Source organism: Genypterus blacodes, unplaced genomic scaffold, assembly GCF_046128005.1.
Source record: "Genypterus blacodes isolate CSIRO-AG114 ecotype Tasmania unplaced genomic scaffold, CSIRO-AGI_Gbla_v1 ptg000044l_1, whole genome shotgun sequence".
In the NCBI taxonomy this organism is placed as follows: Eukaryota; Metazoa; Chordata; class Actinopteri; order Ophidiiformes; family Ophidiidae; genus Genypterus; species Genypterus blacodes.
The window spans coordinates 1,744,129-1,876,636 of record NW_027466857.1 but is presented as its reverse complement, the minus strand read 5'-3'; the positions used below and the strand labels follow the sequence as shown (position 1 = coordinate 1,876,636).

The 132,508-nt window shown below is 40.6% G+C and overlaps 4 protein-coding genes across 7 annotated transcripts; 3 read left to right on the top strand and 1 right to left on the bottom strand.

Moving 5' to 3' along the window:
• Positions 1-61,226: 61,226 nt before the first annotated feature.
• smu1a (SMU1 DNA replication regulator and spliceosomal factor a) lies at positions 61,227-66,344 on the top strand. Its single transcript, XM_076149165.1, has 12 exons — positions 61,227-61,326; positions 62,172-62,382; positions 62,507-62,659; positions 62,824-62,934; positions 63,076-63,204; positions 63,294-63,413; positions 63,607-63,723; positions 63,826-63,953; positions 64,086-64,212; positions 64,891-65,058; positions 65,406-65,558; positions 65,732-66,344. The coding sequence occupies exons 1-12, from the start codon at positions 61,301-61,303 to the stop codon at positions 65,828-65,830; spliced, it is 1,542 nt and encodes a 513-aa protein (XP_076005280.1). The 5' UTR covers positions 61,227-61,300; the 3' UTR covers positions 65,831-66,344.
• A 1,621-nt stretch (positions 66,345-67,965) lies between these two features.
• LOC142999510 (putative carboxypeptidase X1) lies at positions 67,966-81,395 on the top strand. Of its 2 annotated transcripts, XM_076149107.1 has the most exons (15): positions 67,966-68,305; positions 69,487-69,626; positions 72,508-72,636; positions 72,812-72,951; positions 73,429-73,513; positions 74,994-75,153; positions 75,268-75,356; positions 75,566-75,689; positions 76,958-77,154; positions 77,630-77,809; positions 78,358-78,555; positions 78,684-78,780; positions 79,804-79,943; positions 80,240-80,342; positions 80,936-81,395. In XM_076149107.1, the coding sequence occupies exons 1-15, from the start codon at positions 67,966-67,968 to the stop codon at positions 81,256-81,258; spliced, it is 2,445 nt and encodes an 814-aa protein (XP_076005222.1). In that variant the 3' UTR covers positions 81,259-81,395. The 2 variants fall into 2 exon arrangements, with proteins under 2 accessions (XP_076005222.1, XP_076005223.1); XM_076149108.1 differs by lacking the exon at positions 69,487-69,626 and having other exon boundaries at positions 72,527-72,636.
• A 1,391-nt stretch (positions 81,396-82,786) lies between these two features.
• elp1 (elongator acetyltransferase complex subunit 1) lies at positions 82,787-101,316 on the bottom strand. The gene is made up of 36 exons (XM_076149121.1): positions 101,223-101,316; positions 100,168-100,378; positions 99,668-99,820; positions 99,274-99,355; positions 98,703-98,783; positions 98,502-98,587; positions 97,925-98,115; positions 97,348-97,471; positions 96,709-96,802; positions 96,323-96,553; positions 96,050-96,220; positions 94,479-94,557; positions 94,155-94,316; positions 93,412-93,518; positions 92,916-93,019; positions 92,622-92,675; positions 91,904-92,009; positions 91,455-91,570; positions 91,108-91,181; positions 90,861-90,939; positions 90,636-90,715; positions 90,407-90,544; positions 88,874-88,959; positions 88,609-88,757; positions 88,393-88,516; positions 87,613-87,710; positions 86,983-87,184; positions 86,509-86,570; positions 85,532-85,594; positions 85,383-85,443; positions 84,988-85,101; positions 84,660-84,759; positions 84,071-84,198; positions 83,658-83,809; positions 83,338-83,413; positions 82,787-82,933 (listed from the first exon to the last, which is right to left on the bottom strand). The coding sequence occupies exons 2-36, from the start codon at positions 100,315-100,317 to the stop codon at positions 82,866-82,868; spliced, it is 3,945 nt and encodes a 1,314-aa protein (XP_076005236.1). The 5' UTR covers positions 100,318-100,378; positions 101,223-101,316; the 3' UTR covers positions 82,787-82,865.
• Positions 101,317-101,782: 466 nt separating this feature from the next.
• Positions 101,783-128,123, top strand: arhgef37 (Rho guanine nucleotide exchange factor (GEF) 37). 3 transcript variants are annotated; one of them, XM_076148966.1, is made up of 20 exons: positions 101,783-101,900; positions 107,334-107,428; positions 107,528-107,560; positions 107,869-107,991; positions 110,672-111,183; positions 115,629-115,758; positions 116,460-116,607; positions 116,895-117,094; positions 117,404-117,534; positions 117,867-117,971; positions 118,772-118,885; positions 119,528-119,697; positions 119,983-120,130; positions 120,234-120,362; positions 121,388-121,583; positions 122,245-122,414; positions 122,772-122,885; positions 123,877-124,072; positions 124,833-125,002; positions 125,939-128,123. In XM_076148966.1, exons 5-20 carry the CDS (start codon positions 110,686-110,688, stop codon positions 126,155-126,157), a joined length of 2,838 nt encoding a protein of 945 aa, XP_076005081.1. In that variant the 5' UTR covers positions 101,783-101,900; positions 107,334-107,428; positions 107,528-107,560; positions 107,869-107,991; positions 110,672-110,685; the 3' UTR covers positions 126,158-128,123. The 3 variants fall into 3 exon arrangements, with proteins under 3 accessions (XP_076005081.1, XP_076005080.1, XP_076005082.1); XM_076148965.1 differs by having other exon boundaries at positions 107,334-107,560; XM_076148967.1 differs by lacking the exons at positions 122,772-122,885; positions 123,877-124,072; positions 124,833-125,002 and having other exon boundaries at positions 107,334-107,560.
• Positions 128,124-132,508: the final 4,385 nt, after the last annotated feature.

The following is a 132,508-nucleotide window of genomic DNA, read 5'->3' as shown; positions in this document are numbered from 1 at the left end:
CTGTTGCATCTGTATTTGTGTGTGAAGCACGTTTCTTCAATGCACCAAATGAAGGACACAAAGGTCAATGGTTCATACACAACCAAAACACAAAGGAGGACACTGAAAAACATGTTTATTCCTCAAATACACAGACCAAATCAGCAACTCTGAATTAAGATTGCATAGCAACGGAGGTCTGGAAAACTAACAGTTTAGTCGCGGGCAGTGACGGGTGTGGAGTCACGACAATCAGTCAGCGAGTTTTGAAAAAGTAACGCGGCGCAAGACTTCTGTTCGGCGGATCTGTTTGTCTGCCATGAATCACTACGCCGGACTAAACCATAACCACCATACTATATAACTGATCATGTGGTAAAACTTTACATCATCCATTGGAGGGACCGTGGGCACCGCCATCCCACTCCGGCATCCTACACCGAACCTGTATGTACATTAATGAAGTCGCCGAGGTGCCGAATGCATAACAATGGCAAACAGGCGTATAATCGCAACCGATATGCAGTGATCGCGTGGCGAACAAGTACAGATTCGACGTGATTGTGTATTTGCGAGCGAGGAAGATACAGGAGGTTGGAGCCGAGCAGCGTAAAAGCAAACAAGCCACTTCCTCATACGATGAAAGCCTGGTTTCAGCACCACATCCAGCGGAAAGCGCACCAAACCCGACATCATCCTTTTACAAATTGAAGCATCTTTCAATCGATCAATTTACCTTCGCGGGTCCGGATCCTGGATGAAATCACACACGCGCACGCGAGCGCAGAGCAGGGATCAGTGACCGGTGTGCAGTTTCAACCCCGTCCGGAATTAAGTTATCCTGCAGCAGCAACAAAAACAGCAGTACAGGCTAATCTAACTGCTCGTCCTTTTGCATCTCTCTGGCTCTCTGGGCTGGTGAAAGAAGGACGTCCTTGGCGCTTCCTCCTGTCTACCGCTTCTTCTTCCTCCTCATGCACACACACACACCGACACACACTAGCAGAATAAGAGGGGGAGGAGGAGGTGGTGGAGGAGGAGTTGCAAAGGGTAAAGCAGCTGCTGTTCACACCGTGATGAGAGACACATACACACACGAGGGAGGAGGAGGAGTAGGGTGGGGGGGCGGGGGGGCGGTGCATGACATAGAGAGACAGAAACGTCCCACTCTACTAACGTCCCTCTGACCCACACAGAGCAGTGATTCTGCCCTGACGCTGACTGGTTACTCTGTCGTGCCGCCCCCTATCTCTGCAACGGGAGAGTGTCGGTAACCGCTAAAACGACAGTGCAGAGAACAGAGGAGATATGAGTACTATATATGGAGAAATATAGCCGAGTATATTTGAATATGACTCAATCCTGTGTATCGATGCTACTGTGTGTTCCTTTTCATTGTTTAATGATGGTTATAAAATTGTAGCAATGGTCCCAAGTTGTTAGTTGTTGGGTATTGTGATAAGCCTGGCTTTTAAGAGAATGACAGCTCAAGAGTGGTCTGAGGGATCGGCACCTCCAGCGTCCCATACATCACACAACCCAGGAAGTGCCAATTTAATCAAGCAGTGTGTGACACAGCATGCAGAGTGGAGTGGACTGGTGGCAAAGTCCCGAACAAAGCAATTGTAGTAGGAGTCCAGGCGCAGGAAACTCTGCAGCTTGTTGATGTTGCCCGGGCGTTGGCCAGTCTTGGACAGCAGCCACCTTGGCTGGGTCAGTGGCCACCCCACTGAGCACTGACCATGTGGCCCAGAAACGCTGTCTCGCTCTGCAGCAGGTGACATTTCGGAGGATTCAGCTGCATCCAGGGTCAATGGACAGTGGTAAGGACCTCTCGCAGGTTGACTAGGGCCCCACTTAAACTGTCCACTTACACCACACAGCCTCTCTGCTGGACGCCCACCATCCATTAGCCACTCAAATGTGGCGACTGCAACCGCAGCCTGTTTATTTTTTTTTATGAAATAAAGTTTTGTTTGAGATTTCATTTAATTCCTGGACAATAAAGTGGGAAAATCCAGAGCCTTCCAGAATCAATAACTTATTTACTGACACTAAGAATATTGAGTGAAAGTCCATTGCCATTTCTCTTATATACATATACAGTATACATGGCATTCAGATAATGACGGTTGTGCAACCACATAGTGCCTCAATCAAGTTAGCATGTCAGGTTTGTCCCAGTTTCTTTGAATACTGTAGGTTAAATAGTCATGGGACTTATACTATTCAAATAAATTCAATTAACAAAACACTTTGGAGGTTCCCACTGACAAAAATGCAGTTATTTTTATTTTATTTTATTTTTCATACATTATACTTGGTAAAATTGTTCTTCAAACACTTCTAAGAGCATGTGACAGGCAGGAGAGGTAAACAGGAACAGAAAGGAGATGCACCCTCCCACACACAGACAAACAATGAGGAGCAGAAAGAGGAAACGGGGGAAACACAGGATTGTGACAAGTTCAGCACAAATTGGTGTGAAAACTCCTGGCTAAGGTCAAGGTGGAGCATGGAGAGAAAAACAAAGATGTAGGTCGCTTAAGAGAAAAATTGAGAACAACTGACAAAGAAACTATGAATAATACATTGAGATAGTTTTGTGTGAATAATCTTGCCTAAAACCTTTTGGTTCTAGGCCATGATCCTTTCCTATCTTGATCTCATTTTCAGGAAAGGAACCTTTTTTGTGACACCAAATGTAATGCGCTACTTAACTTCATCATGACAGTTCATGTGTTCTGCAAATTAGTCTAACAGGACAATTTGATCCCTTACATCATTTGAGCTGTGTGTTATCTAATTAAGCATCTGTTTTGGCATTCATGGATGTTCTTTAATTTCAAGAATTTGTATGAAAATCGTTCCAAATTCAAGCCCTTCACTACTCAGTTGTATAACAGGGACTTGACATGTTTCCTGGAATTAGGGTGCATGTAGAGAATTTTAATCCCTGCTTTCATTTTATCTCTCCAGCTCAGTTTGTTTGAGGAATCGCACTGACAAATTCTGCCAGAGCAGGTAATTAGGCTTCCACAGGATCCCCATTTAGGTATTTCCTACAAATAGTGTCGCTTGATTCAGATAAAGTTAAGTCTATTCAAACCATTTTAATGCTCAGCATTAATGTGAATAAGTGCACTTGCATGACGTTTGATTTTAAGACACTAACCTGAGGTCTAAGAAGCCCATGCCGATCTAAAATGGTGTAATAAAAGGCAAGAGTAGTTCTTGGGAGGGATTGTACAGTATATGATGGTTTCCTTCTATAAATGTCAGCCCCCTAAAAGCCAAAGCAGAGGTCACTACAGTTCAGCCCCCAGCAACCATGCGTCACCTCCATCCACCTCTGAGATGACTATTGATCAAAGACTAAGATCAATAGTTATTCACATGAAGTCTTTAACATATTGCATTGCCATCTGCACTTCTGATTTACTTGACTGGAAATGTGTCTCCTGAAAAATTTCAATTCATCAACTGTTTCCTGTTATAGTCTTATAAACATGTATATAGAACGTATAGACATATAGAAAGTATGTAAGCCTGTGTGCAGCGTGATGGTAACAGTGATTCGGCTGCTCAGGTTCATGCAGAAGAACTGATCTAGTGATGGTGGTCACATAGAGGTGGGTTTTAAATTGCAGTGATGCAAGTGCAAATCTAATGTGTGAAATATTTAAAAGACAAAGTAAATAATTAATGCTCCCCACCAACCAGATAAACACCATGATAGGGCTTATGGCTCATTTTTGCATATAAAAAATACAATTATTTGTTGCGTTTTATGCTGCCAAATGATACTATTCAATATCGTTAACTTAAATGGTCTTCATGTGGAGCTTGCAGAGCTTTTTGTCAGCGTTTGACCAGATTTTGAATTTCGAAATAAACAGGAATAATGTGATTTATTTTCAGAAAATGTGTAATAGCTCATTGCATAAAAGGGTGTATTCAAAATTGCCTCCACGTTTTCAGTGATAACGCTGAATTCAAAAATACGTGCCAGCACATTATCTCTATGCTTCCGGTTCTGTGGCTCTCAGTTGGTAGGCCTCAGCACAATTTAGCACTAAGATGGTAGGACGGGTTGCATCCATTTTCTAAACAACAAATAACCTTTTGAAGCTGGCTGCTAATGTCTGTGTTTCAGTTGTGCATTTCCCAAATCCTATTTAAAAATACCTTACATATTGCATTTACCCATTGCTGCTTGGGATAGACAGCATATCACATACTGTACATATTCAGGCAAATACAGCTTTATAAATGTGAAATATTTTCCATTTGAAATCAGAATAATGTGCGTAAGCAAGAATCTAATGTATTCATAGGGCTAACCGGTCATTTATCTTAGCTGCATACAGGAACCATTTTCTCTCCAATTCATCCCCAAACTGTTATTAAACAAAAAGTAGGGTGATGTAGTTTAGGTGATCATTTATCATTTCTGGAAACTCCTTACTGTTACTATAGTTGAGAACGAACACCAACACTCCCTTATACACTCCCTCTCTCACACACATACCCATGATTTCGCATTTCACACACATGCACAAAATACTTGAAGTGATGTGCTCTCTGACTCACTGAGGCCAGAGACTCCCCGCTGACCTGCCAAAGCTGATGTGTGCATTTAAGTGGCAAGGTGGTGTGTAAATCTACATGGGAAGCCAGCTGGACTGATGTATTGCATGTCTTCCGATATATCATTGCTGGTCCGTGCTACATGCTCAGATTTCCCCTGATGATAAGTTTCTTAATGAATGTCCTGAATGGTGGAGGCTGGGAGCATTCACTGGGTTACTCTGAGCAAGATGTTGGTGTTCATGTGTGTGTCTGTGAGTGTGTCCTCCAAAATCACAATTTTGACTTTGTGTGTTTAGCTTCTCTTTATTGATATAACCATATGGCTAACGTAGCCTATTTCATCTTTTTTCAGGGTGCAAAATATATTCATCTTACTTATTTATGACATCAAACAAACTTTTACCAATGTAATAACCTAAAAATATCTCTGCCCTCTCTGAGCTTGGGCTAAGCCAAGCCTCAGTATAGTCATTATATTACAGCAATAAAAAGTTACACATTTTAGCTGTAGTATACTATTATAACAGTATTACTAGTGACTGTCAGGGATCAAGGCTGGACTCACGGATGCCAGAGGCAGGAGGGTTGATAGTCTTTAATTTAAACATTAATCTCATGATTATCCTTTAAATTGTAATCCCGGCAGCTTGAAATGTATGACAAAGCAAGTAAGAAGCGTACCAAAAAAAAAAAAACACACATACATTTATGGCTAAACACATCATCTCACTTTGGCACGTCACCCTGGCATGTTTGGAATTCTAAACAATAAATTCAATTTATACATTTCGTTTTCAAAAGCTAGACTTTATGGCACAGTAGAATTAGGACTACTGAATTAATTCAAAACACAAATAACCAAACATACTCATTCAATGGGATGACCTGATCTTGACGGCTTATACTGCATTCTACTCTATCATAACTGTTATGGCTGCTTTTGGTTTGATGGCTATGGTGTATGATTTAATTCCATCCATACAAGTCCCTCACTGAGGAGGATTGTCGTCATAAAAGAAGAACAGATCCCAACCAGTGCTAATCAATTCTCTTTTCATAGAATTGTGTAGTTCATCATTATTGGACATGAAACTGATTTAAATACACACCTGTCAGAAACAGAGAAGAATGATAGAGTTAGAAACAGAATATACTTAAGTGCTAGTTGCAGTGATGCGAGACCTGAATGCATGCGTAAATGTTTGAGTTGGAACGTGTGTAAAGCAATCAATTGGAAACATGAAGTACAGGAATCGCCAATAAACACACCATTACTTCAGCACTGATAATTAGTGGAAAGTAATCCTTGACATGTCAGTCCCTTTGGTACTACTGCTTTTACTATAGAAAGACCTGGAGGAATTTAAGCTTCATTAATATGCATGCATAACGTGTGATGTTGCATTATTAAATTACACACCTTGAAGCACTGCTTTGGAATTGTGGGCTTTTCTCATAATAAAGACGCAATGGACAATATGCCTCCCAATTTAACTATTCAAATAGAATAATGGTACACCTAGTGCAAAATGTGCAAGATCCTTCAGTCAAGATTATTCAGTCAGTGGGTGTGTTTATGAGGGGAAGAAACTATTTTTGTGGCATGAGATTTTGGTCCTGATGGACCTCAGCCTACTGCCAGAGAGGAGGGTAACAAACAACGCTGCATCATCACTGCACCCAGCAAGGATGAGTCCTTTCTTGACAGCACTGAGGGTGAAACTAGATGAAAAGTTTTCAGTGGAATTTCACCACTAATCTGGGGTTTACCAGAGTTGACTCAGAGAGCTTGGTTGCTTAACAACTGTGACACAGCTCCTGTGAGCAGCAGTCAACAATTACTTTGACTGAGGGATCCAAAAAAACAACAGGATCTTTGTTACCCTACATTTACTAACTGGACTATTATCAGTGTTGGAACACAAACACAAACTAATGTATCTACATAGGAATATACAGAGAGTTAATAAGTGAAATTCTTTGAAAAAAATGTACAATCTTGATTATCGGAAAAATGTCTGCAAAGGTCTTGTCTTTGCATTAGAGAGGCGAAAGGACTTTCAGATTGATTCTGTCCAGAGATGAGTTGACATTTTCATTACGGTAAGGTGATAACATTAAACATTTTCGTGAAACCCAGTTCCAGTCCCCATTTGCTTTCTTTTAGAATGTTGTTTGACAGATCCTGTAATGAAGTCAGTCTCTGTTTAGATGAATGAAACCATGATTCTTTCTTTTTTTAAATAGTATGCTCGATAGTGGGCCATAGGACAGAGAGTTCCTCTCCCTTAACCAGTGGTTCCCAAACTTTATCTGTAGATAAGAATATTTTTGTGCACCCCCCAACACAAACACACACACACACACATACACTCATTATGTACACATCTTTAGCTTCCAAACTCCACTGAAATTTATTTTAAACATTGAAATTTATAACTGCAACTTATTATTTAACAAAAATAATTAAGTGGCCAAATCACCTTTGCAGTGGAATTATCAAAAGTCCAACTGTGTAATATTGTGCAACTTAATTTCTTAATTAAGTTATTTTTGTGAAAATTACACTTTTTATCAGTACATCTTTTCAGTGACTGGTGTGGGCTCGCTTTGTGCTGCAGATCTTTTCAAATCCGGGTTGCAGCTGTCAGACTGACACTTTTCAATGTCCAGCTTCGACCTACATTTTGTGTTTATTGAGGCTCACATAGGTAGGATGTGGCAAATGAAGGAGTGTGGCCATGGCTCTCCTACCTAGCGGCAGGTAATAACTCATTCTCCTGCTGCGTAGTTAATAATAAAAACTCATTCATTTGCCTGGGGTGATACTTATTTGTATCACCCCCCCTCCAATCGTGCACTGCCCACGCCCACCCTGCAAAAGCACACACCCTGCGCCCCCTCTAGGGTCACGACCCCCACTTTGGGAACCACTGCCCTAAACTAACCTACATGGAATAATGAAATTAGTACAAGAAGCTGCGGAAACTTTGTCTACCAGACCTCTATCCTCAAAAGAAAAGGAATCATATGCCACAAGATGCAACTGGAGCTGCTTGAGTGGATTGCTTGCACGACAGGTGAGTGAAACAGACCCCTCCTCCAGTTAAATAGGCCACGGTGCCTGACCAATCACGTCACCTACAACTACATCAGAACAACTGAGGCGATAAAAGAGAAAACAGTGGGAAAAGGGGAAGCATGTAACAGACACTCACATTTCAACTGCCTTTTTAAGAAGAGAAAGAAGAAAAAGCCTCGGAGTCCAACGCTTGGTTTAGAGTAAACTTGCCAGGTGTCTACAGGATCAGTTGCATCAAAATGACCAATAGAGATACATTTGCTGGGAGGTGGTACTAAGATCCTCATCGGCAACTCAGCAGACAACGCAGGTGGTGTACAGCAGGCAAGACCAACCCAAGGTGATCCTGCAAGGGATGATTGTGATTCCACTTCTGTCCGTCTTGTTGATTCATCTTAATAATCGAGTAGAGTGATGTGATCGAGCTGGTAGATGGATCATCTCTGCAACCCTGCTGTTCACTAACTTTCACTCGCTTGCGTAAAGGTGTGCCATCTCCTCCATCCCACCTGGAGAGACCCACATCTTTCAGTGTGGAGGGATGGAAGGTTGTACCTGTGTACCTTCTTGAAGAGGAGAAAATGTTGACGTTGTGTGAGGTTGAAGTGTACACTGGCAAGTTACATCCAGAAGCAGTCTGATTTTAAACTACTAAGTGAGAATATGTAAACAACAAACACTGAGGAGTCTGGCTGGTGTCAACATTTCTAGAAGTGGTCCCACCTCCATCCACCATCAATGCTGTGGCGGGACAGAGGGTGACGGTGGTGCATAAGAAGATGTGCTGGATGCCCTGTTGTACTGCACAGTTCTACTGGGACCTGCTCACCCTCCGCAGCCAGCAGGAGCAGAGGAAGGGGAAGGAGGCAGTGCCTCCTTCCAACTCACCAGACTACTTTGGCTAGGACTGCGCAGGTACAGATATATAATAACAAGGATTAAGGTTTGGTTTCTAAAGATCATCTAAACATGCAAAAATATTAATTCTTAGATAGGTCAAGTTGGATTCAGACCATTTGAAAGGGCAGCTTTCCACCAAATCAGAGTTTACCTATAGTCATTGTCTGTGAAGTTGATTTACCAAGATCTTAGCAGTTTGCTATTTTGTGAATTTAATTTTCAATTTAGTTCAAGCTCTCCCAACTCTATTTTGAGAAGAAACACACAAATTTTCTACAAACAATTCACCTGAGTAGAAAACAAAGACACACACTCAAACTCTCAATCCTATTTCGTGTCATTTTGCCATTGAAAATGACTGATTGAATGTCCAACCTCTCATTCAGGTTCGCTTTTCCATCAAGATATTGTCTTTCCAGAGATGTAAATTAGGAACCTTAACTCTCAGTCAATATTAAAAAAGCAGTGATTTTCTGGAGCGTATTTGGTGTTGGTGCTGAAGTGTTTTTTGTCTTAATGCCGACTCATATTCACACAGTGTCACATTCACACTGGCACTTTGACCTGAATCCTCTGTAGAGTTAAGCTGTTTAATAACAAAAAGCACAATGAGCACTATTTTTTATCCATGATACCGCAGTCAGGAAAAAGTGTTTTGAAACTGGAACCTAAGAGGGCAAAACAATTATCACTTACTCAATCCAACTAGGGCTTTTTTTTGGGGACATCTTATGATTCCCAATACTGGACCTTTTACTGGCTTTTTCTAGAGCAGAGCTAGCATACACCGTCTGGCATTACTTGTTCTCGCAATGCATTTGAAAATGTAGCTTTAATAGAAGACACAGGGTGAGTTCGGTTTGAGACTGCAAATAAGTGTAGGGACAGTAAACTCCCTCTGTGCAGGCCTTCCTCCATTCTCAAAGATAATTCACTCTCATTAGTTTGCTCTCAGTGACAAACAGTCAGGTTAATAGGAATGACCTGTGTCCTCAAGGGGATCTGTTGCAGTTTATACCCACAGCCTCATTTGTTTTCATTATAGCTGTCGATGTGTTCACGCCTACATTAAATACTTGTTACTACAAACCCATATATGATCCAAGATAAACCTTTATAATAGTATTCACTAGTAAGGAAAATAGATGCTGCTTTTCAGATGAACACCAAAAGCATTCTACACAGCACTCATGGTTTTCACATGTCTTTGAGGTCAATTTGTTAGTGATTGAATGCAACTATAAAACTGTATGACCATACATCTACGAACTAATATTTTAGGGTATGAGTTCATGCTCACTGGGAATTGAGAGATAAAATGTGAACTGCACTTACTAGATAAAACTAATTTTACACCTACGTAATACTAAATCTAACACACGAGACAAATGTGTATTACACTGAAAGGTTTTAGTTGGCCAAAGGTTCTTAAAACACACACACATTAAAGTGAGCGATATCAGTGTCGCTAATTCTATTATATTGGCTGCCTGCAAGATAGAGTAGACCATGTATATTGAATCTATAAAATAGATATTTAACACAATTACTTGAATTTCTGATTGCTACATTTAGAAGTTTGAAATTTTAGTGCATTGAAATCTAAAAATTAGAGAGACTGTAACTCTCCTCAGACTGAGCTCTTCTCAGAAATAACTTTTCAACCATGAAACTATTTAAAATAATATATACTACTAAATAGTATTGAAGTACACATTGAAAAGTGCATAATTAAAACATTTTAGTGAACAACACTTCATACTGCTCTTTGTTTGTTTTTAAAGTGGTGAATGCAGTTTGCCCCCTTGATTGACTTAGTTTTCACATAACCTAGGTTTGAAAATGGTCCTCCAGCATGGAACCACAAGCATTAGCACGCAGACATTGTAAACAATCTGCCATAGAAACATAATCTTTATAAATATGCAAGATAAACAAAGACTAGGCCAGCCAAAATTAAAATTATTCTGAATAGACTTTTCATTTTGGAGAACATGACTGTTCTCCAATGTTTTCCAGAACTCTCTTGTGTCCAATCCAATCCAATTATTTAAGATTGTCTTACTAATAAGGGTCACCTGTGAGGACATGAAACAAAATTGTCTTATTCACCTGAAATACCAGTCCCCTATGTAAAACCTTCCAGAAAACCCGGAAGTCCCGCCCTCTGGTCCAACGACTGCAGCCAACAATAGCAGGGAAGGCTGGTGGAATCTCAAACTCGGCAATGTGAAATTATTATTGTTGTTTAGTGTTCTTGTTTATCTGATTCCATAAGATAAATATATTTGTGGCTAGTGATGATTTAGTCTCTTTTGGTTGATTCTGTAACTAAATCACCAATTCTCTGTTTCTCTGGTTTCTGATCGTTATATTAGTTTGGGAATTTGGGATCTAATATTAATAATCCATTCGTAGTTACGCTGAAGCTGGATTGTTCGTTCAAACTGGGTGTACTCATATCGCTTAAAGACTGCTACCGGCCAGGTTATAAGCACTCTTACCCTCCCCCCCAGAACCCGCTTTATTTGTTCTGTGTTCTTTGTCGCATCCACAAAAACGTCTACGGTAGCTGTACAATGGTGCTTCAGACAAGGAAACGAGCTGTACCCAATCCAAACAGATGTCAAACGCTTTCAGTGGTGGAATGTTTCACCGTGGCTATAGAAATGTGATTGTATAGAGCAAACTTCTTGGGAGTGGTTCGGACTAATGTACACTTAGTGACGTAACATTCTTTGTTTACTCAGAGACATGAGTGTCACTTTTGTACATGCATGTTTATTAGGCCATACACTTGGACCAACGAAATATCATTCATTCTAATTCTTTCCCATATGTTAGTCCCGCTCAGCTAGTGATTATCTCGACGATCAGGCTCGCATCAGTTCAGAACTTGCGGTGCGTTATGCAAACCGCAAGTCAAACGTGACCGAAACAGCTGGTCCCGTCCCGTGAAGACGCGGATATATGAGTCCCGTAGAGAATACTAAAACAAATCATTAAAAAAGGTCATCAGAGGTATTTCAAAGTTTAACAATCATCAATTTTTTTAACATTTAGTATTTGAAAGTCTCCTAATCAAACAACTCCACTACCCATCACACAGTATACCAGAATCCAAATATACTTTTCGTCTATGTCAAGAAGCAATGAGCAGTTAATGCAGCATTACCACATTGGAGCCCCGGCTTACAAACTCCATTTGACGGGAAAAGAACCTTAAATGTCTATCACGTAGCTGCATGAGAAATCACACAACATACGTGGGGACCTCCTTTAACGAAAATAAACCCAGAACTGTTCCTTGGTTTGACTTAAATAGAGCGGGCATGATGTCTTGTGATGATTTGTTCCTTTTGAAGTTACTGTTTGTCTTGCCCTGGTTCTGGTCCCCTGCTGTGTGAGGACCAGACCCCCTTCCTCCTGTGTTGATCTGAGATGTTTTCATCTAGCATCTGTGTTTAAACAACAACAATACAATCTTATTAGCACCTCTGTGATCTTCAATGATCTAAGGAAGAAACCGCAGACCGTCCGGCAGCGAGGACTATTTTCCTCCATTTGGCTCTGTCCAGAGATGTTTGGGGGTTGATAATGTGGTGTATTGAACTTAGGTCGCCCTTCCCCACCTGTTGATACCTATCTGTTATCTGGGCCCCCAAGGGTGAGGAGTTCTCAGATATTATAATCTATTGTGTTATTCCTAGACTTGTCGCAGCCAGTATCCTGTTATAGGCTGTAAACTATGTTGACCTCTAACCTCTTCATTTCATTCATCTGTATTTTTTACCTTACACCTACAATTCCCCATGCTCACACAACATGGTTTGCAGATTTGCATCCAAGTACATGGAACCATGGCTTTCAAGTGTAAAATGTCTCTGAAATTGCATTTATTCTGTGTTTTCCACCTGAATTTATTCTGATCATGATAATCGAATCAAAACAATGCATAAAGTGTTCAACAATTCAACAGCAATAAATTATGTTGTTCAAATAAGTGCTTCAAAAGAGCTTCACAATAAATGAAAACATGGATGTGTGAGGTGTTGCTTGACTAGAAATGAACATAGCTTAATATTTGTAAGTGACACTGCAGACACATCTGCCTAAAAAACAGTCCACAGAAAAATATAGTATAGTAATACATAACACTCGCCTTGTTTCAAAGGAGATTTTTGATTTTATGTTGTCATTACAGTGTGTGAATACAGATATTTTGTTGTGCTGCATTTCTGAGTTTTCTTCACCATAATTCTTCTCTCATATGGCCTTTTTTCTACACGCTTGTTTTTCTTCTGAAATCCTTTTTTCTCCAATATGGATAGAAGCTCCAAGAATTTAGCACAGCCCCTTCATGCACACACGGATCCACACACTCTTTCTCTCCCTCTCCCCCGCCATGCAAATGCCATGTAATTCTGTTTTACGTACTTCATCCTGTACCGCATGGTTTAAAATATCTCTTTCATTTTGGCAGAACAAGACGTTGGGCTCAAACTCGCATGAGACCGTAGTGCAACAGGAGAACAAGTGCGTGATTATACTGAGGCCACAGGGAGAACCCCACCTACTTGTCTTTCTACTCCAAGATTATTTTCCATTCGATAACAAGTTCTTGGCTATGAAGTGTGAAGCGTTAAGAGTGGTGAGGGGGTGATGTTTATTGGAAGTGTAAGTGGAGTTTGTAATTGGCTCTTACTCTTGGAGAGAAAGAGGAGGGTTTGTTAAAATCTAATGCTCTTGTGGGAGTCTGTGAATACGGTGGGTCGTTTTGTTGGAGCGATGATGACCTGGCGCTTATTCTGGATTGCATAAGAATCATAGATCATATGAACACTGTGGTATCACAGTGTGTATAAGGTAGAAACTGTAAGGCAGTGAATCAGTCCATGATGTAGATATTGCTGTCTGGCTGGCTGTGGCCCTATCATTTTAAAATACACTGTAGCTCTTAACACAAATGGGCATTATAACACAGCACTCTGTAAAGATAACTTGTGTGCTTTAATAATTTAAATACATTCTGTGATCAAAATTTATTGCAAATACATCACAGAATGTGTTATGCATTATTTAGTTCACAGATTCTAATAACAACAATATTGATCCAGCCAATTTGCCTTTACATTAGACATGCAATGAAATGCAGGTTGCTCAAGTTTCCAATTTGGGCTTACTATGCGAGTGTGGGAGTAATTACAATTGATTTAACTTTTTACTGTTCCACAACCGCTTGAAAAAGCAATGAAATAGTGTACTGTAGTGGAAGCCGCATGTGGGTGGACATTTCTCAGCTCGGATCTGCTCTTCCCATTTTAGCCCTGCTACATGCGAGCCGTTTGCTAAACCATGACTGCTAAAAGATTTGACAGGTGACAGGTTTGTTATAAATATAGACAAACACTGGATTTACAATTCTTCCACACAAAAACCTTTCATTGTTGAGTGAAAACGGCTTCAACAAACAACAGAAGCAACACACTGGAAGCTCTCGTCACCCGTCAGTCCTACTGTTCCAGATTCTAGAGGTGAAAAGTCAAGTTTAACAAACAGAGGAGCGTGACACCCCATGAGCAGCTTGTGGTTAACCACAATATAGTTCCTCTCAGCTTGTGTTACTTTTCTACAACGGAAAACACATGGGTACAGGTGGTTGGTGGGAACCATTTTCACTGTAGTTCAGCAGCAACAGTGATGAATGCTACAACTCAAATGGAGGTAGACATACTTGATGCATTGGGACACTGGGTCGGGAATATGTTTTAGGCAATAAAAACATTAAAGGAACAAGCTGTAGTTAAGGAAGGTGATTGGAAGAGAACGATGAGTCTACCCCAACCCCCGTCTGTGTCAGATGATGGGCCTGAGATGTCATTCTGCCTATAAAAACAGTGGGAACTTTGAATCCAACCTCTCTGTGCTGATGTCCAACCAGCTGATAGGAGACAGGACACTCTCTTCCCCTGGGTGAAAGACAAAGACGTCGGCCCAGCAAATGCAGACCTCCAAGACCCGTTCATCCGTTGCCCTTTTGTCCGACCGTGACTCAAATTGTGGCTCAAGCTCAAATTGTGGCTTCATCTCCACACCATGTCGACAAATCTCCAACTCCCTCAGGCTTTCCCACCAGGACCAGAGACTTGGAGCGAAGCGTGTCTCCCCTTTGACTGCTTACTGCGATGGATCAACACATCGGCACACGGACCCATTCAGTACCGCCTGGGATGCCTACACAGGACACTCAGCGCATTCAGCGGTCAATCACACCACGGAGGGGATTCCCCCATGTAAGGCTTGGCATCTGGGCAAATATAGATAGAAACATTATTTGTGACACTGTGTATTTCTCTGATCAGAGTTTTTTGCAAGTGTGCTGTCTGAGCATATCAATGTGCTTATCAGTACGGACTCTACATGCGCGCCACCTCTCTCGATCCTCTTTCCTTCTACGTGGGAAATTCTGTGTGTAGTGAGGGACACCTCAGTTTCTGTCTGACTCCAGCCGGTGTGCATTTAAACTTACAGGTCCTTTGTCCTATCCTAACCCAATGGCTGACCCAACCCAACTGTTTATTATACTGTTATTAGTAAATATACTGTTAGTATAATAAACCTTGTTATATTGTGTCCAGTCTTATTTTGCTTGACTGATGTTTGATCCATCCTCTGCCACGTCAAGACCTCACCTTTATTAGACTGATATTTGAGCGTCATAAACCCAATCTTTGATTAATGTCCCTTTCATTTTGAAATTCTAATTGTTAATTGAAATAGTCAAAAGTTATGGTGAATCCTTGAGGCCTTGATCAATCACCCACTCTCCTTTCCCCTTGTTAAAAGGGGTGGTTTCCAGAATACTTTAATTTTATTGAAGTAATTATTTTTATTTTTTGGATAGCGATATTTGATCATAACCTGCTGCACCTACAGAACCTACTAACATACATAAAGTTGGGGATACTGTACATGTGTGGGGACACTTTCCTGAAGCGGTGCTGTCAGTTTCTCAAAATTGCACATGTCTTTAACCAGAATATGAATAGTAATTATGAATATGAATAGTAATATGAATAGTAATATGAATAGTAATTATGTTAGTAATTATGTTAGAAATTATGTTGTTTTATCCTATCCTATACGGGGAGGCAGTAGCTCAGTGGGTAGAGCTTCCGCTTGGGAACCGGAGGGTTGCCGGTTCGAGCCCCTGCCGAGGTGCCCCTGAGCAAGGCACCGAACCCTCAATTGCTCCCCCCTCTGCAAAGGGTGGTAATGTTATGTAAGTCGCTTTGGATAAAAGCGTCTGCCAAATGCTCGTAATGTATTTATGTAAGTACATTGCAATATTATAGTAATGGTCTTTAATGAAACCCTGTACAAATAAATGGCTGGAAGTACGTATGTAAGATGTTAAGTATCTACTGTACAGTTAATACTGTGTAGTATATGGACCTAATACCTCTCCCTAACAGTAGTATGATGTTATGGAATCTTTATGGAAAACAAAATGGGTTTTGAGAGCTGAGGAATTTGGAGGTTCTGTGTTTTCTTCACCTCTTGATTGTATAAAACCTACTATAATTACCTGGAAACCTGGTGTGTGAAAGTCTAAATGTAAAAGGATTCCAACCCACACTACAAGAAGCCGTGTCCAGGATGATAAATAATCAGTGGTAAAAACCAGTTACCTCGTTAGTCATTCATTCATCATCCTTTTTCTCGAAGCTAAATTCATTAAGAAGGGGAGCTTTGCCTTTGCTTGCTGTGCTCTCACATTTCATTAATCAATATTTAGAGTGAGCTTGGGTGGCCTGTCAGAGAAGATATGAAATTGGAACCATTGTTACAACATAGGGAGAGTTCTACTAGTAAATGTTTTGTAACAAAAGCAAAGCTGTAGTGTACTTTAGTGTATACATGTTTCAACAGACTGTTAAGTCTCCTCTTCTGTGATATCACTTGATACAGATGTATCATGATTGAATATTTCTTCATCAATGTAAAATGGTGGACATGATCACAGTAAGATACTACTGACGATGATTAAGCAACCCAAGGGACAGTTAACTATACAGCACAGGTCAATTACAAAGGCAAATGCTTTACACAAGATAAAATGCATCAATTAGAATTGCAATATGATCAAAAAGGTAACATTTAAAAAGGATGAGTAACATAGAATAAAAATATGAAATGTGTGACCAAATTCATAGAGTGACCTCCTACGTACATATATGAGGCAAATATGTGTTGGCTTTCATGTGTGCACATGTTTGCCTCACATACGTACTGTATGTATATGAGGCAAATATGTGCCCTATGGTGTCATTTGTTTTCACATTTATAAAGGTAATTATACCTTAATGGTTCTGTGACTCTGAAACTGCAGGCCACCAGCTGCAACACTGTGTGTCAATGTCAACTACCTACATCCAAAGGTAAGCTTAACATACACATTCAGCCTTCTTCATATTCTCCAGTTCTTGGTAGCCAGGGATGGACAGTCTTCCTTTCTGAGGGTGATGGTAAGAACCTGAGGGCAACAACCCATTAAACAGGATTGCACAAACATTAAGACAGGGGTGTCCAAACATTTTTCACTGAGGGCCACATACAGAAAAATATATGAAGGATTAGCCCACTCATTAGCGGCAGAGTATATTGCCTAACCTCCCCTGTATTAAAGTTAGCAAAATCATTCAAAAAAGAAAAAACAGCCTTCATCACAGCTTTCCATTAATGCATTTTCATCTATTTTGTTACAAAATTGGTTGGCAGCACATTCTTATAACAGCAGCCTCAGATTGCTTCTTAGTTAGGATGGTGATCCCCTTTCACAGCCCTCTATAGAGGGGGGAAAATAAGGGGGAAAGGGGATCGGAATATTTCAAGCATCCCACTCACTGGGAGCAGTGGTGCTGCGCTTCGGACTGAAGGATGGCTGGCAGGTCAGGAGTAAGTTTGGTGGTTGTGATGCAAAGGACGTCACAGAGATTGCCTCAACAGAGGAAATTTGCCATTTTGCAAGCTCGATAGAAGTCGGGTAGGGGCAGAATAATCACAATGCATTCTTAGTTGTACTTGCAGACTCGCTTCCGCTTCTTCTTGACCCATTGGGAAGGGAGTCGGGAACAGCATGATTTCTTCTTGAAAATTTTGGAATCGCTGGCTGAATTCTGTCATGAGAAATGTGATCACAGACACATTTCCCTGTTTGAGCAGAAAGTTTGGCCTTTGGAAAAGCAAATTTCCAAAGGGATATTTTATATCCTGGGATATGAAATAAAAAATAAAAAATAAATAAACCATGAGAACTCTGAGTGCACTGTGAGTGAGTGAGGAGCTATCGCTGATCCACTGCGGCATTGATTACTTTTGATGAGATGACAACATGTTTCAGTGTCAAAAGTTATTATATCGCTCCTTCACAGGGTATTTGAGTACACTGAGCATCGGGCTAGTTCCTTTGTTACAGCACCAGCAGTGCAATGTCAGCACAGATTAAAAGTTTTTCTTAGTCCAGCTGCCAGAACCTGCTTGGGCATAATGTTAAAAAAACATGTGTTTTATGACAAGCATAATGTTGAAACCATAAAAAATGCCTTCTCACTCAGATGCTGGAAGCTTAACAGTTGACAGCTACTGCTCAACCGCCAGATTGAATGTGAAATGTGCCATGACTCCAAAGGAACATTATTTCCCCAGGACAAGGACCCATTACTTAGGTGGTGAGAGCATGAGCATGCATTCCCATCCCTTTACAGACTTATAGTGAAATACTTTGTATAAATACTAACTGTTGCTTCATCCATACACTCAAAAAATGATATATATATAATATAAGTATAATCTAAAATGCAACCGTAAATAAATCTTATTTTACACTGATTTATTATATAGTGTGTCCAGGATTCTTACACACAAGACACCCATGCATTCTAATGCAAACAAGGTGCTAAATCTACCTCTATAATAATATCAATAATAATAAACCTATACATATATAACACAGATATATATAACCACAGATAAACCTTTATAAAGGTATTCAGCAGTGAGGAACATTGATGCTGCTTTCCAGATAAAGCATGATTTGGGAAACACCAAAGCATTCTACACAAAACTTGCCTCACACGTATGTGTCGAGGTTAGTTGCTGCAGATGATAACACGGAACAACAGAATGACCATACATCTACAGGCTAACATTTAAGGAGGGAAGTAAATGCTTGCTTACTGGGAACTTAGAGATACAATTTCAACTAAACCAATTATATACATTATGGAGCACATTTAGACACACTTTAAACACTGAATCTTACACACAAGACACTGAAATGTAGTAGGTGGCCAAAGGTTTTTTTTAACACTCAACCATCACATTACATTACCCTATACTATAGGGTACCTGTAATACAAGTCATTCATTCATTCTCATTCGCCGCTTATCCTCTCAGGGTTACAGGGCTGCTAAAGTCTAACATTTTGCGAGAAGCACGGTACACCCTAGACAGGTCACCAGCCAATCAAAGGGCAAGCACGCACAGACAGACAACTCAGTCACACTTACATTCATACCTAAGGGTAATTTTGAGTTGCCCTCATTTCATGAAATCATGTAATCTGCATGTCTTTGGTGGTTTGAGGAAACCAGAACAACAGAAGGAAATCCGCGCAAACACAGAGAAGAACAACTACAATACATGTTTTGATATTTTCCAACAAGACATTCCAAATAATTATTTGAAACCAAATTCATGTCAAAAATGAGTGTGGCCTATGCCAATAGATAGAATAGATAGAAACAAACCTCAAAAGCAAAATGTTGCTGAATGTAAGTGCTTTTTGATACAAAATGTGAGTGTTGAATTTGTAAATGTTCACACAAAATATGCTTATTCAGCTGGTTTGGGTGGAGAATCAGCCATGTGGATCAATGTTACTAATAATGTAAAACATGAGTAGCTCTCTGACACTTTTATTTTGTCAAATTAGCTCTCAGAAGAAAAAAGGTTAGCGACCCCAAAGCAATGGCTTACCATTTGTGATCTTATGACTGCAGACTGGCTGCAGAACAGTAACATTCAAACTAACAGTGCTTAAGTATAATTAATCAGTTTTAAGTTGTGATTAGATATGCTGATTTCATCAAATGCATTTGTTCCTGTCTGCAGAACAGTTGCTACGAGTGACAATTGTGAGTGCTTATGCCAGCTGTGATTTATTTTCCTGGGTCTATGTGGCTTGGCTTTCTTCTTGATTGACATGCTTGTTCAATGAGATGAAAAAAAAATCTATTCCATTCTTTTATTGCATTCTATGCTATTCTGAACACAAAAACACAACTTGGATATTTCTGTGCAAGATGTAATGTGCAAATCACAAGTATTATTTATACATATATATTTATAATATAAATCCACTGTGCTCCATTTAAGGCACAAGTAACACTTGAACCTTAGATTTGCACTGTCAAGCTTAAGTATTATAGAGACATCTGCAGGCACTGTGGTTATATCTGTGCTCCCCAAAAGCTTAGAATGGACTCAATTATGCCTTCATCAAAAAAAGTGAATCAGAATGTACTCCCCCTTATCTCCTCTGCCCTAATAGTTTTTCTCTCACAGAACAGATATCAAAGTCTCCAAATGCTGCTCACAAAAAGATCAGAGCCTTACAGGCAAACCCCTACAATACAGCCAGAGATGGGAAATTAATACCAGCTTTAGGCCAAATAATAGAATAAGAAAAGTTATTAGTGGTAGGCTCTAGCATTAGATTAATGATTATATATTTAGTCACATATTAAATGTTGCATATCAGCCACCCAATGTATCCTACTGCTGATATCCAGAGGGTGACCACATATTCAGAAAAGAGCATTTCATTATGTTTGTCATTCATATCATTCTGTTGCTAAATAACAAATTCCATTTGCATTCTAATACAATTGTATTCCTTACAAGCTCTGCAACCAATTGGAGATGTAATGACATGCTGGCAGTACATCCTCTGATGAAAAAGTGGCTCCACTCGCATCCTGCTTAAAATGTTAAAACTGGTTTTGAAAACACATATTTATAGAATTGCAAGTGATGTTTTTGAACTTTTGGTTTTGAATCATTTTGATATTTCATCACATGAGTCTAATTTTTACAACAAGCAAATAACAAGATGCCTGTTGAACAGCTCAGTGGAGATCTTCTGCAGTTGCTCAGTGGGACAGAATACCAAAACAATTTAAAAACAAACACAAGAAAAAAAGGAAATGAACGAGTCCACTAGAATCACGAAACCTAAAATTTTTCCAAGCAACTTAAAAGGTCTTGGCAGCCAGCTGCCTGCACATTTTTCTGGCATTATTCAACAATGGCAATTATGTCTTTTCATTCATGAATTGGAAAGCTGTTGGCTGAATACCAATAAAGTAAGAGCACCATTTGACACGTGATCAGAGACAGCTATACAATCTCTAATGGTGCATTTCCCATTATTACAACATGTCTTCACATTTATAGACACAAAAATCCCCCCAATTGGTCACAATTGTCATTTATTCACAGTGACAAGTTGATGCATTGACTAATCGCTAATCTAGGATGTGAAGTTAATAACTTCCTTTTTTAGAGTTTAATCAACCTGACTCATCCCAAAGATGACAATAGATGGACAGGGTTGTAAATGTCTTCCCATTGTTGAACACACTATATTGAAATAACCAGACCCTGATGATGTGACCGTGGGCAGAAGAAAAACACATGACTCAGATTACAATGTCGATTCAAACATCTATCACATTTATCCTCTCCCTCTGCATTCATTTCAGATAGTCTTGATTTAGAAAATGGACCCTAATATTCACCTTGGGCCACATCAGCATTATGGTTACCCTCAAAGGGCAGGTTGTAACTGTAATGTATGAATGTAACTACTCAATGTATTTAAATGTCTTTCTTAGATTATTACTCAAGTTACAAAATTGTCAGATTCAGATTCAGATATCAGAAATATCAAATAGGTTATAAATCATAATAATTACTAAGAACTTTGTTCAAAACTTTTTTTTAACTGCAAATAACACTTTATTGGTCAGGTTTTGGGTGAAGTTGATGAGGTGATGTCCTTGAGGTAGATCCCTCCTCAGCCTGAGACACAATATCCCACCATCCTCATCCATTGATCATGTTCTGAAAATAACAAACAAAAGAAAACAAAATGCCAGCACAACCATCAATTGCACACATATTAAACTGTTCTCATATATACATTTTATTATTTTTTGATTCAGGTTTTTAAAAATCCTTACCTCTTTGTTTTCTGGCCGGATGTCTGACATCGCTTTCCAGTGGTCAGTGTGTCAATGTCTGGCTTCAGGTCCCGTGCTGTAGCGATCCGTAAGACAGCGTGGAGGTTGTCATTGTTGATGCGTTATCTGTGCTTGGTCTTGTTGAGATCCATAATTGAAAACATCTGCTCGCACAGATAGGTGCTCCCAAACATGGACAGAACATGGGCAGCATGAAGTCGGTGCTGTGGCATCAAAGCAGGGGGCAGTTGACGGTAAAAGTCTTTTATTGCCACTGTCGCGCTGAAGGTCTATCAACTCCATCTGAAGGTGATGGGGCACACTGTCAACATCGGTGGTGAATAGTTTGTGAAAGATGGCAAAGCCTGGGTACTGCATTTCAAAGTCAGAGAAGCGCAGATCAAACTTTTTTTAATTAACAGGCTCACTTTGATAGCCAACCGAGCGCATGAAAACGCACCAGGCACTGAGGCCGAGATGCTATGACACACAGAAAAGTGGGCAAGGTTGTCCTGTTCTAGTTGGGACTTGGGACTTGGGACTGGCTGGATCACCTGGAGTCTATATGCTATCCCTGATGAGCACTCAATGGGCATCAGGTGTCAGAAAGTGGGAACAGGGATCAGGTAGCCACACCCAACCATGAACAAAACACAAGCATGAAAACAAGGAAGAGCAATCAGATCCTGACACATACAGCATGTATCCCCACACTGACACAAATATGCTCACCGAATATTGTTACCTCCTCCCATAGTGAATGCTTGGGGGCCAGAGAGTAATGTTTTCGGTGGTGTGTGTGATTCTGTGAGTGATTGTTAGTAAGCAGGATTTCCAGATCAATTTTCATGCTGAACTGTAGTAAAAGGACACCATCCTCACATAGGTATTGTTTTCTGAGAGGGTGAGGATAGTGAGGAGTGTCGTCGAAATGGCATTGTCTGTGGATCAGTTTTGATCGGTCCGTGTGCAAATTGTTCAAGATCCAGGGTGTGTGGTAACACACTACAGATTTGGTCTTTAACCAGCCTGTCGAAGAATTTGCTCACTGATTCACAAATGATTCACTGCCACAGTCAGAAACAATCAGTCCTCCTGGCGGGTTCATGCGGTACTGCCCACTTTTTGTGTTCCTTGTGAATTTTAGGTTTAAGAGATACAACTGTCCTGGTGTGTCTGGGTGTAGAATAAACTGTTTATTCTTTGGTTATGCATTAAGCGGGTCCGGCGATCCGGACGCAATTCGGCCCGGCCGGCAGATCGCTCCGCGGAAAGTTTTGTCGGCAGACCGCTCCGCACCAGATTGCAAGTTATAAACCATCACCTGTTCTGTGTCTATTATAGCGCCCCCTCATGGTTGTCAAGGGGGATTTTTCTCACATGTCTAGATCTTACAGACAGCTACTACGTCAGGCTGACGTACGCTGGTTTCAATGACTATGGGAAATAGAATGTATGACTGTTTGATTTTGATAAAATATATAATATTTCCGATTTTTATTTGCAAAGACACAATGCCTTTCAAACCCACTGACAAAGTTGTGAATTACAGATAAAACATCACTTTTTGAGGAACATAGCAACTTCAATTTCACAGTAACAATAATAAACCTGAGCAAAAACAGCACTTTGTGCTTGGACCCCTAACTACACTGGTATTGCAGAAAATATGAGCAAATATGTGCATATTTGACTGTGTGTGTGTGTTTGTATGGGTTCATATGGTGTATCGGGGCAAACTGGCAGTCAATAATTAAGATGCCTATTTTGCTGCAGTGTTTTCCATGTCCGCCTTAAAGGTGTCAGATAAGGAGTGTTCTGCTTTATTTGTGATGGATGGTGTGATTACATCGGATAGGAGTGCTGGCTGCTACAACTGACTGAAAATACTTGCTGTTCTGCTATGCTATCTCACTCTTTTTTATCACGAAACATACGTACATCTGTCATCTGTCATCGTAGGAATCTCAAACACTGGTAGATACAATTTTTGACGTCTTCACTTTTCACACTCAAATCCCAACAAACTTGAGCAACTTTGCAGCACAGCCATTGTGTTTCTTGCCATAAATAACTTCTCGGAGCAACATTGCAGATGCCACAGATGTACAGCTTATCTCAGAATGTGTCATAATTTCGTAACATTAAAGGATCAATCTAGGGCCTCTGAATACATTTCTGCATTAAGGAAAGCAGAAAACAGTTCCTGGCAGTTGCATTTTGGGGAAACTGCAGGGGTAGACGAAGAGAATAACTGAAATTATACAGATGCCAATAGACAGAGACTTCGAGACTGACAGAGAGGTGTGAGGTGAAAACTCCTCAGTCTAATTGCCCTGTGTTTGGAAATTCTCAGTTCCTCAATAACTGAAGTGTTTCCCAAATGATTTATTAAAAATGGTTTTATTTCTGCCTACATGGCTGAAATTGTATTATCTATAGTTACAGATAATGTTACTGCAGCTATAAGTGAATGGTTGTTAAGTTTCTCAGCTAATGCTGACAAACTCCATTGCAGAGGATTTGTTTAGTTATTAAGTGAGAAATGCCAGACAGCCACCAAAACACAGATATGGCTGAAACTGTGTGCGGTCTGCAAAGCTATAATGCGTGTTCCAGGAAATGTCCATCAAATGTAGGTAGGGACAGATGCTGAAATCATTGCAGGATTAAAGTAAAGAAGTGTATGGGGACTCTTGAGCTGAGAAAAGCACCAAAGTTGTGGTGTCCATTGTAAAAGTTTTTTTGAGCTGTTTCATTAAAATTTTATGAACAATTCAATTCAAGTTTATATAAAGCTCTAACTCACAACAAAGTCTGTTTGCATCATAAGAGAGGTTTTTATAGATTTTAATAGTTGTGTTGTTTTTGAGTAAATAACTTTTTTTAAATATATTTTTTGTGTCCATTTTGAAAACAACAGAAATTGTATAATCAGCATATTGAAATTGATGGATATGTGTTATTAATGTTTTTTATATGAGTTATTACAAAATTAGGTTGATCAATATTATTCTGTATTTCTTTCTTGCAAGCCAAACAATCCATTCTCATAAGGAAGGCACAGGAGTAGGGCGAACAGAAGCGATGACATTATTCTTCAGCTGTAAACTGACACCAGTTTCAAACCTTTGTATTAATAATGGTATATAATGCTTAATAATTCTAATCAGCACTCCCTCTATCTTATTTGTCATTAAATATTTATAATGAATCTTCAAATTGTATTCCAATTGAGATTTCATATTAAATTATTACAATATGAAACTACAGTCCATTTGGTAGAGAGACTACCTGGATTTTTGTTGGGAGTAAAGAAAGAAAGATTGAGAAAGATAGAAAGAAAAGTTGATGAGGTTAATGATGTTCAACCTATTTTTGTCGGACTGGCTAAGATTAAAGGGTTAAAACCGATAAATGGGCGTTACGGCTTACTGCAGAAAGATATAACTTTCCTGAGTTTGTGCATGGGTTCAAATCTGAGTATGAGCTCTGTTAGGATGGCCATATAGCAGCTGGTCTTCAAACAGGAGGTTTGGGGCAAAGGTCAGGTGCAGACCAACCCCCCCAATTCCCCCACAATTAAAACATAACACATAACACTTTTCCCCATAAAAATACGGTGGACCTCGGGCAGCATGTGGTCCAGACAGCAGCAGCAGCACTTGATAGGAACCGTCAGCCTTATATAGCCTGCAACTGACACTGACCTGCACCTCTAGCACAGTACAGTTAAATCTGGCCCTTACCTTTCGTGTCAAAGCTTCGAAGCGTGTGTCTAGTAATCCAGGAAGATTTTTGCGAAGCGCGTATCGAGGCTTGTGTTGGTGACGTATGTGGTGATGTTCGAAGCCCGGCGAACCTGCCGTACCACGTGACTGATTCAGGAACTTGTTGGCAGGTTTGGTACGCGATTCGAAATATGAGGGGCAGCGAAACGCAATCAATCCCCGGCTCTCACATTTTGAGACTTGGGACTTTATTGCGCATTTGTTAGCAAGGGCACAAAATGTCACTGCGGACGCATCAGTGGAGGTCTAAACGTACCTGGGTGAACCAAACATTGTAAGATTGGAGAATCCCCTAGAGCAGGGGTGGCGAAACCTGCGGCTCTTTGCCGGCTGACGTGCGGCTCGGCACGAGTGCTCACTGATTTTCTCTTGGTGTACAGAATTATTATATTGCAAAGTAAACATCTAAAATGAATATGCCTATAGTTGGCAATTCAGACAAAAAGCTGTCCTATTTTAAGTCATATTTATTCATATGTATTTTGTCATCACGCAATCTTGATAGATGTCTTCAAGTAACGTTAGTGTTCCAAACATGAAACATTCTAATGTGCGCGCGAAATCTCAGAGTGTTACAAGCCAGTCCAGCAGTAGCTCCTGACAGAATCACCATGGATGCAGGAAAGTGTAAAACTAAACACAAATATGAAGATGAACACCAGAGGTTGTGCGCAGCTGTGCTGTTGTCTCTCTGTCTCCCAAGGCCGTCTGATTATAGGATGGGCCGGTCTCTTTGTTTACAGTTTGAACATTCTTTATTGGTTAATCTTTAAGCACTTCACCCGTGTAGGTTGTCATCATCTAGTTCTTTTCCCATCAAGTCATGGGTTGTCTTTCTGTACTTTTTTTCTTTGTGTGAGTGAGTGAGTGAGTGAGTGAGTGAGTGAGTGAGTGAATGAGTGAGTGAGTTGTTAGTTATTTTACTGCCATCCTGTTTTTTGATTTATTATTTGTTGTGGCTCTATCAGCTGGACTGGTTAACCACTCCTGATTTATTCAATTGAAAGCTTCACATACCAAAGCCATCGCGTCATTATAATCACGCTGACTGTTTTACATTTATTGTCCACTTGATAGCACAGTAGAGCAAATAAAACACCATGAAGCTTAGGCCCATGAGTGTACCAATTGGATGGAAAGCTTCAATGTTTATGAAGCTTCATCTCGCCATCAGTGTGTGTTTGTTTTACAAGGCATGCTTCAATCAACTCCAGCTGAGAGGGAGCTGCAACACAGCAATCACTACCTTACTGCAACAATTCCAAGAAAACACGTGCGTGTGTGTGATACTAGTAATGAAGCTGATCTTAATTACAAGCCGTCTGTTTTTTTAATGGATAAACAGAATTAATGACATTCTCTTCTACATTAAAGCACTTCGACACAAGCAAGTCTCAAAGGACTTTCCACCACAAAGTCTACTTTTGGCTGGATGATTTCAGGGTCTGGTTTTGGAGCCTCGTCATTTCAACCATTGGGAGCATTGAGAAATGGTGTGCTCTCTGAAAGCCATGGATGTTAGTTTCTCAAAATGATGATGAATATCTACATTACTGTCCATTAATGGTTGAAGAAAAATTCACCTCTTACAGGTGTGTTAAGGTACTGGCCTCCAAACATCTCAAATAAAGACAAAGAAAGTAATGTTAAATAAACTGCTTCTTCTATATGGCAGACCTCTGGCCTTGTAGCGGATTTCCTCAGGCTTACTGAACATCTCAACTGGAGCTTTGTAACTAATGAACGGCTTAATCTAGGCAAGCATTTCAAAGGTCATCTAATGAGTAGGAATGAAGATCATATGTTAGCCTTTATCCTTCACAGTGGGATTTTGTGGTGGGCGGGGAACTCCTGTTGCTTTCTGTCAAAACATTAAAGCATGCTAATTGGCTAATGTGGTTTCTGTTGTACACTGCACTGGTAGAACCAGCAGTGTGGAGTCACACCCTGAAATGAAGCACATGACCAGCAACTTCAGCACTAATCTGCACAACAAAACAAAATAAAGATTGTTGTGGCTGAAAAGAGAGATGTGAAAAAAGGCCTTTCACAAAACAAGTGTATATGGATCAATAACAGTTACAACAAAACAACTTTCTGACTTCACCCTAGCCAGCAAAACCATGTTACACACTGATTGGACATGTGTGGTGAGGAGTGAACGAGAGCAGGGCTTTAATTTCTTGCTTAAGTGCTCTTTTTTACTTTCTGTCAATGTGTCTGCACTTCAAGGAGAGAAATGAAAGTGTGAGTGATTATCCCATTTATATCTCCATTTACAATAACCACACACCACCACCCCTCCCTCCCAAACCGATTCCTAATTTTCCTTTTTTTCTCCAAAATTCTTTAGTGTCTAGTAATGGATCAGCTTATGGACTACCTTAAGTGATGTACTTTATTTGAGCTGTACCAATCTGGCTTCAGGCCTCTACACAGTACTGAGACCGCCCTGACTAAAGTATCAAACAATATTCTTTGTATCTTGGTTCTAATCCTCCTCGTTTTAAGTGCAGCCTTTGGGACTGTGGATCACAGTATTTTACTTGCTCGTCCAGAAAATCACATTTGCAATCTTGGTCTCGCACTTTCCTAGTTTAGACCTTACCTAACAAATAGGTTCCACTTTGTTTCTTTAAATAATTATAATTTGCCTCGATACCCTGTTAAGTTTCGTGTTCCACAGGGTTCTGTATTGAGCCCATTACTCTTTTCAATTAATATGCTCCCACTTGGAAAGATGATTCTTCGGTTTGGCATAGATTTTCATTCGTATGCAGACAATTCTCAATTGTATGTTTCCATAAATCCCAACCATAACTCTGGGATCTCCAACCTGGAGTCCTGCCTCCTAGCTGTTAAAGGATGACAAAAAAATATTTACTACTTACTACTACTTCCTACTTCTGACCGACAGTCAGACTGAAATGTTGAAGCAGAGATTGAAACTTCAGAACCTTTTAGTTAACTTTGACTGGGCATAACATTTGATGAGGACCTAATCTTCAGCAGCCACATGAACAATAGCACAAGGGTTGCATATGTCTATATCTGACAGCATCCTTTTCGCAGGCGAGTGATTGGACCAGACAGTTTTACTTCAGGATTTAGACCTACTTTGTCCACTCTTGGTCAGTGATAAAGAGAGAAAATCAGTTGATGTATTCTATCCTCTCCATACTGCTATCATTCTTTAACCCGTCAGTATTATATCCTGTAACTCGACTGACCACTTATCTGGTAGACAAGCCATGTGGAATGAAGATCCTGCATACTCTGTACAAATAACATACAGATAGGTCCTCCATGTTTTAAGCCTTATACTTAGTAAAATAGAGAAATGAAATCTTTGGTTTACTACATAGCTACTGTAAGTAACTGTTGTATAGCTCTGCAGCAGATAGGTTTATGGAGCCATGTGAAAACAGCCTGATTGATTGGTGCGCATTCCTCGTTTTCGTTCGAATGTTACGTAGTTAAGTAGTTCTAGTTAAACTTCCTCGCTATAAACTCACTATGCCTCAGAGAATCGGCATCAGGAGGAGCTGCAAGAGTGACTCCTGCTATTCATCCTAGTTTATGTATTAATCTTTAATGTGTATCCAACAACAATTCTCTACAGGCTTATTCCTCCCAAGGCCTCCTATATGTTCTCTCCTGTCCTTGTTTCCTCCTTTCCTCCTGTCTCTCCTCTCATATTCTCCTCTCTCCTGACTCCTGGGGACACCTTAAGGTCACTCACTGTGGGACCATTAAATGCACAAATACACATACACACAAACTCAGATACTACACACACACAAAAATATTGCTGCAGAGTTTTTCAAGTACTTGTACTTTTTAAGTGTCTTTTTAATATTCCACAAAGATGTAACATTGGGTTTCCTACACAAATATAGAAATAACAAAGTGATATTGTGGTGAAACCTATGGATAGTGTTATATACTCAATGTGGTGGGTGTGATTTATCCATGTAAAATATGTTCATACATTTGGAGCTCATATGCTGGTAAAATCATCTCTGTTTTCATGAGGAACCAGCCTGTTTTCTGTGTATATGAGAAATGTGAGTTTGCTGGGAAAAGTATTTTACAGAGAGCTCCGCTGTCATAGCAGCACAGCAGCCTCCAGGCGTCATACCCCAGTGGACAGTGTGATTTCAAACAGACTGCGACCTCACAGCATCATTGTCTTTTGTTTTCCAGCAACATGCTGTATGAGGGCCTGTCGGAGAAACTGTCTTTGAAGGAAGCCTTGTTGTCACACAACCGCAGCAGCCTGCCAGCCTCCTTACCCCAGAGGTCACATTTTGATGTATTCTGTTGCTCCCCGTATTTGATGTACGCTCTTCCATTGTCAGTAGCAAACAAGAATGATAAGAAACACCCAAGCTTTTGACAGCTGCTGATGGGATTGACTCTCATGGGATTGTTTAATTCCAAGTTCCTCAACAGAAAGTTGGCTTAAAGCCAGTAGAGTCTAACAAGCTCTAAAGCTCTCAGCTCTCAGAGCACACAGCTCTCTTGTCAGCCCCATCATGACAGACGTGTAGAGTTGTCGGCCTCTAATGAAGCATTAGCCTTCACTCCATCCTTAGCCATTTTCTTGATGCATTAGACCGCATGATGCAGTGTTTGGCATTTGGGTAGAGTGCTTTAAAATTCACATTTGCTGTTGTCATGGCTGATATAACACGCAAACAACACACTCACTGGGGCTGCATTTTGAGTCTCTCGATCTGTGTGCCACGTGTACGTTGTATCTAATGGGTACAGAATAAAAGAGAAAAAGGAAGGAAGAGCAAGGAGCGATGGTGTGGGCTTGTGCTTGAGTGCATGAGTGGGTGTTTAAGTGCTTGTGTGTGAAAGAGACAGATATACTTTATGATCATTGTTTGTTAAGCATAACATTCTTGATATTTTGAATTATGTTGTTCTTTAGCTGTATTTTCCTCACCACTCATATTTTTACCTTCACAAACATTGCCATGGGTGATTGCTTTGTTATTTAGTGTATTAAGCTGGATTACTAAAAATATAGCCAATTTTTGCTGAAACTTGAGGAGAGCGGTGCATGGCCCAGGAGAGTTTCAAGCTATTATCTTCTCGTAACAATTTATGACAATCTGAGTGTAGAGGCACACTGCCATTTTTTTTTGAGTAATCAGTTACCAAACACAGCTCAAAGTGAGTGAACCTGATCCTGGGAAATCCTCTTCAAATATAATATATGTATTTCATATGATTAAATTCTTAGGGGACCGCAGCTCAAAATCCAGGTAATGTGGTCAAAAAAGTCAAAGTCAAGAGAAGCAGCCTAAAAATTATTAAATTAAGGCAAAAGATGGAGCAGAGAGCAAGAGAAAAGTTTCTACATTAGAGGATACGAAAGATAGAGGAAGGTGAGGTCTTGACATGGCAGAGGAGGGATTTAGCATTAAAGAAACCACACCTGGGTTTGAGAAGCTGAGGATCTTGGGAAACTACAATCCTTTGCTCTTTCAGAACAAAGGACCAAATGGTCTTTTAGAGGCCCTACAGATAGCTGAGATATATGCTTTTCAAAGCTCACATTTCAACTTGCACTTTGGAACAAAACAATCCATCCAATTGCTCACATTTCAGTGATGGAGTGCTGTGATTTCTGTGAACAATTGGTATCAAGGGATTGACTGCAACACAAATGACACAGCGGTATGATTGAGTCAGCATTCACAGTGGTCATATTGCCTCTTCTTACATTGTTCTATTTCATGCACTGGCTTGAGGTATTTTGGGCTAGATTCCCCCTTTCTGATGATTGGTAGAAAATTCTTGATTATCCTGCTAGATTCTCCTATAGTGTGATGCTTGCTAGGAATGTATTTTACTTACCCCAATCTGCTTGGAAGCCTGTAAAAACCATTAAATGTGTTGAATATTCACAATCCAGTGTCAAGTATATTTATATAGCATATTTCATACTACAGCCTTAATGTGCTTCTGAATTGAAGGGCATGGCTAGGTAGCGGGATTACCTTTCTCACCATGCTGCCTTAATGACCTGGACACTGTTGGGTAGAAAATGGATGGTTTAATGGAACTATAAACCAAACCAAAAGATTTTACATTTTTGCATTGAAATAAAAAAGGATTTTTCCCACTCTGCCTGACACTGAGCTTCAAACATTATATACTCAAAGAAGTGAACCAGAAAGCACACGTTCATTTCTATTTTTGAGATAATAAAGGGAATCATAATATCAATGATTCTCTGGCAGCTTATCCCCTAAGGGTAGCTGGGGTGCCCAAGCCTATTCCAGCGGTCAGTAGGAAAGAGGCAGGGTACACTCTCTCATGCCTATTGCAGGGCAAACACACACAGGCAGAAAACTCCCATTTACCAGGAGTTTCTGATTCACCTAAGCTGCATGTCTTCAGAGGTGAAACACACAAACAAACTCTTCACAGAAAGGACATAGGTGGGAATTAAACCTAGTCACAGGAGCCAGGAGGAAGATTTTGGAACAAAGTTGCACAGTTTTCTCATGACAACAATGGCATTATGTATGACACATTTGCAGGAATAAATTCAGATTGATTTTGTTTCTTCATTAAATGGGGAATTATTTCTTTGAACTCCCAAGAGCAGAAGAAAAGCTTAAAGTATGTCCTTCCCACTGCATCCATCAAGCTTATCTGCTGGAAAATATGCTGCAATAGCACTAACTTTAAACTCCTCTACATTTAAAAGGTGCACATGAAAAGGATAAAAAGCTGAAGTAAATTACTGACCAAAGAAGGATATTGGGTTCCAACTCTGAGGTTTTATATTATCGACCAATAGCCACCGAGTGCTGGATGAGATATATATGTAATTCATTAATAAAAAGGTTTCCACGCGTGTTTCACAAAACCAATTTATCAAGCTTTAAATTCTGTAATATTGCTCAGATTACATCGCACAGCCCCTATGCACTCACACTTTGTGCTCTGTCTAAAATATTAATTGACACTGGCACAAAACAGTTGTTAAACCTGTGCAGTCAGGGGCACTCTAACGCCTTGTAGAAGGTAAGGGCTCATACTCAGAGTGGAGGACGTGGGATGGATTTGCCAGTAGTCCTGCTCCACTGAGTTCATAACTCTTCACAGCTAGACCGTAGAGGCTGGTGCTTATTACTTTATGTTCTTTCATGGCACTTTGTACAATTTGGGCCAGCATACATTTTTATCAGAACTGAAATCCTATATCGAATGAGTCTGTCTAGAATTGCCTGGTCTTTATATTCTGAGCCTTCTAAGAAAGTACAGCCTCCTTTGTAGCTTCAAGCACAGAGTTATCATGTGTATGCCAAGGGAGAGTGCTATCAGTGGGAATACCAGTATGAGCAAACCTGGGTAATAGAGGTACATTTTTAAAACCTGCTGGTTTCCCTCAAACTCATGCACAAAGCCTTCCACTTCAGAGTGGTAGGAGGATGTATATCTATTTTTATTGCATATATATAAATATTGAAAATAGGTGGCATCACACTGTTTTAGAAGTACATATCTAGTGTCCATTTGAGAACTGCATCATGATAGAAATGTCATCACTGGCCCATCATGATGCCATATTACACACTGGATGCGTAAGCACCGCAAAGCGTAGCGCCACCAAGATTGTGCATGAGTGGTGCCACATTGGAAGCGGCTCTGATGTTGGCTACCTTTCTCACCATGATGCCTCAACGACCTGGACCCTGAAATCCAACAAATGTAAATATATAAATGTATTCATCAGTGACAAACCAATTTTTTTTTACAACCCCTGCAGTCTGGAGGGGCTGGTGCGATTGTTGTTATACATGCCAGAAAAGTCAACAACAAGGCAAAATTATTATTTGCAGTGGTGGCCAGCCAATAGAGGGTGCCTTTTTATTTTGATGACTCCTGTTGCTTTGATTTTGATTTTATGAATGCAGGAGACCCAATATTACATCATAGATTTGTTTTTAGAATTAAGGTTTCATTTTCTACATGGCTGTTTTAACTGGCTTGTTTTAACATAATCCTGACTCACTCCTCACTAAGGAAAGCAACTGGGGACTCAGACTGAGCTGTATTGGAGTGTGACCCTTATATCCTTGCCATAATAAAAGCAGCAACTCATCTCTGGACAGAGTCTATCCCCCTATCATGCCAAGACCTTGGTTCATGACACCTTTGCAGACTTAGTCCAAGTTTGTAACTATTGGTTAATAAAGATGTGATCATCTGGTAAAGCAAATGTAATTTAGGAAATAATGCATATAAAATTAATCCAACACTGGAGTTTCTCATGGCAACAGCCAGTCACATTTGTTCCTTTGATAGAAGGTATCTGACTCTGCTGTCACTGCTTTGTGACCATTTGATAGCTGTATTTGGTACACCATATGATACTGACTGGTCATCAGGATCTTTTACAATCTTTAAGGGTGTCAGCATAGCATTTTGTCACTATCATATCTATCTCCAGCATGAACTATTAATTTAGTCTCAGCACTACCAAATTAAACCTACCAAACCACACGTTTGTGCTTTTCCCGAGGGCATTTTCTAACAGACTGCCACCACAAGTTTCAACCACAAAAGATTGCCAAACTATGATTTTAACCCAATTTATGTGAAACCTACTATGATCCAAACTGCTAGCTTTAGGGGTTTTCCACGTCATACCATGTGTTCTCCATTGTAATTTTCAACTAATTCTTTGTTTGTTCCTATGTAGAATAAAATAAATGTGATTTAAGAAATGTCTCTGGCTCTGGGGGCGGCAGTAGCTCAGTCCATAGGGATTCAGCTTGGGAACCGGAGGGTCGCCGGTTCAAATCCCGTATGGACCAAGTAAGTGTACTGGTAGCTGGCGAGTTGCCAGTTTGCCTCCAGGGCACTGCCAAGGTGCACGTGAGCAAGGCACCAAATCCCCAACAGATAATGGCTGCCCTGCACCCCCTCTGTAATGCATGTGATTGTGTGTGTGATATGTAAGGGGGGGTGCAAGACAAATTTCAATTGCGTGTGATTTGATCGTGAAGTGCATGTAATATGACAATAAAAGTATATTAATCTTAAGTCTGAGAAACCGACAGTAGCGCAATACTGAGTAAATATGGGTTAACATAGATCCTATCATTAATAAGACATATAGTCATTATTGTTTATCAATTTAATTGTTTACAGTAATGCTGCTGAATGATTTGAATTGTCTTAATTGAGTAAATTGGGTTTGATAAATTTCCTACCAAATTAATCAACTAATTTACGCATTAGGAGGTGATGCCTCCTAATGGTACAGTATTACAGTATAGTTTTCCTTTCTCCTACAGGAGTAATAGACACCCATATACAGTTTGTCTCAGCTGAAGTTGTGAAATGTTTTGATAGTTTGTTACTGCATTGATTAGTGAATTTAGATTGTGTTTGCTTGCTTACTACACGGTGGACAGACTCCACCATTCAACTGGACCTTTTAAACTCTCATTCACATATTAAATTTAGCATTTTAGCAATCTCCAAACAGTTTTTAGTTCAGGGCTTCTGTAAAATGGTTAAAAGACAAGATAAACACAGGCATAAGAGGTATTATGGACCTTTCTGTAATCATTCTAACAACAAAAACTGAAAATCATATTTGATCACATTACAATCACTTGGCAGACGCTTTTATCCAAAGCCACTTACATTACATTACATTACCACCCTTCGCAGAGGGGGGAGCAATTGAGGGTTCGGTGCCTTGCTCAGGGGCACCTCGGCAGGGACTCGAACCAGCAACCCTCCGGTTCTTAAGCGGAAGCTCTACCCACTCGACTACTGCCTCCACAACTTCATTATTGCAGTCATATTTGATATGTGATCAGCTGCACATCCTACAGCAGTGCGCACTGGGACGCAGCATCAATTAGACTTACAGGCTAAGGGAAAGACGCTTTATTTTTGCCCTCTGTAAATATTCTGGAGAATCATATCCAATCATATCCAATCATATCCAATCATATCCTCTAACCAAGTAGGTTTGATTGGATGATTTAGGACATGCACCATGTTGTCACAAACACTCCTGCTTCAAATCCACAAAGGGGACTTCCCATTACTTTTTCCAAACTCACCCACATACTGTATTTTCATCTGCTCTTGTGCATATTCTTCTCTTCAGAAAATGTGACATCAGTTGTCTGTTATATCCTTATATAACAGATGTCCTTACATCAGTAATGGTAAGAAATTGCATAAAATGAATTACACAGGATGTCACAAATGTTACAACAGACTGTGATTTCATTAACAGCTTGTAATTTCTCCATCATTGGAAGTTGGGATCGTGAGATCAGGCAGGACCCGCTATTGGCCCATTTCTAGTGTGTGTGTGTGTGTGTGTGTGTGTGTGTGTGTGTGTGTGTGTGTGTGTGTGTGTCTGTGTGTCTGTGTGTCTGTGTGTGTCTGTGTGTGTGTGTGTGTGTGTGTGTGTGTGTGTGCGTGTGTGCGTGTGTGCGCGTGTGTGCGTGTGTGTGTGTGTGTAATAAGTCAGTCATCCATCATCCCGAGTCACTTCAGCCCGGGCCAGATTTCTTACTGTCGCCGTAAGTGGAAATGTCAACACTGAGGTAAAATCCCTGAATAATTTACTATTCCTACTACTACTATGGCCATATAAAGACCCAATATCTTCCTAGTCATGCCACTTTCCCTCACTAAACATCATGCACAGTAGCAGTGACAACAGACCTAATGCTATGTTCTCTTTTCATGGTATTGTTGGCTCTCTCTGCTAATTTGGCTCTTTCATGCTCAAGCAGAAACATGTCAGTCATCTCCGAGAGCGGTCGAGCATCTCATTTCTAATTAGACGTCATGGAGAGACAAGACTGATGCATTCAGCTGTTTCTGCAGTGACTATGGCGTTCATCCTCAAAGGCTTGCAGCAAATGCGAGATTGCGTATTCTGTCCACTTACATGCATTGGAAAATGATGCAGGATTTGATGTTTGGTTCTGAATGACATATTTGTCTGAATATTTGCTTTCTTGCCACTTTTCAGGTGTGTCCATCAAATCAGAAATATCCACCAATCGGCCAGGTTGAAACAAGATGGCTGCAAAGAAGGAAATTATGGGTTACTGCTCTACTTTGAAGCACTGGGTCAACGCATTAAATTTACAATTAAAATTTGAAACAATTAAATTCTTCTAGCACATAAAACATTATTTACTGCCACTAGAAGGAGAATAAAAACGAAGAGCAAGACAACAAAAATAATTTGAATTTGCTAATCAGGGGTTTGAGCACTGGAGCCCTATTATTTGTGTTCAGATTATTATTATTATTATCATGCAACAAAAGTTACTTCTGTTCACCTGAAACACCATTCTCTTACTACTTTGGAGGTCCACTTGATTATCATGTTTAATATGTCATGTTGATGTCGACTGCTCTTGAGCACTGAGCTTTATTTCCAATCAAGGTTGTGCTTGAATTGAAATGCGCTGGTAATACTGGTAGCTGTATAGATATAATAAAGAATTACAGCCTCTTGATTAAATAGAGACAATAGAAGTCCACATTCAACAGTAGTTGGCACGCAGTGACACTGAGAAATGCCATGGCGACAGAGCGTGAGGGTTCTCACACAAAATGTGAGCTCACGCTGGTTTTGTGCTTGCCAGTTTTTTGTTGTAGCCCAACTTGTGATGTGCTGGAACATGACAGTCCACTGCTCTCAATCATCTACATGCAAAACAAAAGAGAGAGACAGAAAAAATTGGGTTTGGGTGAAATGACAAAAACTTGCAGACAGAAAGAGGTGAAGTCAGTGTCTCTCTGACATGGAGGAGCATCTCTGAATACTGAGTGAATACAGGCTGGCAGGGGGAGAGACTAGACAGCTGTGGTGACTGTTTGTGAGTATCTGTCATGGCTCTTAATTTTAATTGAAATACACACTGCATATAGTACATAATTGTATATATGATGGGGTAATGAGATCTGAGCCGAGCATAGGCATAGGATTTACTCAAAGGCTCTTCAGTTATTCATTTTCAATATATCTCCTAATTCGACACACTATATTGAATGAGGCCAAACTGGTTCCATGTCTGGGAAGAAGTGAAAGTTTGAAGGGGATAAATCAGGTGAGTACATTGGGCAGCTTTGCCTCATGTACTGTTCTAATCACACAGCCTTGTGGTCCTCTGGAACCTGTAAATTATTACTACAATTGAATGCAGCTGTTGCGCAAAGAAGTATTTCATTGAAATATTACAACTATTTTACTTTTCTAGATTACAGAGTATTTAGCTGTTTGTTATAGGGGATTTGGCTGTGTAAGCATTTTTACAGTGAAGCAGTTACAATGGCGATTTTGAAAAATATATCAAAATATATGGTTAACAGTTGACATGTTAACATAAAAATGATAGCGCTCTCAATTCAAATTGTGAAGAGCAAATCCCAATCTGTTCAATTGGCCTCAGGGCAAAATAATTGGCCACCGGCCTCATGGTCTGAGTGGAAAATTACATACTAATGGTAGCTGACTGGCTCCCCAGATCCCTGATGGAGGTAAATTGAACTGACAACACTGATAATGCTGAGCGCTCCATCTTTCCCTCACTTCCATTTGTCATTCTGTAGCACCTTGACATAAAGGTTACGCATCTTTCTATCTCAGTGGCTGACCTTCCACACAATAAAGAAACTAACCATCTCATCAGTTCTTCTCCATCAGCCTCAGTGACTGATGGATTCTAGAATTCATCAGCTGTTTTCACAATAGCTATGTTTATATGCAGAGCAATCCAATCCAATATTATTCCGACTAACACTATTGGTCAGACCAATATATGATCAGGTCAACACATGCAATAATGACATCATAATTGGGCTAAGCTTAGTCCAGCTACGAGAGCTGTATGGATACCATACCACGTATAATGTAACACATCTTTAATGTAATATGATGAGAGGGAAGAGGGAAACTCAATGGAATGCGAATCAATAGATAATGTGAAATATGTGATGTCCTTAAACACCAAATGCAAAGAATACATATATACTGTATATGAGCATTTCAGTGCAAAAGGACTCAGCTTGGGAACCGGAGGGTCACCTGTTCGAGTCCTGTATGGACCAAGAAAGTGGACTGGCAGTTGCCAGTTTGCCTCCAGGGCAATGCCTGCGACCAAGACATTGAACCTCCCCAAAATTGTAATGCGCGTGTGTGCGTGTGTGCGTGTGAAAGTGTGTGCGGGCCTGCCTGTGTTGCATGTGATTTGACCCAATAAAGTTTCTTCTTCTAAACAGGATTATAAATGGACTTGGTACAGTTTTGTGTCTTAGGTTGACTACTAACACCAGACTATGTGTGTGTAACTGTAGCTATTGTCATCAGTTAAAAGGGATTTTGACCTGACTGGAATGGGAAATGACTGTTGATGCTTGAAGAGGAGGCAGAGTGCCTCCTGAACGTGTGTGAGATCTATCTCATTTATTGATCACAAGCACTTGCGAACCAACAGTTCAAACGTCACCATGATTTCACACTGATGCAAGTTGGCATCAGACAGTATTTATGATTAACTTACACTACATACCTCTCAGGAAATACTGTAGTAATGCCTCTGTCCAACACTGCAAGTGACGGTAAGAGGTATTTATAGATGAAGGAACGTAGTTGTTTGATGTTATTTGCTCTTGTAAACACGTCACATTTGATGCTGTATTTTATAACCCCCTGTGTTACAATCACAAAAGTACATCAATATTATACAGCTGTCCATCCCTCTTTGGACCGCTAACTAAAGAGAGATGTTAATGTTTAATTCAGCTCTAACCTAGTTAATCTGGAAAAAGTGTGTTGAAAGTGGACTTGATTTCTCAGCAGTGTACACACTTCCCTCAGCTGGGAACCTGACAGTTGCTTAGAGACGCAAACCTTCCCAGCATAATTTTTGCAGCCTAGTCATTTGAAAAATGAAATCGGTGGTGCTCTTATCTGGGGAGTGGACCAAGGAATCTTGACTCCTGGTCCCTCAATGGCTGTATGGTATCATTGACTGGTACGGTGTGTGTGTATACAGAGCAGAGGCTTACAATTGAAGAAGGGGCACAGCTCCACTCCTGAGCAAGACAGATCAGATCCAAACTCACAATTTAAATAAATTGATTAAAAAGTGTGTGGGCTTGGGTGAATTTTTTCTTGATCACTGACACATGCCAGACAAAAAATATTTTAAACATCATCCAGATTTTATACAAAAAGCAAAAAGGTCTTCTTTTTTGCGTGATAGTGTGTTTTATGAATGCATTTGCCAACATGCAAATGAATAAATAAATACTCCCATTGAAAAGGCCAGTAAGAGGATTTTGTGAATGGTAGAACATGCAATGGCATCTTAAATCTAGTGCTGTGCTTTATGAATTACAATTTGCTGAGTATAAACAAAACAATATCTTTTCAAGAAAATTCCATAGGGTAGCATCCAAGTGGCAAGAAAAGCTTTATGTCGTCTGGCATCCCCTGGTGGTTAGACAATTGACAATTGACATTTTCATACAAGAAAAATGATGAATAATGATAAATTATTTAGCAGTTTGTGAAAAAACTAGTATCTGGTATTCGATCTGAGACTGAGACTGACTAATCCTACATTTCCTTGCAAATGTGTTGTGATATCATTGTAAGGTAATGCATGAAAATACTGCAAAGCAAAGCTCATGTGACCTTGAAGATTGAGAATTCTGAATTAGTCTTAGGCGTGATGTCATTTCGCTCCTGATCCTAAGATGACAGATCGGTTTGATTGTGTTCATGTATTGATTCATCCACACAAATTAAAACGTAGGAAAATTTCACATGTAATCCTAAATAAATTGCCATGGAAAGAGGAGTAAAATAGTCTATATCTACGAAAAGATAGAGAAACCATCTCTGAACAGAGAGGGGAGTTCTACGACGCCACTTATCATCCACATACAATGCTGTTCTCTCGTCCCTCCCCACAGGGCCTAAGGTTGTTGTGGCCCCAAAACACTCTCAGCACAACCACCAAAGTACACACACTGCTCATAACTTAATGAACACGAATGCATACACACACAAACAAATTAATTAATTTAACATTTTATTTTAAAGGGTCTCATAATCAATCCTCACAACCAGGAGGACTAATTAGGAGTATCCACAATCAAACTAATCAATCTTCAAGCCTTTACCAGCAAGCTTTATTTGAAAACCACGACCTGGATGACTAGGAGCCTTCACAAACATTGCCATGAAAACAAAATTGATATAACCAGACTAAACTAACATGTCCTGTATCTTTGGCACACTTTGTAAAGTGGCTGTGAAGAGTAAGCACGATGTGGATGTGGCTATTCTAAGAGTCACACATTCACTTATTTGCTGTTCTAACTTACCCACTGGAGACCACATGAGTGTGGAACATCCTGAGGCAACATGTGTTTATGCTATCAACTAGCATTCAACAGCCATTATTAATGTCATACAGAATTCGACGACACGATTTGGAAGCCAAAAGAAGCCAAGTGACTGGAGATCTTCTGAGAAAGTTATTGCTGCATGTAGAGATCTGAAGGCTGAGACGGTATCACACAACATTTCTGTCACTGCCAAGGCCTTTTTTTTAACCGATTTACCATTGCGCTTTCATTTATTTTTATAAAATATTATTGTTTGGGTTGAGCCATGGATGAAGAAGAGAACTAGAGTAAACAGAACCAAGGCAGTCTATCTATCTATCTATCTATCTATCTATCTATCTATCTATCTATCTATCTATCTATCTATCATCTAGTAGCACCATAGCAGTCAGTTCTTTTGTTTGCTCTCTAGAACTGCATTACAATGTTTATCATAGTTCTGTATGAAATAATATGGTTTCCTTTAAAATTGTGTCCTGGGAATGGAGAAGGGAGGTTAAATTACAAGTCTGCTGCATATTTTGCATAGGCTATGGGGAAAACAATAATGAAAATGATAATGTGATAGAAACCCTCAGCAGCATTTTAAGATCGATTATGTAACCATGGACTGCTGTATGCCCTCATGAAAGACATACAACAACATGTACTGGCATCTATGCTATTGTGTAGGATGAGAGGGTTTCCTAAGGGGCTGCTGAAAAGTTAATAATGACACATAAACGGTGTAAAAATCCGCATGTTAGAGCTCTTCCCACTCTGTCAAATAGACATGCAAAGGATGACATCACATCTTGGGCACGACGAGTTGCCATAGTGCTCAATGTGCACAGCAGTGCAGCAGCAAAATAGGAGAGAAATGAAAGTAAAAGTGAAAGTAAGCATTTTTTTGGTAGTTCCCCTTATGTGAAAATTGGTTTGTTCTTAAAATATTTTATATACATATTGAATTCGATTTCTTTGTATCAGTCATCATGTTATAGTCCCAACAATTAACTTAACAGGTCTAAATACTTGATTTCAAGCCCCTAGATCTATTGAACAGAAATTGAACAGTTTGGTGTTCAAAAATTCCCCCAATCTATTTGTGTGTGTGTTATAGCGTGTTATATATCATGTGTTCAGTTTATGTGCCATCTAAATACTTATTTGACAATTTTTTATTTGAATAATGATATGACAGAGAACTGAGAAGCAAAGCACTGAACTAAACATTAGATAAACATTTTTAGGTCTTAAAAAGTGCATAAATGTGCATTTTAAGAAGTACTTCACCTACAAATGAAGTGCCTTAAAACTGCTACCGATTTTTGTGTCTGAGGAGTTCTCCAAGTCTTACTGGCTCCTCAAAAAAAAGTGCAGACCCGTGCTTTCAAATTGAGGTACCTTTCAACAAGATGGATATTATAACATTATCATGTGCAATGGAGTGGATGTAGTGATCTTGCTGCATAGACTGATTGTGCTGCAACACTGCACTTTAGTTTCTTAAACTAAACACTGCAGATTCTGTTTTACTGTGGGGAATGAGGGGTGATATGATATCACCTTTGTGGTATGGGGTCGCTGATCATGCATGTCTTCCCTCACCTCATCCATAAACCTCCTCTTTGGCCTTCATCTGTTCCTCTTGCCTGGCAGCTCCATCTTAAGAATCCTTTCCCGGACATATATCTACATCTCTTACATGTCACATGTCCAAACCACCTCAAGCTTGCCTCGCTTTGTCTCTCTCTCCCTTCCACGCTCCTACCCTTCGTCCTCTCCTGCTGCCACCTGTAATGCCTTCCCCTCTTCTCCTTCACCCAACAGTTGCAAAGTTTCCACATGCACTCTGCTGGCTCTGGTGGGTCATTTGGGCCTGGACTCATTCAGTATGGAAATCTTCTTTATGATATGCATATTTGATTCAGCATAGCCTTGATGCAGTCGGTTGTGCATCTTCAGTAGCCGAGTTTTGCTTCTACATGTTCCAAGGCAATTCAGACATATGAAACTATTATATTCACAAGAGGGAAGATAGATTAAAACTGTGTCTGTATGTGTGTGTGTGTGAGAGAGAGAGGGAGAGAGAGAGAGAGAGAGAGAGAGAGAGAGAGAGAGAGAGAGAGAGAGAGAGAGAGAAATTGAACACTATAGATAAACACCACTAAGACACGACATAAACTATGAAAAGATTTATTGCCTTTTGAGAACAGTAAATACAAGGCAGTGAGTTAATCACAGCAATATGAGATGACCTTTAATATTACACTGAATCTGCCATGGAAGTCCCCTGAGTCGCCCTGATCTTGTTTGTCATGAGAGATGCAGGCTTCAGGGAAGGAGTTTGATAGTTCATAAAAAAAATGGAGAAGATGAGATCTCATCTGATTGGATAAGATCTGGAAAAGCAAAGGTAGAGGATTTGTCACCTACGTCAATGGGCTGTAGTGTTTGTTTTTGCTGCTATAAGTGACTGGTTTATATTTCCGTGAATATTGGGTTTAGCAAGGCTTTATGTACACCAGGAATGTCTCTTTCTCATTGCAATTTTACAACTGTATGTGCCATACAGACTTGTAATGTAAAGATGTTGTATCATGTGTTTTATTCTGTCTTGATGATAAAAACAAGAAATTACATTCTTCAGTTTTTTTTCCTGCATTTCAAAGAAAGGCAGAAAGCTCAGCTGGCAATATTCACAGACTGAAACACAGATGCTGGCCAAACAGCCTTGTACTTTGTAGGTGTGTAGGTGTACCCATTCACATGTGTTTCATAGTGACTGTCCAATGATCCATCCATACCATCCGAGGTGTTCTACGGGAAATCTTCAGCTTTTTACAGAATGCTGCAGCTAGAGTCTTGACAAAAATTAGAAAAATTGATCACAAAACACTCACCCTGGCCTCTCTTCACCATTGCAAGCTAGAGCTGCTTTTAACAAACTTGTAAGGCCTTGCATGGACTTGCACACCCTCTTTGTTCTCCCGATGCTGGTCTCCAGCTTATTTTGTCAGTTAATAAAAATAAGTTGGCTTTGCCTATGATGCCCCTTATCTCTGGAATGACCTTCCACTGCATGTTAAAGAAGACATTTCAGTTGAAATCTTTAAATCGAGACTGAAACTTCAGATCTATAATTTTTTTAACATCCCTTTACCATTGTTGTTCTTAATGTTAATGTTTTATTCAAACTTTTATCCTTTTAGTTGCCTTAGTTAGCTGTATGTGTTGTCCTTTTTAATTGTAAAGTATACCAAGATTAGATTAGATTAGATTAGATTAGATTAGATTAGATTAGATTAGATTAGATTAGATTAGACTCAATTTTATTGTCATTGCCTGTCACAAGTACAAGCAACGAAATGCAGATAGCCTCTAACCAGAAGTGCAAAAAGTGATAATTAAATAGTATATTACAGATAAATTACAGATATATACATTAAGAGCAGTATATACAGTGGCGCAAAGATATATGAAATGCAATGAAAAGTTTTACAGTATATGCAGTAGGAGGTATTTTAAAGTATGTACAGTAAAACAAAGTGACCAGTGAAAGTGCAGTCATCAGTGCAGTGGTGGCCACGTAGGTTCAGTCCGGGAGGGGTTGACGAGTGTGTGTGCGAGGGGGTGGGGTGACAGAGGGGCAGAGTACAGCAGGGAGACTGCTGTGGGGAAGAGACCATGTTGCACGGTGATTCTGCACTTAAGATAAAAATTGATTGATTGATGTCAACATATTACAGAAGTAAAGGATTGATCAAAAATGAAGCTTGCGGGGCAGTCCAGGTCCTATTGCCTTCATTTACACTCCTACCTACATTTATATGTTACACTATAGAAATGAGGGTAAAAAAACACCTAAATGTTTCTCTCTCAAAACAACTCTTAGACCATGTAGTACGTACTTCACAGTTATTTGAGATGAGCAGATTTATTGTAATGCTACAACACTATTAATCATGTTGTGAATTCCAGAGGTCAAAAAGGATGATGATGAAAAAGTCAGAGAAACTGATGTAAATCAGATTAAGAAAGGTTATAGGTTGGATCGGGGTTCTACTCTTCATTCAAATCAACATAGTAATATACAATCATGGAATTCATATGCCGGATTGATTCATGGCTACTTGTACTGGCTGTAATTGTGCCAATTTGTGTCCCCAAATTAAAGACAATGGTTGAACTTTTAGGTTTTAGAATTACTTATTCTCCTTTGCAGACTGAAGAGGGAATTAATTCCTCTAAATCTGTCTCATCTGTAGTAATTAATCATTGACAGCCTGATGCCTTTAGCACCCAACCAACCAGCTAAAACAGTGAAAATGTCCTTTGTGTTAATGAGAAATACACTTGGGATGTGAGTGTCTGCAGATATAGTATACAGGGGAAGGTTGATTGTCAGGAATATCAGGGCTTCACCTCATTTACACTAATCAAGATCAAGACAGATTTTCTGGAAAGTTCATCTGTGTGCGTTCGTGCGTGCGTGCGTGCGTGCGTGCGTGCGTGCGTGCGTGCGTGCGTGCGTGTCAAAACTCTCTGAGCTATTTTCCTCTGTGATGAATGCATTTTAAAGGTTTCATCAGACAGGTTTGGCTTGTCAGACAATAGCTGTGTCCTTTGTTTATAAGCACAGCAACAAATTAACACCATGGTAACAAGCCTGTGATTTTCTGGGATGTGCCAATTACATAGTATTAGCCAGGGTTTCAGGGTTAAGACCACAATAAGCGCATGGAGACCAAAAGTCCGTGTGAGGAAGATCAAGTTTAAACTACCAATCCAGACATTAGAAGAGGAAGAGTTCTGCTCTGAGAAGCTATTTATCTATCTTATAAAAGGAAAATAAAGCTTGTAATCCATTACAATACATTCCAAAACTTGAACACTTTCCCCAAAACAGCTCTTCTTGGTGTTCATTACACCCCTGAAAATGTTCATTAGTTTAGCGTATTTTATTTCATTTTAGCTTTGTTAATGCAGGATGTCTATTGAGACACAATTACAAAACAATAGCAAGAAACAAGCTTATACAAAGAACGACTTACTGAGCTCAGACACAAAACATTAAGTTTCGAATTTAAAAATCATTGATGTAAACCACTGTCTGCATTTTCTTTCTGTCACTGAGCATCTGTGGCCACAACCCTTTATTTCTGTGTTAAAGAAACTTTCAAGTGTGACAGAAGGCACAAATACATACACCACCTGCAGGTACAGCAACTTGGTTCTATTTCAAACTCATTACTTGCCTCAATTTTATTTGTGTGTATTTTTAAATTCTCGGTTGTATTACTGTATTTCCCACCTGTGGTTCCTATTGCACATCCTTTGTCCTGATACTTTAAGGTTTTTAGGGGTTTTTCCTCTTTCCTACAGAGCTCTGGGGCTTGGTCGGGATCCATCTGCTGTTATGGGCCTGTAAAGTAAAGTATTAACAGAAGGTCCAGTGGAGTCAGATAGCAGAAAAAGTAACAACGATGTAAAATATACAAACCAAAGCCCTCAGATATTCTGCCAGTCCCTCTGTATCAAAGAGGAACATCTTCTTTGGTCTTGTGAAGTGCCCAAGGCAGGACGAAGTAAATCACAAGACTCAAAAAATGAATTGCAAGATATTGCAAAGTTTCAAGTTTCACCGCTCAACAAGTTTCGATATTTTATTTAGACTTGAGATAAAAGAGGTTTACAGAGAGAACACTTTGCACACAGCTTTTCAGATTCCCTTTGAAAAGGCCTAAGAGTGAGAGAAACTCACGAAGGAACTGGTTGCAAACTACATTGTTCACTTCATAAAACCTTGATTTCATGTCTAAGCATTACTTTCTTGACAGTGCATATGAAACTCAGAATCGGTCTTGTACTAGTCAACACATTGAAAAATCTCTTGGTTGTAATAACTGGGATGCAAGGATTGTCATTAACCGATGTCATGGATTATATGTTTATGTTCACATGTGCTGTCAACCATTTGTCAGGGAAAGACATTATTGTTTTGTATTGAGTCGAAAATCTTTCTTTGGCCTCAAGAGAATTCTCATACAGAAACGATTGCATCTAAATGAGGACACAGACTAGTTCACTTAAATTACACACAGGCTTTCAGTATATATTAACTTGCTGCTATAGGCTATATCCTTGAAAAACAAATAAAAATGTAATTGCAGCAAAAATAGAAGGAACATAAATATGAAACCTGTTAAATCAGTGTGTAAGCAAGACAGAGAAACCCTGAACTGCTCCAGTTCATTGACCAACTGCTGGAGACTGTGGTTTTATAATAAGCATCCTGATGCGAATTCATTTAACAGTGACTGAGTCAAGAGAATGAACGCTCATTCAACATTCCCCCAAAAAACCTGATAAAACAAACTGCACTGCTCAAAAAAATGGAGACTGGAGTGTGGTTGGCCCTGACCTGCCTTTAAGAGGATTTCAGTGGCCAGGGTATCGTTGTCTAAGACATGGAGGTCTGTGCTACCCTCCAAGGATATGCCTCCCCAGACCATCACTGAGCCACCACCAAACCGGTCGGCCATGCTGGATGATGTTACAGGCAGCACAACATTCACCACAGCCTCTCCGGACTCTTTAACATCTCTCACGTGTCCTCACAACCTGATCTCATCTGTGAAGAGAATGGGGCGCCAATGGTGGACCTGCCAATTCTTATGTTCTCTGGCGAATGCCAATCAAGTTGCACAGTGCTGGGCTGTGAGTCAGGTCCCACTAGAAGACAGAAACAGCTGATCTTTGTCTATCTCCTCCACAGCAAACCTTCTTGCAACCGTATGTATGGATGTGCCATCCTGGAGGAGCTGGACTACTAAGGAGAGAGCAATTGTCTGTGGCCACCACATGCTAAAACATTCATTCCCCTTCTGAGGGTTGTCTTGCTTTTGCCTCTCCATTGCACCTGTTGTCACCTTAATTTGCACCAAAGCAGGTGAAATTGAATCACAAGCACTTGCCTTAAAGTAAGCTGTGTGGGTTTCTTGTACATAAAAGCTATGTGTTGCTTCCATTAGCATTGTGTTAATTGTAGTTAATTGTCCAGAGGTGCCCGTTGGCTGGACAGTGACTTCTCCATCCAATTATCAATCAAGGGCTAACCTGTTTATTCTATGGCAGAAAGCTGTTTTCTATTTGTGGGAGTCATTATTTGTCATCCTTCAAATATTATCCTGAATGTTCTAGTCGATACTAGAAGATTTCACTTGTTTTCATAGTATTTTGCTTGTTTCTGGAAGGAGATTTTTTTATACTGCAGAAAAATCTCAAAACATCTACAGCCCAGAGTCAAAATTCATTGTTTCCCATCAGTTTTAGAGATGGCTGTTGTGTTTACTGTAACACAGTGGTAAAACATCAGCTCATATCAAATCCATCAATGTCTCTGGCATCCCTGCCTCTATCTGTGCTGTGGAAGATAATACTACATGATGTTGCAGCTGGCATTTGCTCTTTCTGCTCATGTCCCGCTGATCAGGCTTGCATTTGAAGTTCAGTGATGAGTTGGGGGTAGACTGGCAGATACACAAAAACAGACACACACAGCATTTTCTGCTTCACAGTCGTGTGTGTGTGTGTGTGTGTGTGTGTGTGTGTCTGTGTGTGTCTGTGTGTGTGTGGCTGCTACAGAAATATTTACATGTAGTGATATGTATGTGTATCAGAAGGCATTCACCACTTACCATACAGCAAAGAAAAATTACATTGCATTGCAGCGATAATAAATCACCCTTAGAGAGCTCTGTCAATAAAGGCAGTGAGATGTTTTGTAGAGCATGAATTACATCCCATTGTTAATCTACAGCTTTATAAGTACAATATAAAGGGGGGAAAACATTTAGCTTTCAAGATTTATAAACATTTTTCTCCTAACTAACTTGCTGTGTTGTACTGACACCTCATATGTACATCAGTTGGATAAAAGCATACGTTAAATGATTAAATGCAAAAGTAAATGTTAGAGTTTTTGTGTTATATTATCAATAGTAATGACAATGGACCTAAAAAGCACCACTACTGCCCCCAACAGACTGCAATATAATTCACACAAAAACAAACAAGGTTATGTTCTGATACAGCTTTTAATATAATTGAACTATCTATTTTATTTATTTGTCATGTTCTATCCTGGGCTTAATATAATTGAACATTTTCATCAGATTTGTTTTATCTGTCTGTGTTGCATTACCTGTTTGTTGTGTGTACCAGGTTCAGGAACAGCTTTTACCCTATAGCTTTCCCCCTGCTGAACTCTGCCCCCCATCGCCCCCACACACGCCCCACAATCATAGATTATTAAACTATTTATTATCTTATTATTGCTCATGCACTTCTGCTATCTGCATTTTGTTCCTTGTACCTGTGACATGTGCAATGACAATAAAGTTGAATCCAATCTAATCGATATATATGTAATTATTAATGTCTAATTTATTGGTCCTTGGTTGCGAAAATCTAGGGTGACTGGGATTTCTGACCCATTTTAGTATGTGACTTATGCAATCTCATTCTACAGTTCTACAGTTTTATGAAAAAAAGCTATTGATGTAAACAGATTGGACTGTGCCCGTCATTGTATATCATGCTAAATCTAACACACTACACATGATTGCAGGCACTGTCTCAGTGGAACATGAATGAGCTGACAAAGGCGACCATGCTGTGATAATTTAACTACATTTTTTATTCAATGTTATTAAAGTCAATTTTTGAATACTCAGTTCAAGAAAAAGTGGAATTATTGATGGGTTTATTGTTCGCCGTCACGATAAAGATAGGGCTCCATGCAGAATTTCATTTAAACTGACAAGGGGGGACTTATATCATGAGTCATTAATAAGAAATTTTAAATAAAACATCTGGCTATATTCAACACACTGTGGCCCTTTTTAAGTAGTTTTTTTCATTCATTTGTGACAGCCAAGCCCAATCATAAAGAGACAAAATGCCACCTTCCCTCCAGAGAATGTAACAAAGTACTAAAGGACAGATGAGGAATGAGCAGTGACATTTAACATTTCTCCATCTCCATCTCTCCAGCCCCCCTGAAGAAACCAACAGAGCTTTTCAGAATGAATTGAAAAGGAACCTTGACCATCCTGTCTTTTTACATGTTAACTGCCACAGGACCTGCCGCATGATTGGTTATGTAGCAGAGCAAAAACGGCTTCCGGTAGAAATAATAAAATAGCAAGGCCTTTCTTGTAGAACCAAGAGTTTTAGGGGGCAGAATGGATGGCTGACATTGACACCTTACTTATAACATTGTGTGTTTCAAGACAGGATGCTAGGACTTTGAATATGGTTAAATTCTGCTGGAGCAACTTCTCAAAGCTTGTTTAAGTTTAAGAGGTACTCAAACTATACTGTACTGTATAGCCAATATGACATATAGAGGATGAATTATTTCCTAACAAACTGCTCCGGACATCATAACATGTAAGGTCAGGTGGATGAGTGGAATTATATACGTGAATTAATTGGAGCACCTAGACAGTCCAGGAAATGCAAGTCATTTCCAAGTCCAAGAAATGTTATCCTCTGGACAGAAGTGCCCTGATTTCTGATCAATACGACCTCCATAAATTTCTTCAAATAACATGTAGGTCTTCTGGAAAATGAAGCTTGTCATAAGCAAGTCTCAGGACAAATAAGGAAGCAGTATGCTCACTTGCTTGTTCTCACAAAAGTCTATCTCGGATTCTTTTCTACTTTTAAGTAGTTGTGCATAGAAACGCCAAATGATAACAAGAAAATGCCTCGCAAACAATGTTACTTGGGTCTGAGGAGGACATTTACTCCAGGAACTGTAACTTTGTACTGCATTCCACTCATTCTGTCCATTTTTCCTGAATAGAGTGAATGCGTGAGGTCAAACCCGTTCCATTGAGGGCAGAGAGGCTGCAGGTTTTCATTTTAATCAAACCGTACCAACTGAGCTAAATTCACTGATTAGCTCAGCTTTCTGCTACAAAATGAGATGAGATGTCACAAGGCTGCCTCGCTTCTGATTGCACTCTGTCACGACAGTAACCTGTGCTCCACGGCAAGCCTGACATAAACAAACTTTTTTTTTCTTCTTTTTTTTTTATTGAAGCAAACATTTTACATGGCAGCGCACATACAGTTTTAGGACATCTTGGATAAGGCACGACTCTTCACTTATCACCTCGTTTGGAAAATAGCATTACTGTTCCTGTTGGATCTCCTTTACATATCATTAGGGGTTTTCCAAAATAATGCCGCTGCATTATATTGGAAAACCCCTGAGGATATTGAGATAGTGGCAAAATTCATGTGATTTCCCCAAGGGTATTCTTCACCAGCAGTATTTATGCACACTTCTTATTTGCTGTGCCGTGTTTCACTGGCATGTTTCACGCTGTTGGAATTGCAAATTTGTCAAAAATCTGGAAAGTATTGATTGAATATTGAGAAAGCCGGTATCAACAAATCACGTTGGCTAGCAATTAAACCTGAATATGAATTTAATAAAAAAATGTGTCAAAACAACTGTACACTAACAAAACCGAGGTCATTGAAATGAGCAGGTGCATTGTTTTTGTTTTGAATGAAAACAGGAATTGCACATAATTTGGCATGTGTCTACGAGATTCAGATGTTATGTTTGATTGCACAACATTCTTAAATCAATTCAGTTAGTTGAAACAATCGGACTGCAAAAAAAGAAAATAGCACCAATAAACAAATACCTTAATACACTGGATTACTATTTGTTTTAACATTCCTACAAACTAGGGATTTTATGGGGGGAAACAAATTCTACGGGTATTTTTTTTCAAAAGGCAAGAAAATCAGCTCCGTATGTTGCCCCGGTCCCCTCGGGAACACATTCCCTTAAGTACGGACTGACGGAAGATGGATTTACTTCTTATCGTGACTGTGCATTTCAATGAGCGAGACATAGAGAATCAATATTTGTGTGAGGTCCATACAAATAAGCCGTCAAAGCAGGTTACAAAGGGGGAGGTAGTTACACTAGTAACACAAGCTGAGAAGCCTTAGAATGATTTCTTTAAACTGCATAAAGTATTACACAGTTAATAACTAAATTATTGCTTTAATTAACGATAAACAGCCTGTCTTTGTTTTTCATTTTGTTAAGCATAATAACCAAATTTCCCCATGCCTGATCTGCCTGCTGTGAGCTGTGTTGAATGGGTTTCTGGAAACAATGAGGGTTTTAATTGTCATCCTCTCTATAACAATTTCTTTTTCTGACTTTGCACCTTGGAGACTTCCATTTAATTTCATTCATTCATTTCATTATCCTCTGGTAAATGGCTTTTCTAAAGCCTCAGGACTGTCATTTGAATTTCTAATCTGACTTTAACATCCCCCCAAAAGACCAAAGGCATGAGCATTAATTTTAGACAACAACGTTCCAACCTTCTATTCAATCAAGACAATTCATTTAAATCAATCTCATATCAGAAGTAGTAACTCTATGTCACATTGACCCTTAGTACTCTGCTTTAAAGAAATGTTCACATACAAACCATTACTAACAAATGTTTATTACTAAGTAAATAGACTAGTAACTGCATGAATGGAATAATGAAATGAAGTGTAGCAGAATCAACACATAAAATGCAATGGAATTTAAGGCAGCTTAAAATTAGGAATGACCAATGGTGAATGATAGAAATCCATTAATTAATCAATGAATCGGAAAAAATAACTGAAATAGGATTATGAAATTATCAAGCTGTCTGAATTTCCTATTAATCAGAGCTCAGTGACACTAACCCTTTCTAGAAGAATTTCATACAGTTGACCTCAAAACCTGTGTTTCTTTAATGTTGACATCTGATCACCATGTAGTTGGTGAAGCAGGGGGTCAGTAGCTCTCTGTCACGCTCACCCCGTGGCACTGATTCTGGTTTGATAGCAGGTTTGATGAGCGATGATGGCAAAACCAGATGATGATAGTCCTTCAGTGGAATCTTCACTGCTGATATGGTCTGAGAAGCGCCTGAGGTGGTTAAGAGAGAGCTCAGTTGGAAAGAAGGCCTTTAAGGTCGGCACTCGGCTCTGAGTAGGAAATGTAAATCTTCAGAGTATTGTGCTTACCTTGGTATTGAAAAATAAGTCACTAAAGAAATGTAAAATGTGAGCAAAATAGTAGCATACAAATGATTCAATAGTAAAAGTGCTAGGAGACGCAAAATAAGTTGAACACATAAAAACAGGGACAAAATAAAACTAAAAACTAAAATTAATAAGAAAACTAAACAAGGAGAAAACAAAAACTTAATTGAGCTCAGAGGCAAGTCTCCTCTGTGTTTATCTGCTTTCACACCAGGGCATGTGATAGGCGGTTCTGAGGGCCTTTTGGCATCAAACCATGCAGCCCTTTGTCCTGCTCAAATCTTGCGTATCCAAAATTCACCATTCCCCCATATAAATGTTTCAACACAATCAAATGAATGAACATGAATACAGACATTTGAAAAAAATCAGCATCTATCAGCCGCTATTACTTTCACTTTATATGTCAAAATTCTGATGATTGATTGAATCCCTTTCTATAAATAATTATTATAATAATTATAACACAAACTTATCTACTTAGGAAAATAGATAAGTGTTTATATGTGAAAGTTGCAACGGCTAACACGGTATGATATGAAACGTCCTCACAGGGGTTACTGTTGATATTTGAAGGTTTCACATAAATTATTTAAAATCATGTTTTGGTTTTTCTCGTTGGTATAATGTCTGCAAAGGTAAATATCAGATAAATCCAGGTCTCTTGGCACAAAGGAAGTGAGCGGATGTTCAGTAGATGCTGTGCAGAGATGAGTTGACGCTTTTGTTATGACAAGGAGATAACAGCCCATTATCACATTTTGGTGCAACCCAGTCCTATTCACCAGCTGCTTTCCTTAGTGAATGCCGTTGAACAGACCCTGTACTGTCAGTCTCTGTGTAGAAGATGAAACCTCTGTCTTCTGATATTCCATAATGTCACATTGGGTCTCCTACATTGTCTCCTATAATTAATAGCTAGGAAAATCTGAATATAAGAACATCAATTTCATTATTATCATTATTGTGTTGAAATTGTTGTGTTGTACAAGTATTTAGGCTTTGTGATGGATAATGAGCTGAGCTTTGAGGAAACTGGCCAAGTTCCAGTCTCTAATGACATTGTTGAGATTTTTGAATCCATTTGAACCTTTTGTTTTATCTGTTGGTAGACTTCTCTCCATCTTAAATAGAAAAATGCACAAACAAAGGTCTCTAGCAACACATGGGTACACCATCAAAAAGCTATACACCCATTCCCTGCACCCACCGTTTCAGTTTCAGCCTTAGGGCTCTCAATTCAGACAACTATTAGCCAAAATCAACAGATACACCTTTCATACCCTGATTCATTTCATTTCTCAATTCCAATAGAAAACACTTGATCGCATACTCAACCTCTTTTCTTTGTCCACATTTATTTCATTAATTTTGCCTCGGTGTTCATAGATGTCATTATTTGTGTATTTGGAGATCAGGTTTTTTAAAATTCAGCTTTGTTTGGAGTTCACAGTCACTGCAGCTCTTGAAAACCTTTCAAGGGCAATCAAAGGTACACCATTCACAAGAGTGAAGGCAGACAAACGAGTATGCAAGACAAGACACTATCTAAAACCATTCTCTTGTGTCAGCCCTGTGAGTGTAAATACAACTCTACCTCTGAGGAGAAGGCACGGCATTCGCTCGGTATGTGTATTCTCTGGATTTACATTGTCATGGATATAAGGGTGAACTGCTCCATATCTGTCTAAGCCAGATGCTGACTGCATAGGGACAGATACAGTGTACAGTATATCAGTCCATGTGTGCTGATGCTTACAGTGCCCTACAGTCACAATCCCATTCACTTTATCACCTTAATGACCTGAAATTTATGGCACTTCAATGTAAGCTGCCAAAGCATGGACAAAGCAAATGCTATCTTTGTGCAGATTTGTATGGTCTCCTCTTCAGAAACCTGAATACAGTCTTGCATCTACAATATTGCACTTTATACTTGTTCTTTGGTTGGGCTATTGAGAATATCTGTAAAGAATATTCAATGGCACCATATAGCCTTTCTAATGTATCCATGGAGAATAATGAATATGCCAATAGGAATGACGCTGAAATCCAAGAAATAGAAGCCTACAGGGGCCAATCCATCATGATGTACTGCCTGGTTGATGACCCTCACAACACACACACACACTTCGCCCACGACCACTCCTGGCTTGAGGGACTGGTAGAGATTCAGTCATTAGTAAGGAGCTGTGCAAAGCTTCTCTGCAGCAAATTAATGGACCCTTGTACATTACACGGAGCCAGCAGGTACACTCCAAGCCCTTAAAGAGGCATAAACAAAACCAAACAAAGCAACAAGGCCTTTTTGTATTTAGCTGTATTCACTTTGCCATGTTTCATCTTCTCTGTGCAATCTGCATGCAGTCTGATCACCAGAAATCTTGTGAAATGAACACAACAGAAAAGGGAAACCAAATTGATGCATTCTACATATTCAAAACTCAAGATAGATTTATAAAATTGTACTAGTCTGTGATTATCTTTGTGTCAGATTGATACTGCTTGCAGGCGGGCCTAGCACGACACATCCATTTCTGTGTATTTCCCTGGATGTTCTTCCTTCTCTGCCTCACTCCCTGTTTGTTTCTGAAACACTGTTAGCTCTCTGGTTTTATTGTTAAACTTCTCAGTATTCAGTGGCTTCAGGTCAGTGTTTTGGATGGCAGGGCTTTGATTCCACGAGTACACTAGTTCTTAGTTATGATGAAAATAGTGTTTTGCGTGTAGTGTTTTGCAAAAGTATACTTACAACTATGATCACTAGTGTTGGGCCTACAGGGACAGTCCAATTCAAAGGCCATTAAGACCTGTGTGGGGCATTCCAATCCGAAGCCTACGGGCTGAAATCTAGAGGGGGATGTTCTCCCTTTGACACAATTCACTGTTCACAAACAGACTAGAAAACTACAGATCCCAGGATTACCTGGTGTCCACCCCCTTTTCACACCTTGATGTAAAAGTGTCACTGACTCGGTGGTGATAATACACACACACACTCACTCTGGTCAGGCTCCTTGACCTGGAACTGAATTCTCCATTTTGGCTGTAACCCTGAGCAGTTAAGGACTCCGCCCTCAGGGGCGTGTCAGATACTCTGCATCCACACACTCACACACTCACACATACCCATGTAAGAGCTGTGTCTGCCATTTTGTGTCGCCCCTGTTCTGAAAGCTGTGTCCGCCATTTCGGTTTAATCCAGTTGCCATTCAGGACCTCGCATTCGTGGATGCGTCAACCATTTCCTTTACATGTCACGAACACACACGCACACACACACTCAAGCTTACCTTTTGAATGTGATTGAATCTTATTATTGGAACTTCCTGTTATTGTTTGTACTATTCTGGTTAATTATATTTATGGTTATGACTCTTCACGATTATAACAGTGTCTGGTTTTGTTTGTTTTGAATGTTGTTTGATCCAGCCGCTACCACGTCAAGACCTAACTCCTTCCAGACCGATTTTGAGTGCATAAACTTATTGTCAATTTGTCCCCATTTAATTCATTAATTAATTAATTTGATCATTTTAATTGATAAATAAGATTTATGGTGTTGTTGTTTCTTGATAAAAAGTGATTTCCCTTCACCAGGAAAAGCTGAAAATATGCTTTAACTATTGCACAGTAGTTGACGGAATTTGGTGATATTGTGCCAAGCTGCAGGCTTAGCCTGTTAACAACGTACAAACAATAGTAAGTACCTGGATGTAACGTTGTGTCTTTACTACATGGGATTTTAAGCATGCATGCAATAGAACTGCAAAAGCAATTTACAAACAGTGTTACCTTTAACACAAGGCTTTAGAATGAAGCAATGAATTGTCATCTCATCTTTTACTTTTCTCAAAATCCGCTGATCTGTAGTGTCTATATTTCTGGATTTTACAATATTAAATATGTCACCCTCTACTTTGCCTTTCCACTGGGGCCCCTGCGTCTGATCAGACCTTCAGTCGCCTTAAGGCTAGTTTTTTCTCTGCACCTATACTGACCTTAAGGTTGATGCTTCAGTCTCTGGGGTACGTATATTCTTCTCTCACTGCCTCCCACATCCCCCACAGAAAGAAATTGTGACATTGGCAACTGAGAGGCATGAGCTTGAGGGTGCTGAGCACACTTTCATCATTTGGACAGACAGGACCAATGTGCCCTGCTGTTTTCTCGGGTCAGCTTTGTTCGGCCAGATCGTCTAGGATCCAAGAATGACCCTCGCTCTCTGCAGTTTATATATCGAATAAGGAGGAAAGTTCCACCCCCTCAACATTTCATCACTGTGGCCGACATTAAGAGGAAAGTCGTTGAGGCTCTACAACATGAACCCAGTCCAGTTAATGAGCTACCCAATTGTCTCTGTTCATCCTCCGGTCCTGCAATAGGCACACAGTTCCAAATATACCTGCCATCCAGCAGTGACCAGAACACTGACTTTTATTAAAGGACAATTCTGTGATACACCAAATTAGTATTGAAGCTAGCACAATGACTACTGACCCCGTTGAAATAAACACCCTATTTAAATATTTCTACTGTTCCCTTCACAAGTCAAATTTCCTACAGACAAAAGATAAATCAGTTCCTTGCTGATATCAGGGCCCACACTGCAACAGCTCAGGATTCTTTCACTTTCTCTTGCAGAATAACACTCCTCAGTCAGAGCTATTCATAGAGCTCCAGGCCCGATGAATTTCCTATAGAGTTCTGTAAGAAATTCATTGTTAAACTGGCACCTTTACTCTGAATGTTATGAGAGTAGCGTGGCTCAATTAATGGAGCTACTCTCGTAACACAGCGCTGGATAAATTAGTGTCAAATTCTGCAGGTTGATTCAATCAGACTGTCGTTGGGAACCTGGGAGTTTTTCAAAATGGTGGACGTTGTTATCTATCATGATTGTGTGTGATCACAATCTTTTATCATCATATTTTGCACTGTTCGTTTGTTTTCACAATAAATATGTTAATAGAGATGATCATGTTCATCACAAACAGAATTTGATGTATCCCACAATGTTATCGGGATTGTCAATTGTGAATAAAGCCTGCAGACCGATCAAAATAATACAATCAAACACAACATGTTGCAGTACTGTAAAGATACTGTAATGATATAACACTGAAGCAGAAGGAAGGATAGAATCCACCGAAAGCTGTTGGTAGAGTGGGTTACACATATGCTGTGGGGTTACGGGAATCTCAAGTTATAAACAATCACACTGCTCTAGACAGCATGGCATAGCTATGTTTTTAAGCGGGTGTGTGGCAATGTCAGTTTGAGTTGAGTTTGTGTTGGCGTATGTGAATAAACGGGCATAGAGGTGTGTAACCAATTGTGAAATGCTTACCTGTCCTGTTGATCCCATCAACTCCTATAGTACTACATTCATCTCAGTATTATAACAATTTCCTACACAAGCAATTTTGGAAAAAAAGCCCCGATTGCCTTTTCTAGCCCTGGCAATCGCCAATTCTAAAGTCATCAAATGCATCCTCCATTGCTTGAAGAACAGAGTTTTGCCGATGAGGATTGCGATCACACACCTTCCAAGAGTTAAAAAACATCTTTGATTGCGTTCAGAAATGGTGAATATGGTGGTATAATGATATGATGGCTGGATGGCTCTTTTGCTGCATGAGGGAAACTTACATTGTTCCAAATTAAGGTGTAGTGTATTTCCTGGTTTGGGACTTCTAGATCTCTTGCTTAGGAAGAAATGAGAATGTTGTGCAACCTGACCCATGCATGCTAATGGAAGCACACATTATAATACTACCCCCACGCTGACACCCTGTACAATGATGTTCCTCCCACACCAGCTCCTTTAGGTGAGGTTAAATCCAGCTTTATCAATGATTACATATTCATGCTGGAAATCGCTGGAATACAGCTCAAGCACTCTCTGAAAATGAACAGTGCCCAACCGTTACTTGGAGCTACTTATTCCATTAGTGCACTGTATGGTCAACTATAGTGTAAAGGAAGGAGCCTTCATGTAATCATGACAATTACGTGATTACCTGCACATGGTGATTCCTCAACTCCTTCTTTCAGTCAGAATTTCGCGATGAGGTGCCATGGCTTGACCAGAGTCCCAATCTAGCTATCTTCAACTGTGTTTTATATCCATATGGTTCATGTCCTAGTCGAGACTGGGCTGTACTGTAACAACTGAAAAGTAAATGGGAAGAGCGGGGAGGAGCTATTCCTTTGACAGTTTGTGTGTCCAGTTTTGATGCTAAAAAAACATTTTGAAAAGAGTTTAAATAATTTAGAATTTAGTATTTAGTTTTACTAGAAAGGTAAAACATTATCACACTGCACCAGAGGCAATGCATGCTATTAAATCATCAGTCCCCTCTCAGAATTTATCAGTACACAAGAAACCATGATTTTAATATTTCAGCATTTACTAGAGCATCAAACAGTTAGTGCCACCCAAAACATAAAGAGATTTGGACAGCATTCTGTATCTTTATCTGAGCTACGAAAGATCTAAGTCCATACATTTGAAGGGTTGTGTGTCCATACAGATCCAAAAGACAACAAGTGTAGGTTGGTACACCTTCAATCCAATCTTCAATTCAATCATAAACTGTACACATGACTACGAAAAAACAAAGTCCAAATCTTTTATTGTTTTTATCCGAAGTTATCTAAATTCACCAACATAATGAAAGACTTTGTTGTAATGATGTATTAATATTACAATGTTATGTAATACCACCAAATCGTGCTGAAACGTGTGTTGTGACCTTTGACCCGTTTATGTATTATGGTTTCTTGGTTTGAGAATACACTAACATTCACAAATGCAGCTCCTGTCATTTTAGCCTCAACCACAGATGCATAATGGGAGTGTATGACCAGCTCATCCAGTCCAGTGCATTGTTTTGAGAGAAAATTATTACAAAAGAAAGCAAGCTCTGTGTGTGTGTGTGTGTGTGTGTGTGTGTGTGTGTGTGTGTGTGTGTGTGTGTGTGTGTGTGTGTGTGTAATATTCCTTTCCTGCCTGACAGAAAGGCCACATTTCTTTGTGGTATTATGTGTTCTAATTATGCCAGAGAAGAGTAACTATAGAATACCATTAGGCACCTCACATAATTTTACGGTCTTCTTTGTTTCCTCTTGAAGGAAGCAGTGATTACATTTCTGTCTTTTGTGCTTCTTCTAGGATAGCTTCTTCCTGTGGTAACACATTCTATACACATTCTCTGCTTTGTCAGGCCAGGAGATTGAAATAATTGACGTCTTTCTTTTGCTCTGACAGTAATATATTCAGACTGACTGCAGTGTCATAGTATTGTGTAAAAACAACCCCCTTGTCTCTGTTACACTTCATTGCTTTCTCCATCTGCAAAGGCAAATGAAACCAGGCAAAGTCTACTGTGCCTTTTCTGCCAAATTCAATTTCAGTGTGGACAGGGCTTTTATGTCTCATTGACCCAAAACAATCAAACCCAGGCTTGGGATTGCAGGCTGAATTGGTGCTGCACTGAGCATCATCATCATCATAACCTTGAAAGACCTTCGAGAGAGAGAGCGAGAGAGAGAGAGAGAGAGACCAGCCAAGAGTCCCTGTGGGTCATTGCTATGCAGATAGTGCCCCCCATTGACTGTTCAGAGAAAAGTACAAAGACAGACATTTAAGTACATGGGGTAAGGTGGATGAAACAATCGCTCTAATAATTTTCAAAATTTGTTACAGGAGCCAATGATGCGCTCCGCTGTCTTTATCACCCTCTGGAGGGCCTTGCAGTCCTCAGTAGATTAGCTGTGATACCAAGCAGTAGTAGAAGTTGTGTACGATACTCTTTATATGTCTTTAAATGTTTTTTTCCCCATCTTTTTCACCCATGAGATTTGTCCAAAGATGTTTGTTAGAGAGCATTTACCATAACGTGTCTTTTCCAACACACGATGAGGATGTTATTGTGATTATGATTCCACTGAAAGCTATGAAATGAATTTTACTCTTTTATTTTGAAAATCTGTAACTGTAGCTTTTAGTTCCGTGTCAGCCTTGGCTTGCCTGTTCGTAGCTTTTGCTGCAGATTGTCTTCTACTTGCTCTTTTAAGATTATTAATCATGTCTCTGGAAGTTGAGTCTGCAGAGTAAGTATCCCCCTGGTGGTTTTTTAGAACGTATCGATTATAGAACAATAAATGTGTCGATTAGTTCATGTATGATTATACTTTTAGTTGTTGAGGCCTGCCGTATCCTGCACTAAGCTAGCGTTAGCGTGCTATGCTAATTTGGTCAACGTGATCTCTTATGGTCTTTTTTTCCAGAATGGCAAAGGGAATCCTGTTTGAAAGTATCTCTACATAAAACAACTACATTGTATATGATGTGCTGCAGTAGTGCTCGTACGTGGTGGTTTAAAAGTTGTAGAGCCATATAAGTTAGCGCTAGTTGCACTGCTACTCGCATCATAGCAACTGCTGAAACTGTTATATAGGTAAAAGTCTGCCAAAAAATAACAGACAAAAGATTTGAATTATTGTTGAACTTTTTTTAATACCCGGTCAACTTCGTTTACGCGCGTGTTCCGTGTTTCGACATGATTAACCACGTTGTTTGATGTACAGCGGGCAAACCCGACGATTCATACTCCGCTCCATTCATAGAAATGCTACATCTGCGACATCTGAATGCTTCGTGTTGTAAACAGATCGGGTTCAAGCCTTTTCTCGGTACCCATTGCTAAACTTTCTCCCCGTGGCAAGATGGTAGCCATACCTCAGTCAGGGCGGAAGGTTCAGGGTCTTCTGGATCACTCAGGTAGCCTTTAGGAACTGCAAACTCAGCTGAACCAACTCCCCAAATAAGACAAATACAGAAGACGCGTTCAGGCACTCTTCATTAAACTGTACAGCGGAGTCACTGAAGTGTTTTGTCAGTAGCTGCAGCACACCACCCAAACTGAACCATGACTATTTCTTTCTGTTTTCCATAGCGTCATCCGTCTGATAATGCAGTACCTGAAAGAAAACAATCTGCACCGGACTCTAGTTACCCTGCAGGAGGAGACCACAGTGTCTCTGAACACAGTGGACAGTATAGAGAGCTTTGTTGCAGACATAAACAGTGGCCACTGGGATACAGTCCTGCAAGCTATCCAGTCACTGAAGCTGCCTGATAAAACCCTGATAGACCTTTATGAACAGGTGAGTTGTATCCATCTGTTTTTGTTTGTAAAATGTATAATTTCTTGATTTTCCTTTTTGTAGTTGATTGGTTTTGCTGATTTTCCTCCTCTTAATCTTTGTCTGTGTGTGCTTTGTCGGGCAGGTTGTGCTGGAGCTGATCGAGCTGAGAGAGCTTGGTGCGGCCCGTTCGCTCCTCAGGCAGACTGACCCCATGATTATGCTGAAACAGACCCAGACAGAGAGATACATCCACCTGGAGAACCTACTGGCTCGCTCCTACTTCGACCCCAGAGAGGTGAGTCCAAGCCAAAGACTGCAAACTGCTCATTTCAGCACAGTTAGATTTACGACTCTACTGCCTTTAAAATCCTGTAATGGTTACCTTCTACAGACGCTGCCTGTTGCACGTTTTGGTGGTGTCGTGTGACGTATGACGTTTGATTTACTTTCACTGTGCAGGCCTACCCAGATGGCAGCAGTAAGGAGAAGCGGCGAGCAGCCATCGCTCAGGCCCTGGCAGGGGAAGTGAGTGTAGTGCCGCCCTCTCGTCTCATGGCCCTGCTGGGACAGGTGAGTGACCTGGAAATGCACTAAGACTTCTTAAGCCTTCTTCAGACGGCAGTGGTACAGTTAGACAGGCTGTGGTTGTTGTTCAGAGGGTGAATGGTACAAAGGGTTGATTGATCCACTCTCTCCTTTGTCATCCTCCAGTCTCTGAAGTGGCAGCAGCATCAGGGCCTTTTACCTCCTGGTATGACCATCGACTTGTTCAGGGGTAAAGCTGCCGTCAAGGACGTGGAGGAAGAGCGCTTCCCCACCCAGCTCAGCAGACATATCAAGGTAGCCACACTGTCCCAATACTTATGGTCATAACCTTCTCACCTTAACTTCACAATCATAATATTGGATTTCATTTCTCCCCTCCACAGTTTGGACAGAAATCCCATGTGGAATGTTCCCGTTTCTCCCCTGATGGACAGTACCTGGTCACCGGCTCTGTCGACGGCTTCATTGAAGTCTGGAACTTCACCACCGGGAAAATTAGAAAGGTAACTTAACAGGGCCGGCACATTGAAGTGTCCCACTCTACAGATGAACAGTTTCAGGGATCCACCGACTACATTTACAGTGAACGATTCTCTCTGAGGTGGATGATGTTGTTCTCTTCTAATTTCCTTTTCATCTCAATCCTTGCATACAGTACATGGCGACAGTTTAAAAGTATGCATTGTTGTCCTACAGGATCTGAAGTACCAGGCACAGGACAACTTCATGATGATGGATGACGCCGTGCTGTGTATGTGCTTCAGTCGGGACACAGAGATGTTGGCTACTGGAGCCCAGGATGGCAAGATCAAGGTTGGTTGTAAACACTTACATCCTCTCTTATGTGGTATTACAATCCTTTACTAGGTGATGTTAAACTGTTGTTGTGTTTGTTTGTTTGTTTGTTTTGTGTAGGTGTGGAAGATCCAGAGCGGCCAGTGTCTGAGGAGGTTTGAACGTGCCCACAGTAAAGGAGTTACATGTGTCAGCTTCTGTAAGGACAGCAGTCAGCTCCTCAGCGCCTCCTTCGATCAGACTATCAGGTAAACTCACAGGGGACCAAACATCCTTTAACCCCGCATTTGTGTCTGTTCAACCTCAGCCTCACTGGTAACTGGACATCTCTTGAGGTATTCAGCGGGAACAAGATTCAAATCCGGTGTTTTCTTTTCCAGAGTCCACGGGCTGAAGTCGGGTAAAACTCTGAAGGAGTTCCGCGGTCACTCTTCCTTTGTAAACGAGGCCACCTTCACTCCAGACGGCCACCACATCGTCAGCGCCTCCTCTGATGGCACCGTCAAGGTAATTTCACCTATGGACCTGCGGTGTTTTAGCTTTGTCGAATCCATAGGTCCACTTTTCTCGAGGTTTTCACTGAATTATCGTACTTTTCAGCTGGATACAACCACCACATAACTGTTTAGAAAATGATTAATATTATCCATTTGAGCTCATGTTAGATGTGGTTTCAAACTCCCATTTACTCCATGTTATTCATTTGTTTTGAGTCATTTTCTGTATGCTTTTATCTGTAATTTGCTGGCAAACTTAAACTGCCACAACCCTTAAACACATTGCACAGTTGCAGCCAAATGTAGATGCCATGTACGTTAGCAGCCTTGTAATGTAAACATAATATTGTGATCACTCAGATGATACCAACACTGATGGTGCCACAACAACTTGATTAATAATTCATTTTCTCCAATGTCCATAACTCAGTGATCATGAGGGGCTGTAAAGTGTTATAAGTCAATCAGCATTAATAGCTTTTTGGGTAATTAGAGTCAGATTCAGACCCAGATGAAACCTTTTTAGTGTTATAAAAGATGTTGTGTTTGTAGAGTTTGCACATTCTGAAAGCCTTCTGGTTCATTCTTTATTTTTCCGCTGTGTAAAAACCTCAGTGAACTTGTCTGTACTTTGTCTGTACTTTCATCCATGTGTATTTTCTCACACTGAGCTGTGGTTGTGCGCCAGGTTTGGAACATGAAGACCACCGAGTGCTCGAGCACCTTCAAGCCTCTGGGTACGTCGGCCGGCACCGACATCACCGTCAACAACGTCGCTCTGCTGCCCAAGAACCCCGAGCACTTTGTCGTGTGTAACCGCTCCAACACTGTGGTCATCATGAACATGCAGGGACAGGTCAGTCACAAACAATAGATGGAACAAAAGATGACATCATCCACTCATTTTCCATGATTAACACTGATTATTTAATGATGTATTGGAGATGAGCATACATAAGAAATTAAGAAAATAAGCAAAAACAGCATAAATTGATTGTTTAAGTGAAGCAGAAAGTGATTTTATTTGTAAATTTGTACATGTAATCTCCTGTAATGCTTTTGTGTCTTAGTTTTCAACCTGTCATCTTTTTCTGAGGTGATAGGCGTGTGCGTGTCTGCGTGCCCACCTAACCGGCCCTCCTTTTTGATATCATGCATTGTGTGTGTTTGACTCTCTGCCTGTCACTCCCCTGTGATGTGCAGATCGTGAGGAGCTTCAGCTCTGGTAAGAGGGAAGGAGGTGACTTTGTGTGCTGCACTCTGTCGCCCCGAGGAGAGTGGATCTACTGCGTGGGAGAAGACTTTGTGCTTTACTGCTTCAGCACCGTCACCGGCAAGCTGGAGAGAACCCTGACGGTATGTTCCCGCACTCAGAACACTGTGTAAAGTGTCAGATATGTTCTTTTAAGATGGGATGACTATTTGAACATAACAGCATCGCTTTTGTCTATTTGATTTTGATTCCTGAGGTCTATCTCGCACGACTCTGCACTTATGATTTACCGTTGTCTACCTCCTTCTCCTTTCAGATCCATGAGAAGGATGTGATCGGCATCGCCCATCACCCTCACCAGAACCTCATCGGCACGTATAGCGAGGACGGTCTGCTGAAGCTCTGGAAGCCTTAAAGCGTCATCCTGAGACGAGACTGGACATTCTCAGGCAGCAGCTGTCGTTTCACTGCTCTGTCCATTTTGTTTTGAATTTTTTTTAGCACCAGAAACATCATTCACGTCCAGATGATTTTGAACAGCATCATAATCATTTGATGATGAGGCTCAGTAACATCATCACTCTCACAGTTTCAGCTGTTTTCTTGTAGAACTGATTAAAGGTGTAATGGAAGTTATTCAGAGAGAATACGTGCTTTAAAAGGGACTTGTTCTGTGAAAGTGTCCAGCAAAACAACCCCCTAAAGTCCTTAACCGCCCTGAAAGCTTCATTTTTTATTGGTCCCTTACCTTTATGACATGTAGACGTAAAAGTATGAATTTTGCCACCTACACATCTGCTTAGACACGCCCACCAAAGACATGAGAGGGTTTTGTACCAGCAGCTGAATAGTCATGGGAGTGTGTGAACCTTATTTACAAGACCTGTTGTGAATTAAGGCCTTATTCATACATTTCATGTTTGTTTTTGCCTGTTCAAGCAAACAAGGTTCTGCTTTTCAACACCGGCAATTAACTGATGTCCGATACCTCTTTAACCGAAGTTTATAACTTGTGTTAGTCCTGTTGAACTTTATTTTGAAGGATTCTGCTTCATTTCCCTTTTAAGGTGAATGAGGGAGAAGCTTTTCTTATTCTGATGGTGCTGCGGAGTGTAGATACCAGGCTCAATTCTCATTTTGGAAATTCCAGTTTTGTAAATAATTTTGTTTTCTAGATTTGGTATTTGTGTGTTGGGATTTTTTTCTAATGGCAAGAAGTAAAGGACTTCATTTCAAAATGCTGTAATTCGTGTTTCCTGATGTATGAAGCCCTGTTAGTTTTCGTTCGCAGGACATCTGTTCATATCCAGATGTCTTATCTACATGTCGATCTCCCATGGGTGGATTAGGGAGCCTCTTCTAAATCCGTTGCATTCATTGTTTGCTAAATTAGCTTTACTATGCTATATTTCTTGTCTATATCATTAAAGCTATTTAACCAGATGCCTCTAACAGTGAGACAGAGTGCTGGAATATACACAAAATACTCGCCATCAGTCAGTTTAATCAAGTCTAATCTAGTCAATTCTCTAATGTTGAGTGATGCTCGCTTGACCACTGCATCCATTTGACGACACGTGCTACATTTAAATGAGACGCGGTGAATATAAGAACCAGAATAGAAGCGAGCTACTGCACAAAATTACGGAGATTACAACGGAACCTTAACAAGGATCTTTATTGGCACATGCAGGTAAAGAAAAAATGTAAAGTAAGTAGGTTTATCAGCGTCATTATTCTGATGATTGAATTAACATGCAAACGGATATATTTCTATTTGTAGTGTCAGGGTTGCTAACCATCCAATATAGCTGTTATATGAAAATGTAACTACTACTGTACTGTAGTTCATATGAAGCCGAGGATTTCTGTTTTCTAATGTAAATGAAGTATTAAGTGTCTGAATAAGAGTTAGTGATTTTTTTAAAAGTTGATATATTGCCAATATTTTTATTAGTGGAACAAAAAATGCTTTGGCCTAAGTTGATTTATATTATAATATACAATACAACTCAAGTTTGATAGTTTGAAAGCATGTATTGTCCATATTGTGGAACCAATCTTGGATCAGATTTTGGATGAGTTTGAGCCTCCTGTGAAAACTGCATTCAGCCCAAAGCCTTCAACTGTGACGGAGCTCCAGAAAATATCTGTGAACAAAGTTTGATTCCTGATTAAACCCGGAAATTCAGGATGTTTTTACATGTTGCCATCAGTATACAAGCCTAAAATCTATGTATTGTATTTCAAAGTGTTGGCATGGCCACAGGTGTGTGCCAGTGTCTGTGTGGGCTCCATCCAGGTTGCTTCTTCCCTCCACCCATGCTGTGTATATACAGTATGTTCATCCTTATGGGTGAAAGAAAGAAAGAAAAGTCCAGACTCCTCCTGTCAGATTCTATTGACTTTTTTTTAATGAGGCATTATTTTATTTTGAAATCTGTGACTGGAAGTTTTTTCTGTGATGTGTTGGCTTGACCATGTGGAGCAGCAGGTCAGGGAGCTTGATTGGTTGTCGGTGTTAGAGGGTTCATGCAGGGAAGAGTTGGTATGGCCAGGGTTCTGCATTTCAGTCTGCTTTTATTATTGCATTATGGATCATTTGCTGTCATTTCAAGCACGCCTGCTGATGACGACACTGCAGCAAGATCAACAGTGGATTCACACACAGCATTTACTGCAAATGAAAATCTTTATTCTGCTGGGAAAACCAATCATCCTAATAACAGTGAGATTCCCAACACAGGATTTTCAACCAGCTATCGTAAGTCAAATGCAACTACTAAACCTCCTAAAACCACCACAACTGCTTCACATCTGACTGAAACACCTGGTCAAACAGCAAAGAAAGCAGCTTCCAGTAAAGACGAGGACCGTCCCTTGGAATTAGGTGAGTGAAAACATCTTGAGTACTTTATCACTAAAGAATATCATGTGAACTTAATGACTTCCCTTGAGTTAAGAGTTTTTAATGTGATGATTACATAGTCAAGAAATTTGTTGAAATGACTACTACACAGGATTTGATTTGTTTATTGTAGAGTGCAAGTGCTATTTGTCTAATAGTTCACAAACAGAGAAAGCTAAATTTATTAAATGACAATGACTTCTTGTGCAGATGTTCAATTAAGATGATAGATGATAATAGTTCAATCATAGTTCAAGATTTCTCAGTGGTCATTTCCCTTGAAATAATTTAAGTTTTAGGACTCAATTATGTAAAGAATTCCTCACTGAAAACGCTGCAACTTCAAGCAGATCTTTCAGGTTTTCTCAAAGCCTTGTGAATTTTTACAGTGGTCTGAGTCAGTGTCCAAGGGTTGGGGGTTACTAGGGCAGTTAAGCTATGCGTTTTCTGCTGATGGAAACCAGATGTGTGGTACCTCAGACAAAAAACAAAGAATGAGACCCCTCACACTTGCAGTCTGGAACCCAACCACAAAATGAATTAGCTCAGAGAGATTCTAGCAATTCTACAAAAATGTCAGTTATCTAATGATCTAATGATCTAACAGGGTTTTCCAAAAAATCATGAATTAGATCCCTGACATTTTTAGATATTTGGCATCTACTTTCCGGGCCATAGTAGGCTCACAGTCTGTAGAATGGACCAGAATCGACTCGTATGGATCCACAGAGTCCTGCAGGAAAAACAGAGAATGAGACTGGATCGCAGCTTTGCCCTGGTATCTAACAAAGAAAAATCTGACTTGAGCTTCAACATAGCTGGCTAACCCCTTAAACATGTTTCGTAGTACATAAATAACAAAAGAAGAAAGACGATCTTCTCCACGTCCATGTTTATACTTCTGTGTTTACATTGTTATGTGCTGAACTCGCATGCACCACTTTACTATCTGGTATTTACCACCTTCCCAATAAGCGCCTGAACGCAGCATAATTATTTGTACTTTTGTGACTCTTGAATGTCACTTGAGAAACAAAGTCACCAAGAGTCCGTTGGGATAGTAATATTGAAAATGTTTTATTCAAATAAGAACTCAAAGGTCATGCTCTGTATGTTTTGTACTTTATGTGGTGGTTGTGTATATATTATTTGTATCTCTGTAGCTAGGAAATCTACCAGGAGAGTTAAAAAGGCACGGAAGGCCAAAATGGTACTGAAGAAATCCAAAGTCACCAAGAAGCCCGGAGTTAAGGTTGTTAAGAATTCCAAACCCCCGTTCAAAAAAAGTGTGAGCCACAAGACCGTCTCACGTATGTATGGGAATGAGATCTCACAGATTTATACAGTATGTGGATCAGACAAAGATCAAATATTATAGCTACAAATATGGTTGAAAGAGTAACAACTAACTCAACTAAAAGTGAAAAGAATTGTCAGCAAAGGAAGACTTTCAGCTGATGTTAAGTTACTCTTTGTTGGCTTTGCACAGCTTGAAACTAGATAGGGATTTACTGCATTGGAACAATTCCAAGTTGTGTCAGAAATGCATCAGTTCCTACATCAACTTGAAAACCTTCATTGGATCATCTAAACTTTCTGAATTGTCAATGTAGGCAAATCCCATAATCACCAACAAGCTGTAAAAGAATTGGTCAGTGTCAGATCCATGTCCATTCATACTGTCTATCTAATCTTGTGCAGCTCAACCTAATCTGCTGATTCTAATCACCACTGCTGCCTTTATTGAATTCTCATACTCACCAAAAAGAAATTATCTATAATTTTCCATAGGACCCACAACTCCTTCTCTTTAGTTGTCAATACTGAAAACTTGTGCTATGGTGAACAATGGTTCTCATATGAATCTTTAAAGCACTATTATGTAATTTTCTTCTCCTTTATGCTAATGCTGAAACTGCCAGTTTGAGGTGTAATGGAGTATAAAGTCAAAAAAGCAAGCATCTTGATGTGTGTTTCTTCACTGATATAAATTATTGTCTTAAATAATAATTACAAATGCTTGACATATCCGACTAAACCTTACTTCATACCATATAATACACACTCCTGCTTTTCTGTACCTGTATTGTTGCTTGAAATCATTTACACTAATGTAAAGCTGCTTCCAATCATCTTGATACACAACAATCAAACTTCTGGCTGGATGTCTAAAATCTTCTATCTCACATTGAAACTGTTCTCCATGATGTCAGGGGGGTAAGCTCTATATGTTTCCAAGTTACAAGCTGTGCTAGTTGATAGCTGATGTGTAAAAGTGAGCCACACCTGAAAGATATACTGTGCATCAGGTTTCAGTAAATGATCTAAAAGCTGAATTCAAGGTTGTTTTTAGTGTCTGTGAAAGAACCACGCACAATAGTTTGTTTGATCATTTCTGCACCCAAAGTGCTGAAATCAGCCACTTTTTTCTGTGTGTCAATTTTGCAATAAAAATAACTAATTTTGTTTCGGCAATTTCCTGATTTTGTGAGACATTTTGTGATTTTAATTCCATAAATCCAAACTTTTACTCTTCTGTGTGCATCCTTGTTGCTTTAAGCGCAGACTCGGAGATGAGCACCCACCTTTACAGCCAGCTCTCCCACTATGCAAGCTGGGTCGTCCGCTAACTTCGAACTCTCTCTTTTACTACCATCCAAACACTGAACTTACTATGTATCCGTTTCCCATTTTATTTTGATAATTGAGATATTGGTTATCTGTGGTGGTGTACGCCAGGCTGATGAACTTGGAGTGTCCCAGGAGGGTTACTTTCCCAGGTTAGCCAAACGCTGGTTGTATGTCAGAATTCTTACATTATTAAAGCTGTCAGTAAAGGGGTATTTTTATTAAGCTTGTTTGCTCAACAGAGCCAACAGAGTAAACTGCTACCTTTCTTATTCACTTTTCTTGGGCCACACTGCCAGACAGACAATCGTTATAGACGTTATGGAGCCAATCTTTATTTTTCACTTCTGAAATAATTTCCGTGGGTTGGCTATGGTACACATATTTGTGCTCCCAACTTTTAAATGAATTGTGAACTAAACATCACAATATCTTCACTTCTGTTTTAGGCTGCAACTACACTTCACTACTTCCATGTTACTTATATTTGAACAAACTGACAGTTTGTGTCAGTGCTGCGGGGTGAGTTGATAAGTGGAATGGGCTTCAGGAGCAGCCAGGAATGCACCAGTCTGCTCTGTGATGAATTTCGTCTGTGAAGAATGTGTCTCTCTCTGCTTTCTCACACACAATTTTAAAATCGTTGCAAATGATATGCTTACTGTTAATTATGCAGCATCGCACAAAATTGTGGCATTTTGTTGAATTTGCATAAGCAGCGATCATGGAATCGCAAAATGCTATTGACCGTGGAATTAGTCTCTCAGGTGGCATGTGTCTGCATAAACCTGTACATTGCTCATATATGCACCAATGCATATTTTAGTGTGTGTACTCTACATGAGCTGACTTGGCCGAGGAAGTGTAGAAGAGAAAGGCAACCCAGAGATTAGCCGCTGCAGCTTGGCTGGAAATTCATGCTGAGTAAGCTGGTTGTCCAGTCATGTCAAATCAAAGCTGAAGTTCATTCAAAGCCATTTTACAGGAACAGGCATTTGGTGAGCAGTTGGGGGGGAAGGTTTCCATCGTTGTAATACAAAGCACTAGGCTTAGGTCAAATGCAGATATTTAATTTCCCTTTCTTTGCATCATGGGAAGTCCCCCAGCAGTCTAGAAGAAAGAAGAAAGAAGAAACACTTTATTTTGATCCCCGAAGGGAAATTCTTCCCCTCACACAGTTTTTTTGCATTGCATTATTATTGTACATAGCAGCATAACTATGGTCTGGTCTTTACCAAAAAGGAAAGTTTTAAGCCTACTCTAAAACATAGAGAGGGTGTCCCCCAGACCAAAACTGGGAGATGGTTCCACAAGAGAGGAGCCTGATAACCTCTGATAATCTTCTCTACTTCTGGAGATACTAGGAAACACAAGTAAGCCTGCATTCTAATAGGGTACAACAAGCTCTTTGAAATATGATGGAGCCAGACCATTAAGAGCTTTGAGCCATTAGTTCATTGTTGTGGTTCTGTCACGACCTTCCATGGTCTACGCTTGAACTCTGGCTGCTCAGTAACCCTAACAACGCTTCTTTCCTGCCATCTGTTAATATATAGATGTGTTTGACTCTGTCAGAATGTCCTCCGCTGGGTTTGGAGTCTCTGAAGGTCAAAGACAATCAGCTGAGAGCTTCATCCTACAAGCGTAGAGGCTTGGGCCCCCACCGTGGCCGACTCAACATCCAGGTAACCACACAAGTGTTATCGTTCAGTTTCAAATACTAAATGCACTCTAAGAAGTCACATTTATGTAAATACTGCACAAACAAATTTGTGAAATTTTACGTGTTTTTAAACCCTTTTTAAATCCATAAAGGTGTACATTTCAGTAATATAAATCTCAAAAACTGTGTGTGTGTAGTCTGGGATAGAGGATGGTGATATATATGACGGAGCCTGGTGCGCCCAAGACAGAGACAAGAAACAGTGGCTGCAGGTCGATGCTCTGAGGCTGACTCGCTTCACTGGTGTCATCCTGCAGGGTCGCAGCTCTATTTGGAGGTCAGTCCTGAAGGTCAAATGTTTCACTCAGAACTGTAATTTTGTTGAGCAGAATTTAAGTTTCCAAATTAGCAAATGGTCGTCTCTTGATGTCTTTCCCTATAGTGAGCCAGGAAATTAAAGTAAGTTAATATTAGTTTTAATGAGTTGGTTCTGTATCTGTACATTTTCTAGTCTGTGAGGCATCTGAGAAGGCAGTTTGTTTTTCCATTGATCTGTCCAATTCATTGACACGATTGCAGAACATTTACTTCAACTATGGCTCACATTTCTTGCACACCTCCAGTGACTGACCTGTGCATTTTATATCACTGCTGGGAGGAAAAAAATATTAAAGAACAAAAATGGACATTACTACGGAGCCTCATCCGCCACATAATATTATTTATATTCCTATAGAGCAAGAGATTGGTGATGCATATTTGATACCCTGTATAAACTACAGATACTGTATGTGTATGTCTTGTTTACATACAGTTGGGACTTGGTGCATTCCTACAAGGTGCAGTTCAGTAACGACACCCACGTCTGGAAGCCTTGTATGAACGGGACGGAAGAGGCTGTAAGTCCTTATTTATTCTTTTACAACAATTATATTCACTAACAACAACATTGCATTTTGTGCATTTTATATATTTAATGTAATGCAATGTGCCTCACAAATCAATGCAAAATAGAAATGGGAAGACATAAAAGTTAGTATATGGAATGAATTCATCTCCTAATAAATGATAGAACAATGACATTTAACAAAAATGAAGTAAAATATAAATTTAAAAAAATTTAAAAATAGAATATAATATAATTACAATAATCTACTTTACACTTTCCATATCCAGAGCTTTAAAGTGGTCTGATATGACAACAAATGAGCCTGTCCATGAAGGTTCTCAGTCAGCAGGTCATGGTATCCAAGGAAAGTTGAAAACGTTTCACCCCTCTTCCTAAAAGGCTTCTTTAGTTCTGAACTTTGAACTGAAGAGGTCTTTCAGATGAATGGTGAAACTTCTTCAAGCCTTTACCAGCAAGTCCAGTTACCTAAGATTAACTTTCCTTGGATACAAATAAGTCTGTTCATATTAAGTGTAGAAAGATGTTCTGAAGTTCCAATTGCTGAGATGGCAGTTTCATGTTTTTGAGTTGGTTCATCGTTAGTCTGTTGGGCGAAGGGGACCTTGATGGTACCTGTCGTGCTTCTTTTTAATTTCATAGAATACTTGTAATAGTGAAATGATTTCAGTTACCACCTTATTTTGTGTTCTTCACATTTAATGCAATACATTGCAGCCCAAGGAGCAGTTATGTCATATTGGTGACGTTTATCTGCCCAGTCTGAATAGTAAGGGAAAGTCATTATTAAAGATGAATTCAGCCACAAACTGTAAACACCATTACAACAAAGTTCCTGGAAAGTTTAGTGAGTGGTCATCAGAATTTATGCGATAGGCAAAGGATATAATGGTTTTGTAGAATGCTGCTTTTTTTCCCTCTTACAGTATTGTGTAAACTCTGTGCCACTGTTTAGAAAGTAATTTGTTCTGTTTGGAACAATGTGTGATAACCCTGCAGATCTGACTTAGAGTGACAGTTAACATGATTAAACATTAAGAAAATCTCCACGATTTGGTGACACAGCATGCAGCTTTGGAAGCGTGGTCGCTGGCAGCTTTGGTTTGGTTTGTCAGTGGTCTTCATGCCGTGTGTGCCGCAACCACAACTGACCATGATGTGTCAGTCATACAAACTATTCAGCTCTGAGCGGTTTTCCAGGAAATACCTGGCCTGCAGACTGCCATCAAATTAATCACTTCCCTTCCAACTACTTCAAAATGCAACAGCGAGGCTTCTCACTGGTTTTAACAGATGACATTACATCACCCCAATCCTGACTTCTTTCAAATTTAAGACAGATTATTATTATAATTAATAGCTCCTTCTTGTTAAGAAGGAAATGACTCTGCCTCGCAGCCCAACATGTTCTGTAGCTTTAAATTAGCCAATAATCTAAAGCTACGGAGATGAATTGTGTCCTTGTGTTGTAGGTATTCGAAGGGAACCAGAATACAGAGATGCCTGTTCTTGCACTTTTCAACACATCCACAGTGGCACGTTACATCCGCATTAACCCTCAATCCTGGTACCAGAACGGGACTGAAGGGGACATCTGCCTGAGAGCCGAGGTGCTGGGATGTACTCTCCCAGGTAAAAGATTAAATTATTTAAAATAAATGTAAAATGTTCAAGTTTCATTCTCCTAATGCACCAAATTACTAAGGATTATTTAACCTAACCGTTTTATTAATTTCCATCTTCTAGATCCTAATAATATCTACGCATGGCAGAGAGAGCCAGAGTCCAGAGACAAACTGGACTTCAAACACCACAACTACAAGGAGATGAGAAAGGTCAGAATTGTGACAGTTTGTCAATTACTTTTATTATACAAGGATAGTGGTGCAACTTTTCTCCACATTCCACAAAGGAAAACTCATTCAGCGCCTTAACACAGTTTAGATACAGTATGATGCTAATTTATTCATTAGTGTTGTATTTATTCTAAACAATGCATATTAACAAATTATTGATGAAAAATAAACCTTTGGTGCTTTCCCAGCTGTTGAAATCAGTGAATGAGGCGTGCCCAGATATCACCCGCATCTACAGCATTGGGAAGAGCCACATGGGTCTGAAGCTGTACGTCATGGAGATCTCTGACAACCCAGGGAAACATGAACTAGGTGAGACAGAAACAAAACATTTAGACATTTAGACCATGTGACATAACATAGTCTGTGATTTAGAAATATATTTACATTAACCATCAAACAAATAGCCCCTTGAACTTTGGGTCTGTACTACCAAACTACTTGTAGCCACTTGGTCATTCTATAAGCAGTCTGTGTCTACACAAGCATTGACACTCATGGCTCTCTCCAACCCTTTGTATAAAAGTGTTTTAAAGAAAATAAGCACTGAGAGCTATATTTTATAAACTAGTGACTAATAAAGAATTACAAGTATCTAGCAACATAAAGACCTAGATAACCCACATAAAAGAGATAAAATGGGAGTCATATTCATCTGTTCATCTTATTTTCACCAGGTAGAAAGAAAAACAACTCTATTTGGATGCTCATATTCCTCTGTATCTCCAGTTTGTGTATCTGTGATTTTGATTTCAAGTTCATTCTGCCCCTAAGTGGTAAAACATCACAACATCTTGCTTTAAATTCCAAAACTAAAAAGAGGATCCAGTGGGTGAAGTTCTGGTAAATTTAACCAGAAACTCAAATTAGTTAGAAGTCACTGTGATGTACAGTATGAATTACTATGCATCGGTCTTAGACTCTTTCAGATGTACCTTTTTGCCAACCCTGATGAAGGCCTGAGTGTGCTTGTTTCCATAAAGTTCTTCTAATGCAAAGGGGACTTCTTCAATAGCTGCAACTGTACGCTGCCCCCGCCCCCCCAAAATAAAACAGACAGTCGAGCTCTGTCTGAAAGGAAGACTTGCACGGACTGGAATTACTCCCATTTCAGTCTGAGGTGTAGAAATATTTTCTTTGGCCTCCGCCACTCAGCCCATGTTTCAGCAGGTCGGAGAGGTTTCCCCGCCAAAACACATGGCAATGAAAAACGCATGGAGAAGTTTAAAACTATGGCTCAGCCTAACAGAGAGAGAGTATACAGTATACAGTATACAGTATACAGTATACAGTATACAGTATAGAGTGTCTGTCTGTGTCTGTCAGTCAGTCAGTCAGTCAGTCAGTCAGTCAGTCAGTAAACTATTCCACTGGAGTCCTGGTCCAGAAGCCAGAGTGAGTTGCTTTAAAAGCACATCTGACCCTTTGGGTTGTCTCCTACTCTTTGGGTATTTTCCTATCTGTATTTTCCTAACTGACGGCAGATTGAACCGTTGCAACTGTATTTGTGTTGAAAGCTGTTACCTGATACACATGCTCTAATGCCCAGTCCGGTGTCTGTGTTCTGACACTCTCTGCAGGTGAACCAGAGTTTCGTTATGTGGCTGGGATGCACGGGAATGAAGTGCTCGGTCGAGAACTTCTGTTGAATCTCATGCAGTACATGTGCCAAGAGTACAAACAGGGTAACCCACGTATCATCCACCTCATCAAAGAGACCCGCATCCACCTTCTTCCCTCCATGAACCCTGATGGATATGAGCTGGCCTTTAAAAAGGTGCAACATGGTTAGACATCAATAACAACTGTGTTAGGGTAGCTTTTGTGAATAATTGCATTAATCAAAAATAAAGTGCACCCATACATACTCTGTCTTTTGATTACTTCATGGAAATAAGAACAGGTTTGTCAGGACGGGTTTCCATGTTTTTTCCTCATGATGTTGACTAACTTGTACATTTTGGGACAAAAATCTTAATTCCTCAACTATTATGACTTTTGCAATAACAATAGCCCACAAGGCCATTTACTCAAAGTAGCGTACATGTATGTATGTACTGTGTACTGTTAACATAGTACAGCTTATCATATTATCTCTTGCTGAAGTTACAACATGGCACATCACGTAATACAGGCTGCCAAAATGTGTAAAATGTGATGCTTGGTAGCAAAATATGTACAATCCCACCAAAAACTGTCAGATATCCACTAGGCTAACATGTTGTGTTTGCACATCTGTGTTTAATCTTCAGGGGTCGGAGCTGGCAGGCTGGGCTTGGGGTCGTTATAGCTATGAAGGCATTGATATGAACCACAACTTTGCAGACCTCAACTCAATCATGTGGACCGCCATCGAGCTGGAGATGGACAAGTCAAAACTGATCAACCACTACTTCCCCATTCCTGAGCAGTACACCTCTGAGGAAGCCTTTGTGAGTCTGAAACACGTAACAAAACTTTTTCCCTCTTTTTATCACTTTCTTTTCCACCATCTGCTGCCCCCCTCCCCCTGCACCATCACCAGCTTACCCAACTACCTACATGAACTGCTGCCCCTCTCTCTCTCTCTCTCTCTCTCTCTCTCAAATATATTGGTTTTACTATTATTTTCCTCATTTTATTAGATTTGATAAATCATATCAATTTTATAATACATGGCGTATACAATAATTACATTATTTGTAATTTGTAATTGCTCTTATTCTTATATCCAATGTTATAAAGCTTTAAATTGAACAATGCCAGTAGACAGAAAGGGTGAATCAATGCAGGTTGAAAGGAACCTTTTGGCATTGCAATTATAGAACCCTAACAAACTAAATGGAAAGGAAAACAGCTTTAAGAAATAAACATCCGTGCAGTTTCTGGAGGACATTCCAACTCCGTCAAAATGTCCTTGAATTTGTGACTGAAACGTTATCTGCTCACTCTTGTTGTTCTAGAAATGTTTGCTAAATAAACTGTTAATCTCCAACAATAGGTGGCATTAGAAACGCGAGCTGTCATCAACTGGATGCAGACCATCCCATTTGTTCTGAGTGCCAACCTGCATGGGGGAGAGCTGGTGGTCACCTACCCTTACGACATGACCCGAGACTGGGCACCTCGCGAACACACGCCCACTGCTGATGAGAGCTTCTTTCGGTGGTTGGCCACAGCGTACGCCAGCACCAATCAGGTCTCTCTCCTGCATTCGTCCCCTTTGTTCTTTTATTATAAATTTTCCTTAATGAAAACATGTAGTGTGTACATGTGTATCTGATAAAGTAGTACCTCCATGTGCAATTATCTTAAAAATGCAACCAGGTGATGTCAAACCCAGACCGGCGACCATGCCACAACAAGGACTTCCGCAGATATAACAACATCATCAATGGAGCTGACTGGCACAACGTACCAGGAAGTAAGAATGTGTGTTATTTTAAATAAAGCTTTATTTGATTCAATGCACTTGATTATTTTGTTAGGACATTTGGTAAGCAGCATAATGAAGGTGGACTTCGTCAACTTCTTCTAAAATGGTTTCATATTTTATTGTGTGCTGCTGTTGAATATGTACCTCTTCACTTTGTGTAGCTGTTGCATTTGTCTTTAACAAGTTTCATTTATTAGAGCTTGAGGAAGTTTGTTTTTAACATCAGCCGATAAACAACAGATGGAAATTAGCAGCCAAGGCTTTTAAAAAAAAATAATAAATCATTATTGCATCCATCTCTAAATTTGAGTGTGGCTCTTCAAACTCAATGTCCACTTTGAAGAAATGTTTGAGTTATTGGTTCATAGAAAGTCACTGCTGGTATAAATTTGTATAGTCAATAGGTAATGTAATCGGGTTCACCTACCTGGCAAATTGAAGCGTGGTGGCCTCGAGTACTAGACCCTCAAGGCTCTGACTATTTGCAATTTTTTCAGAAATTAGTGATGAGCTAAACATTTAGCAGGCACAACTGTTCGTTTCATAAGCAAGACATTGTCACTGAGGTCAAGAAGAGGCATAAGTATTAGTAATGTAGGCTTTCATACCAATCAACTACATGTGTTATGTGTGATGCTGGAAATATAATGACACCCTTTGTCCAAAATGTTAATTGCACAAACTGATGTGACTTTATTAAAAACATTCAAATAAACTCTAAAACCATTAGACAGTAATTTTAAGTAAGAGTATGTCAGTCGCAAAGTGCCACATCTCTGATGTCTTGCCTTGTCTCTGCTTTAACATCCACTGGACTAGCTTCCACCCAACATATACTGTGCATGTCAACCTAACCCAAGCAGCAACAACTGTTTGAATGAGCAGAAAATGTACAGATTTCAGTTTTAATGCCCAAATTTGATGGTCATTTACATTTTAAAAAGGCGATGGCAGAAAACAAATAGTTTTGAAAAATGTACATGAATCTCTGTATTTTCTGTTTGCTTGCAGGTATGAATGATTTCAGCTACCTGCATACGAACTGCTTTGAGGTGACAGTGGAGTTGTCGTGTGATAAATTTCCTCACTCCAGTGAGCTTCCCATCGAGTGGCAGAACAACAGAGAGTCTTTGCTGGTTTATATGGAGCAGGTGTGCTTACATGACTTTTCTATTGACATAAATCTAATTGTCTATGATCCTCCACATACACCCACAAAATAAGTGTTTCCTATTTTCCTATGATATACCTTCTGAATTCCCCCCATGCATTAGCATCAGGGTGAATCTTTAACCTTGAACTTTGACCGGTTTTGGAAAAAAAATATCAATCCTGGCACGAACCTCAAACAAATTTGAGTGGAGGCTGTGGCAGACAGACAGATAAACCCCTTTGTTTACACTGTATCCACATATTGCAGGTGTAAAAATATCACTTACTTTTGAAGGTTCATCGTGGAATTAAAGGCGTAATTCGTGACAAAGACACAGAGGCTGGTTTAGAGGACGCCATCATCAAAGTCGATGACATTGATCATCATATTCGATCAGGTGTGTTTGCAAGTTAAATAACATATTTGTATACCTCTATGTTTCTACTGTACTTTGATTGAAAGGTCAGAACTACTTGTGTCAGCCTTTGTCCACTGATTGCTACATTAAGTAATACATTCATAAAATACAAGACACAAATTATTTTTACTGAATGGTGCATGTAGTTAATAGTTTTTGTAATATAATATTTATATGACATGATATGATGAGCAGCCTTGGGGAAGCTACTGTACTTTGAACGGGTTGCTTGCTACTTGTGATTCTAAATAGTTTAGCTGTACCAAAACAAGTGCACTGAACAACAATATAAAGTTGTATCACTCAATATAAAAGATGTTATCAAGTTCAAATGTTACCAGATGCCATTTCATGTGGCATATATCCATTTTCTCATATCCAATCATGCTGGGCGACAGGAAGTGTCATAGGTCACATTGGGATCGGGTAGCTGGGCTATTGTCAAACTGCTAAAAATATTAGTTGTTTGTAGCATCACTTTTTGTAGCTAGATTATCCCCAACACTGAGTTTTAACACTTAGTGTTCATTCTGGCCCATGATTGTCACTTTCTGGTGTCTCTCTCTTTGCAGTTGCTGATGGTGACTATTGGCGACTGCTGAATCCGGGTGAATATCGAGTGACAGTTAGCGCAGAGGGCTACTTCCCCTCCAGCCGCACCTGCCAGGTCATGTATGACTTCTACCCCACCATCTGTGACTTCAACCTCACCAAGATGCCTAAACAGAGGCTGAAGGAGATTTTGGCTAAGGGGGGAAAAATTCCCAAAGACCTGCAGCTCAGGCTTCGCCAGCTACGCCTACGTAAGCTTCGAGTCACCACCAAGGCCATCAACCAGAGGCGCGCCACCGCTGCCAAAAGAGCAAAGAGATGTGATGATGATCATGGAGGATAATGTGGGGACTTAACATGGCTGGGTTCAGTTTGGTTTACACACCTAAAAATCCAGGTCTGCTGCTGCTGAACTCTAAGCCAATAGGGTGATGGTTCGTTGCAGGTGATTTTTTTTAACTATTTACGACAAATGTTTTTAAAAATGTTCAAAGAAAGATCCAGAATCGATCTGTATGAAATATTTTCAACCAGTTTTTTTTTTACACCTGCACCCAGAGTACTCAAACTAAAGAAAATGTGTAAAAAATCCAATTTCCACACTTTTTTCATTACTGATTGTTTTACCCTCAATTTCACATTTTCTACCCAAAATTAACTCTGTTTGTGTAATCTATTTGACACTTGTAAGGGCAGTAAACAAAATAATTGTTTCTATGGTTTTTACTCACCACATTGTAAACCCCACTGTTACGTTTAGATACTGGATATTCAGTAGTTTCCCAACGTTTAGAGAGCCATTTGTTTCTCTTAATTTGGAACGATGTGAAAATAAACACACTGTTGACACTTCTATCATTATTGTCGATACTTTATTATTACAGGGCAATGTAATGCAGACCTCTCAGAATGTAATTTACACAAAACTATATGTAGGCAAAATGTTCACTTTCAAGGGTAGCAGAAGACTCATGGTTACCTGTAAGTAATAAAAAAGAATCTGATTTGTTTTACCTACATGTGACACAAATACATTTATTTTCAGATCAGTTTGAACCAATAAAAATATTTCAAACCAGATTTGTAAAAATTCATTAATAACCAATAATATCGGTGTTGGCCAACATTTTTTACATTTTGTCCCTGAATGAATTGTTCCATCATTTACAATGAATTACTATTTCTTTTAAAAAAACACATTTGTGTGTCACAAGAGAACCCCATACTTTTTCTTCAAAATTGAACAAAACTCAGTACATAAAAATGAGAAAGAAATTCTGGACGCAGTCATCAGATGTGTTCCCACTGCCAGGTTAGTCTACACCTATAGTATATTCACAATATCGGATTAATTCAGTTTCACATAAGACAACATACACTATTTTCCACAGACCATAGCAGGTGGATGAACATGGAATTGGGCCACTGTAAGATTCCACTGTAGCAGAAGAATCCATGCTGATTATAGATGCTGCTCTCCATTTCAAATGCCTCCTCCCACACTCTCAGTAGGTGAGCATGGTAGGTGTATGTATGTATGTTCTGGTTCTTGTGGAAGCCTGTGCTGTAGAGATGAAGACCCTGTCCTGCTATTTGTGTTAATATTGTCATATTTACATATGAACTATATATACATATTAAACTATTCTCTCTCTTTCAGCTCAAAAATATCTTATCTCTCTTCTACTCTGTTATGGCTTTCCACCTTGTTTATACTGAGTGTATAGAACTGATGTCACTTTTTAGCAGTGTTTTCATCATTTTTGGTTGGTAATGCTGTGGTGATATGTTTGCGGGTGGATTTCCTCATTTTTAAACACTCACTCAACCATGTTATGTTCCTAAATTTAAGAGAATGAAAAAAGTGACCGGAGATATTAAATTGGTTCTTTATTAATACATAATTGCCATTTTACTTGACAGTAACAAAAACAAATTTTAAAAAAAAATCTACCTAATAATAGCAAGCTTCCATTTCACACCGTTTCTCATCTTTGGTGGTGTCAAGATCTCAGAATCTGGAAAGGCGGGAAATTGTTGGAGATAATTAAACCAGTGAAACACAATGATTGCATAGTAGCAACATAATAGGAAGAATTTCAGTGGGTCAGACCAAGATCAACACAGTCACTACATTTATATGCAGGCATTACATTGTGTTTCAGATTATTTGTCTGAATTGTGATGATGCCAAAATACGCGTAAACCATGTATATGGACGCAATTGAAGTGGTTTGCGTTGTTGAATGTACAAATGTACAGGATACATTGCTTTAATACATATGAGGGAAATCTGCCAGGTGAGGAAATGCATGTGGAGGCCTTGATCCTCGAGTATAATTGAATTTTTAGCATGTATATAAACACAAACCGAATGTTGAAATGAATGAAACACCAGTTTAATGCCACAAATCCTACTCACCTTGTTGAGAAGCAGCAGGCTGCTGCTGCTGGAATGACGCCATGATGCTGTTTGCAGTTGAGTTGGGCCCAGTGACCTGAAGAACATGAGCAAGACAGCACAAGTAATTAAAGAAAAGTAACAGAAGAACCCCCGTAGCTCTTGGCTTGATTTAGACTGTTCATTATTTTTACTTTAATCATGTGCAGGGACTTTCAAATCAGATTTCATATTGAGAGTAATGTGTTTGGTGAACAGCTGTGTGACTCTCTCACTCACGGCTCAAATGGAATGACTTTCACAGTATAACAGTGAGTGTAATAATAAAATGTTGCTCTTGCCGGTGCTTGGTTGCGCTGCAGGCCTTCCTGCCACACTTCAGGAAGTGCTGCCACCATCATCTGCAGAGCCTCCTCAAAGGTCAGCTGCAGCTTCTCTGCCTGTCCGTCAAACTGGAATAGCATTAGGGTCTTCAGCAGGCTGTGCACTTCCTCTATAGGGGGCAGGAAAAATACATCCATTACATCCTGCATACAGTAAACTGCTCTAAGAAGGAAAACAGATCCAGCTAAACCCTGTGAGGTGGGGCTAATCTGTAAATGTGGCACATACGTATGAGCTTCAATAGGTGCCACATTCATCACTAACAACTAACCTACATCTCCTATTCTGTAAATTATTTTCTACCAGGCCCTTTTCATTATGCTGCCCTATAAAAATGTTTCAATAAGAGGACGATGGTTTGTGTAAGTACCTCGCAACTTGTCCACAGTGGTGATGATCTCACCCAAAGCGTACATCAATGCTCTATCCTCCAGGGGGCTCCCTTCCTTCAGACTCAGCTTCTTGCGTTCAGCTTTCCGACGGTTCTTTGATGACCTCCTGCGGAAAGGAGGCAGAGAGAGAAAGGCCTTTACATTATGGCCTATGTTTGCCATAATGGATGCATTCAGTGACTTCCCCCAAGTCTTCTGTTCTATTTGAATCTAAATTTAGTTATTTGTTTTGGGCCACCCAAACTTGTTCCAAAAGTAAATAAAAAGGAGTTGAGTCTTGCCTGAAGTCTATCGCAAAACTGCTTTATGATGGAATGTAAGCAAATTCTAACAAAGTGATGATCACTATCTCGTTTCCGACAGTAATATCAAGCACGGAAAAAGAGCTAAAAGAGCTGGCTGGTTGTATTCATAGAATATTAAGTATTGTGAGGCTTATCAGAAATGAACTTCTGTTACACTGTGACGGACAGTAAAGCTTCTTCAATCTTAACTATTTCCTCTAAAACATGGAAATCGTCAGCAGTTGCAATCTGTGTACGTATATTGTGTGTGAGTATGTCTTACGAGGAGATGCGGGAATTGCTTTGAGAATATTTGGAGGCAGTCATTACACTGCTAGCTTCAGAGTAAAGCTCAGCATCAGGACAGTCAGGACCATCTTCATCTGATGGGACAGAGATTATTGTGTTTTCATCATAAAGGCATTCATTTCTCTTATTCAGTGTCTTCCTTGGACTATATTTTATATTATTAGGCTTGTTGTCAGCCCAGCTCATATTAGTATAAGTATAAGTACAAAATTTAGTCATAATAATATATAGTGTATAGTACCAATAACAGTAGTAGTAAAAGCAAACATCAGAACAGATCCGTGTTGTGTTTTTGTCCTCACCCAGCATGTCCAGTCTGGCTTTCTCTTTCTGCTCCCGAACCACAGCCAGGCGTGTTTTGTGCCGTCTAAATGTCACCATCTGAGTCTCCAGGAAGGACGTCTGAGTGCTGACAGCTAACACAAGAACACACTATCTCAGGACAAAATTCTTTTCATTTTTTCCTTCTTCTGCAAATAATGAATTATTATCAAGATGATTGCAATCATTTGTTGCCCAGTGTGGTTGAGGTTAATACTGCAGTATTTTTCAGGAAGCTGCTTTGGTTTCTAACTGAATGATGTGAAAACTTGATGATTTTCAAAGGATCGAGCACGCCTAACAATATTTTGCTTTATGATAGAAGAAAGAAAAACTGGCAAACCCTCAATGTGCCAGTTTTTTTAAACACCCTCACCTTCCAGCAAAGCAGGTTTTAGGTTGGTTTCAGTGATGTCCTGCCTGTTGTACATGTAAATCTGATGTAAACAAAAGAAACATTTCAGTGAAAAACATGAAGGCATTGGAAAAAGATTGAGAGAAAGAAAGGTACTTTTATGAACTGACCAGCCGAAGAGCTTCCTCCCATACTGCCCCAGTGATCAGAGCCATGATGGCCTCCTCACAGTCCTGTCAAAGCAAAAACATGCAGACCTTCAGCATTAAAAAGCAGCTGTGTAAACTAGTTGTGGATTCTTCTTCAGCGGAATGTTGGGTCTCTTCAAATGCTTTATGTGTGAAGTGCCTTGAGATAGCAGGGGGATTGGGATTTGGGGCTATATAAATAAAGTTGAATTGAATTGAGCTAGCTAACATGGCTATGAGTGAGAACAATGTGGATTATTTCTTTTAAAACACTTGCTTGTAACAAGAAATTGGAAATAAAGAATGCAGATAGCTTCATGTAAGCTCAGAAAGGAGGCCGGAGTAGTTTTCGCTGAGGTCTTTCTTACGGGATGTAAAATAACAAAGCTGACTGGATTAGAGGTTCATCTGTTCCGAGCAAAGCGTCAATAGCAGGACCATTAAAAATAGGCCAGCGGCTTAGATAGATGAAATGGGGCCTTCCATTCACTTACAAATAGTTATACAGGTCATAATATACTGTGTGATTGGTATTCAAAAAGATAATTCTTCATTATGTGTTTAGGCTATTTGAAGCTATTACCAGGGAGAGGCCATGTGAGTACGGTGTCGTAATTACCAGCAAAAAATATGTGTGATATTGTGTGACGACACCTTGTGTGCAACACTGACAACTTGGAGGTCGTTGGTGTCGCAAATCAGTGCAATTTGTATCTATAAATGGCAAATTATTCATTCACACTTGCCTCCTTGCAAATGACCCAACACTGTATGCATTATTATGACTTTGAGATCTGCTTTCACTGAGCTATAAAGAGAAATGGGCATGGAATAACCACGTGGCATTTTTAGTTTATTATTTTACGTAAATTATGTATTATTTGTTTCATGTTTACTCAAATAACAATCTGCTCATGACACTCATTCTTCCTCCTGCATGTCCGTGTAAAGAACTTTACCTTGGCATATTGGTCCAATAACAGAGCCGCTTCTGAGTACCGCCGCTGTTCAATCAGCTTCTCTACACAGAGAAAAACAACACAGAGTTAAAGGGGGAAGAATCACTCAGATCATGTTAAATTTTACTATAGGTATTCAAACTGATAATGCAAGAAGCTAAAATCCAGGAGCTGTGGGACGTGCTGTAAGACCCTTCTTTTGCATTAAAATGTGTTTTCAGTATGAAGATGCATTAGCAGGATAATGATATTTGATGACAGGACTTAGATGTTCACCATTCATCAACATGGAAGGACTCCATCAATGTTTTCAAATAACTACTTACTAGTTACATAGAGTCACAGCTTCCATTTAAAATAACTTTGAATGACAGCGAGTAGAAACTTCTCATGGGTGGATTTTACCTCACAAATGTGTCCCTGCTGTATGCATTGCGTGTCTGTCTCTCATGCTGTCTCTCTCTGTGTGTTTACCTGCCAGGTCTCTGGCCAGCAGAGCTAGCTTGTCTGGTGGCAGTGGGATCTGCTGGGCGGCACAGATGGCATTTCTCCAGCTGGAGCTGCTGGTAAATGCATTCAGGGCACCGGCGGTCTCTCCACAACGCCATAGCAACAAGCCTGCCTGCTCCACTTGCTGCTGCTCAATCAAGTGCTCAGCATAGGCGCAGCTCAAAGCCTGGAGGTCAAAGTTCAGGCGTTCAAGGCACATTTCGATTTGTCCACAAATGGCAAAAGTAATAGTTTGGAACCACTTGACAATTTGGCTTCACTATCATCACTCTGGTACAGAACACAATTATTCATCACCTGTACAACCAGACAGTACAGGTCATGAGCTCAGGTCACCGTCTCTTCATCTCCTTATGCATCTAGTCCATATGTATATCACATTTCCCAGGTTTAATTAATATTTCTTTCCTTTTTCTCTTTTCTTTTCTCCCCCTCTCTGTGTATGAAACATATTGTCTCATAACAGCATGCTCATTGTCATGTCATATGCTTTCTTCAATAAAAAGATTCAACAGTTTAGTTTGAAATATTAAGGGTCTTGAGGCCCCAACAGCAGCTTGAGCAGGTGGAAGCACAACTGAGTGGTGTGTGTACCTTGTAGTGTGTGCCCTTTCCTCCGTAGAGTCGCAGAGCTTCACTGTAAAGTCGCTGCTCCCTCACTAGCTGCATGGCTTCAGGGAAGTGTTCATCTCCTGAATGAAACATACAAGATCACATCAAGATTGCATTTATTTTATTCAAACAAAGAGCTGATGAGTCCAGCAACAGCAAAGCAATGTCACTTGATTTTTTATTGTTACTCATTTATTGCTTGATTTGACTTTGGAAGTTTAGAACAAGGTAGTATGAGTTGCATGGAAATTGGGGGCCAGATTTACTAAAGGTTTGCAGGGCTCTTACAGACAGTAACAAGGGAAATGCCATTGTTCATTTTTACTAACATGACGCATGACTATCACTTTTTGGCATGTCAGAGGGGAAGGGGAGATCAATATTCAGGCCCACAAGTCATGCCACAATACAGATACTAGATGAGCTTGCAGATGACCTGGGGCCAACAGCAAAATGAAGCCACGCCATCCCTGCGGCGACAAAACTGTTGTGTTGCTGAGCCTGGCTGCTTAAGTAATCTGGGTATAAAAAAAACATTTTTCTTTTCAAATGGTTCCCCAGGTACATTTCCCCACTTACCAAGCTTTCCACCAGCTTTTATTGTGAAGCTGATAAAATGAAAGTTGCTCACCTGATGATCACACACCTTGTATGAAACGAAACTGGTCAAATCAAGATAGAAAGCCTTTTCTGATGCTATTTTCCAATGAAACTGATTTTAGCATGCAGCTCGTTGGAAGTTGTTGAGGTGGGGATACTCACCGCATTTGCTGAGATGATGAAGAGCCTTTCTGTAGCGTTTCAGGTGTTTGTCGATGGTGTAGTGCTGGTAGTTTGTCTCCAAACTCTTTAGCATATTCAAAAAGGGAAGGTACTCTTTTGGATCCTTTACAGAAAAAAAAACTGATGTTAGCGAAGAACACACGTTACATGAAGAAAACACACGCATTCAGATGTTTTTTTCTGTTGTCTTGTTACCTTTTGAGACTTCTCAGCAACCATGAGCACAAGGTCAAAGTCGTATGTTCCCAGCGAATGTTCGTACAGGTCATTAACATTGACGAGGAAGAGGAGGTACTTCAACGCCTCTTCAGCACTCACTGCACCTGGTACTTCAGGAGGGTTCACTGGACAAACCCACAAGGAAAAAAAGCATGAAGAGCAGAAAAAATAAACACATGTCGGAATAAATTGATATTTTCATATTCCTATGACAATGTCCATGTGTTTCATGCATGATCACCTCGAAGTTTATGGACTTTGTGCAAAGCGATCTCCAACTCAGGAACAGTCTTCTTCACATGAGCGGTCAGTATGGACAAACAAAACCTGGACAGACAAAAACAACAACTTAATAAATATGATGTAGACATAACCTCTGTTAGTTACCAATGTTAAATATATCATCCTCCATTCCTATATTCTAGCTAATATGTAGGAGCACTGTTGGAGAGAGCTTTTCTTGGAGATTGGGAGGGAAGTGTTTACTTGTTTATTACTTAAGTTAACATTATAAGTAACCTGGGTTTATAACCCTCTGCACATTGTTAGTTTGTGATGTGTAGAATAAAACTAATACACTGTGCTGGTGCAGTGACGCCCACTTACAATACATGTTAATGTAGCTTGTGACTGTGTTAGCGTATCATACATTCCAAATCTGAGACAATGCGGTCCTTTGTTCTGAAAGAACAGGCTAATAATAGGTTTCACTCTGCTTTCTTCAGGAAATGTAATTGTCAAGGCATTGGTTAAGCTGTGACTGTGAGCTGTCACAGTGTGTTGTTGATCTTGGTGCCGTGGTATTCACCCATTAGTGCTAAGTGGTTTCTTTGTGAGAGACACACGTGTTGTCTAATTAACATAAGAACAGCCCCAGGTCAGGGATCCTAACCTGTGCAGTTTGCCTCGGATGGCAGCATCTACCTGGTGTTGTTTATTCATCACCCTTAGAGCACAGAACTTCCATAGGGGTCACTGCGCCATTGAGGTACCCCTGATCGGTATATAAAGCTCCCACCTTTGGTTGGAGCAATACTTTGGTCCCTCTCCCCTCGGGCTACACATCGGCCACTTTCCCCTTGTGTGTCCACAAGGTGTCGCCCTTCTTAATGCCGGCTTCACCACCGAAAGGGAAACAATTGTGCCACACAGCATGACGAATAGAGCGAGCGTCGGTACTCATCGTTTGAAGAGTCCGATGGATACCAGCGGGAGTATACTACTGGCCTGCATATGTGGCAACTAGATTCCCTTGCCAGGGACATTGAGCACTTTGACCGCGCAAACAAATACCCAATGTCAATGACTACCTTCAGAAAATCCAAGACTGTTGTTATTGACGCCCCACTGACATACACAAGGATGAGGTGAAGGTCTTAAGTATGCAACTGGAGCCCTCTAGTGTAAACAGTGGTGCTGCATCCCCAAAACATGTACCCTACAACCTGCAGGGTGGACAGATGAACCAGAGGAAGGGCCAAAACAGGCCCCTCTCAGGTTCAGCATAGGTCCCGAGAGAAGAACTCCTTCCCAAAGAGAAGGAACTCCCACTTCAAACCAACAAGCCAAACCAACCAAGCCAAATCACTCATCCACATCAGTGCTTTAGACACATCAGCCCGCACTTACTGGACCAAGGAGCCCATTGACCTGACTGTCCTCATGGGCACGCACGCACGCACGGCTAGTAGTATATAATTACTACCAGAACAGTACATTTTATTTAAATGAAGAAATGTGTTTTGCATTATAACAAAAATGCAGGATCACTGACTTGTTTGAATCCATTGATTCCATGACGTTCCGTAGAGCATCGCACACCACATCCACCTTCTTCTGCCCAGAGCCTGGTGGGTGCTGGGGCAGAGTGCTGTCATGGCGGGGGTACATGCTACAGCTTGTGTTCTCCTCTCTGTGTGCAAAGCAAGACAATGCCAGTAAAATGCCTGTAACAAGAGGTCCTAGTTTTTCACCAGCAACATCCTGCTCCTGTAGCTTCTTACTTGAGCTCAGTAAGGAAAAGGTTGATGTGGTTGATGGAGTTGAGCTGTGTGATGAAGGTTTCAACATTCTCCAGGAACACCTGTGGAAGGAGAGGGACACTGAAACATAGCTGGACAGAAATGCTTCAGCGTTCAGTCCCACAGTCTCTTATTACCAAATCAGAATTGAGTATTGATGAGCTCAGAAGCAGACTGTACAGCTACAAGCTGAAGTCTAGCACACACCTTTGGGCTGTGGTCGTAAATGAGGTTCAAGTTGATCCTCAGCTTCTTCATACACTCAAAGGCTTCTCTGAAACACAAACTAAGACAAAAACAAAAACAGGCGTTTGCCAAAATAGGATTTATGACAGAGCCGATGTATTACTTCATATTAGGCTGTACAGATGAGTGTGATAAAGTCTTCATGCTCTGTAAAAACAACACATTGCTGTGAATCCTGGTGACCCGATGCTAAAAGTATGAATCTAACCTTTCCAACCAATTCCTGATCTGAGCCAATACAAGCGCTCGATGATGCACAGTCTCAAGGTTCCCACGAGGCATCTGGATGGACCGCACACACAAACACACACACACGCAATTTGTAGACAAAACAAAACAAAAGCTTTGGTGGTTTGAACTGAAATTATATTGAGTTTAGGCTGATCTCCGTTTTTAAAGGAAACTTAATCTTTTTTAATTAAATAACTATTTACTTATTAATTATTATAAGACACACTCATCGTGAGTTCAGAGTTCAATGTTCTTTATTTGTCACATGCACAGATATACAAAATAAAGCACGCAACGGAAGATGAATGAATGACTGACACTTACCTGTAGGATCACTCTGGTATCCTGCGGTACAACAGTGACGATTCTGGATCCTCTCTCCACCCTCCGCAGTGTTTCATCATTCTGACCTCCATCGGAAGCCAATGCCGCTTTCAGTGCTGATAGGGTCAAAAGTCATAGAGCAAATTAACTTGGGCAAAGACATATTTGGACTCGCAATTGGCATGAACAAGCCTACCTAACTGAAACCCTAGCTACAGGTACTTGGTAAAGTTAATCAATAGAGCAATATACAACAATAACAAAAGACAGAAACCAGAATGAATCTATTCTTCAATTAGCAGTTTATTGTCATATTTCTATTTTATTTTCTTTGCTATATTACACTATATACACACACAGTATTATATACAGCACCGTCTGCTGCTACAGTGAAATGGGAAAAAGCAGTTCTGTAGTGTAAATGTACGTGTGTACGTCATGTGTTCTACCTTTCACACTCAGCGTGCTCAGCTGAAGGCATCGGCACGTGTGTGAGTGTGTGGTGACAAGGAGGAAGTCATTGCAAACCGCAAAAGAGGAAACATTGGATGCAATCTGTGAAAGAAAAATGCATAAAATGAACTTGTGGTGTAGATGAAGACTTATAAAAGCAGCAAAGTGAAAGGAGCTACAACTACACATTCCGTTTGAATGTACATTTCAAATTTGGATGCATTCAAAAGCTGATTTCAGTGAGCTTCTGAATTTGTTACAACTCAGATTTACACTGCCGGCAACAGAGGAGCTGAGGCTTATGCTGCTGTAAAGCTAAGCCCCATACTGAAGTGACTTTTTAGCCAAAGACCATAAAACAAACCTATAGCATCTAATTATCCAGGAAATCCGTATGGCTACCTTGAGCAACACTGAGATTAGTGAAGTGGCTATGCTCACTCTTGGCTTGATGGTACTTGTATTTCTTAATTCTTTCAATTTACATTACTGCACAGTGGCCAGTTCACACAAATAAAGTTAATTAGTCAGTTACTTATTGTGAATTGCGATGGATCTCGTGTCTCAGATCTCATGTATCTGCAAATGTAGTTTCATTGTGTGCTGTAATAAACTGACACCAGTGCTAGGAAAAAAATGAACAAAAACATGCCAGGCACTTTCTCTCCACTAACATTGTATACTTGTACAAATAAAGTTGGATAGCCTGCATACCTCTGTGTCTCCAGCATACAGGTGGGATCTGTCCGTCAGACCTAACAGACACTCCTACAGACATGAAGACAAAGAAAACTTAGACATATGCATTTATTTCCAATGCACTAATAATAACAAACACATTTATTATTTCAATTAATTATTAATTTTACCACAAAATTGCTAAATCTTTGAAAATCTCCTTTTGCCGTGCCAGATTTTAGTTTATTACGTTTTTTCTTCCACATTTTCTAAATAATCAATTAAAAAACAGATGATAAAGTCTTCAATACGTGGTCGGTGTGTCGTTACCTCTCCGCTGATGATGCAGAGGGCCGTCTGATGGCAGGAAACAGGGAAGCTAATGCTGTAGCCGCTGGAGTCCAGCCAGTTCACCACTGTTGGCTCGGGACAGTCTGTGCAACAGGACATCTTTGGACTAAGTAACATACTCCCATGTGCTGTGAGAAACATCTCTCTCTCTATATGTACATACTGTATATATATTTGAGACTTTTCGGTTTAGTTCAGGATTGTGACAGTCTCAACCCTCAAAAGCACACAAGTATAATGACAATGGACCCTTGCTATGTTTTAAACGATGCAGTTCTACTCAAAGCTAGTGTAAAATATATAACGGAGGAGACACGAGGCAGACTCATAATATGCAGGAATCATCCACTCTATCTGGCCTGGGTTGGAGAATATGGCTTGGGAGAAGAATTTCTGGGGTTCTTGCCTCTGAGACCAAAACACAGATAAGTCAAGCTGGATTGAGAGAGGACGAACATGTGTGTGAGTGACTGACCCCAGAGCAGTTTCCTGATCTGTCCATCCTCCAACTGAAGGGCCACGGTGCCGCTCTGAGAGCAGTGCACCATACTGACTACCACACCAGCCACTTCCACCTGAGAGCTGAAGCACAACAACACCAAACTCAGTCTGCATACACAACATGGACAATTAAATTCTCTCAGCACAATTCAATTCAGGTCATTCAGGACAACAGAACTAAAGAGTCCATCAGGTAGTTACTGCATGAAATGGTGTTTCCAATACACATACTGGTGTTTGGCTTCTGGGTAGTGTAATGTTCAAGGTTCAAGCAAAGATTAAAAGAATACAATCGAACATAATAAAAACGTCATGTTCATGTTTGACTTTTACATTATTTTCATTTAGATGAATACATTATGAGATTCACAATGCTAAATCTAATGGTTCAAGTGTCATCTTTAATTGTCAGCTTTGCAGTGTTTTCTGGATGTGTATATGAAGAGTTATAACCACAAAAAAGCAAAAAACATAGGTTAGATTGGCCACATCCTATATTAACAGGGTTAACTGCTCTGACAGCTACATTTTGGATAAGAATGTCAGTGCGTAAGACAACTGGTTGGACAATTCCACAACGTACATAAGTAGTTAGCATGCATTTTGCCAGCAACTGCCATTTCACACTATGCGCAAATCTTTACAATAGACTCCTAAATAAAAATATGTTCCCTTTAAGACCTCATTTAATGTATATATGACTTCAGTTTTGCTGACCTGACAGTGAGCATGTCTGTGCCGTCGGTGTCCTTAGAGGGGCTGAGCATCAGCAGGGTGGAAGTGCCTGGGACCAGACTTGAGCTCAGACCTGAAAACAGCTCCTCCTTAAGCCACAGCAGCTGCCTCAGGGCCAAAGGATTCTGTTGGAGACCTGCAACTCTGCAGGAACACGGGAGGGAAGACAAAAGAACATGGAAAAAATATAAAGGAGGAAAGAGTGGAGACAATGAACAGCACCCATGTAACAACCACACTCTGGTTATCAATTTAGTCTTCAAAAAGTAGTTAAACAGCATGTGCAGTTCTGTGGTTTGTTGTTACCGGAATGTTTTCTGGAGTGCCAGTGGACGCGACACTATCCTGAACCCATCTCTTGTTTTTTCTGCCTGTTCTGCTGAATCTGGATTCATGGGAAAATATGTCAGTCCAATAAAGACAATACAAGGGTCAGACAACAGACATACTGCGGTACCCACAGCGCTTAAAGCAAGAACAAATGTTGTGTTGATATGTGGGAGTGGGCCGGTGAGGTAGTGAATTCAAAGATAACTTAAAAATCATTATTTATGCAAAACAACACCAATTCATATTTGACAATTCCCCTAGATTGGTTTGCGTTCCTAACAGACTATTTCTTTTTCATAGAAAGATCATGGGCGTGGAATTCATTTGCTGGACGTCAAGCCAGAATCAGCGCTTCAGACAAGTCTTGCGCTGAATTGCTGTGTGCACGTGTGTGGAGCTGCTGTGTTAATAGTGAATATGACGTTCATTCACCATTATCCCTTGTGGAACAATCATGACTTAGCGCATCTAACTACAAACCAACCTCAATATAAGGTGATCTAATCTTAGCGAGCAGCACCCATCGACTAGACTTGTTGCTCTGGTGGCTATTTCTAATAAATCACTCAAAATGTGTCCTTCAGTAATTTTAATTTAGTATTTACACACAAAACTCACACAAAATCACCTGAGAGAAAGTGCAGAAGTGAGTACAGAGTTCCAACCCGCTTGGTGTCTTATACACAGAATTACTTGTGTGAGAACACACAGGTGGAATGAATAACAATGCTGGTAGGAAGAAGCACACATTGTTCATGTCATAAAATGCAGCCACTACCCATAAAGAGGTAAAAAAAAAAAAGGATTTTTCCACAACATTGCCTGATGTCTAGCAATTGACTCATGTGCTGATATGGAAGAGTTTTAAAGTTTCACTTTTATATGAACCAAATAACTCGGACTGCACACCTTCATAGTAGGCTAGTCAACATTTCAATAAAATTCATACATCACACTGGCATTTTGGGGACAAAAAGAATGACACAAAAGTATTTTGGGGAAGCATGTGATGTACACGGTTTCCTCCCTGTGAGTGCCAGACTCAGACATGAATATCCGGCACAGAGCCGAAGAACTTTAAGATCTGTTTTAAGGTCAAAATTCATTTTGTTCAAGTTCTTCAAACTTGAGAAACCGTAACATTCAAAATACAATGCCTTATGTCTTGAAGATATTTCCTGTAGAGTCTACAACCTGTACTCTTATGTACAAGGTTTTACATATGCAAGCACGGCCTCAAATGGAAAAATTTACACATCCCCTCCCTGAAAACGCACATTGCATATCAAAGAACCACATCCTTGAGAGGGACGGAGAGAAAGAGAGGAAGAAAAGGTCTCTGTCACTCTGTCTGTCTCCCCTGTGCTTAATTATGATACAATTGATTGAATTTGCCCTGGAATTTTACAGGAGTTTAGCATATTCCCTCGTGCAGAGCAGATTAACCTGAGCAGAGAGGAGAAATGCCTGGCTGAGCGAGAACCGTGTTCTATCTGCAGCCGCGTTTTGACACATTTTATTAATGGACAAACAGTACATGGACCCACCTGGGCTGTACACTGAGATACGTCCATCTGCTGTTACTGCTGCCAGCTGATTGGTCCTCTGAGTTTGGCAGAGGAACGTCACCTGGTTCACCGGCGATGTCATTTGAAGCTCGAATGAGCACATGGGAGGAGGAACCACACCCTGCCTAAAGGTGGTCACCAGGATTTTATCTGAGGAGGTATAAACAAATTGTTAAAAAAAAATAAATATATATGGATACATACTGGAATCTTAACTTTAATTTAGTATCTTCTATTTTCATTGGCTCTCACCCCCATCGATCACAGCCACATTGGCTTTGTCACTGGCATCGACCCCGGGGCTCCGCTCTGTTGTCCAGCCCCAGTCATAAGCGATGCTGGTCCAGTCACAAGTGATCACTTGAAGCCGGAGGGGTTGTGTCAGGTCCCAGCAGACACAGGCTGGAGCCTTCTGTGAGTCTCTGCCAAAGTCCAGGCTCTGTTTCAGATACCAGTGGTAGTTCCCTACAGCCCAGAGCTGGACTACACAAGACAGGGACATGTTTGAGTGGAATCAGGGGGGATGGATGAGGGATCAGCCCCAATTCAACACTTAGATACAAACGTTTAGAGAAGAGAGTGGGTTAAAATCACACTATTTAGCTTGAAAGAGGTACTACAACATTGGCTGAACTTACTGTAAGTGTTGATTTGTCCGTCCTCCCCAGCGGTCATGTCCTCCAACCAAACAGCTAAAACAGTGGAGTCATTGTTCCAAAGCAGCTCCTTCACCTGAAACACACAATCTGTCATCCATCTCATAATGCAGTGCTCTGAATCAAGTCTCATCGTTTTTTTTCAAACTTCCACAAAAATATAGAAACAGTTTTAAGGTAAATGGATTGTACTAAAATAGCGCTTTCATCCAAACCACCTTAGATACAGCCGTTAGGGGTTCAGTGTTATTCTCAACAACACTTCGACAGGCTCATTTGGAGAAGTCCATAATCACCGAGGCCCTTTTAAATTTATTTTCACTAAGCTCATGTTTCCATGCTACAAAATGTTGTTGTGCATCTTTTTCTGAGGAAGCACCGTTCCACAAGTCTATTCATCTGGTGTTGTGAACTGCTCAAACTGATTCTACTTTTAGAATGGAACAGAACATGCAACATTAAAATTGATACATTTCTGATTTTCAATTTTTATTTCTTAAACCTTAAAAAAACCTTTGAAAATAACAAGGCTCAATCATAGCTTGTTAGGGTGTAAACAACACCATGAATGTATGTGATTATCACTTTTGTTTAGGTCGTATAAGGTTTAGGTGGACGCACCTTGGCCTGGTCTTGGCTGAAGGGCAGGGTAAAGTCTCCGTGCAGCAGTCCATTTTTCTCCATGAACACCACACTGTGTTTGTTGGGATGACGCTGTGTGCTCGCTATTAGGCTGCCCGAGGGTCTGAAACACAAGAAGCTCTAACATCAATACAGACAGTCATTATGAATCATTACACAGTCCAAAGGCATAATTAGTACCAACATTAAGCCACTGGATTTTAATTTATCCAGGGACGGGACAACAATTCATGTTTGCTGTTACATTTATACACTGTGGTTCTTTATATTTACATTTCTAAACCAGCGCCTAAGAAACTGACAGGCCAAGATATGGGTCTATTTACGAGACAGAGGTCAGGACCACTGTCACGAGATACTCCATACATACATATATGTAACAACACACAAAGTGCTGCAAATGAAGAACTACGTGACACTGGTTGGACTGGGCAACTCCTGGTGAAAGTAAACATGGGAAGTATCTCCTGATTTCATAAAGCTAGTCAAACAGCTGTTGGTGTTGGAAGAGAATGCAGAAAAACACTGGAAAATTGTCCTTTAGTGGCATCCTTACTTCCAGCAGAGTGGCTGCTCCAGGCCATTGATGGGTTCACTGGTGGTCTGCAGGACACCCTCTCTGTTCCAAACCCGGACCTTTCTGGCCCCACTCAGAGGACAAACAGCACTCACGGCAAACAACTGACCGTCACCTCTCCATGTAACCCGCGGTATGCGGTCGTCCCAGGCTGGTGACGGCTGCACCTCCTGTGTACACATTTCAATTCCTTGAAAAAATGTTCACACCACATACTTTCGTTAAGTTCCCTTTGATACTATCAAACCATTTTCTTTAAAAAGAAAATGTTTGTTGACCCCCCGGTCAACAAAAGTGTGCGTGGTGTGCCTTAGGATTTTTTGCATGTAAAAAAGGTTGAAAAACACTGATCTACTGTATTTGAATTTCAAAACAGAGTAATTCACAAGAGGGCTATATATAATTGTCAGCCAATATTGGCTCAACACAAGGATTCTTTATATGTTGGGGATAAGATCCTTTCTGTCCTCGTCCTCATTGGATATGACTGTAAGCAAAGTTGCTATTTATGTTGAAAATGGAGAAAATGTGCTCAGTTCTGATGTTCATCATTCACCTGAATCTTCCTCTGTGCTGCCTGTTTCCCCTCCGAGCCATGGAACTGAGTCTCCTTCTTCCCCCAACCCACTGTGATGAACTTCCCTGTAAACACAGAACACAGTGAACCCACAGGCATCACATCTCAAGATCTCATGCAAAATTCCCTGAATCATCTTCAAACTGCTGCTGAAACATAGTCCATTTAGAGAAACTGTACCTTCACCAAAGTCATCCTGATGGATTCCAAACTCAGTGATGGGCTCAAAACCTTTGGTCATCATAATGATGGTTTCCTGACCTGTGAACACAAATCAGAAGTCAATTTGTCAGACATCACAAACTTCTTAAGAAGCTTCTTAATCTTAATCTTCAGACCGAGTTTGATCTCATCTCCAATAATGATGCTAAGCGATTACTTCTACAAACCCGAGCTACTTATTATGGAATGGCGATAAAGCCAGTCACCTATTGGCACACCAGTGAAAACGCCACTCCACCTCCCGTCTGATGTCCCTTATCAGTATTGATGCTAACACTACCACTACTGACTCTGTGGAAATAAACACCACATTTAAATCAGTCTACTGTACTCTTCCCTTTACACAATCAGAGCTATGTAATCTAATAACGCTCCAGGCTCTGATGCAGTACCTATATAGTCCTCTGCAACTCGGCCCAGCATAAGCAGTGGAAATGGATGGATGGATGTCGATTGTAGACAGGAAGATGTTCTATTTATGTGCCTATGAGCTTATGTTACAAAACACATCACATATCAACATACTGACCAGTAGTGAAGATGACGAGCTCCTCATCAGGACTCCAGCTCATCGAGGTCAGACCACTATCCACACTGCCAACACACTCCAACTGAGCAACGAACACACACACAACACACAGAGAAATAAACAATTCTACAGATCAAGTAACAGTAAGTAACAACACCAACCACAAAATATACAAAATAACTCCAAGCATTCTGTTTTTCTCACAGAAGTTCTTAATTTTCAGGTTGGAAAAAGCAGCTTGACTGCATGTCTGGACACTCCAAGACTTCGACTCCGGAGTGTGAGTGATGGAAGGTCAGTGGCCAGTGGGGGCGCCACTGCCGTCCACCTCTCTATTTAAAAACCTGATAATGCAGCGCAACTGCAGCCGCTGTTCGAGATGCTCTCTGCTTACTTGGCTGTTGTTGAAGTTGTATAGAATGACGTCGCCCCTCGCTGTAGCCAAACATGCCGACTCAAGTTCGGCGAGGTCCTGCAGTCCGACCACTGAGCCACTGCCATCCTCACCGCAGAAACCATCTGCTGTCAGAGAGGCCTCATTCACTATCTGCAGGACAGAAGAGAGGAGAGACTACAGGTGAAAAAACGTTTCACAGGTCAAATAATCACACATATTAGTGCTGACAGAGCTTATAAGTACTTTGAGATCCTTCAAATAACTTTGCATGCAGCTCTTGTGTTTTAAAGATTGCACTCATGATGGTGATTGTGATTTTACCAATGGTTGAGCAGCTGAGTCGTTGAAACTGTACAGGTACAATTTCTAAATTTGTCACCTCCTATTGATAAGACTGATCACAAATGGTGTGGCTATTTCTGGAGTTGACTGAAAAGCAAAGAAACATAGCAAAGGGTGCATATTCAGAATCAGTGACCCTTCACTCCTTGGCTCACCTGGGCAGTTTGGGGATCAAATTCCACAATGGAAAACTGAGAGGCCAGTATCAGCGAGCTTGTGTCGGCCCGAACTGAGAAACACTGTGGAGAGCCCAGAACCTGTAGCTCAGAGCTCTGCAGGCTCTTCAGCAATGTTAAGTTCCTCATTTCACTTCAACACAGGTAGGGAAAACACAACCAAAGTGTGGACCGGCAGACTGCACCAAACCTGCAAGAGAAAATATTAAACTTTGTAAGACATTATATTTTCAGTGGACTAATTGTGTAAGATTTTTTGTTATGTAAAACAGCTTAAGTAATGCCTTGTCATTAGAGCTATATTACATTTTAGTTAGTTAGATTATGAATTCATTTGTGACTTCTTTCTATTCTAGTTGACTTGTCATTAATACGTCAGCAACATTTAGGTAATCAGACTACACCCCACTACTAAACACTGATTTTTGGCCAGTTTCAACAATGATTTTTAGGTCTGGGATCTCCATTACAGCACCAAATTTAGCGCGGTTTTTGTTATTTTATCCAAACAACGGTTACAAAGCACAATGGGATCAAATATAAACATATACTGCATGAGGCAAAGAGAAACGACAAACTCTAACTTTTGGCTTTTATGTTTGATAATGACTATTTTTAAACTCGTGTGCAATCTGGACTCATTAAATAAATTACACAAAATAACAATCAGCGGTGAACACTTTCTTTCCTTTTTTAGGCAACATTGCACTTTGAAATGAATACCATAAATTGACATTGTCGAGTCTCTGTCCGACAAGCTAAACGCAAAATCAGGCAAAAAAATAACGTTTCTACGCAGGTTCCGCAATCACTGTTATTTCAGATGACATAGTCAGTTTAGTAATGCTGGACATCTGTCTTAATTATGGAGACAGATGTTGGCTTATGATTTTCCTCCATGCCGAGTCCAGGCATCAGTGCAAACATGTTGAGGTTTAATCACTGTTACCTTCTTTAATGGTCAAACGTAGACAGACTCGAGGTTGTATCTAAACTACAAACAATACGTATGAGAAGCAAAGTGCCAAACTCACTGGAGATGAAACAACGTGCTGTCCGGCTCCTTTGAGTGCTCACAATCCACATTACAACACCATAACAACACACGCGAGGCTCGTCTCTGTCACAGTAATGACCTTTCACCGGTGACGTACTTGCATGACAAAGTTTCTCTATCGCCCCCTTGTGAGTCGGAGTAATTGCAAAATATTTGAGCGACATAAATCAAATCAAATCAAATAAAGTAGCAAGATTCTACATTCTAGCTTACCCCGTTTATTTTATTTATTGGATTTTGTAACACGCAACCTCTCAGTTCTCAATTCAAGTAGCGTTTATCATTCATGCATATACATATGTTAGAATAGCATAACCTTTCTCCAAGGTCCAAGGTGCAAGACGTGAAAAAAACACAGTATAGCACTGAGTACACATTAATATTAAGATGCGTCTTTGAATATGGAAATACACACATTTGAAATATCACGTCAATCGTGCTTTTACTCTGAAAACTATTGACATTGAACATGGGAACAGCTATTATTCTGAAAGGTTTTGGCAGGAAGTGGTGTTGTATGTTTATTCTTGGTATAGATGACCGCATGACAGACAACAGGTGAACAGGTGAATAGGGTTCAATGTCATGACGACTAAACGAGACAGAAGCACGGAGCTCCGGATTAAACCCGTCACGTGTTAAGAGACACAGAAAGGTAAACCATATTTTATCTTTGTCTGCTGTTCACGTATTTAAAAGGAAACAACTGTCGGTTTAATTATAAATACCCTCCACCCCGCCTTTATTTATTGCCATCCCGATCGAGGCGCAGACTACCGTCATAAATCGTTTGCGCCCATGTCTTCAAATTTCTGAAACGAAATGGACACATATTCTGCTTGTCATATTATGAGCCTCACAATATGGCATTACTCAGAGTATGAATAAAGCATTGGGCAGAGACGAAGGCGTAGGTTTGTGGGGAACAGTGTGTATCTCCGTGTGCTTCTGCGAGGATCACACATTTTTGCTTTAATAGTCACATGATTAAGGCAGAGTCTGTCTAATCATATTATCAGTTTCTATGTCAGTACCAGTCTTTATATGAGCAAAAATCTACATGAATCTGTAGCCTAAATGTTTTCTAGGTTGTGTGGTGAATTATATCAAACTCTTATTATTCTCCATAATAATTTCAAATCAGGTTTTAATTGTAAATTTGTTTTTGATAACCAAATTTGTTACGTGGTTATGAGGAAATAAACCATTAAGTGTCATAAAAAATGACCAGTCCAGTTCTTTTTTTCAAACTTATTTTAAAATTAGATTATATTCGTTTGGGATTAACCTTTGACTGACAAGAATATTCTTTCAGTGTTTTTGAAAATGTCATCTACTTGTATTTCCAGTTTGTTTAGTAATTTTTAATGTAGAATAGAATCCACTCGAACAATTCACTCTCTTTAGCTAGATGTTAAAATGTCACCGTAAGATTATTAAAAGACTAATTGTCATGTACAAATGCAAAACACATGCACCAACTGAGGAACAATGATCATGGCAGTCCAGAGGCAGTCCATCCCATACCTGTGTACCCTGTTCATGGTCTTGGGGGGCCAGAGCTTGTCCTTGGTCAACGGGCAGGGTACACCCTAGACAGATCTCTAGTCCGTAAAGACAGGAGATCACTAGCAGAATAAGAAAATTCAACAAAGAAGAAGCTCCAGTTAGATTTGTTTGAATGCTTCTTGCTGTGAGGCTCTGAGGTGATGCTGCTAACCTCCTAGCCACTGTTCATTCCTTTAACAGAAACTTGGTGGACATGTGTACTCACTACTTTCGGAAATATAAAATATGAATCGACCTGATGCCGGCGCTTAAATAACAAACAGTTGAATATTTTCATAGTCTAATCAATAAGCTGTTCAATTTCGTAATTTAGACAGACATAATTGGAGGACTTCTCTGCCTCGGTGGGGGCATGCACTCGCTTTAAAAATAGGTATCAGATACTGTTTATGTAGGGGTTTTGTGATCCTTTCACTCTGAATGCTGGTGTCATTTGTCAGGTGTGAAATGCTGTCTTGTTACATATAGAACACTGCCAAAGTCGAGCTATTTCTGTGTATGAGGACTCATGGGTCCAACCCTGGAATTACAGTAAACACAGCTTCCTCTGTACCCTGCACAGTCATCACTCCACCCAGCCTTGACTCACATTTCACCTTGTTTTCAGAAACTGGCGTGACCTCCCTGCTCTATTGATGACCTAATTTACTCTTTACTAGCTCTACTAGTATCAGATTATTTATCCCTTACAGAAGCTTTGGCATTATAACTATAACTTTTTGGTTGTGAATGACTAGTTGGTTATGATCTTTTGCTACCTGCCTGTACCAATTCATTATTCTCAAGATAGAGTAGGTCATGAGTAAAGTCAGGCAATGTTTAGCTAAAGTCAACATTGTAATTTCAGATGTGCTAACTTCCATCAGTGTCATCATATTGCTCCTGTTGCCTGCTATTCGCACAAGACTCGTCTGTCAAAGTTGTGCTGTCAGATTTCTGGGGGCACTATGTAAAAGTTACCGTAAATGTGGAAAGTTGCTTTAAGTACTAATGTTTTACCTGGGAAGTTTAAGATCTCCAGTGTTTCCTCATTGCAACTTGATTAGATTTACGATAGCACCTCCTAATTTCCTGTTTTACTGAGCTCCAATTTGGTTCTTTGTCCTTAGTTAGTTCTTCCACTGATCTGAGCCCATAGGTAAGGATGAGTCCAGATGCTGATGATGACCAGGTATTGGTCATTGATAAACATTTGATAAATCAAGAGGAGGGCTAAGGACTTCTTTCAGACATTCATTGTCTCCGGAGATTGCATCTGAGGATGGTCACACTCTTTGTGCCAAGCTGTCATTGCAGGATTGTTCTGCACACAGTCAGTATGTTTACATGAACTCCATACGCTTTAGTATTTGTCCTTACTGCAAGTAAAGGCAAAAATGGGATTAAGCAATTTATGAATAGGGTTTCATTGTTCGTCAAGGTTACGTGACACATTGCATAGTTGCAGAATGAGGCGTGTCCTCCTATTACAGCAAGGCGCATTGAAGTATTATTGTTCATTATCAGTTCATTTTTAACTTGGAATGTTAAAACATCAGGTTTGGAACAGGTTTTGGCTTGGAGAATGTCCCTCTCATTTGACTTTGTTTAATGTGGCAACAGAGATCACTGTGCTGCCTCAATGCTGAATAATGTCACGTCATATTTTCTCTAAAAAAGCCTTGTCATCATAGCGATCATCTCGTGTCATTAAATGAAGAATCCTACTCTGCAGCATTCCTCCCTGATGGACCCAAATTAGCTACTGGTGTTTCCTGCTTCCTTCATTCTTACCAGCAGACAGGGAACAACCTGGACTGTCTACAATGAATTCCTTCATTGTGTCAGGCTTTGTTCACACTGACTTTTAATTTCGATTACAAAGCATGAAAGTATTTGTATTGACAAGGTACATTATAATGGCCGTGTGTGTGTCTGTGTGTGTGTGTGTATGTGTCTGTGTGTGTGCACCTGTGTGTATGTGGTGCTCTGTAACGATGACAGATGCTTATCTTACAACATCAGCTTTGGGCTCGGAGAATGTCACTCTCATTTGACTTTGTTCAATATGGCAACAAAGATCAGTGTGCTTAAATGAAGAATCCCACTCTGCAGCATTCCTCCCTGATGGACCCAGAATGGCTGCTGTTTTTTCCTGCTTCCTTCATTCTTACCGGCAGGCAGGGAACAACCTGGGCCGTATCCAATGAATACACTGCACATCAGGCTTTGTTCACGCTGGCTTTTTATTTTGATTTACAAAGCATGAAAGTATTTGCAGTGACAAGGTATGATATGACGCTATGTGTGTATACGTGTGTGTGCACATGTGCCTGCCTGTGTGTATGTGGTGCTCACTAGCATTGAGAGTAAGAGTGAGAAATACTGAAGAAATGTTTAATTGGACCATCTTAAGGTCATCAATGAGTGTTTAAGGAGGTTATGATGTTCATTCAGTCCTTTGTTCATTAAGATAATAACACATGCAGGGAACTTGTGCTCTTATTTTTTGTTTTGTTGAAGCTGTACTAGGATGACGTCCTGGCCCCACTGACAGCTGATAAGTGTATAATAATGTACAGTTTTACATTATCAGTTGTTTTTCAGTACAACATTCAGTTCTCATAACAATAGTGCTCCTAGTGCAGATATTCACAAGGTTAACCTGGGTTCGATCGAACCCCAGGGGTTCGATCGAACCCCAGGGGTTCGGTGAGTCATTCTCAGGGTTTTGCAGGGGTCAAGACACAAACAGTATAGCCCGGTTCACACTAGCAATTGACTGCCGACAATTTGGCAACACACAATTTTTCTTCGCCATGTTGGATTACAAATGGTAATGGTGGGTTTCATCCCACCCTAGTAAATAAAACAACATCCATCTTTGATTTTTACAACTATGTCAAATCCTATTCGTCTCCAGTCTCCAGTTGTGTATAGATTGAGGATTATTGGAGTAAAACAAACATTGCAAAAATTGTCCTTTGACATTTGTTTTCTGTGTTTATGAGCCATGCTGAGTGCCAGAATGAGCTCAGTCGAACATGAAACATGGGGGCAAGTGTAGATGTAATGTTGGACCACTTCCTTGACATGAAGCTCCACTATTCTGTCCATCAAAACCCAACAATCCAAGGATGCAAGACATTTTTAAGACTTGTTGTCTCCGCAGGGTGTGGGATTTATATAGATGTACATATATGTGTGAATGCAAAAGCTACCAATAGCAGGGCCTTAAAGAGGGGTCACGCAGGTGGGACCACAGCTAGGCAATGGAGCAGAGAATAGTCAAGACAAAAGAGTGATAACAGACCACAGCTGTGCCTACGCAGGTAAATGGAGCAAGTGGATAAATGTAGCAAGTTTAAAACTGCCAGAATGCAGAATAACGGGAAATGAGAGCTAGGCTGATAACGCTAGCAACCGGGACCCAACTGCCTTATATGGCCAGGGAAGTGAATGTGAGGAGCCATGTGGAGAAATACCAATAAAGAAGAGGCGGGTTTCCGCCTCTTCTTTATTGGTATTTCTCCACATGATTTTGTGTGCAACTGATGCACTGATAAAATATATACCTAAGTTTTGAAGAAATCACATTTTATTTTTCTAATTACAAAGGGTTCGGTGAATGCACTGATGAAGCATGCAGGGTTCAGTACCTCAGATAAGGTTAAGAACCACTGCGTTAGACACTTCAATATTTTTGTCAGTTTCCATAGATAAAATGGAGCCTGTGGCAATGGAAAAACATGTATGTTTATCCCATGATCAATCTATCAATAGGTGCGATTTGGTCCAGATCCAGTTACATTTGTATACTTTCTTCATCAGGTTATGTAACAGTTGAAGGTTGAGGAAAGATGTTTGCAGTAGAAATGACAGTGATAATCCCATCCTGCCGGCTCTGTCAGTGTTAAACCTCCACCCTTTCATTTTGAACAACAAAGAGAGAGGACTGAAATCACCCAGGGTCATGACCTCATGTTTACAACCTCTGACCAACCTCTTTGTACAAGTACATTTTGAGATATTAACTTGCTTTCATTAAAGTTAATGTTTACATGTTTGAGCAAATATACAAACAATCACATACAGCAACATCCATTTCTGTCCATTTCAGACTGATGTCTATTTTGCTTAACTGATGTTGAAAAATGACTCATTGACTTGATCAGCCCCCACCTCTGCCTCCTGATTTACTTGAATGGGACAATACTTGCTAAATGGGTACCTGCATCTGGAAAGTGGACAGTGATTGACTGTGCAAAATGTTTTTAGTTAAAATAGAAAATGGATAATAAGATTAAAACTTTTAGTTTAAAAGTTATTTACATTTTTAATTCACTATTTCAGGGTGCTCGTTGAGTATAGCAAAGGACGTAAATTAATTGAGTCTCCTTAACCCTATTAATGTGAATATTGTTGTAAATATATTTAGCATTTGTTACATTTCTTTGTTTATGTTGAATTAACTGATGTGCTGTTGTCCTGTTGTGTTTGTCTGTTGTGTTTTTAGAATTATTTCATTTTTTATTTGCAGGTGAAAGACATCCAAAGATGGAGCTGTGAATGTGTTTTTAACTTTCTGCCAGAAAAGAGAAGAGGATGGGACATCCCTTGGTGCTGTTGTCTCCTGTGAGAGGAAAACTTCAATCACTTCCACATTCTGTCTTCATTGGTCCATCTAATGTTTCTCAAAGCCTCCTAATGTCTGATTGGTCCACCATTCCACAGTGAAGGCTTGCCAGCCAATCAGCCCCTGCCTGGGTAAGTGTTACTTCCTCTTCCCACCAGCTGCTGCAGTCAATCTGTGTGTGTGTGTGAGTGTGTGTGTGTGTGTATGTGTGTGTGTGTGTGTCTCAGCACCCGCTCTTCAACCCCCTCCCTCTTTTTTCCTTTACAAAACAGCGTGCTGAGCCCTCCTTTCCACCACCATCCCCCTTTCCTCTCACACATGCACATTGGCAAACATGCTTTCACATATTCCTGCCACATGAGGCTCAGCAGCAGCCTGCTGTGTGTGAGTCACTGTGGAGAGTTACACCAGCGTGTCTGTGTGTTTGTGTGTTTTCCAGGCAAGCAGCCAGTCTACTGCAGCAAATTCTGCTTCAGCCGGGTCAGAGGAGCACAACACAAGTAAGAGAGCAAGAGAGGAGAGGCCGAGGTTCACTGAAGCTGAAGCAGGGATTCTGCACTAGGTAATAACTTGATCTTGTGTTTATTGGTAGTTAGTTACTCTCACACATATACTTATTGTCAGGGTGTTGTGTTTGCTGTGGTTTTGTCTTGGCTTGCGGACAGCAGATGTCTTAACGTGTGAGACATTGTTTTGGGATGTATCAACACTTTTTGTGCAAGGACTTGACTTAGATGAAGCTGTTTTGTTGTATCTTTGCATGACCTAACGCATAAAGTCAAACAAAGTCCTTTAAGAGCAGAATCACCTCTTAGCATTGTCCCCAATCGTCAGCAATCTCAAACTCATGATGCCATATGCTGCTAAATCCCTGCAACCTTCTAGAGGAGGGAAACGAGAAACAGACAGACAAATCATATGTGTCTGTGATAGAGGTGGGCATAATATATCATATGTTTATATCTTTGTGCAATTGGAACACTTCAAAAAAGCAACACCCGTACAGAAAATACAATTTTCCAAAAGCATTTGTCGCTGTTGCTTCAGCTATTCTGTGGTGTTGTTTGTGTTTGTGTTGAAGCCATATACATGAATAGAGTGTGTATATATGATGCTTTGGTGAATAGAAGTATGCCAGGAAAGGTTCTTCATTTTCAGAATGCTTAACCCCGGACGATGGCATACCTGATTACGTCGATTACAAACACTCTCACTGTCGTCAATTTATCATGATTTCAATATGATCACATGATTTAGAATTAATGAACTCATTGCCCTAATTGGATTAGAATTTACATGTTAACATGCGTGTAAATGCTCATGGAAGTGTGGAGTGACACAAGGTAGAATAGTGCAATGCATGTAACATTGTAGGAAGTAAGTATTAATTTTAGATTTATAGTGTAAACCAGGGGTTGGGAACCTCCGGCCCACGAGACAGACCGGCAGATGCCAACGCAAATTTCGAAGAGCCAAGGGTGGAACTGCGGTGTAACAAGCTGCCATACAGCTGCAGTGCACACCAGTGGAAATTCACAGTGGAAATCTTGAGCCTCAAGTTCTTTAGGCTAAACCGGTGCCATAAATCAGAACTTGCATAGAAGTTCTAATTACATGCCTGAGTCAAGGATGGAACAGACATTAGATTTTGTTCTCTGTTCAGTTGAGCCGTGATATGGTTTATTGTCTCCATGGTTGTAGCATTAGTTGCTCTGTAAGCAGCTTGCAGGCCTCCTGGTGGGCCGCAAGCATGAGGATTCAACTCAGAGAATTTATAACAATACATTTACCCTCACTGCCTGTTTCCAACAGGAAACAATGTAAACAAAGCCATCTCATGCTGACCCCTGGGGCCTGTACTACGAAGGAAGCTCAACACACTTGGGCCTTATTTTGCATAGGCTTGACAAAATCCAAACCCCACAGTCAGGTTTAATCGGTATCACGCTGCTGCTAATCAACAGACTTTGTTTAGGCTGGTCTTCTTAATGCAGAGACGTACGTGCTTCGATAAAAGTTGGTGGGAACAAGGAGAAGGGAACAAGATGGAACGGTCACATGCAGATACCTAAGTCAAGTCAGAGAAGTCTGTCTCTGTCTCTGTCTGTGTGTGAGCCTAATTGTTGTACTTGCTATCGTCTCATTCATTTATAAATGAAAAGTATTGGAATACAATGTGTCAATGCACTTAGACAACCACTGCCTTAAGATTGCTCCGTCGGAGACTTGCTACGGTAAACAGAATGTACTGCCAAAGCGAACGTTTCCCAATGTGCATTGCAAATATAGTACAAGCAATTGAGATGTATCGGTTAATTGAGTTGTTTGCTTAACCCCTGTAAACGAACCGCTCCGTTGAGCGATTGGCGGTCTCGGATCGGTTGATTTGGTCCGGACCCCAAACGAACCGATGATTTCGGAATAAGTGCTTCAAACATGCCAGGTCTGAATACAGTACAACCTTAAGGAAATACCATAACGTATGCTCCACCACTTAATGCATTCAAAGGCACGATTACAATCAACAGACCAGTTATTTATATTTTGGCAAATCAGTGATTGGGACAACCAGAGCAGAGGCACTTTTACAGAAACCTTTTTACCCAAATGCATGACAGTCGCCTGGCCAAATTCACATTTTGAATTTTTTCAGACGAGGTAAAGAAGTACTGTGGTAACGCCTCTTTCAATGTAAATGTTAAAAGATGCTGGTAGGTGTTTATGATTGGGGTTTATGACATTATTTATATTTATATTGTTTTATTTCTGGTTGGCATGAGAAAACATGAGAATCCTTGTGGCTGTTGACATTACATTGCCACAAGCATTACATTACATTACATTACGATCATTTGGCAGACGCTTTTATCCAAAGCGACTTACACTACATCATATTACCACCCTTCACAGAGGGGGGAGCAATTGAGGGTTCGGTGCCTTGCTCAGGGGCACCTCGGCAGGGACTCGAACCGGCAACCCTCCGGTTCTTAAGCGGAAGCTCTACCCACTCGACTACGGCCTCCCTACTCCCCCCTTGACATTTTCAATGAAAAGGTCAATAAGTCAAATTTAAGATCATGAAGTTTGTCTTTTCTTTCTTAAAGCCTTGTTGAGATCCAAAAATCCAGATAATATCCCAGGCAACCAAAAAGGCTTTTTCCATATATGAGAGATGATGCTTAGCAATATAAACATATGATTTTGTGTCTTATCAGTATCTAAAACATGTTTCTGTTTGTCAGTGATCTCCCCCAACATGGCGGTGCCCCAGAGGCCTCAGTCTTTCCAACTAGCTCTTCCTAAGCTAGCATCGGCTGTTGGGTCTCCTTTTGGAGCCAAGAATGACCCTCTGAAACAAAATCTTCAAGGAAAGAAGGTTTACACCTCAGACAAAGACGTTGATGCTGCAGAAGATGAGGCAATCGAGTCGGATTTATCTGTGTTTGCAGACGCACCACCTGAGACCTCAGAGAGCGATGTAGAGGATGTAGATTCAGAAGTTTTCAATTTGGAGGCAAATTCAAAACTTTCCTTCCTGGACAGCTGCTCAGAAAGAGGCTCGGTAGCGGAGGAGACGGTAGAGGAGGTTGAGGAGGCTAGAAAGAAGTCTGAAGAGGAGGAAGCAGCAGCTAAAGAGAAAGCTGACCAGAGACACCAGCTAGCCATAGAGGAACTAGTTCAGTCTGAGAGGAATTACCTACGGATGCTGCAGGTCAGCACTGTGACCATCAGGAGCAACCTGCAGAAACTACAGGTAAGAAAGGAATATGAGTTCATGGTTTTAGTCTGAGGTTTTTAGATTTTAATAATTCTGATTATTATGATTTGAGCTGCAAATTTAAAGAAATATTACCAGTTAATGTCATTATTACACTGATTACAGAGAAAACAAGAAGTGTCGCCAGCTAACACATGTTTTTTTTAACAGAGAAAAATAAGATAATATAAGATAAGATAATCCTTTATTCGTCCCACAACGGGGAAATTCACATGTTACAGCAGCAAAGTGAATAGTGCAAAGCAATAAAGGGCGTTAAGATAACAATAAAATAAGAGCCTACCAAAAGTATAACTATTCAACTACGTACTAGAAAAAAATTGCAAAAATGATTTTTATTTAATATTTTTAGTTATTTCCTTCTTTCATTGCTGTACAGTGCCAGCAGGAGGAGGAGCTTTTTTTCTTCATGATGTTGTTCCTGATGTATTTTTGATGTGTTATTGTGTCAGCTTCACGACAGTGAAACACAACTACAACACTTGAGTCAGGTTTAACCAAAACTACTTGGATCAACCAGTTTCAAAAATGTGGGTTGCCATTGAGTGTCTTTGGCAACTATTGACTTGGTAAGGTTGTTTTGGGTGCTTTAGTTGAATAAACAACTTTAGAAACCTAATAACATATGTAGAGGTGCAAGAAATAAAGTGGTTCCTTTTCTTTCTTTGTATCTATGATCACAGTTTCATTGCGCAAGGTGCCTTAATCCAAAATGCTCAACTCATCAAGAGTTGACAGTGGTATAGTCAAGTCAATTTTATTTGTATAGCCCAATATCACATACAATGTCTGAAAGGGCTTTACAGACCCACAACATCAGAAAAAACCCGACCCTGCCCAAAGCTCTCTAGGAAGATGAGGAAAAACTCTCGAAAAAAACCTTAATGCAGTGGTTCCCAAAGTGGGGGGCGCGCCCTCTAGGGGGGCACAGAGCTACTGCAGGGGGGTTGCACGGCGTGGGATCGGAAGAGGAGCGATATGAATCTTTGTCTCGCTGATCAGCCGGCCCGTATTGTTCTGTATCGGGGGACACATGAATGGAGGGGCGCGAAAGAAAAAGTTTGGGAACCACTGCCTCAATGTATAAGAAAAAAAGGAAGGGGAGGGGGGGTGAGATAACGGAGGGAGCACCCTGGCATCCCTCTGGGAAAGCAGCCGTCTATCGCTGAAACAACCACTGAGCCACAGAGCTGACCCATGGACCCCACACTCGGGTGTGGGTTGGCCAATCACTCTCCTGCAAGTAGGAGACTGTGCTTTGGGCCCATTTAGCAGATATCAAAATGCACTGAGAAGAGGTGTGTCTTTAGGCGGGATTTGAACATTTCTAGGGACCCTGCCACAAGTGTAGGAAGTGCGTTCCAGAGAAAACGAGCGTGGTACAAAAATGCTCCATGTCCAGAGGTCTTCATCTTGACCTTTGGATTGACAAGCAGGCCTACCTGCTGGGATCTTAAAGATTGTGCGGGAACGTAATTGGTAATAAGGTCAGAAAGATACACTGGAGATAGGCCATGTAGTATCTTATAGGTAAGAAGTAAGACCTCAGAGTCAGCCATGGCACTGATTGGAAGCCAATGTAGCGACGCAAGGACTGGTGTGAATTGATGGAAGTTTTTGTTAGTATTCTTGCTGGAGTGTTTTGAACAAGCTGCAGCTTTTTATGTGCAGAGGAGTTCAAACTAGAAATAGGACATTGCAATAATCCAGTGTGGAGGAGACAAATGCATGAATTACCTTTCAGCATTTGCTTTGCTAAGAAACAGTCTGATTCTTGAAATTTTCAATCTCTGCTTCTTTGGCCCCAAGATCAGTTTTATTGACGTTAAGAAGCAGGATATTTTTTGTCATCCAGCCTTTAACGGCTAGAAGACAGGACTCCAGGTTGGAGGTCCCACAGAGGGATTAATGGAAACGTACAATTGGGTGTCCTCCGCATATGAATGAAAATCTATGCCGAACTGACGAATTGTGTTTCCAAGAGGGAGCATATAGATCGCATATAGAGGCAGTAACTCAGTGGGTAGAGCTTCCGCTTGGGAACCGGAGGGTCGCCGGCTCGAGTCCCTGCCGAGGTGCCCCTGAGCAAGGCACCGAACCCTCAATTGCTCCCCCCTCTGCGAAGGGTGGTAATGTAATGTAAGTCGCTTTGGATAAAAGCGTCTGCCAAATGATCGTAATGTAATGTAATGTAATGAAAATAGTAATAGGCCCAATACAGAACCCTGTGAAATGCCAAATTTTACAGGGTAGCGAGGCAAATTGGTGCTTTTTAATGAGACAAAATGAAACCTATTTGTTAGGTAGTATCTTAACCAAGACCACAAATGCCAATGTGATTCTGAAGGCGGAGGAGTAGGATATTATGATCCACAGTGTTGAAGGCTGCACTTTGATCCCAAAATAGCGGCATAAACAGCAGTGAGAAGTAGGTCGTTGGAGACCTTTGTCAGCGGTTTCGGTACTATGTAGAAGCCTAGATTGGTACAGGTCAAATAATTAATTTGAATCAAGGTAGTCAATAAGCTGATCTGCTACCAGACGCTCGAGAATTTTGGAGAGGAAAGGAAGATTTGAAATAGGTCCATAATTGTTTGTCTTTTTGTTTGCTTTTTTAGCAGTGTTTTGATTACGGCCGTTTTTAAGGCAGCAGGCACCAACCCCGTGGAGAGCGACTTATTTATGACATCAAGCAAAGAGGCCTCAAGCACTGGGCATAGATCCTTAATAATTTTAGCAGGGAGAGGATCAAGCAAGCAGGTAGTGGGCTTGGAGGAGGCAACTAGTTTGGTAAAGCTGGCCAGTGAGACGGTCTTGAAGCGGCTTAGGATACAGGACAGAGGGTCCCTCATAGGCGCAATGTTAGTGGGAGTAGAGGTGTCAGTTAATGTTTCATCATCAATCTTGTCCGTAAAAAAAGTCCATGAAGTGGTTTGGTATGAACTCAGAGCTGACTGTGGCTGCAGGTTTGTTTGGAAGCTGTGCCACTGTGTGGAATAGGAATTTGGGGTTGCTCTTACTGTCATTAATTAATTTTGAATAATAGGTCATTCGAGCAGATCAAAGTGATTGTTTATAATCTAGTAGGCTATCAGACAAGGCATATAATTGGCATAATTGATGTAACTGTGTTGCAAATCCGTGATTGAGCAATTTTGAGAAAAGGTTTTGCTTGATTGAAGGGTTGTGTGACCGACTGCAGAAGCTTTTTTTCACCTATCCTCCAATTATTTTTTAAACAAAACATCACAATTCAAAACTTCAGTCTTGTGTGCCCCCGCAAAACAGTGTGAGTCAAATTTGGAGTGGTAATAGGTTCCTGTCCCGTGTTTGAATTATTACAGTGAAGTGAGCTTTTATTACATTACATTTGGATAATAAAACAATAAAAAGCAGTTATTGTATGTTGAATTGTCACAACAGTATCCAGAGGTACTGTTGTGCTGAAATTGCATGGTGGTGTTTATTATTATTGGCTTTCATAACCTGTGAGTTATTGACCATCACTTGTTTATCATCTTTGATTATAGTTCCCAAAATAAAATGAGCTCTCATAAAACAGAAAATAATGAGGTTATTTGGGATGGCAGGAACGGGTTAGGAATGTGCACAAGGACGATAAGCCACTGAGCAAATGGGAGATGAGGGGGTAAAGAGACTGAAAGGACTATGGAGTGGAAGTTAAATTACAGGGAAACCAGTGAATAGGAGACTGGAGGGTGAGATGGACATTTAGAATAAGATTTCTCTTTTAGTACAGTGCAATTTGGACAGAATGGCTATGTGAGGTAATGAAAGATGGAAAAGAGAGTTATGAAAGAATATATTGTAGGTAAAAGAATGTGATTTCTAAACACACACCTTTCATTTGTTTTTATTTTGTGGCAAATGGCTCTCACTTTTCACATGTGACTGAGAGACGAATAATAGGTGGGGGGAGCATGGAGGAAGGGCCGGGCTGGGGAAAACAGAATAAATGTGGATGAATGATGCCATTGTCAGACAAAAAGTTGTTGATCTGTTCTCTGCAATGTGCATATTGTTCTGTCTGCCATCAGTGAGCATGCCCACTCTTTTTTCATTAGAGGAGAATGCACATAGTGCATGACGCACACATAGCTGAATCAATCAACCAGAAATCTTGTACTCCAAAGCAAGATGTGATTGCAGTGTATACTGTATGTAATTCTCATGAAAACAAGTCCCATGAAAACAACACCAATACCGTGTGTGTGTGTGTGTGTGTGTGTGTGTGTGTGTGTGTGTGTGTGTGTGTGTGTGTGTGTGTGTGTGTGTGTGTGTGTGTGTGTGTGTGTGTGTGTGTGTGTGTGTGTGTGTGTGTGTGTGTGTGTGTGTGTGTGTGTGTGTGTGTGTGTGTGTGTGTGTGTGTGTGTGTGTGTGTGTGTGTGTGTGTGACCCAGCCTCCTCCTGCCCACCTGGACAGCATGTTTCTCTACATTGACGATGTGATCAGCGTGTCGGGTCGACTCCTCAGCCTGCTGGATCAGAAGAAAGTTCAGCCAGGAGACCCTCAATTCCTGGAAGCACTATGTAAGACAAATTCCTATTGACTTTTAATGTGAGGGACTAACAAAAAACATTACAAAAACAATAATTTGCAGCTCAAATCAAACGCCTAAGCTTGCAACAACCACACACTGACACATAGAGGACAAACACTCACTTGCTAACCTCATACTTGGTGGCTGTGGATTGACATCAACATGTTATTGAAGTGTCTAGGGATTGATATCACTGGACTGAAATAAGAAATAGGAGATGTTTTGCTGGTCATCTGAAAGTTCTGGTCAGTTCTACCTAATGTGGTTGGTGGCGCATTTCCCACTGCGGGATGTGGATCTGGGCTCTCTGGGCTCATCTCCATGAACCCTGGGTGGGACGCTAGTGACCTGCCTTTAGTGCTGAAGAAGCCTTTAGATGAAAGGCAAGCTGCTTTCAGTGCAGTGATTCCATTTTCACTTCAGAGACACCTTATTAACTGAAGGTCTGAGATGAACCCACCCATTGCCTTCTTTATCCCAGTATACCTGTTGTATAATATGTAGAATAATCTGCTGTTTATCTAGTTCACCTCACATTCAATGTCCAAGAATAATTTCTGTAGGTGTGTCTGCAATGTTTCTAGAAAGAGCAAACATGCCATAGTCACACAGAAATTGGTTCCTAAAAGTAAATTCACACTGTGACTGACTGTGAAAGTACTAAAGCTAAATCTTTTGTCTTCTCTACAGGTGATTCCTTCCTCAGCCTATCTTCAGACATCGAAGCAGCCTATAAGGAATACCTGGCCAACTACAACAACGTTACAACAATGGAGAACAGTTATAAACAGAAGAAGGCTCTGTGGAATGACATCGTCAAAGTCATAAAGACTTCAGCGTAGGTTTATGTCATTTTGTATTATTGCATCATACTTATTACCTGTACAGGCTTTGTAGAGGGGGAAGGATTGGGATTCATTTTTCCTGGTAGTGTACACTTAATCCTGACCTCTGACCTCAGACCAGGGGGTTTCAAATTTGGCCATAAATATAGAATGTCAAAAATTGTTCTATTATCTAACATAGACTGGCTCTTATATCAGTCCCTTGAAGGCAACATCTTGTTAGCATATTGGTGCTCTGTTATTTTCCCTGTAGTAGCCTGTTATTCCTCCAAATCTCCAGGCCCGACATAAACGCCACCTCCCTGAGTTTCTTCCTGGTGATGCCGATGCAAAGAATGGCCCGTTACCCTCTCCTCCTGCAGACCATCAAGAGACACACAGACCCCGCTCACCCAGCATACGCACTCCTAGAGACGACTGCACACACCGCCATCGCCTTGAACTGTCACATCAACGAGTATAAACGCTTCAGAGAAGTTGGTAAGTGGTGTTTCCATTAAGACCTTACGACTGCTTTCTACTACCAAAGGAGCTAAGTGGACTCAAGTGGCCGAGAAATCTTTATTCAAATGTTCAGTAAATCTGATAGTAAACCTTTGAAGTGAAGCTACAAGCAAAGTAACAAATGATTTCTAAGTTAATATTCCTGTTGCAGATTTTAACACCTTATACACATACACACATTTGTAAATGCTCTTTTGATATAGAGGTGTCAACAGGTCTTGCTGCAGTATTAGAAATGCTTTGGGTTAATTCAAGATTAGCTGACCTTCATGTTGTTGTTTGTAGCCGATAAATACAAAAAAACAGAGACTCTGACCATCAAGGACAAGATCAACCGACTGAACAGCCACAGCATTGCCAAGAAGACCGCCAGGCTCAGTCAACATTTCAAACACGGGACTGGAATAGCACCAAAGGTAAACCATCCAAAACTGAATGCGATATAGTCCCTTCATTTTCTAATACGTCTCTGCCAGTCAGTAGCAACATGAACCAGTGAACTCAGTAAAACATTGAAATTGATATCTCCATGTTTTCACCCTGCAAACACAAAGGAGACACCTTTTGTAATGAATCCATGGTTTTTCCCCTTTAACTGTTCCACTTGTTGTAAGTGAAACATAAAAATCACAGTAAGACACCTGGTTGATAGGTCAGTTTATCATGGGACTGTGATGGTTTGGTGCTCATATGGTTTTGCTCAACAGTCAAGGAATAAACAAATGACTCCCTGTTTTCTCTGTTCAAGCTGGTGGATGAGGAGTTTGATGCCCTGGAAGGTTTATTTTCCGTTCTGGAACATGGAATCCTGGAACTTCTCGAGAATGTGGAGATGTATCTGCACCACCTACAGGTAGAACTGCTAAACTACCACAGCTTCTGACACGCTGGCTGATGCTGGTATAGAAATGCAGTGGGTTTGCGTCATATGCAAGAGAAATTAGTGTATTAGAGTATGAATCCCAGGAAGTGTTGAGCAAACACTCTTATATTTAACTTGCTAGTGTTTGGATGCTCTTGACCCTGGCCCTAAACTTCCCAGCAGCACAGGTATAGGCCATTCACCATTTCACTTCACATCGCTGCCCATACCTTGTATAAAAGAAAGAAATCCATTTTGGATTCCTGCCCAGTTTGACAATAAAATACACAACTCTTTCTTTCAGTCAAATTTTTAAGTAAGTAAGGTTTTTCTTCTATTCTATTATGCATCACATTGCTGCATGTGTATGAGTCATCATGTGTAAACTCAAACTTTCCCCCAGACCTTGAAGCCAAACACATGTTTCTGTGTACCTTTCCACTTCCAACATTTTCCTGAAAGATGTTTTTCCTCTTTCTTTCTATTTCTGACCAAAGTCCTCAGCTCTGAACAAACATCAGCACTGTTGACTCTTTCTTTTCTCAGAATGTTCTTCACTTGGAGAAACATCACTCCTACTTGTTGGGCTAAACAGCTGATGTTTTTGTATTTTGCATTTGATTTGACTTGTCAGTATATAGTACACTAAATATTGCTGCTCAGTGCTTCCCCGCAGAACTTTATATGGTACTGAACAACAACTAAAAGCAACAAACTCAGTTGTATAATAATATTGAATGTATACTTTCACAATCTGTGGATTCATCAAAAATATACACTTCTTTCTGCAGGGATTCCTTTCCTGTAAAACAGAGGAATTTGACCTGGATATGGATGGAGAGAAAGAGGCTATTTGCTACAAGGAGATCACTACCGCGCTCAGACAGTGGATACTTCCTACATTTGTGAGTCAACTCAAAAGCGTTCAAAAGCGTGAGCAAAGTCATGTTCTCTGTTCTTTCATCAATCTCGGAATAAGTACATTGTTGTCACTGAGATTAAACCTCCAATGTAAACCATTTTTGCTTTGTGATGGAAAGTGCGTCAGCAGTAGTAGTGACCCAAGTTTCCACTGTAAAGCCTCATCTTCATCAATGGGAAGCAAATCAAAGTGAAAAACTTATTTCTGGTTTTTGGACTTTTATCTGTTGTTATCCTTCACACTTTCTTGAGCTTCTTTCACACGCTCAGCTTGGTAGCCGCATCATGTTGCTGCTAAAGTACAAATAAAAAAATTCTGTTTCTCAAGGACCACAGAGCCTTATGTTCTTTGCTCTACCCAAACCTGATTAAGTCACAAGAGTTCACTTGTTCAGGAGTTGGTACCTCCCATATCTTGACTAGCTAAACACTCCTGATTTAATGAAAATATGCAGTGCTGAAGTCCCAAAGGACCACGATTATGAACGACTGATGGGCAGTACGTCTGATGGACAGCTGAGGGACAGAACATGAATGAAACACAATAAACAACATCAGTGCTATATACAGATCACCTTCTTTCAACTCTTGTATTGATAATATCTACACTTCCTCCCTCACCCCAGGAGAAAAGAATGCGCACACTGATATTTAAGCCTCTGTGTGCACTCCGGGACCTCCTGGTGGGCCCGAGGAACCTCATCAGGAAGAGACTGGACAAGCTGCTTGACTATGAAGTGATAGAAGCCAAATCCTCTCTGAGCTACGAGGAACAGGATGTGGCCAACACATACAAGTAGAGAAAGATTAACTAACTGCATGGTCATAGGTTCTTCAGAAATTGGGTGATCCATTTCACGTGTTAACATTGCGGATCTGGTTCCAGCAAAAGCTCCATATTAAAGGTTTACATGAATGAATATTAGTCTTTGACCTTTCATTCTCAAATATACTTTGGTTCCTAAAATAGTCAAAAGCTAACACATTTTTATTCAATAATACTGTATTCTTCATTCTAAAATGGTATCAAATTCAAATCCAGATACTGCAGTCTTCATCTTTTCTCCTTCTCTTTTCCCAGGACAATCAACACATTACTCCTCAATGAGCTCCCTCAGTTTAATGGTTTGGCTCTGCAGATGATTTGGAGCCATTTAGGAACATTCAGTTGTTTACATAAAGATCTCGCCTCAGACATGGAGCAACTTTTCCAAGGCTTTGCTCAACAGGTACACAAAACTAAAACCACTATGTCGTATTATTCTGTGAGGTTTTCTACATTTCAAATTGTCATAGCATTTTTGTACGTTTCCCATTCTCAACCTCTTGTAGCTCCCGCACAGCCCTCTAAGCCCCCGTGAATTCTGGGAGTGGGCAGAATCTGCTGTGCTTGAAGGAGCAAAGAAGCTGGAGACGGTGTGTCGAAATGTGGAGGATACGCTCAATGCCCCCTTTGTTCAGGTTAGCGCAGATGGAGCGAGTGATGGAGCCATTGTGTCTAAAAGCAGCTTGTTTTCGTTTTTGTCTGCAGAATTTGTTTCATTTACCTCCTGGAAACCCCACAGAATTGCAATATATACAGTAATCGTGCACTTGTCAGGTACTTGTCACTCACCTGGATAAACGTTTCCCTTGTTACAACATAACACTAAAATGAAAAGCTGTGCCAGTCTGACAGAGGATTCATATATAGATAAATACAGAATATACGAGAGGAAGCAGTAAGTGTGGCTCCTTAATATATTTATATTGCAGCTCATAAACATACAGTGTGTATAAGATACTGGGGCATTAACTACCAGACAGGAGGCATTATGAATAACCTCAAGTGTCTTTGTCATCAGCATACAGACTGAATAAAAGAAATAGAGATCTGGTGCCTAAATTTCGATTCAGAAACTCTCTCCTTTCCCAAACCTAGCTCTACCACGCCAAGAAGTTAACACCTGCTATTCAAAGACGATAAATCATATGCACACTTACCTTCGCTACAACGGTGATCAGCTATGATAAATCCGCTTTAGCAATCCATATGCATAAATTACCCGTAATCTGCCCATATTTCTTTGCGGCTTAACATCAGCGCTCCCTGAAATGCATATGCATTAACTCAACCATGCGAATTTTATGGTTGTCTCTTTTCTCATTTTTTAAGCACAAACTCCCGCTGCACCACGTTAGTAAACAATATGGACAAACAGCATTTGTCTCCTTAAGGTCTATAAAAGCCCCACAAAATACCTTAGTAAATCTGGCCCATAGTGTGGATATCGCAGCAGTTCTCTCTAGTAATCAAACTCTATAGATATGTAATCTGGATAAGTGTTGTGACCATAAAGTACCACTGTATTCCCCCGCCCCAACCTGCCATTTAAAACAAAAGTCAGCCTATGCAGTGAGGTCCTAGTTCCGTTTTCTCTTCAGTTATACCTTAAGCATCAGTTTTGTTATTAGCTAACATCTGACCATGTTTATTTTTGTCTCAGCCTCTGAGCCCATCGTCGCAGCGCCGTCTGAAGCAGCTGACAGACAAACACGGTTCTGGAAACATCTACCAGGTGATGAGCGCGGTGGTGAGCAGTCGGGACCTGGACCTGAATCTGGCCAGAGGTGAACTGGTGGCGATCATCACTAAGGTGGACACCCGGGGAGATAAACGCAGATGGCTGGTTGACGCAGGAGGTAAAACCAAGCATTCTGCTCACACAAGCCATCAATCATCAAATAGTAATAGGAGTACAATGTTTGTTGTGTCACGGCAATGAAGTGAAAATGCGAAATGTAGGCAGGTTCTCACCAGAAATGGGGACTACTTTAACCAAAACTAATGGACTCACTCAATGACCTTGTAGGGTGGGGAACCTTCTGGTGTGAAGACGGCACATCAGCCAGGAGAACAGGAAAGCAGCCGGTCTAAGGGTCGCAACACTCAGAGTCAGCCTACTTGGGCACGACACACGACACAGCTTTTTGTGAACATTATGGAAAGTCTATACTGTTGTGCGCTAAAATTGTCAGTTGTCCACCTCATGGTCATGAGCAATCAGTGCTTTTGAGCTCAACCCAGCATTTTCTGAACCTGTAACTAACCTGGAGGAGGAGCTAAGAAATGGTGGATTAGCTGTTGTTCTGGGATCAGAATCCAAAGGCTCTCATCACTCTACAGTATCTACTGTAACCTGGACACTAAAAAGAGATATTCCTGCTCTTTTAAGCTTAAGTTTTTGTTTTCTTTAACGGTTCAGATTTTACACTTGTAAACTCATTGTTTACTGACAGAAATATACAAAACTAAACTATGAATCTTCTGTTTACGACTTGAATGTTTGTGTGTTCCACAAAGGGAGAAGAGGCTACGTTCCTTGCGCCAAGCTTATTCTCTATCACCAGCCTACAGAGGACCCGCCCCCTTCACCCCACCTTCACCAGGCAGAGGACATGGGCGGAGTCAGAAGACACTCCTACACCCCGGAGAGCCGACCAATGACAGCCATGAACCTGCCCTACTTCCAGGTGAGATTGAGACTCAGACCTGTAACAGTTTATGCAACAGGAACTGGTTTGCTCAATAATTGAAGGCACGCTGGTTTTACGATTAACCCCAGTGTCACCCCTCTTGTTCTATTCCCACATTTCCAGAAATCTTCACTGTTCTACGATATCAAAATGACTTTAGGACATAGGTTAGTTTAATGTTAGATTTCTTTCCGGGTTAGGGTTTAAGTTAGACATGTAAGTGCTCGTGGTTAATGTTATGATAAGGATGAAGAACAATTAAACTGAGCTTCCTTCAGTTTAACGGTTTGGCTCTTCAGATGATTTGGAGCCATTTATGAACATTCAGTTGTTAACATAAAGATCTCGCCTCAGACCAGCACCCATGCAGTCGGGGAGTGGTCAGATTCTGCTGCGCTAGAAGGAGCAAAGAAGCCGGAGACGGTTCGTCGAGACGTGGAGGATACGTTCAACAGCCCCTTTGTACAGGTAAGCAAGTACATTTTTTCATTCAAACCTTTTCAAATGTAACATAAGTGACATGTAAACCAGTAGAACAGCGACATGTCCAGTGTCCTTCAGCTTTGCAAGACTAGCTACAGCCACCCAGATTGATTCTGCGGGCCTGATTTAAGTCTGATGCAAATGACCGCCCAGGCTGCAAATTTCCGCACCAAAGTCGTTTTCAATTTAGCTGGATATAAACAAAGACGAATTATGTTGAGGAGCACAGCCACAGCCAGTTGACTGGGGCGGCAGTAGCTCAGTCAGTGGGGCTTTCGCCTGGGAACCGGAGGGCCGCCGGTTCGAGGCCCTGCCTAGGTGCCCCTGAGCAAGGCACCGAACCCTCAACTGCTCCCCCCTCTGCCTAGCTAATGTAGTAAGTGTGCGCTGGAATGAGCCAGTAATAAGACGGCTGCATGGAAATACGTTTTGCACTTTTATTAAGCAAATTTTATGGTTGCCTGTTTTCTTATTCTATCAGCACAAACTCACGGTGCATCACTTTAGTAAATAATATGGACAAACAGCATTTGTCTCATTACGGTCTGTAAAAGCCCCATAAAATACCTTAGTAAATCTGGCCCTTAGTGTGGATATGCACCATAGAAAGAAGTTCTCTCTAGTAATCAAACTCTGTAGATATGTTCTTGATAACGATCATTTTAATGCCTTTAAGTGTTGTGACCATAAAGTACCGCTGTATTCCCCAAGCTGCCTTTTCAGAAAAAAGTCCATGTCCTGCATTTTTTTTTTTCCATTCTTTAGGTTTCAAGTGTTTGGATGAAAGTAGATGGGAGGACTTATCTTGGATTCTATTTAAACTTTATTTAGAAATTTCCTTAGGAGCAAATGTTCAGTCAGGTCCAGGTTCTGGGTCCTTTTCATTTTTAGTTCCCTTTATCTTCAGTTATACCTAAAGTATTATTCTTATTAATAGTCTGTGGCTAACATCTTTCCATGTTTATTTTTGTATCAGCCTCTGAGCCCATCGTCGCAGCGCCGTCTGAAGCAGCTGACAGACAAACACGGCTCTGGAAAGATCTACCAGGTGATGAGCGCGGTGGTGGGCAGTCGGGACCTGGACCTGAATCTGGCCAGAGGTGAACTGGTGGCGGCCATTACTGAGGTGGACACCCGGGGAGATAAACGCAGATGGCTGGTTGATGCAGGAGGTAAAACCAAGCATTCTGCTTGCATAAATATCAAATATTTATCATCAAATAGTATTAAGAAGAAGAGGAGAAGAAGAAACTTTATTGGGTGAAATGTTACCATGCACACACATCAATCTGAAATTTGTCTTGCGTGACCCTCTTAGACACACACACACGCATTACAGAGGGGTCAGCGCGTAGGCAGGTTCTCACCAGAAATGGGGACTACTTTAACCAAAACTAATGGACTCACTCAATGACCTTGTAGGGTGGGGAACCTTATGGTGTGGAGACGGCACATCAGCCAGGAGAACAGGAAAGCAGCCGGTCTAAGGGTCGCAACACTCAGTCAGCCTACTTGGGCACGACACACGACACAGCTTTTTGTGAACATTATGGAAAGTCTATACTGTTGTGCGCTAAAAATGTCAGTTTTCCACCTCATGGTCATGAGCAATCAGTGCTTTTGAGCTCAACCCAGCATTTTCTGAACCTGTAACTAACCTGGAGGAGGAGCTAAGAAATGGTGGATTAGCTGTTGTTCTGGGATCAGAATACAAAGGCTCTCATCACTCTACAGTATCTACTGTAACCTGGACACTAAAAACAGATATTCCTTCTCTTTTAAGCTTAGATTTTTGTTTTTTTTTACCTTTCAGATTAAAAACTTATAAACGCACTGCTTTACTGACAGAAATATTAGATTAGATGTAAATGTATACAAAACTAAACTATGAATCTTCTGTTTACGACTTGAATGTTTGTGTGTTCCACAAAGGGAGAAGAGGCTACGTTCCTTGCTCCAAGCTAATTCGCTATCACCAACCTACAGAGGACCCGCCCCCTTCACCCCACCTTCACCAGGCAGAGGACATGGGCGGAGTCAGAAGACACTCCTACACCCCGGAGAGCCGACCGATGACAGCCATGAACCTGCCCTACTTCCAGGTGAGATTGAGACTCAGACCTCAGTCTTTTACGTGTGTGTGTGTGTGTGTGTGTGTGTGTGTGTGTGTGTGTGTGTGTGTGTGTGTGTGTGTGTGTGTGTGTGTGTGTGTGTGTGTGTGTGTGTGTGTGTGTGTGTGTGTGTGTGTGTGTGTGTCAATGGAAAGGTCCAACCTTGTAAATGGGTCGCTTTGCTACGGGTCCTGAGTTAATTTCCACAATGTACCTCTTTGAGCTGTGATGGTGTGTGTGCCAAAAACGTGTGTGTTATGCGGTTCATTTACATGAGTAACACAAATGTGTGAGAGGACAGCACCTTAGCTAGTAAATCTGTGATGGATCACACGTGAGCGCACACGTGAGAGGAAGAGATTTATGTAATGTGCCTTTATACCGGCTGTTAAAGTGAATGATGGATCCAGTGACCTTATACATTTTCATGCCCTTTTCTCTCCACTTCCATAACCAATGACCCTGAGTCTGCTCATATACCGCCCCCTCCCCACCCCCAATCTATTTGTCTCCGTCTGGCACTAATTGATATTTTCCCCCTCTAAAAAACTGAACTTTGAAAATGCAGGTTTTGGCTTTAGTGCAGTGATTCTAATCCCTGGACCTCATCACCCATAGAATTGCATGTGCGTTGAGTCAATCAAGAGCTAGAAGGCAGCAGACCATCATTACGTGACGCACTTAAATGGAAATGTGAGCCCTCCGCTGGTTAATGATCATGACCATATTCCATCAGTAAGATGGGCTGTGTAGCTGCGTGGATCTGAATTTCTCAATTGCTGGGATAAAATAAAGCGGTGTTCTGCTTCTTCTATTATTTTGAATGAATTCATAATGTTAAAAATGAGTTCAATTCAATTAGGAATGTAACTAGAAGCAGGGGTCTATGTGAGTTCTTTCCATTTTTGACTCTGTCGTCTCTTCTAGGTGTTAGCAGCCTATGACTTCACAGCGAGGGGAAACCACGAGGTTTCTCTGCGGGCCGGTGAGCAGGTGCGCGTACTTGAGGCTCACGACAAAAGAGGGAACCGAGAATGGAGCCTTGTAGAGGCAAGTGGGGGACAGAGAGGCTACGTGCCCTCCAACTACCTTACCATCATGCCTGCAGAGACCTGGCAACCCAGCCACTTCCAGCCCAACTTCTAGGAGGAAGGGAAGGAAGGCAGTGGGAAAACCAGCACTGTTGGTTTGTAAAGAACAAAGTCTGCATTTTTGCCCCAAAATATGTATTTTCAGTGCAAAATGGATGACACCTCTTTTATATTAAAGCATAACGGGAAATTTGTGCTTTTTGAAAATCTGCACATAAGGCGTAATGGGAGCAGGCTTGAACCATTAAAAATGCTCCTCACTCTATAAACATTAAACAAGTATTTAGTTTAAGAACGTCACATTTAATGTAAACAGCAAACTCATGAAAACAATCAGTGCCAACATGGATGCATAACTTGTGCATATGAAAATAGTTTGAAATGGCTCCAGCCCACAGAATGTACAGTATGTGATGTGCTTATCTGCTGAGGCGGACACTTTCTTAACCAGCATCTCCTAACTAAAGGACAATCCTCAAGTTGCACTGCAAACTTTTTTATGTCCTGTTTATTATTACCAAGTAGCCAAAATGTCACCACTACTTAGCAACCCAAGACGGTGACAGAATAGTGTTCAGTAAGATTTAGGGAGCAAACCTACTGTCTTTCATTTAGAAAATGGAATGTAAAGTGCTGAATGTTTGTGTTTGAGTCTCATAAGCTGATTGCAAAATTCACTTTTCTCTTCTGTGCCTATTAGGACAACGAACCACCATTTTGTTTTTGTTCTCTCAGCTCACAGTAGAACAGGCCGAAAGGGACTTTTAGAAAATAAAAAGAGTTGCCCTAAAGGAGAATGACTTCAGTAGTATTTTACTTGAGAGTCTTCAGTATCTCTCAGCTTTCGCTACATTTTGGAGTGACATTCGTAACCTGCTGAACCTGATGAACAGCAAACACACGCCTCACAGACATTCTTCCTCTTTTGCGCGTTCAATGCAAGCAGAGTGACACAAAGGGCCATGTCTGTGCTATACATTAGATTTCCATATTAATAACATGTCAAAAGACAGTCTGGACATGTAATGATATGTGTCACCCTGACAACCTGTGGCTGCAACTGCAACGGCCATTGTATTACCAAAGGACATCGATATTATACATTATCCGTGTCCCTTTTCTCCTTGTTTATGCTGCAGTGTAGGTGTGAAGGCAGCGGCCCAGAGCTGCTGTTCGTTCCATCTGATTGTCAGGGCTGAGCAGCAGCAGCAGCAGCAGGGACAGACAGAGGAACGCTTAATACTGTGAATACAAAAACAGGGATTCCACTCGTTTGAATCTGTTCAAAAGGCAGCTATCGCTTTTGTACTTGATGCTTCTTGTCCGCTCATTTATACCTAACTCACAGATCCCAAGCTTCTCACCCTCTTCTTCTAGACTCAACACCCACGTATCCATGTTTGTTTCCTTTTCAATCACAGTTACATATTGTGTTTAAGCATGACAATTGTCCTACAGGTACACTGAGAGAAATTAGTGTCTGCTGGTATGATGAGATGTTTTTTTTGTGCCTAAATGAAGCTAGTGTTTTTTTTTGATTCCACCACTAGATGGAGTAAGAGACCATGGTTGGATATATTTGATAACAGAGCCTGTGTTTCACTATGTGTGTAACTGAAGCGAGCATCTGTGTGCGCATGCGACTTAACTATTGTCAGTATTAGTGCTTGTCTTACTGCACAGCCGAGTGATAATCCTGTGTGTTCTTATTGATATTGGTCAGTTTACCTCTGATTGTTTCTAACCTCCTGACAAACCAACACGTTTTTGATTTGTTGTATAACATGCTGATCTGTTTTTATCATCTCAACTTCTTTTGTAATTTATCTTTTTTAACTGTTTAATTGTTGTTTTTAACTTATTTGATGTTGCAGGGTTACCTTGAAATGAATCATGAAGTTTTTCCAAAGATACAATGTATATAATGCACACACTCTCAATGGATGGGAGTGTGTGCAGTGCAGCAGTAGTATTGAGCGGCCTTGAACTAACTTTGTGGCTTCAATAAAACTAAAGAGAAATCTGTTTGGTGTGTTCAAGTTCTTTCAGATACAAACCTGTCTCAGAAACCATTGGGTTTTGGAAATTTGGATTGGATTTTTGGAAACATGTGCATGTTCTGCACTAGAATGAGAGGTGAGACCTCGAGCATAGAGCCCAGAAAATATTTCAAATGTGAGACTGATGTCATAAATTACATGAAATGCTAGATATCAACATGTGTCTATCTGATGTGTTTCAAATATGCACATTTGGTCAAAGAACCCTCAGATTTACATTACATTACCACCCATTACAGAGGGGGGAGCAGTTGGGGGTTCAGTGCCTTGCTCAGGGGCACCTTGGCAGGGACTCGAACTGGCGAGCCTCCAGTTCCCAAGCGGAAGCCCTACCAACTGAGCTACTGCCTGATTTAGTGATAACTGCAGCACCAACATGGGAAATTTTACAGTTAAACATTTAAGTTTGAGATTATTAATAGTGAGTAAAAGTGATTAAGCATGGAATATTATTTCACACAAATAACAAAAAACCTTATTGCTGAAAATAAATGACGGTAGGTGGTTTGCTGGTGTTTTGTTTGGGCTCTAGTCAGCAGCTGTCATGAAACACAGAACTAAGAACCTTTCAGTGCAGCGGAATGCAAAATAAGGAGGAAAAAAAAAAAATCTACAGTGCATATGCACACACATCTGCAGTGCTGCCTTCAGCTGTGTTTCTATTTTAGGAAATTTCAGCATTGCATGTACTGCTGACTATACGTCTATGCATTAAGCAGGTCCACAGCAAATCATTCCTGGAGAAGTAAAAGTGAGAAAGTTCTGTGCCAGCGTTCCTATTATCCTCCACATACTGTGTGTTTTGATGGTGAGTCAAACCTAAACACCTCATTTGGGTTTTTCTCTGCCTGTCATGCTGTCAGCAACATCTACTTAGTTTCCTCTTTCCAGCTGATAGTCTTCTTTGTAATGCTAATAGGTATACAGTAGACTAATATGGACTTGTAGGAGTTGAGCGGCGAGACCTGTACCGACCGAAAGTATATGTTCCTTGCATGCTGGGGCGCCCTCTGCATGTGTTTCATGCATGTAACCCGCACAGCCTTCCACAGCTGCAGCCTCATGTCTATCGTGGGTATTTTGCGTGTAGTCCTAAAGGCTTGGAGCAGCCTGTGGATTATGAGCAGATGAGTGTGCTGAGCGTCTCTAAAGGGAGCATTAAGCAGCTTCAGGAGGCACTGGAGTGTGAAGTGGAGTGCTGCTTTGGGGGCTTTTAGAGTGGCACTCAGTGTTCAACTTGCAGCCTGTGTGTTGGTGTAGAAGTGCATGAAGGCTCGCTGTGTGAACGCATGAAGATGGACGACAATGTTGTCAGGAATTGTCTTATGTGTGTGTATTTACTTTCCTTCACCTGGATTTATTATTTACATCTATCATCATGTGTCATCAAAATGTTTCAGCGTTCAGGTTTAAAACTGGCATGAGTGTGTGTGTGTGTTATGCTCATGAATGCTTACGTCAGCCTTTTTCTGTCAGCAAAGCTTCGATGCAGCAGATTGCCCTAAATGATCTGATTGGCTGTGTGTTTGCATGTGAGGCAGCGTAATAGTGAAGAGATCTCAGGCTAAAAATATCTTGTCCTCAAGCTGAGGCTGAGCTAAAAATAGACACAGAGCTCACACTGCCACCTACATGGCAACATTATAAGTGTTTCCAGGCAGAGCTCAAGAGAAAGAGAGATAGAGTGCGCACGCACGCACGCACGCACGCACGCACGCACGCACGCACGCACGCACGCACGCAGATCAAGACAAGTTGTCGTGTTGGTGATGGCAGCCTCAGGGTGAGAGCAACCCATCTGGGTGCACACACACGCTGACACACACACACACACACACACACACACACACACACACATTTGTCCTCCTGTTTTGACTGAGTTGGAGTGTGTCCGAGAGAGAGAGGGAGAGAGAGAGAGAATGACAGCTGATGTCTGAAATTACGAGTAGCCAGTCAATCAACCAAAGGAGAAGGAGAGGTGCTGGGCGTTACTGACATGTTAGACACACACACACACACGCACACGCACACGCACACGCACACGCACACACACACACACAAACACACAATCCTATGGGCAGGAGAGCAAAACGTACATGAATCACTAAATAGCTAAGCATGCGTTCATAGTGGAGACACTGCCATGATTTGATTTGAATTAATCCCTGGCAAAGATGACAACATAAACTGTGAGGTCAGCCTGACCTCTGACACGAGAACCAACTCATCCCTATGCAGAAAACAGTCAGAAGTCACATGCAGTTGGCTGGCTTTCACCTCTACTATACACCTGTTTGATTAATTGCACACACACAGGAATGAAAACACACTAACACACTGCCACGATTTGCTCCCGCACACAGAAGTTGTGTCAGCTGCGTTTCCTCTGAGCTATAAGTAACTGTCTCTCCACCTTCATCTTTCTCTCTCTCACTATCTCTGATATTTCACACAGACAAGCCAGCTCATTTCTAGCATGACTGACTGCGTGTATGTGTGTGTGTGTTGTCCTTTCATAGAGAAACCTGTTCAGTCTGTTGCATCCAAGCCAAAATGTTATAAGTTGTGTGTGCGTGTCTGTGTGTGTGTGTGTGTGTGTGTGTGTGCGCGCGTGTCTGTGTGCGTGTGTGTGTGTGTGTGTGCATGTGCGTGTGCGTGTGTGAGTGTGCGTGTGTGTGTGCGTGTGTGTGTGTGTGTGTGTGTGCAAGCGCAGAATGAGGACTTTGGTGTGTGTGTAAGCACACTCGCAACCCCACAGCATCAGATGATACAAGTTGACTGATGACTGTCCGAGGATAAGAAAACCAAACACACCCAAACACAAGCAGTTAAAATTACACATTTTATGTCTTTCAAATGCTTCCAACTCACACACTCACTCACACTCTCCCACACACACACAGACATTGAATCCTGCTCTATATTTAGTCGGAGACCCCATGCTCTCACGCATATCAGATGGTTGTGGTCAATAAATTTCAAGGTGTCACCATGACACACAAGCACGTTAGTTGGTGTGCACACACATGCCTGCACTCACAGCACACACACCCTCACCCACACCCACACCCACACAAACACACACATTAATGTATGTTACACACAAATTAAAACACTACCTCCCTCTCTGGCTATATGGAAATCACATAAGTCAGTCAGTAATATCACATTGTAGTTGCTCATTTAATTTTGCACTGCAGGAACTTAATTTTGTTTCTCGCCAAGGAACAGAGACCCATTTCAACAGCTGAACCGCCAGAGTCCTGAGCCATTTTAGCTCCTACTGCAGGGTTGGCGCTCTCTGGGTGTCCAGGTCCTTGCAAGGCAGAACATCACAAACAAGTAAACAGCAACAGTGGAGATTCACAACTTTTCAAGAGGACTGAAAATGTGACGATGGTCTGAAGAGGAAATTACTGCCCTGCAATAATTGGAAGTCGCAGTGCTTGAAGTGTGAGGAGATGTGTGTTTTCCTTTTTAGTATTTGTATTACATGTGAGTAACCCACATGTACACACACAAACACACTGTTGTGCTTCTGAGGGACTGGCTCTCTCACACACACATACACACTCACAATAGGCGTGTTGATGACCTGTAATCAGAAAACAAGGAAACGCTTTTCTCCCTCGCCCCTCCCCTCTCGCTCTCTCTGTATTTCTCTGAAAGAGCTAAATCCCACTGTGACCTTACTCCACTCGACTGACCCTCAAGCTTCACCACACAGAGCTGTAAAAAAAATGAAATAAAGAATTGATAAGTGGCTATCCGTCATAGAGGAAAGGGGGAAAAAGGGGGAGGAAGAACAAGCAGAAGGAGGTGGAGAAGAGTAAGGCGAGCAAGGGAGATGGATAGTTCAGAAGGAGAAAGGACGAGGAGGCCTGAAGGAAAGGATGAGATGAGGAGGAGGAAAGATGGAGGTCATGTTTATAGTTAAACCCATAAAGACCTGTCAATATGGAGACGGTGTGGATAGAAGGTGAGAGATGAAGAGGGGGGGGAAAAAAGCGAACTAGGTAATGAATGGGTTGAAAGCCAAGAAGAAAGGGCAGCAGAGATCACAGAAGGATGCCAATACATCAATGAGAGAGAGAGAGACAGAGACTGAGAGAGAGAGAGACACTTCTGCTGGTCTTTTCTCATTCTTTTTTATGCTTTAACCACCTCCAAATACCAGACACATTTCACCAGTAAAATGGACAAGGTCAAACCATTTCCCTGACAGCCCAACCATTCACTATAAATTGTGCGTATTAGCAAGAGAGAGAGAGAGACAGAATGTGTGTTTAATTTCTGAAAGTATCCAGGGTTCATGGTGTGTACTGCAAGTTCAATACTTGGTGACG

Coding starts and splice junctions, on each gene's coding strand:
- smu1a (XM_076149165.1), top strand. CDS start 61,301: ATGTCTCTGGAAGTTGAGTCTGCAGA. Junction 62,383..62,506: donor TGATAGACCTTTATGAACAG/GTGAGTTGTATC, acceptor TTTGTCGGGCAG/GTTGTGCTGGAGCTGATCGA. Junction 63,205..63,293: donor AGCTCAGCAGACATATCAAG/GTAGCCACACTG, acceptor TCCCCTCCACAG/TTTGGACAGAAATCCCATGT.
- arhgef37 (XM_076148966.1), top strand. CDS start 110,686: ATGGCGGTGCCCCAGAGGCCTCAGTCTTTCCAACTAGCTCTTCCTAAG. Junction 117,535..117,866: donor GGACTGGAATAGCACCAAAG/GTAAACCATCCA, acceptor TCTCTGTTCAAG/CTGGTGGATGAGGAGTTTGA. Junction 120,131..120,233: donor TCCAAGGCTTTGCTCAACAG/GTACACAAAACT, acceptor AACCTCTTGTAG/CTCCCGCACAGCCCTCTAAG.
- elp1 (XM_076149121.1), bottom strand. CDS start 100,317: ATGAGGAACTTAACATTGCTGAAGAGCCTGCAGAGCTCTGAGCTACAG. Junction 97,472..97,924: donor GAGCAGCCACTCTGCTGGAA/GTAAGGATGCCA, acceptor CTTGTGTTTCAG/ACCCTCGGGCAGCCTAATAG. Junction 96,221..96,322: donor TGTGGCTGTGATCGATGGGG/GTGAGAGCCAAT, acceptor ATACCTCCTCAG/ATAAAATCCTGGTGACCACC.
- LOC142999510 (XM_076149107.1), top strand. CDS start 67,966: ATGGCCAGGGTTCTGCATTTCAGTCTGCTTTTATTATTGCATTATGGA. Junction 77,810..78,357: donor ACACCTCTGAGGAAGCCTTT/GTGAGTCTGAAA, acceptor CTCCAACAATAG/GTGGCATTAGAAACGCGAGC. Junction 79,944..80,239: donor TGCTGGTTTATATGGAGCAG/GTGTGCTTACAT, acceptor TTACTTTTGAAG/GTTCATCGTGGAATTAAAGG.